The following is a 144179-nucleotide window of genomic DNA, read 5'->3' as shown; positions in this document are numbered from 1 at the left end:
TATAAGTGACTAAATGTATTCCAGTGACAGAAGTGTCTTGCTTTCCCACACTATTAACATCACACACACATGCTGACAGATGTTAATTCCATTGACAAGGGTCATAAATACTATAAAGGGAACCCAATTACTAAGATTTTGAATTACCTAGAAGGAATTACTAAACTATCATTTGGAACCAGTACTCCCTTATATAACCATTTGACTAACAATAATATGTGTTATTATTCTGACAACCACATATAAGGACAGAGAACAGATTTGGCTTCTGCTATTTTTTTTTATTTTACCATAGCCACCATTACTCCTGAGATTTTGTGCTTGTGAGAAAAAGGGGATCTCCAAAGGAAATAGGCCTACATCCTAGCAGTAAAATGAAAACCAGTACAGGAAACCTAAACTAAGGATATACACGCACACTGTATTGTCAAAGGGCTGAGTCTAAAACAATAATTACACAAAATGCTGGGCATAGAATGACGTTAAACACTAATGACCTTAAACATATTTTCTAAATGCAACAACAATAAGTGATAATGTTTTTTATAGTCAGAGACTATGCATTTGCTCCTCTGTTTAAAAGTGATGATGTTTTGATAGTCAGAGACATTGCTTTTAGCTACTCCTCGGTTTAGAAAGAGCACCATCTGTTGGAAAATAAATGCACTATTTCCGAACCTGTGTGTTCAAATAGACTGCCAAAATCTCTATAACTTTCTGTACAGTAAAAATTCCTTTTTAATTATAACCTGTAAACTTTAAAGACAAACCAATCAATAACTTTTTAAGATATGACGTACAGTATGCTTCTATCATGTCAGTGTGATATAATATAGTTTAAAAAATCATCTTAATTGCTGAATTGAATTCCCATAAAGAAATACCCATAATCTTATGTGAGATCCATCAACTATAAGCGTCTTTACCATGGAAGTGGAAAGTGTGACAAAACACTCAGCAGTGATTTCCCACTCCCATAAAACTTAAATAATTAGAAAATGGATTCAGGCTCCATACACTCAGAAGACAAATATTTGAATACTACCTGCACATAATACAATTGAAATATTTTGTTAAATGCATTAGACATAAAATTAGACATTTTATAATAATTAATAATAATAATAATTTGTTACATTTATATAGCGCTTTTTCTGAGACCTCAAAGTGCTTTACATAGAAGGGGGAATCTCCTCAACCACCACCATTTTTATTCATTTAGTCAGATTCTGAAACCTTTGGCTTTAAATTAATGTTTGTAATGTGGTAATACTGTAAACAATTCTTGTCTAGCATCATTAATTTAAAGTGTGAAAAGATTTAAAATATACTCTTTAGCACACCAGAATATTTGCCCTGTGAAGGGTTTTCTCTACTCCCTCTCAGCTTTGTATCATCCCGTCACAAACTTTTCAACATGTATGTCATATAAGAGTGGGATTTTGGCAGAGTGAGGTAATGGAATGAATGTTCCATATATTTCACAATGCAGCATTCATTAGAAGTCAGAACAGAAGGACACAGAGGCACATTCCCTCCTTTACAAGAAAACTAAAGGGATTCAAAGAAGAAAAAATAATACTGACAGGGAGTATGATTATGTTTGTCAGCTAAATATTAGGCTACTGTATGTATCAAATTGGACAATCACTTCCACTGAAATCATGCATTGTGTGAACTTTATAGTGTGCATGTTAGAGCTCTTTTTTTGCCATGAACATTCAAAATCAATTAAATGTGGCATGTACATGCTACTTCAATAACTACGCCTTGTCAATTGCAATATTTTGTTGTTTTTCTGACCTTACAGAAGCTTCGATACACACAATTGCCAATTTCTGTTACATGTTTGTCTGTGTGGGGAGCTTTGGGATTTTTTTCCCAGTTCTTCACTCACAATCCACACACATTGGAAATCCAAGCAATACTTAGGGACTGTTCGTTATTTATTTAAGGGGCCACCGGAGGAGTTTTGAGATCTATAGTCAAAAAAGACTTGACCCATTTTTCTATGACCCTCCAAAATGATTGTGAAAAAAGGCATGACCCTCCCCGATCATTTATTGATTACTTCTGTACTGGTTTGCGCTTGGCAAAGATGTTCAGATATCTCTATGCCTAGACCTACACCAAACGTTCATTAAAAGACTCCTGCACACCCGCCTTTTTCAAACTGGCGCAGCGCTGACTCGCGATAGGTAGAAACTGCATGATTTGATTTGTTAAACATGAGGATTATCCGACTGGCATCGCCGCTCACTCTAACGTTAACCTAGATAATTGTTCGCTGTTCTTAGGCGCATAACCAAGTGTGTGTGCGGAGTGTGTAGCGCGCACTGCATGACATGGAGGCGCCGATGCGATTTGCATTTTCCTATCAACAGTGGAAACAACTTAAAATACTCTATTTCTGGCCATACAGAAAAGAATAATGCATCAGTCGCAATACTTTTATTTGTGTAAACTCACAATTACAAGAAAACGTTTTGCTTTCGTAAAATAAAATAAATCAATCAGGGCGCGCTTTCATGGTCTCCGTGAACTGTAGCGCGTCAAAAAAACAAACAAAAAAAAACAAACAGAAATTATCGTAGGCTATATAGCATACTAGCCTCAAATATATGAAAAAATATCTATATAAAGCTTGATATGTCCACTTTTAAACGAAAAAAATCAAATCGAAAGCAATATCATTTGATTATGTAATCCGTATAAAATGCATTTCTCTTAAAGGCGCACTTTACAGCGGAGATGTATGGAGACATGTTTGCAGCGGACACTGATTTAGAAAAAAAAAGAGTTTATTAATAAACAATTAAAATGCATCGTTATTTTTAAATAGGCCTACATATTTATTATCATTAGCCTGCTTTTGCGTCAAGATTATACATGCGCTTGAGCGCAGAATGGGCTATATCCCATGCAGTATTTAAGCAGAAATTAACGTGCGACTAGTCAAATATTTAGTATATGGCAACAATACATTTACTATATTTGACATTATTTAATTAGTAAGTATCCAGCTCTTTACATTACATTTTTTGAGTTAACAATTAGGCTAGTTAATGAACTAATAAAATAATAGAACAAGTTAAGATGCTAACTATAATTATATTTAGCATGACTTGTTCCACCATGCAAATGACTGTTTTTAAGGTGACAATCTGTTTTCACATCTTCACATTTGAAGATTTACTGTATCTTGAAGATTGTTGTATTGTGTTGTATCTTCTGTTATAAAGATTGACATTTCGTTAATTAAAAAAATAAGCACATAAGGTTGTTAAAATGTTCTGTTAGATGTTCTGTGTTTACTACTTTTTGAATTGTGTATAATAATATATCTAATGAAGATATATTAACAAAAAAATCGTATATATTATAAAACATAGCCTAGGCTACATCAAATAAAAAAAGGTCCTCATTGGTTAATTTTGCCTGGGGCCCCCACTCAGTGTTGGTTCGCCTCTGTCTTGCGATGAATAAGGGGCTGTTTACACCTGGCCACTTCATGCGTGTTCTGTGATGGGATAGCTATCCGATCGTGAAAAGACCAGGTATAAATGTCCTCCGAAACGCATTCGAGACGGATTTGAATCCGATCGCTCAAACCACTTCAGGGGAGGTCTGGGCTGGGCCACATTCCCGACAAAACTGGACATGTGTAAATGCATCTGGTTGTGGAAACCACATATGTAAATTGTACTCCTCCCAAAAAATGCAATAAAATAAAAATAAAAAATAAACCTGAGAGCGTGTTATAGGCTATATGTCATGTTATAGCCAGACATGACGACGCTACTGCAACACGCATCACTGCAGAGCCAACGTGCAAACTATTTGAAGAATTGAAGATAGGATTTAAAATCCATTTTGCAAAAACGCATTTATGCGACCACACCAGGTGTAAATGGAATCGTTTTGATAAATCAGATAGCTATCCGATCTGAGAAAACGCATGAAGTGGCCAGGTGTAAACAGCCCCAATGTAGCACGCGTTATTTGTGTTTGTTTTCAGACATGATAGCCTAACAGTCGTTTTATACTTGTGCTTATGCGATATCACAATTTTTGATCGTGGATGATGTAATATCTCCACGATCTGCTTTTGAAGAAATATGGTAGCCTCTCGTGCTACAGCGCACATTCTATCAACTGCAGTTCTGGCGCCTCAGTCCCAAACTCGACGTAGGCTACATATTACATGCAGCGGTAGAGTTACACTCACAGGACACTGCTTGTGATTCGCAATCACAAAAGTTTATTATTTGCTCGTGGTAAACATTTCATTGGCGTTCTGTTCTGACATGTTGCACTTTTTCTGAGCACGTGCGCACTGTCAAACAGCGCCAAACTGGACTTGATCTTTCCATCTTTCGCGTCTGATTTTTGTTGGGTCAGACCCATCTGCTAGCTATGGGGGGACCGAGACTGAGAGAGCTACATGGAAAAATATGCACAAAACAAGCCACTTTGAAAGTTTGTTGTTTTCATGAATACAAAAGTTGGGTGACCCTCCCCCTAGACTAAAAAAAGTTGGATGACCCTCCCCTCAACAAAGAATAAAAAGGCATGACCCTCCCCTATTTTCCTCCGGTGGCCCATTCCATAAATACAGAACGGTCCCTTAGTGGAACAAGCCATTGTCTTTCTTTGCAACGCTTTATGGACATGTCTTGTTACTGCCCTTATGATAACAGGAAAAGAGTCCCCTGTTGATATAACATAATTTAGTGGATTTTCTTCGCCAACAGTGGAATAGCTAGTTTCATAAGGGTACAGTCAATATGACAGGTAAAACTGTCCCATTAAAAAAAAAAAAAACATGTTTGTTTCATTGGTTTATAAAAAAACATTACAAAAACAACAGCCCTGCATACTGTAAGGTAGCAATGCCATAAAGTCTGTAAAAGTATAATGAAAGGATGCCTTGCCTGGAAAGCTTTCAAGCTTTGAACAAACTGGTTCAACACAATCATTAATTCCATATCAAAGTGCAATTATATGAATTTAAATTGATAGGCATATTCATAGGCGAAAGCCATTTCTTTATTCCTGAAAAAATAAAAAAAGAGATTTTTTCCCCACTATTGACTGTATATATATGAGTGGCTCCAGATGCACTGTGTATATATATATATATATATATATATATATATAGTGGAACATTTCTAATGAATTGTTCATTAATTTACTTGTAAACTAATGGTTTATTGTGTTTCAATTATTCAATTAGACTACTGCTGTGTTTCAATAGTTTGCTTTGGAGATGTATACAACTACATAATGTAGGCTTAAGTCAAAATAAACAATAATGTCTGAAATTATGTGGCTTAAGATATTAAAATTGGCTAAGTTGAGATGTCCAAACATGAACACATGTATTGGCAAACATTTCATATATTTTTAATCACTGAAAAATAATATTGCACCTACACATTGCAGCGGATAATTATTCTAACATTCATAAAGAAGACTGTAAGATGTCCACAAGAACACAAAACAAAATACATAGGCCAATGTTATATATCTACAATTCTAGTGGACGCTGGACATTCTAATTAATTAATTACAAAAAAATTTATACGATACGATAAGAGGAACGGCGATTGTTACCTGTACGGTGACATTCGGTTACCCTCTTCATAAGGACCAGGTAAAGCGATAATCCCAATATAGACCAAAGAGATCGCATCTTTGTCACTTGCCTCAATATTTTCTAAAATTAAAGTAAAAGTATATAAAAATCAAAGAAAATTATCAGTGAAGACTTGCTGCATGCCCAATAAACACTGATAACATTGTGAGACAGAAAGAGGGGCCTGACTGCAAATCTTGAGCCCATCGCTTGACTGTTCTCGGGGAGTTCCAGAATCAGATTTGCACTTGATATTAATTCAGCCTAGACCAACTCTATAGTAGAGTATACTGTTCTAATGAATAATTCAAAGAGGTGCAGTTATACACACCTGGGTCCTAAAGCCTACAATGTTGACTAGATTCATTTACTTTATCATCTTTATTTTTCTTTTCTTTCTTTTTTTTCTTTAAGTTGCTTTGGGACATTGTGTAGACCTATTATAAAAAGCTCTAAATAAATTTAAATAAACTAGAAATATGGACTAGGGACTATAGTTATGGCTCTCAAAATTATCTGGGGGGGGGGGGGGGGGGGGTTAGTGTTGCTTGGTTAGAAACAAAAAAAAATTATGTGATTACTCACGATAAAAAAAACCTTGTTTTTTATATATTTTATAATGTCATAATTTCACATTTAATCTCCAAATTAATGTAGAAAACAACAAAGACAGTATATTTTAAATATTTGTCTAAAAGGTAGGAAATATACAGAAATTTTATACAGTTATCAAACAGTTTGCACTGCATAAAATGTTAAATTATACATAGTTGAATCATTATTAAAGTTACAATGTTCTTTTGACAAGAGCAGTGAGTGTTTTTCTCTGTTCCCTTTGTTCTGTGATTAACTTTACTGACAGAAATATTTTTTTGGCTACTGTGTCTTTAAGAGCAGCCGCTGCTGACAGAGAGAGACGCACGCGGATCTCACACGCGCATCATTCTCTCACAACTCTTCTTTATGTTCATTTAAAACTATTTAACTAATTTAAGAGTGCTCAGTCTGCTCTTATGAGGATACTCGACAAAACGGACATTTTTGCAGAATTGTGTGTTAGTTCGGTCAACTTCAAGCCGAAAGAGAACTCGATTCTGGCGCTCAATTTGTCTTTGCTGTGAATGGTTTAAAAGCATTTGCAAGAATACAAGCGCATCATAAATGTAACGCCAGCCAAAGGATGATAGAAAAAACGGATGCTGCGTTAATTACGTGAAATATTTACCACGGAGTCTTCTCCTCCCATTTCTACCAGTGATCGCTTTATTCAACTTCCCGCGTCGATCTACGCACGTGAACAGCGCTACAGAGTTGTAGGTTGCCAGGTTGAGCTCACAAATGGGTTGAAATGTGTATGAGGTGTTGATTGCGCGAGTAGGATGGGTTTCATACAAGATCTGGCAACTGGGCAACCTTGGAATAATATATTGATGTGATTATTCATATAACAACGTTTGGGAACACAAATTACTGGGAGTTTCACGGGAGAAAGGACAAAACGGTTGAGGGGGGTCGGGAGATGGGTGTGAAATACGGGAGAGTCCCGGTGAAAACGGGAGTGTTGACAGGTATGCCATAACCCCCAACCCACCCCACCAAAATTTCTTTAATAAAAAATAAAGAAACAAAAAACAAAACAGACAAACAAACATACCACAGGGGCCCCAAAATCATTCCTTACAGCGCTATCTTGTGCCCATTTCACACAAAACTGGTAGATAGTTGGCAGGAGTCAAACAGATAGGCTATACGTTTATTTCATTGAACAATTTACACTATTAGAAGTTTCTCACTTGTAGGCTATGGGCCCTATCTTGCACCCAGCGCAAATGACTTTGTACGCCAACGCATGTATCATTCCTATTTTGCCCCCCGACGCACAGTGGACTTTTCCCTCCAGATGCACATTGGTAAATTAGGGAATGAACTTGCGCTCGGGGGCGGTTCAGCGAAACGAGGAGGCGTGTTCCGGCGCATACGCGCTTCGTATCTCTTCTGTTCAAATCCTTCCTTCCCACTCTGCAAGAAAGAGGCTGTCATTTATGACAAAAAGTAATAAGCCATATATTGCAAGAAAAGCGCATGTTGTCTACTGTCAGGGGCAATTTGAATGGTTTTTGATAGTGCAAACGGTTGAAGAGTTACGGTACAACGAATACAGCTTGCTGGTGTGTGTCGGCGATGACACAGCCGGTTCTAAATGGTTAACGAAGTTCCAGACAGATTGCATCAGTAAGACACTGTTTGTTTGTTCGTTTTATTTTACTGCGGATTAGTTTTTAAACAAGACAGTTTGGCGCAGGCTTTTCAGAGAGACTGAAAATAAAGATAATGCAGAACTATAATGTCATACTACGTTAGATCTGACAGTAATGTCACAACACACAAGTTTGGGTAACAGTGTTTTTTTACCACGTGTCACTATTGCTTTTTCTGATACAGATTGTTTGATATGTACTATTTGAGTTGAACACGCTTGATCAGTATCCATGGCAACACCCACCATATGTTTGGTGATAAATCTGACCATCTCATCAGCATTTCCACATCCTCTGTTTCAACGATAATTAAGCTGATAGCTGAGTTAATCGATTGATCACTGATCAAGGAATTTGTTTCAGCATGCCTTGTGTTCATTATAAGTTTCAATGTAAAACTCGGCCATGATGCGATCCTGTATGAAGGGCTACACATCACTCTGAGAGAGATGAGATGCCAAATTATGAGGGCGAGAGACTGCAGCTCTGTGACCTGCAGATAAGCAGCACAAAAACGAATGAAGGTGAGTGGAGCTTAAACTAAACTAAACTAAACTAAACTAAACTAAACTAAACTAAACTAAACTAAACTAAACATTTGATGGATGATCAGACAATGAACAAACTAATGACAGAAACTCGTGCTCTGTGACCTGCAGATAAGTAGTGCAAAGAAGAATGAAGGCGAGTTGAGCTAGAGATCAGTCAAAGCAACAGAGCACAAACCAATGCTTTAAGAAAAACGTCTCGGTTTAAGACTGTAACCCATGTTCCCATTCGAGGGAACTCGAACTGCGTCGTTGCGACACTTTGGGGAACACCCTTAGGCCGTGTGTCCACCAAAGCATTTTTTCACGCGGCCGGCGTGTTTTTTCCATTGTTCTCAATGGGAGCGCCACGTTTTTAAAACGCCATGAGCGTAATGAGGTGCTGAGCATCTTTTTCACGCTGAAGCGCTGTGTGTTCTGCGTTTTTTACAGGTCGCCGAGAGTTGAAGAATGTTCAACTTTGGTTAAAACGCAGCGCTCATCACTGTCACTTTTTTCCCAACCGTCCAATCACAGTGGAGGAGGGGCGGGACTAATACCACACCGAAAAACGGATATTCTGTATCAAGCGTCTCAACTAAAAAAAACTGCGCTGCCAAAACGATCTCAAGCGCACATAGCTCAGCGTTTTCAGCAGAGCGCCAAGCGTTTTCAGCTGGCTAAAAAGTATGCATCTGAAGTATGAATCAAACTAATCCAATCCTGATTGGTGCTGCGTCATGATGTAACATGTGACGGCATACACGGAAGCTACAAAGGGACGCCGGCACACAACAGAGTTAGCTTCTAAGATGAAGCAAGTCGCTCCCAGGCGGGGGAAGGTGTGGCGGAGGGACGCAGTGTCTCGTTCCCTTCTCAGGGAACAGGGGTTACAGTCCTAACCCGAGACGTTCCCTTTCGAGGGAACTCAAACTGCGTCGATACAACATTTTGGGGTACCCACTATACCACAAGCCCGGCTCTAGAGGAAGACATGCCTCTGGTTGAATGAGCCCTCACGGCCAAAAGTGAAGGCAAGCTGCAAACCTGATAGGCCATAGAGATAGCCTGAATGATCCAGTTACTGATGGTCTGTTTGGATGCAGGAAGCCCCTTCTTGGGCGACCCGAAGCACACCAGCAACTGACCTGACTTCCGCCATGAAGAAGACCTCTGGACATAAATCTGTGAGAGCTCTGACAGGGGAGAGCAAATTAAGTCTCCCTTAATCCACCGTCACGTGAGGTGGAGGATGAAAAGCTTGCAGAACCGTAGGCCGTGGCACATTAGATGTTACTTTAGGCACATAGCCTGTCCTGGGATGCAAGATAGCTTAATGTCGCCAAGGCACCCATGAGATATAGAGAGCGCCTGAAGGTCTCCTACTCTCCCCAGAGAAGAAATGGCTAATGAAAAAGCTACCTTGAGGGAAAGGTTCTTGGCCTCAGCCGACTCCAGAGGTTCGAAGGGGGCCTCAACCAGCCCTTTGAGAACCACTGCCAGGTCCCATGTGGGGACTCTGGTACGAGACACAGGTCTCACCCTCCGAGCCCCACGGAGGAAACGTATGACCAGCTGATGTCTCCCCAGAGGCCCATCACCCAGAGGAGCATGGAAAGCCTCAATGGCAGCCACACACACCTGAGTGTGGACAGGGTAAGACCAGCCCAAAAGCGATCTTGGAGGAGCTCCAGCACTGAAGCCAACCGGGCAGTTAACTGGGTCCACTTCAAGCACTCTACACCAAGTCAAGTCACCTTTATTTATATAGTGCTTTTTACAATACAGATTGTATCAAAGCAGTGTAACGACTGAGACAAATCAGACAAAATGATTTGTTATAGTAAACAAATAACATTTAAAACTCACTCGGGTCTGTGGTCCCATCCCCCAACCAGGGTAAGAAGGGTCTTTGGTTACCATGACTACGATCAGATAAGTTGGTTTTATTGCTGTTAAAAATGTGGTCAGGACCTCGGCCATAAGTCCTACAGACATTGAAACAGACTTTCCTGCATTTATTTATCGATGAACTGATCTATAAATGAGCATGAACATTTTGAACATTCAGAACATTTTGTGAATGATTTACTGTCTTGTGTAATGTCTTCTAATACCAATGTTGTTTTCGTCAACGATGACGATAACGCAATTATTTCGTTGACGCACCTTTTTTTATGACTAGCTAAAAATGGCTCTAAGGTGACTAAAACATGACGAGACGTTTTCGAGTTTTCGTTGACGAGACGAGATGGAACGAAAATGATTATAAGTCTGACGTTCACAATGCATGTCATTTCTGCCTATTTTGCGTGAAATCGGTCTGTTTTAAGCTAAAAAAAGTATCAGCAATGTTGCATTCTAATCGTTGTTTTGGGTACGCCCACCACCCGGCTGCCGCGCACCAGATTCCACACTACAACAACCAGTGTTGCCAGACGTACGATATTTATCGTATTTGTACATTAATTTTGACCTCTGTACGATGAATAATGAAAAAAATCCCATAATGTACGATAATTTCAGAATTGCCCGCAAATTAGTTAAAATCTCCCGGAATCTAGATCGAGCGAGCAAGAGCGCGCATGTGTAGCGCGCGCACAGCAGAGAAAGGGAGCGAGAGACCTTGCGTGTGTGTGCTAGTGTGTGTGTGTGTGTCTCACGAAGCGCATGTAAGGACCCAACCAATCGAATTATTCAGAAAGTCTAGTTTATTATGCAAAGGTTTTAAGGTTAACTGTTGTTTTATGAATTGCAACACTTGCTGCAACCTGTCAAACCTAAGCCCATTTCCAATACTTTTTAACCTAAATTAATTTGTTAAAGACTACTTTCTTATATTTTTTTTTTTTTACTAAAATTGACTAAAACCTTTTTGTGTTTTCGTCGACTAAAACTTGACTAAAACCTTTTTGCGTTTTCGTCGACTAAAACTTAGCTAAAACTATCAAGTTTATAAGTGACTAAAATGTGACTAAAACTAAAAAGAATTTTCGTCAAAAAGACTAAGACTAAGACTAAAACTAAAAGGGCTGCCAAAAACAACACTGTCTAATACTATTATTTTGTTGATGCTATGTATTTTACAATAGAATCAATGGTTATCTATACCCTGTTTGGTCTCTATAAATTGGTACTTCGAAGATCGAAATGATTGTGTACATGATATGCCGATAGCTGCGCAACATATTAGTATTACAAGAATCTTTCTTAGTTTCTTAATCAGAAACCAATCCAGCTGCACATGCAAATGAGCACACTTGAGACAGCGTCATAAATCCTCCCCACAGAGAAATCTCCAGCTTAGAAATTCCTCCTTTCTTATTGGTTGAGCCAACCCTGAAGTTGACTCAGGCTCGCTGCACGCTGGTAGCATTCTGTCCGAGACTTTTTGCCAGTAGTGTACGCTGACTGCACAGACTTACAACCCGCCTTGATACAACTGTCCTATTTTTGAGTGCGTCTTCACAAGTAAGAATCGGTATTTCGTTGTTCTTTTATTGTCATTGCTAAAGCTAGATTGGTAGTGTTTTCTCTGTTTAGTGTTACTAAATATAAGCTCAAGCTTTTCCTGCCCGGCTAGGCCTTGTGTCATGATGCTTCATTCTATCGATGTATAGGTTGCCACTCAGGCATTATTCTTTGGTTACACATTGTAGAATACCAGTTAAGCACCCTCTGCGCATAGTTTGTAAGTTATCGTGGTGATATTCACCTTCAATCCAGTTAATTGGCTATAGGGCACGCACCTCCCGCATGTACGCTAGTCGTCACGTGACACCTCTTGGCACGGCCTGGTGTAGTTGTTTATGCGACCAGCAGAGGGAGTCATTGTATTGCAAATGGTTTATCCTTTCTCATTGTTATGGTTGGAGCCGTTTAGACCCACAGAACAGCTTTTTTCATTCTTTTAATGCCAGTTTCGGCCATGTTAAAATATTATTTTATTTTATTCCTGCTATATTATTAGAAAAGGATACAATTAATACAAATAGAGGTAACTAATGGTTATTGTTTTTATTTATTTATCTGTTTTAGAACCACACATCAATGTACATATTCAATCATGCAGTTGTAAATTCAATAAATACTTCTGATGAAGAAATATTGCGTGATTCTGACCGATAACCCGCTGTGAGCTCTACTTAACGATCCACAAACTATCTAAATCAAAAAAGCCAGTCTTCTTCTGCACACTCACGGAACCAGTAACAACTTTAATTTTCAACAACTTCAAGAATGGTGTACCCGGCACAGACCATGCAAGTATCAATATCAACTGATTATTTTACTTGTACTCATTTATTTACAGAGTATGTTTCTAATATATTGCGGAGAACACGCAGAAACTGTAATAGTGTAATGTATGTAATGTATACGTTAGCCAAGCTCTAGCGAATGACTGATGTAACATAAACATTGGTAAAACAAATCTTGCTCCATGGTTAATCTTTCCTCAAAGTAGTGAGAACGACAGACAATCTGCATTAATAGACAGAGTTTTATGTAATAGTGGCACACAGCTGATTAGCAGAAGTATTTTAGTAAGACAGTGATAACATGAGTTAGCCAGTTAGCAGGAGACCTACACAATGTAAAACTCAAAAGTAGTATTTTGATCACCGTCTTTCAAGAGCAAGCGATTTGCGAATCCTGCATTGAACTCCGATATTTGAGAAGCAGTCGTCAGTAAAATAAAGGTAACAGGAAAAGTTTAGGACTGCTGAGGTATCTTGGTAAAGATTAATTCTTCACATGCTTGTGCTAGGGCAGTGAAAAAAAAAACTATTTACCATCACATTGTAGAGCACAGTGTCTCCTCGACATGATGCTGTCCAGTATCCACAGGAATCAGCTGCCGGTTTGAGGTTTAAGTTTCCCTGGTGTCTGCGCGCGCAATAAGTGGGCGGGCTAATGTTTCGTCTTGACATCTCTTTCTGACAACTCGTTTGAAAAACAATAAATTTCATTTACTCAGAGTTGACTCTTACTTTTGAAAGACAATGATTTATACGGTGCACTTTGAGATTTAAAACTTTGCAGGATGTTTTCATTCACTTATAGCTATATTACACACTAGCTACATGAAAGGTCATTTTCAAAAATCCATAAAAGGGGCCGTTTAAGGAACTGGAAAATATAATGTGTGTATGTATAGGGGTTAAAGTGGGCCGGAACGGTCCAGAACTGCGTTCCGGCACCTCAGATAAATTAATAAATAAATACATTCATTAAAGTCGGCATGAAATCAAAATTGATCCTATTTACTTTGTTAGCGGCTATTACTAGTCTTGTAGTGAACAATTAATCCGTGCAAGTTAATACACAGAAAAAAATTGTTTGCCGTAGTTATCTTTAATCAAAGTCTGAAAAGTTACTTCCGGTCTGGAATGGTTCTTTTTCTGATGACGTAGGTTTGACGGCTTGGGTTGCTTAAAGGGCATTTTGCAGTTTTTTTTTTTCAGATTTAATATATAACCTTGTATGAAAATAAGTAAATGCAGGATTAAAAATTGTTTTTCCAGACATAAGGGCACAGATTTAGTAGAAAACGTGACAGTTTCCTTGATCATGTTGAAAAAACGCTTTTTTTCACCATCGCTTCATATTACGTCATGTGAGGGAGTCGTTTGCCGGGCTCTGCGTTTGCTCAGTGCAGAGTAGGCTGGTATTCAGTTGAAGCGGTCGTGATTCAGTGTGTTTTCGGTGGTTATTGTATTATCGTGATAAATGATTGTGAATTATGGCCTGTCAGGACATCGAGTCCACAGGTTTCCGAACAAGAAAAAGGACGGTGCTATCTTCCGTGTTTGTGTGCGTTTTGTGCAGGGTAAGACGGGACTTCACTTCTGCATCTGCTTTGAAAAACGCGGTAGTGAGTAGCGTTCACTATAGACCGCATGATTATAATCCCGGCGATATGATGAGTTAACGTTATATGATGACGGCGATATGTGCACACTGTCCCGGCTCCTTCTTTGGGTCGCCCGGTCCGCCGTCAGAATGTGGGTCGGCCGCCGGCGGGAAACATGACGCTCACGGATCCGTCAGAGATCACTTTGTACATTTGTTTTACAAAATTTGCCTCGTCTTAATTTAATTAATTAACATATCCTCCATAAATTTGTAATGTAATGCATTTATGTGCTTGTTATTAGTCTGCAGCCGACACTTATTATTATTATTATAAATATAATATATTATGTTCATTTTCAATCTGTACTCCGAATTTTAATGTTTGTGTTGGCTGTTTCTACATATAAAGTTTTTATACAGTAAGAAAGTTGTGATTGTGATTATTTTTTTATTGATTATCACCAAATGGGGCCATTCAAAGCCTTTATAATGTCCCTCTTTCTCTGGAAACTGTCTCCTAATGGCTGACATACACAACACATGCAGGTAAGGGTCTAAATACTAGCTTTGCTATTGCCTGATACATAATAATCTGTACAATATAACGTTAGTGATTTGAGCATACTGTTATACACATTGTCGGCTAACGTGAATACATCTATAAGCTAACACTGCTCTCTCATTGAGACCCGACTCCTGCCCTGTTCTCCTCACACCACAGCTCAATGTGTCTCCTCTGACCATTGTTTTGTCTAATCATGGCCTGTCTGCTCTCTTGGCTTCATATCAGGCTCATTATTATATGGCTGATGTCCGTCATACGCGTAAACATTTAGGCTACAATTTCCTCAGCGTCCGAACTGTCATAGCGATCCATTGCTTTCCTATTGTTTACTTTGACCGCTCTCCCTCATGTTACGTCACTTCCGGTTTGGCGGTTTTCAAATGCGGAAGTAAAATTTTCTCACAAAAACGACTCCAGAAGCCTAAATAGCGCTTTATAAGTATATGTTTATATTTAAATCTAGTTCCTACATTATTGTTCTATACGTTGGCTCACTGGGTACTCTAACCTGCAACATAGCCTTTAAACGCTTAACCACTCCCTTCAAACCGCCTGTGACACACTGGATGCGTGGCGTAAGCGTCTCAGCTGCGTGGCGTGTCCATTTTTATTTCGGCTCCCATGTTAACAGGTTAGAGCTTGCACACTGCTTGCGTGACACGCGCGTCTCTGGCGCGGCTCGAGCCGCGTGGAAAACGTCTCGGGTTACGACTGTAACCCTTGTTCCCTGAGGAGGGAACGAGACACTGCGTCGTTGAAAACGACTCTTTGGGGACGCTCCCTAAGCGTACGCCTCTGAAGTATGAATGAAACTAATCCAATCCTGATTGGTGTTGCGTCGTGACGTAACATGTGACGGCATAACCGGATGCATAAAAGTGTCGCCGGCGCACACACACATTAGCCTCGCGATGAAGCAAGCCGCTCCCAGGCGTTAAGGGGCGTGGCAAGACGACGCAGTGTCTCGTTCCCTCCTCAGGGAACAAGGGTTACAGTCGTAACCCGAGACGTTCCCTTTCGTAGGGAACTCGCACTGCGTCGTTGAAAACGACTCTTTGGGGAACGAATACCCACTAGGCCACGCACCGAAAAAGCCTGTCCTAGAGTGAAGTTGATCTCAGGCACTTAAGCTAGGACGAGAGCACTCGTGCGCCAGACGCACTAAGGAGGTGAAGACAATAAAACCTGATGAAAGTGTGCAGGGTAGCCCAACCGGCTGCCTCACAGATCTCCTGGAGGGGCACTCCCGAACGGAGGGCCCTAGAGGACGCCATGCCTCTGTTAAAATGAGCCCTTACGGCCAAAGGTGAAGGCAAATTGCGCACCTTGTAGGCCTACTTATGGTTTGTTTGGATGCCGGGAGCCCCTTATTAGGTGACCCAAAACACACTAACAGTAGGTCCGACCTCCTCGAAGAAGAGGACCCCTCAAGGTAAATACTCGGAACCCTGACTGGCAGAGCAAAGGAACCTCTCTTCTTCTGCCGACACATGAGGTGGAGGATGAAATGCTCGCAGGACCATGGACCTAGCCATGTTAGAATGCACTTAAGGCACATAGCCGGGTCTCGGGTGCAGGATGGCCTTAACTCTGCCGGGGGCAAAACCCCAAGCAAGCTGGCGTTAGTGCCAGGGCTTGGAGATCTCCCACTCTCTTAATAATTTTAAGAAACAGCTAAGAGAAAGGCTATCTTGAACGTGAGGTCCTAGGCGAAGCCGACTGGAGGGATTCGAAGGGAGCCAGGGATAGCCCTTCGAGAACCACCACCAGGTCCCAGGAAGGACCTGACCTCCATGTACCATGGAGAAATAGTATGACCCGTTGGTGCCTCCCCAAAGGCCCATCACTCAGTGGTGCATGGACCGCCGAACTGGCAGCCACGTACACCTTAAGTGTGGACGGGGAGAGACCCGCAGAGAAACGATCTTGAAGAAACTCCAGAACTGAAGCCACTGGGCAGTTAACTGGATCTAACTCATGTTCTCTACTCCAAGTGGAAAAACCTACCACTTGAGGCCATATAATCTCATAGTAGACGGAGCCATAGAGCTAAGTATGGTTTTGACCATCCCAGCTGATAGACCGGCATCTAGGTACTGGACCCCCTCAGGGGCCAGACCCACAATTTCCACAGCTCCGGGCGAGGGTGGAATATTGTGCCCTCCGCCTGAGACAACAGATCCCTCCTCAGAGAAATCTGCCACGGCGGAGCTATCAGAAGTGAAAATATGTCTGAAAACCATACTTGGGCCGGCCACAACGGGGCTATCAGAAGAAGACTGATGCCCTCCTGACGGACCCTCTCCAGGACTCCTGGGAGCAGAGCGATCGGGGGAAAAGCATACAGGCGAAGCCTCAACCAAGCCTGTACCATGGCATCCAACCCCAGTGGGGCTGGATGAGTGAGGGAGAACCAAAGTGGACAGTGGGACGTCTCTCGAGACGCAAACAGATCCACTTCCATTGGTCCAACCTCTGCCATATCAACTTCACCACCTCTGGGTGAAGTCTCCATTCCCCGGGCCTCAGCCCCTGCCTCGACAGGATGTCTGCTCCCTGATTCTGAACCCTCGGGACATATATTGCTCTAATAGATAATAATTTCCCCTGGGACCATAGATTAATCTGATGCGCCAGTCTGGATAGAGGGCGCGATCTGAGTCCCCCTTGTCGGTTCAGATAAATTGATGTCTGGGAGGAAGCTCCTCGGAGCCCTGAACACAGCCAACATCTCTAGGCAAAATATATGCCAAACATGTTGATGGTTCTGCCACAGACCCCTGGCAAAGCGGCCATCCATGACCGCGCCCACGCCAGTGAAGGAGGCGCCTGTCGAAACGGTTTTCCGGCGACATGACGCTGCTAACACTGGCCCTTGGGACAGGAACCAAGGTTTCTTCCATATTAATTAGGGATACGAAGGCATCGGCGCGTAACCCTGATTGTTCGGAACGGATTCCCCCTTGGGGAAATCCCCTTGGCTATCAGCCACCACTGAAGGAGCCTCATGTGTAGAAGGTCCAAAAGGTATTATGTTGGACACAGCTGCCATGAGGCCCAGCAGTCTTAGAAATTGCTTTACAGTGATGGCCTGGCCTAGCTTTATCCCGGATGCCATGGCCCAGATGGACTCGATACACGCGGAAGACATATGTGCCCACATTGTATCTGAGTTCCATACCACGCCCAGAAACGTAGTTTTCTGAGCTGGTACCAACACGCTTTTCTTCGTGTTGAGTCTCACCCCCAAGCTCGGAATACGGCCAAGGACGACATCTCGATGCCGAACTGCCATTGCTCGAGACTGAGCCAGAATGGGCCAGTCGTCGATTCAATTAAGTGTGAGGATGTCCTGAAGCCTCAGTAGGACCAGAGCTGCATCCATACACTTGGAGCTTTTGTGAGGGGAGAGTGCTAGGCCAAACGGAAGAACCCGAATTTGGTACGCTTCGCCCCCGAAAGCGAACCTCAGGAACCTCCTGTATATTGGAAGGATGGAGCAAGTATGCGTCTTTTAGACCTATCGTGATAAACCAGTCCTCGGACCTGATTTGATTCACGATGAGCATCTTGAACCTGAAGCTCCTCAGAGAACGATTTAAGTGACTCAGATCTAAAATCGGCAGGAACCCTCCATCCTTCTTTGGAACTATAAAGTACCGGCTGAGAAATCCGGACTCCCTGTCTGGAGGAGGAACCCATCATGGCCTCTCTGACCAGTAAAGAGTATACTTTTTGTTCCATCACCCAATCCTGCTTATACGCAGGACCCATGCAGATATGTTGGGTAAGCGTTTGACACGCTTCAACAAAATCTATTACGGGAACCAGCCCCTTGAGGCTAGTTTCGGGTATTCTTTGAGCATTGTTCTCGACCCCCTGAAGCAGATGACCGGCAGGGATTAGTCGAGACCGATTTTGTAACCATAGTCAATGCCCTTTTTCAAGCTTTTTGGAGCGAACACAACAGTATGCGTTCGCTGGAAACTGATGTGGCCCGAAGCGTCTTGGACGCCGGGCAACCACATAGTTTTCCTGAGGGCTCCGCTGTGAGAACAACCTCAGTTGCTCTACAACGGGGGGGAGGGAAAGGGTCTAATTTTTATTTCAGGTAGAACCTCTTTCCTGAAGCCCTCTTGCCTGAAGGACGGCCCTCAGGTCATCCTTCTGATCAAAAGAGCGAGATAAATTTATCTGTTGCCAAACTCCAGAGGGAGGGGCTCTAGAGGAAGGAGTGGGGTTTATCCCATGACTTAGATAATTATACAAGTCAGGAAAAATAAATAAATCAATAAAAATGGTAAGCTCCGGCGCTGATGTTGTGATTGTTGCTGCAGGAAGTGTTCACTTATTTCCTTTCTTAGTTATTTATTAAGCGCTTCCTGTCTAACATGTGGCCAGTTAATTTTCATCTGGCCACAGCACGGATCACAACACGCTATAAGCCTCGATGTTGAAGATTTTTTATTTTAACATCGGGTGCTTGTCATGGGCAGAAGAAGCCGCATCGCGGGCTTAGAACCATTCGAATGAGAAAGTGCCGCAGCAGTCTCACTCTCATCAGCAAAATTCATGTTTTATTATTTATTTTATTTACGAACCCCACGATCTGAGTCGCGGACCTGAACAACGGAGAACGTGAGCTGGCGAGTCTAATTCACGTTCATCCGCCTCGATGCTGAACACACCCACTCCCTCAGAAGCAGATAGTTCAAACATCAGGTTCTCATCACGGGCAGAAGAAGCCGCAGCGCGGGCTTCTGCACCATGAACGGGAGCCCCAGAACCTTTAAATAGGGAATGAGAAAGTGCCGCAGCAGTCTCATTCTCATCTGCAAGATCCTATCGCGAACCCCGCGATCTGATTCGCCGCGCGCGAGCTGTGTGAATTTAACTCACGCTCACCCGCCTTAATGCTGAACACATCCACTCCCTCAGAAGTGTATAGTTCAAACATCATGTTCTCATCACGGGCAGAAGAAGCCGCAGCGCGGGCTTCTGCACCATGAAAGGGAGCCACAGAACCTTCAAATAGGGAATGAGAAAGTGCCGCAGCAGTCTCATTCTCATTTGCAAGATCCCCGTGAACCCCGCGATCTGAGTCGACGCGCCGCCTCAACGGACGCGGGACCCGAACCGCGGGGAACGCGAGCTGGTGAATTTAACTCACGCTCATCCGGCCGCCTCGATGCTGAACACATCCACTCCCTCGGAAGCAGATAGTTCAAACATCGAGGTCTCGTCACGGGCAGAAGAAGCCGCAGCGCGGGCTTCTGCACCATGAACGAGAGCCTTAGAACCTTCAGATGAAGAATGAGAAAGTGCCGCAGCAGTCTCATCCTCGTCTGCAAGATCCCTTTGCGAACCCCGCGATCTGAGTCACCGCGCCGCCTCAACGGACGCGGGACCTGAACCACGGGAAACGCGAGCGCAGTACTGATAGGGAGTGTTTCACAGAGATCACAGACAGCCCCCTCGAGAGCTGCCCGTGCGTGTGTTACACTCCAAAACAATTCACACACAACTGATGCGTGTCCCCACTCGTAATATATTTTGGGCAGGGGTGCACACATCTAATGAATTGCTCACTCGCCATAATACAGTGACTGGATCAGACAGACAACACCAAATAAGACAGACAAAAACAGAGAGCGCTTGCTGAAGAGCGAAAGCTAATGTGTGTGTGCGCCGGCGACACTTTTATGCATCCGGTTATGCCGTCACATGTTACGTCACGACGCAACACCAATCAGGATTGGATTAGTTTCATTCATACTTCAGAGGCGTACGCTTAGGGAGAGTCCCCAAAGAGTCGTTTTCAACGACGCAGTGCGAGTTCCCTACGAAAGGGAACGCGTCCATGCTAGAAATAGAACCGACGCCTATTTCACGCGGACTATAATCTCAATTAATCTCACTGGTCCCGACTCCCGAGATGGAGATATATCCAGCTGCAGACCCGCAGCACCACCAGTTTCAGAACCCCAGCGCCAGAACCCCAGCGCCAGAACCGGAAGTGAGGGGCGGAGTTATTTGCAATGAGACAAGCAATACAAGTCTACAATAACTACAAATTAATTTAATATATATTTCTCCTGGAGATGCCCAAATGTTTTGTTCAAATATTTGACTTGCTGTATCCACATTATAATAGATATAGGATCTACAGATGTACACTACTCTGCATTGTGAAAAGCCAGTGTCAAGGTCCAGCACACTTCTGAATGATTGGTGCCAGTTTTCATAATTAATTTAACAATGGTATATGTCACTTTACAATAGTTTGTGGCATTTTCTCTCATGCTAGTTTACAATTAGGCCTATTTGAAATACCTGATTGGTAAGTGTCAATTTGTGGTGCACAAACAACATACTCCTGCTTGTAGTACCACTTTAATAAGAACATTTTACTAAAATAGCTAAATAGTTTCTATATTCTTGTATAGTTACAAATGACAGCTTAACTGTCCTATACAAATATAAATAAATGTGTTATCATAACAACTGTATTTACAATATGTAGGTAATACATTGTCATAATTATTATTAAAAAAAGAACCATAGTAAATATAAATGCATTCAACGGACCACGATATTAAAAATGAAATGAGGTGAAGCCCAATGTTTCTGTACCTTAATGTATCATTATAACATACGTATAAAGTATGACGTTTCGTGTGTAATAAAAGCATACCGTTTCGTGTCTAAGCAAAATACGCTTCAAAACGTTAGGTGGCGTCAAAGAGTATAGAAGTAACTTCTATACTCTTTGGTGGCGTTACCTGGTTTAGAACGTAAGCTCCGCCTCTCACTTCCGGTTCTGGCGCTGGTGTTAGAACGTAAGCTCCACCCCTTACTTCCGGTTCTGGCGCTGGGGTTCTGAAACTGGTGGTGCTGCGGGTCTGCAGCTGGATACTATAGCCGAGATGGGCCAACCGACCGACCGACCGACCAACAAACCACCCTTCCTCCCCTCCCCACTGAACGACAGCGATTACAAATGCGTGAAAGGCACTCACGCTGGTTGAGCGTTGTATAGTTAGTTTTAGGTTTGATATTCGCTGGACATTTGTTTTCCCTTGCCACTGTTCTATAGGGTCGGCAGTCTTACAAAGATATTAATAGCAGGATTAGTTTTAACATTATTTAACCATTATATATCAACATTAAATATTCATTCAAAATCACTTACTGCATGTGCTTTAATGAGAATGCTTTGACGTGTTTCCACAGCGCATGATGCCTAAGGAAATGTCTGCCAATTCCACCAACTGCGGTAAACGTGGCCTATTTGAATTAATTAAAATTACTTTTAACATTTAAAAACAGACGTTTTTAAAATTCCAAAGCTTGTAGAAGGTTCCTATTGGCAATACTGACTTAGGCTACAGCTTTCCTGTTTGCCTTGAGTAAATTAACTTGTCTAAGAAAATTATTCATAAAACATATCAGTTGAGCCTATGTTTACTTTCTTCACTGACACAGACGAAAATGAAAAAGTATTGCTCCAATTGCTACAATACTCGATGTTGTAAGTTATTTTTGCCATAGCTACAATAGCTGCGTTCCCAAGCAATGTACAGTAACATGACAAATGAATTAAGACATTTTAAATGTTTTTTTATGGAAATGATTTTCCAACCAGGCAACAAATACATTACTCAAAACAAGTTATTTCAGGTGGATTGGTTAACTGAGAGCGCAGCATTTGGGTTGCACACAGAACACACCATTTCTTTCTTTCTTTCTTTCTTTCTTTCTTTCTTTCTTTCTTTCTTTCTTTCTTTCTTTCTTTCTTTCTTTCTTTCTTCTCTCTCTCTCTCTCTCTCTCTCTCTCTCTCTCTCTCTCTCTCTCTCTCTCTCTCTCTCTCTCTCTCTCCCTCCCTCTCTCTCTCTCTCTCTCTCTCCCTCCCTCCCTCCCTCTCTCTCTCTCTCTCTCCCTCCCTCCCTCTCTCTCTCTCTCTCTCTCTCACGCACGCACGCACATTAGTGTTTTTAAATAGTTGTGAAATTCTGACTGAAGGTATAAATGTGTACACTGTAGTGTTCACAAGTTAAACTAGAATATGGCATATGATAAAAGCGCTGACACGTAGTTAAAGGTGATATCGCATATAAGAATAGAAACCACAGCAAATACAATTTAGAGATCGACAGCTTAGAGATCGACTGCATTTACACTATCAGTCAATGTATAATTTTTTCCACAGGTATCTGGCACAGGATTATTGTTTTTGTTTTGTGTGTGTAAAGGCACAATACGGCTCAGATAGAGCGCACTCTGAATGATCACTTTCCTTGCACTCAGCAGATGGAGGTAACAGTTTAAGCTCTCATTAAAGGGATAGTTCACTTTGAAATTAATTTTTGATATGTTTTAGCTTACCTCAAGGGCATCCAAGATGTAGGTGTCTTTGTTTCCACAGTATTTTCAATTTTGATATTTGTTGGTCAAACCGTTGTTGTCTGACAGTCATATTATGCAGGTCTATGGGGTCCACCTCAAAGAGCATGCACAGAGAAGTCAAAATTAAACATCATTTAATGACTCGTAAATGTAAGTACACATTGATGGCCTAAGACACGAAACGAGCGGTTTGTGTGAGAAAACGAACAGTATTTATGTCGTTTTTACCTCTTGTAATCACAGTCACGTCCAAGTACTCTGAGGGCGCGGGCGCTCCTTCTATGTGACGTGTACGCAGACTGGTGCATATACACTAGATTTCGCATTAAAGACATTCGTTCCAATGAACTGCCAGAGCCCGTCTACGGAGAGCCTGTTCACTCCCTAATATTAAGTCCTATTGTACCGAATTTTGGTTGTAGTTCCACCAGAGTTCTACTGGGGGCGATCACCCCCGAGTGCAAAATGAATGGGAGTCTATGGGGCTAGACGGCTAAATTTGTCCCTTTCAGCCGATTGCCGTTGAGAAATCTCAGATTTGATTGTAGATTTGGCAAGTTCAACATGGGTTATAGGTCGAAAATTGAATGAACGAGTACTTATGTCCTTTCGATTTCTTACAGGTTGAGTTGTTGTTGTCCATAACACGCTAGCATTCTGCTAATGAACGCTGATTGGTCAGTGAAGGACTGGTTACGACCAGAGATACCGCTTGATGGCATTGTGGTATCTGAAGCGGGAACAGAATGTATTCTAGCAGAAACTCTTCTAGCCCGTGTATTTACCTGTGTCAGCTGTGCTGGCGATGCCTCGAGAGAAAAGAAAGTGCAGAGCGCGAAAGCACCACAGTGACTGAAGGATTGCCGTAAAGCAGTATCTCTGGTCGTACGATGTGTATGACGTCATTGACATTTTGAAAGACTTTTTAAAGCAAATAAGTGACTCTAAAAAATCTAACACCCAGCAATGTGCAATTTCTTTGCATCTCCTTTCGAATACAACATTCAAATTACTAGACAAAAAATTATATCTTGAGAAAAGTGGATTTTGAGGGGTATAGCTCCATAGACCTCCATTCATTCTGCACTCGTCCTGTGAGCGCCCTCATATGGAATCAGAGTGGAACTGCAACCAGTCAGAAGCCGGAAGTGTAGCGAGAGTGAACCTTCTCCCCTTATTAGACATTCTCTGGAACTGCCGTAGCCAAGGCGACATCTAGTGTATACATCTATGCACCAGTCTGCGCACACGTCACACACCAGGATGCGCTCGCGCCCTTAGATCACTTTGGACGTGGCTGTGTTACAAGAGGTAAAATCGATATAAATACTGTTCGTTTTCTCACACAAACCGCTCGTTTCGTGTCTTAGGCCATCAACGTGTACTTACATTTACGAGTCATTAAGTCATGTTTAATTTGGACTTGTGCATGCTTTTTGAGGTGGACCCCATAGACCCATATGACTGTCAGACAACGACGGTTTGACCTAAAAATTTCAAAATTGAAAATACTGTGGAAACAAAGACACCTACATCTTGGATGCCCTTGAGGTAAGCTAAAACATATCAACAATTTATTTCAAAGTGAACTATCCCTTTAAATCACTTGTTGAATCAATCTTTGGTGGCGATGTAAAAACTCAGTCTAAATTAGATTTTAGGTACAGATATTGTGCTGTTTAATGCCGCATTGATCATTATCCTTTGCTAAATGAATCAAATGCTGTGTTTGTTGCTAAATAGGCTATATAGATGTTTGCTTTCCTTTCCAACACTTGGGATACAAAGTATAATAATAACTAGTGAATGTAAATAAGATAAGCATCAATGGTTTTGTGCATTATGCCTTTCAGTGTTATAGCCTACAGTCTGACCAGGTTAAATTTTTTTTTCAAAGCCCTGCTATTGAATCAGAAAACATCAGAAACCTGTTTGTTAATTGTAATACTCAGTCCTTAATGTGAAAACACTGCCATCTGCTGAGAAACGTCTACATTACCACAAACTGATTTTTATTAGTAAGCTACTAAACTGCATTCCACAAAATGACAGCATACCTTTCCGTTTAATCACAAGACACTGGATTTTTATATCAAAGTATTTTAACATGGTCAGCATTCACCAACCACAAAACATCCTGAAAATAGATACAACTAAAAGTTTTCACTTTGTGATTTTTGTTTTTATTTTCAACTGCACATGATCTGTCATATTGCTCCTTTTTGACCATTTGAAAATTGACAAAATGACTGTAAACCCCACAGTTCCTCACACTTCATCCATTATCACTCTCCTTAAAACAGTGGAACATTGCAGTTGCAGCTAGAACTCACTTTGAAAAACAGTAAAACCTTACACTAATTATTAAACACTGCTAACCAATTTTACCTGCTTTGACTTTCTGGCGTACTGAGTTTTCTTGTACGTCATTGCCTCTTGTTATAGAGAAATCTATAACAAAACACCCTCCATCCTGTCAATTTATTTATTTATTATATTCAATCTCTTTTGTCCCATCTATGATTATAAAGCACTTAATGATGGTGAATAGAGAAGGAACATCCTATGACAACCTAGTTACTGACAGGATGGACGGTGCTACATAAAATTCCATATTCTTATGGCAAACACATTGCATTGGCTCTTTTATATTTCCATAGACAACTGCAAATAACTGACCTCCCTTTGACCAATAACATAATCCATATCAATTGCAGGAGCTGTTTGATTCACACACATAATGGCAGCACTCATGGCAAATTTTTACATGTATTGGTGTTTTAATCTAAAATACTTTTTTCTCAATTTCTTCCACATTCATGCCTTTTCATTCTAAAACACCTAACAATGACACAGTGAACACATTCAAATAAAGACAAAAACTATAACATACATTTTACATCAAGAGCTTCTCAAAACCTGATTTTGATATTTTAGCTAAAATAATTCAATTTGAACTTTTAAGTCAAGTTTTTCTTTTCTGTAGACTATACACTATTTTTAAATATTAGTTATGAGTAATACTGCAACAAAAATAAATATTCAGTAAATGTCATGGTTTGTCATAATACATTTTAGACCAGTACAAAATGGACCTACCCATGCACTCAAATAGTATGCAACAAAATGTTGTTGTATATTTGTCACTGACTGGGGCAAAGCTGTGAATGGGATGTTGATCACAGTTCAGAAAAAAAGCTAAACATCTAGTACCACAGCCAGGACATTGTGGGTAGAGGCAGTGGGATATTTACTATCCATATGGATATCTCAGCAGAAAGGTTCCAGTGACTGCAGTGTAGTTGCTAGTTCCATGTCCACAGGCAAGTGTAGAAAGTCTTTTTGTAAGGTCTTTTTCAAGCCTGGGGGCAAGGTGAACTTTATTTTTTGTGTCATTTTTTGGACCACTTTTTTACCCCAACAGATTTGGTCTGTTATTTGAACTTTGAAGATGAAGTGAAAAGCTAAATTCTGCAAAATGCTTTTCTGAGTAACAGCAGAGCAAACTAAAGTCCTCTGATTTCAGAGAAAATGACTTACTCTTGTGAATCTTGCAAGCAAACATGCAAAATCTTCACACTTTTCACATGAGGACACAGAAAGAGTTTTTTTTTTTTGTACTTTTTTTCTTTTTCTTCTTTTTTTCTACCTTTGGTTGTTCAATCACAATAATGGCATTTTTATCTAAATTTAATTTTTTTGTAAAGTTCTTTCTCCTGATATGGAAGGCCAGAAGGACTACCTTCATCCCTGCCATATACACTTACTACCTTAACCCTGACACACTCTTAATCTGCTTTTCAGCAATATCTTTACTAAAAAAACAGCATCATTTTCAAATCTTCACAAAGAAGAAAGAGTAAGAGCCCAACCCCCAAAGTTATTCAACAAAAATAAAGTAATACAGTATGTAAAAAGAATAATCCACTCTGAAAAAATAAGATAAGAATAACCAAATCCTCTTTGGTGATAAAATTCACTCATATGGAGAAATCAAGATGGTTGCTGGGCAGCCACTCAAGGTTTCTGAGTGTTCAGCATGACGTTGGAGACAAAACGGATAATGTCTGAAGCTGAAGGCTGGTCTGGTTCCAGCTCAGCAAACAGGTGACTCACATTATCAGTTGTGCTGCCTTGTTTTCGAGCCACAAACCCAAACAGTCTGCATTATAGACAGAGTAAATATGTGTTAGAGCAATATATGTATCTCTTTAACACAATTTTTGACAATGATTTAATGTGGCATACTCACTTTGCTACACCACCCTCTGCTTTGTTCCACCTGTGAGAACATGAGTCAGAGGATCTCATTAAATTTAATGTCAAACATATTTCTGAAATGTACATGGATCATGCAGAAACGTCAACTAAAATATCTAACCAAAACACTCACGTTCTGTCTTGTGGGTCCAAATTGCAGTATGTTATCATGTTGATCGGGTAATGACGTCTGAAAAAAATCCTTCAAGGAAAAATAACTTTGGTTATACAAAGAACACATGCTTGATTTAAGACAACAGTTTAAAAAAAATAATCCTATAAAATCCACTCACTTCCTCTGATTGTCAGTGAGTGTGATGCCCTGTATGGACACTTTGAAATGGACAATGGTTGCCAAATGAGCAGATTTGGCAGCAAGCGTTTCAGTGATGGCTTTTGCCACAGCCTGAGGACCGGTCAGAGATTCCATATCCACAGAGTTTATGTACAAAACATTACATGCTAGGGGAAAAAGATAAAATAAGTGCAAAATAGAGGCTGCATACTGAAACTTGTTTGTCTCAAACAACACCAAAACAGTATCATGCAAAAAACAAAACAAAAAACAAACAAACAAAAAAACAAACGTCATAGCTGTTCTGAGGTAAAAGCAGAGGTGTAAAGTCCAGGATCAGAAAGTAAAAGTCCTCCTCAGTATTTGTTCCAATCACCTGGATTTGCTAATTAGCACAGTTTTCAGCCAGGATATATAATTAGTGAAATCAGTTCATGGGTGGAATAAACATATGGCAGGACTTTTACTTTCGGACCCCTGGACTTTACACCTCTGGGTAAAATATACTAAATATAAACTCAGCAAAAAACGTTTCAGGTTACGTCTGTAACCATAGTTCCCTGAGAAAGTGAACGAGACAATGCGTCGATAACGCTTTGGGAAACGTGAATGCGTCTGAAGCATCTATGTCAACTAGTCCAATGGAAAAAATGAGCATCACGGGCGGGTGACGTCATGACCAGGAAGAGATAAAAGCGCATCCGGTGAAACCGGCATTAGCTTCGAAATTGCCGAAGCAAGTCGATCACAGGGATGCAGGAAGTATGGCAGGGCGACGCATCATCTCGTTATCTTTCTCAGGGAACTATGGTTTCAGACGTAACCTGAGACGTTCCCTTTCGAGGGAACTCGCGATGCGTCGATAACGCATTGGGAACGAGAATACCCAAATTGCAATAATTTCAAATGCCTGAGTGTAAGCCTGTTATCAAAACCACACTAAGCACTGAGCACGTGAGACCCTGGGGCAGCATCCAGGTCCAGCCCGCCGCATCACAAACGTCTTGGAGAGAAACTCCGGATATTAAAGGACAAGTTCGGTATTTTACACTTAAAGCCCTGTTTACAGATCGTATCTGATGAAATAGAACGGTTAAGATTAAAATTTGGACACATGCTGCTGTCCCGAGAATTTTAGGTTTATTTAGCTTTTGTGGACCTATTTTGCCAAACGCGTCACACCCGTGATTCTTCCGTTGAGAGCTTGAATAATAGACACTCCACCCCAGTTGGTGGCGATAATGCACCTTTGCCAATTGCAAGCAAACCGCTGGCATTTCATTGAATACACAGAAGAAGCAGAAGAAGCGAAATAAACCTAAAATTCTCGGGACAGGAGCATGTGTCCAAATTTTAATCTTAACCGTTCTATTTCATCAGATACGATCTGTAAACAGGGCTTTAAGTGTAAAATACCGAACTTGTCCTTTAAGGCTTTAGAGGCTGCCATACTCCTAGTGGAACAAGCTCTGACCAGCAAAGGACATGGCTGGCCATAGGACTCATAAGCAAGATAAATAGCCTCGACTATCCACTTGCTAACTGTCTGCTTAGAGGCAGGAAGACCTTTCTTGGTTGATCTAAAAAAGACAAATAACTGATCGGACATCCTCCATGGAGAAGACCGATGAACGAGCACTGGACACAAAATGTTCAGCTTTTCCTGGTCCGAAGAAGTAAACGGAAGAGGACAGAAAGCCTGCAGCAAAATAGGCCTCGGAATAATGGTTGGCAGGTGGGAAATACCGAAAGGGCCTGAAGATCTCCGACTCTTTTGAGCACTGGTCTTCAATCCAGCTCCTGGAGGGCCACTGTCCTGCAGAGTTTAGTTCCAACCTGCTTCAGCACACCTGCCTTTGTATTTTCAAGCGATCCTGAAGAGGTTGATGAACTGATTCAGGTGTGTTTGATTAGGGTTGGAACTAAACTCTGCAGGACAGTGGCCCTCCAGGAGCAGGACTGAAGACCAGTGCATTTGAGGGATGAAATTGCTAGTAGAAAAATGGTCTTGGATGTAAGACATTTTTCTGAGACCGACTCTAAGGGCTCAAACGGAGCCCCAGATAGGCCTTCTAGTACTATTGCCAGGTCCCAGGCCGGCATCCTAGTGCGAGTTGCAGGCCTTAGCTTCAGGGTGCCACAAAGGAAACGAGTGATAAGGGGGTCTCGACCCAACGATGTATCACCCACCGGGGCGTGGAAAGCCGCAATGGCCGCCACGTAGACCTTTAAGGTGGATGGACATAGACCTGATGCAAAGCGATCCTGCAGAAACTCCAGTACTGTGCTTACTGAACAGTTAACCGGATCCCACTGACGCTGGTGACACCAAGTGAAAACTTTCCATTTTAAAGTATACAGTTTCCTTGTAGCAGGAGCTCTGGAGCTTAGAATGGTCTCAACAACCTCGTTAAGAGACGAGGACCCCTCATAGGCCAAACCCATAGTTTCCAAATCTCTGTTCAGGGGTGAAATATTGTACCCCCGGCCTGAGACAGAAGGTCTCTCCTGATCGGGATCTCCCAGGGAGGACCGTCTAGGTCTAGGAGATGAATCAGGTCCACAAACCAGATTCGACTCGGCCAGCGTGGTGCTACTAGCAATAGGCTTATTCCGTACAGGCGGACTCGCTCCAGAACTCCTGGGAGCAGAGCAACAGGGGGAAATACGTACAGCCGTAGCTTCGGCCACGTCGAAGCATTTGTCGAGATCGCAACTCGATGGCAAAGAGCTCCCAACACCGGACCCTGGGACAGGGTGATCTTGATCATACGAAGTGGGTTTCGCCTCGGGGAGAACCCCATGCTCCACTCCCAAACACATTACACAAAGCTTGTGTGTGTCCCCACCCATTAAATAACGCGGGCAGGGAAAAGCACACAGTTTGTACAATTGTTGCGCCATAATAGATACATGTAACAGACAACAATAAATATGACAGACAGAGTAACACAGATCGCTTGCTGAGGCAACAGAAGCTAATGCCGGGTTCACCGCATGCGCTTTTATCTCTTCCTGGTCATGACGTCACCCGCCTGTGACGCTCATTCTTTCCATTGGACTTGTTGACATAGATCCTTCAGATGCATTCACGTTCCCAAAGTACGTTCCCAAAGCGTTCCCAAAGCGCTATCGATGCATCGCGAGTTCCCTCGAAAGGGAACACACACACGTGTAACCATGGAAACATCTCACAGCAAAAACTGACACATCTAGTGGACTCCATGAGGACAAGATGCACTGTAGTACTTAAAATGGCTGATGGCCACACCAGATTCGGACTGCTACTTTTGATATTAACCTTTTAAAAAATAAATAAATGTTAAATAGATATTAACATTCTGTTTGCGTTTTAAATATAAAATTAATTCAGATGGCTGTGGTGGTTTGGCAGTCAAGTCAGCTGCTATAACCTTATTTCAGGACCGGTTTCAGGTGCACATGGTGAAAGTACTGTAGTAGATGATGTTCATAGCCAGTAGTCAATCTAAAATTATCATGCAAACCTAGGATATGAGGTGCCATATTTACCATACAAATCTTCAGTAGGTTTAGGATTTCCTGAATTGGTAGGAAATTGTCAAGAAATTAGGAAAAAATAAGATATATAGAGAGCAATAAAGGAAGTGAAACAGAAAAAAGAGAGAGAGAGAGAGAGAGAGAGAGAGAGAGAGAGAGAGAGAGAGAGAGAGAGAGAGAGAGAGAGAGAGAGAGAGAGAGAGAGAGAGAGAGAGAGAGAGAGAGAGAGAGAGAAAAGACTCACCTGCTCCCTGCATTAATAAATCCATGGTTGAACAAGTTGGTGTTGCTAACTCCAAGGCCTCTTCATTTGGATCTGTTCACAAATAAAAGTAAGACACAAAGACTCAAAAACCAAAGACTGATTTGATGAAATACAAATTGACACAGTGAAAAAAACAGCCAGTGTTTAGGGAACACAAACAAAAACACAATCCACTGATAAGAGGTCGATTACAGAGGCTGCAGAAATGGGGTGACAATGGCATTCTCACCTCTTGTAGGAATCATAAGCTTGCATGGAAGAGCCAGAGGTGTGATGGCATGTTGATATACGAGAGCAGACAGACACCCTGTAAAGACACACATACACACACAAAAGACAAGTTACAGTTCACTAACAAGCTGATGGGTGTAAGACTACATACATAGTATTCAAAGGGTACCAATTTAAGTCAGTGCAATATACAGTAGACAGAAATACAAATGTCTGTCGGAATTCATTATTACCAAAGTATGGTTCGTTTGGACAACCCTTAAGTCTCACGCCCTTGGCACTGGTTTCAATCAAGAAGTGTCGTACCAACTCATTTGTGATGTCTCCAACTTCAAGGTAAGAACAAAATATAAATGAGGAGGAAGGTCTGTTCAGTGATGACTGAAATGATGACACAGAGTTATTTTACCTTTTTTGTTCTGCTGCATCATTGGAGGGGGAGAGGCTACTTTCATGGCCAAACCATATGCTCCTCTGAATGAGTTACTGTCTCGAATGACAAATGCTCCTGGTTCACGATCTTTAAGAATACAAATGGCTGAAATATACAAATGAGAAAATGTGTCACCAGTCAGTTATACTTTCTTATAAAGGTAAAACACAGTAAACAAAAAATCTTCTGTAATGACCAAAATGGAGCTTTGACAGGGCTGGGCATTTCTAGTCCTCGAGATCCACTTTCCTGCAGAGTTGACCTCCAATCCTGATCACTGTTTGTCACGTTCAGATTTATTGTTTTTTGAAAGAATTATTAATCATGGACTTGCCTGTTTCTTGGGGAAATGTAATTTTAACACCATAAACCAGATGTTAGACCAATAGAAAGAAAAAGAAAAACACAAACAGTATCTAATACATGTGAATAAATGTTCATGAGTAGAATGCTGCACTGTGATAATGTTTTTGTTGTTGTTGTAAATATCAATCAAAATGAAAAATCTCCCAAAACAATTATCAATAGGCTTAATTCAAACATTAGGAGTATTTCAATATTATACACAGCAGGCATCAACTCGGGCATCAAAATGATCTCAGAGTTTCCCAGTAGTAAATACCACTTGAGAGGTATGTCCAATTTCCAACTAGGAAACTCGTATTTACAAAATTTCCAATAGCACGTGAAGGCAGCATAAGCTCTGCAGGGAAGTGGATCTCGAGAGCCAGAGGTGCCCACCCCTGTGTTTTGATATGGCCACTCCTGTGACAGAAGGGTTTTGTGCCACTCTACACAGTTTCAGAGAAAACAGTATGTGAAAACTGATATTAAATATCTCACCTTGTTCCCTGGAGATTTCTGGTTTGTACCAATATTTGGATGTATCTTGAACAAATTTGATATTCAATCTAATATCTGGAGGTCCATCAGCTGAAAAGAATAAATAGTTTGCTGAATAGTTTATCAAACAAGTACACATCTGTTTCTTTTAGTGATTTAATTTACATGGTTCCTAGCTGGATTTCTTATCTTACCATATATTGACGTGATTTCAGGTCCTTGCGTTGGCAATTGTGTAGGAGTTGGAGCTTTCCTACTTTCTATGATGTCTGCTGGAAAACTTTCAGAATTTCTTGCAATGGATCCCGCTCTTATGTCCAGGGGCAAAAACAGTGAGGGGCTACAGGATTGCTCTAGGGCAAAAGTGGGGGTAGCAGGTCCAGGCTGAACCATAGAAGTGGTGTTTTGGCTGGACTGTGTCCCATGTCTCTCATATGGAGTGGCCTGGCCCCTAGATGGAGCTTTGTGATCTGGGCTAGAGGCAACTGGAGCAGGTGAGGGGTGACGGTCTAGCACAGGACTTGGCGGGATGAATTTGCCACTACGACCCAAAAGAGGACTGTTGGGAGTGGTTGGTTCACTGCTGCCACTGGCTGTTGGTATACGTCGCCCCAAAGCAGGGCTGCTCTGACCACCAAACCTACGTTGAAGGGCAGGGCTTGGTGGTGTATTAGTGGCCACCGTACGATGGAGTGTGTTGGGACTTCCTGGAACATGATGAACACCCATGATGTTAACAGTGGCCTCATCAGGGTTAAGGTAAGTAAAGGTGTCTGGAAAGAGAGGAGCCCGGATGGGCTCAGATGGAAAGGCAGGCTGACTGTCAAAACTGTTTGAAAAGAAAAGAGATAAAAAGAGAAAGTGTGAGTACATAAAATAAAACAGATACATTTCACCCAAACAAATGAGGACATATTTTTGTGTTGTAGTTCTTGAGGTAACTATGTAATTACAGATGCATTTTAGCACCATATTCAGAGTAAAAAAAACAAATTTGCTCACATTTCAGGCACATGTTAATGCTGTGATAAGTAATTAATGGTAATTCTATATGATATGTCATAATTAATAGTTCTTAATGAGGATAATCATATTTAGTAATTATTGATAATCTAATAAGGAACTATCTCAGTAATACATTTGTTATTACTTACTGATTAGTTATTCTTGTTTCCATATTAGTTAATAGTAGTAGCTGAAGTGTTAATGTAGCACTATCCATTTGTCCTGCAGTGCTTCCTATGACAGACTATTATTCAAATGTTTTACCATATTTTGGATTTGAAAAGGGGACGGTGGTCAGATAACAACACTTACCCATCAGAACAAGATTTGTTAACTGGCTGAGGTGGGTTGAAAGTGTGGGCAGGAGGAACTGGTCTTTCAAAAGCAGAGGAGTATGGATGCTGCAATGGAGAAATCAATCCTCCTCGGACTCCTGTTCCCATGAAACCATGTGGCTCTATAAGAAAAAACCAAAACATAAACAAGAAATATAACTTGGGAATAATGAAAACAATATATATATCTGTGAATAAATGTCTTCCACTGTCTCAACATTATATGACACAAATTTGGGCAGTATGTGATTAAAGCTCTAGGATGAGTTCAAAACAGTTGGTTTTTAACAAAATTCAAAATGGCAGATAGAACGATGGGTAATATTGTATTAGGACCTGGTCTTGATGACCAAAATAGCTGCCCGGAGGCTTTGAAAATATGGCCGCCGAGTGAACAGACTTTTCTTAAAAGGGACTTTGGCTCAGGGCATTGTAAAAACCAGGGGTAGCCGACCCTGCTCCTGGAGAGCAACAGTCCTGCTGAGTTTAACTTTAATCAAACACACCTGAACATGATTCAGACAGGTGAGTTGGAGCAGGTTGGATCATTAAATATGTATTTTTACACTTTATGCTACCTTATTAGGACAAATGTAAGGTGTTTGAGCATGTTTATTTATCATTTAAATTTTATTGTGAAAAAACTTTCAGAGTCACCTAGCAGAGTCCTTTGTCAAAATATTTTTACACTATAATACTGAAATACCATTTCAATAGAACCCACATAAACAAGAAGGGGTTTACGAAGTGTATGGAATGTGTAGCATTCTTGAGCATGACATAATGTCATTGTATGGGTTTCCACTGTCATCTCAGAAAAAATACTCTTACCTTCCATACCATCACTAGAATCAGAATCTGACAGACAGCGTCAGACATAAAAAGAGAAAGAGGAGCAGTGACAGTTTTTTTTATTTATTTTTTGTATGGGGGGGTTATAAGAGAATATTTACAGTGTGAATGTGGTGAGAATGCAAAGCAGGAAGGCAGTGACAGAAATCAGCACTCCAGATAGATGAGAGGTGTGGGGCAGAGGGGTATGTATTATCAACGCATTCTCATCCTAGGGCATCATATACTGACACTTTTGACATTTCGTCTACATCCAACGCACATGGCACCCTTTAGCGTCAATATGACACGCACAGAGCTTTGTTCGGTTATGGTTGGGTTTAGGTCTGGGGTTTGGTTAGGGTTAGACCGCTAGGAGGCGCCTTCTGGCCCATATCTATCTGCGTCTCATATTGACGCTAAAGGGTGCCATGTGCGTTGGATGTAGACGATATGTCAAAAGCGTCAGTATATGACGCCTTGGGATGAGATCGGGCTGTTATTATGTAATGATTAATAAACCAAGCAATACACTTAATACATTATTACAAAATTGGAAAATATAAAACTAGTATATACAAATTTCAGTAATCCATCACGTTTATAGGAACTCACCTGAGCTGCTTTGTTGTACTAGAGCTTCTGCAAGGTTCTGGACCTTCAGGCCTGTGGCTGGCAGAGTGGGCTGCCCAGAATGGCCTATTTAAACAAAAGGGGAGAGAGGCAGAAAAAAAAGACTTTGATTGTCAGGTGTAAGCTCTCCATCTCAAATGTTATACATATTTGAGGTAAATAATGTCAATAATTTAAGCAGTAAGGAGGTGCCCTTGATTCATGCAAATGGCTAAACTTAGAAGCCACGAGCAATACATGAATCAAGCAGGGAAATATACAAGTGATGAAAGTGGAAAATATAAGTTACTTTAAGTTTTATAATATGCTTCCCTTAAATCATTAGCTTTGCTTGAAGCAGCTAAACTACTCACAATATGCATATGAAAAGTATAGCTAATTTCAGAGGTGTTTACAACAAAATCAGTTACTATGTACTGACACATAGGAGCAAACCTTGTGTTATGCATGGACCGCTTCTCACACCTTTAAACATGCTGATAAATAAACAAATAAATAGGTCAGGGTAAAATACATTTAAGCATTCCGCATTTAACCTTGCCACAGAACGTCTCGGTTACGGATGTAACCCTCGTTCCCTGAGTAGGGAACAGAGACGTTACGTCGAATGACGACGAAATGGGGTTTGCTTAGAAGCCTATCATCTTCGAAAGAAATAAAACGAGCCAATGGCAAGGAAATGCCATGGGTCTGTGGGATTTGCATAGCGTAACTCCGCCCCACCGTGTGGGTATAAAAGGAGGAACGCTGCAACATACAGATATGTTTCTTCGCTGAGGAGCCAAGACTGAACTCAGGCTGTTCCAGCGGAAGTGGCAGGGAGACGTAACGTCTCCGTTCCCTACTCAGGGATACACATACACATACACAACTTACAGAATACACATATGACCCGGAGGGGGGTACAAACGGGGTACATACGGTGTCCAGCCCGCAGGGTGGAATATTTCAACCCCAGGGGTGACAGAGTGGCTTGCCAAGGGAAAGACACATGCTCAGAGAGACTTACAGTGGAAATACACATGTGGGGGGTCACCTAGAGGGGGAGCCATGCACATGGCGGCACCTAGCCAATCGCGAAAGCTGCCGGAGGCATAACTCTGGCGTTGACGTCATCAGCGCTGGAGGAATTCATGGCTTGTGAGGCTCACTTGAGGAGAATATCGCACGTATCCAGTCCGTGGAGTGGAATGGCGAGCAAGCGAAGACACCTGAGCGGGTCCTAGTACCGGCTGGTTGAAGCGAGTACACTAGGGGTGTGCATTGGCACTGCCCTCACAATTCGATTCGATTACGATTCACCAGCTAACGATTCGATTCGATTCGATTCTACGATGCATTGCGATGCATCAAAATTCTACTGCACACAAGGCAAATTTTTCATCAGTCATGAGGCAATACAAGCAGTCATATATTGAACAACAGATTTTATTGGCTGCTATGTGTGTATTATCACTACCATTATCACTGCTGTATCTTTGACATAAATGTCATTAAACAAAATAAAATTGAATGGTAGCTACAGGGTATTGTATATGGCATTTTCAACCCTGAAAAAGAAAACATAAATCACTGCTTTCTAGGGCTGTAATCTCCCAATCGATTAGTCGATTGTTGGTCGATACGTTCTGGCTTGACCAAAATTCTGATTGGTCGATTTTTTGCCGCGTTCATTTCATCAGTTTTGCCGCGTTCATTTCATCAGTTTTGCCGCGTTCATTTCATCAGTTTTGCCGCGTTCATTTCATCAGTTTTGCCGCGTTCATTTAATTCGTTTTGCGCGTTCATTTCATCAGTTTTGCCGCGTTCATTTCATCAGTTTTGCCGCGTTCATTTCATTCGTTTTGCGCGTTCATTTCATCAGTTTTGCCGCGTTCATTTCATTCATTTTGCGCGTTCATTTCATCAGGTGGAAAGCACTAATTGCTAATGGGGGTGTTTAACAGTCTGTCTTCAGAACACCCCCCTTGTTTTCACTTCTTTTGGATTATCCCAACCCACTGGAGAAGAGAGACAGATTGAAGAAAGTAGGCTACTAAGGTTTGCTGAATTTTATATATTTAATTGAGAGACCGTTTAATTCATAGTCAGTCCTCTTCTACCATGTCAACAAAGACATCGGCAGCATTTTTTTTTAGAAGACGGGAACATATTATTGGAGCCCAATGCGCGCACTCGCGCAGTGCCACTGTTTGTATTAGTTTTGAGCCTATGCTTTATTTTTCAGTTATGCACTTTATTTCGTTTTTGCTCTTGATCTGGTTTGTTTAATAAATATATATTTTTTATTAAAATGGACGTGCCTTTTGTGTTTAAGAGTAAAGCTTTAAGTTAATAATAGTCTATTCGTGTCTCAGCCGCGAAGCTGCGCTCCTGTGTTCAGCCTCGTCTTGTTAAGTTTCCCATTAACTTCGTAGAATCGAAATGTGCCCAGATGTCCGCTTTTCCAAGCTTTGGGTGCGTTTTTAATTACCCGTCTATCGCGGTCATCTCCCTCCGCCTCCGTCTTGATTGTTGTTGTTGTTATGCCCACGGAAGTAATAAACTTCACAACTTTATTGTCCAACTCAAGGCCAGAAAATAAACAGTGACATAATCGATTATGGCACTTTGCCGCATCGATGCTGAATCGTGCATATCCCGCATTGCGATGCATCGCCGAATCGATTATTGTTGACACCACTAGAGTACACGCGAGGACACTCGCTCCACTCAGAGATTGTAGAATCTGGCGAATGTGTTGGGTGTCAAGTCAAGTCACCTTTATTTATATAGCGCTTTTTACAATACAGATTGTATCAAAGCAGCTTCACAGTGATAACATGAAAATAATACAAAAAACAATTTCATCATCGTCCACCTTTAAGGCAGATCTATAATATTGTTGAATATTAAATGTCCCCAACTAAGCAAGCCAGAAGGTAAGAAAACAGCGGCAAGGAACCAAAACTCCATCAGGTGACAGAATGGAGAAAAAAACCTTGGGAGAACCCAGGCTGTGTCGCCCAGCCTGCATCTCAGCAGATGTCTGTTAGCGAGGCACCATGCGCTAGAGCCCAAGAGAAGGCCACACTCCGGGTGGAGTGGGCCTTCACACCAAGTGGGCACAGTCGACCTTGCTGCTGGTAAGCCAAAGCAATTGCTTTGCTGGCTCTGCTGGCTTTGCTGGCTTACCAGGAGCAAGGTCGACCGTGCCCACTTGGCGTCCACTATCCAGTGAGGCAATCCTCCAGAGGCAGCACTTCCAGGTTCACCACCTGGTCCCGGAAGGGATCAGCACGACACTGATCGGGCATTTTCTGGGGTTTGAAGAATTCAGGAAGAAGGTCTGAAGAATGCTCTTGACTTCAAAGCGAAAAGATATCTGCATGTTGCGGCGTTCCACCGTTCGCGGTGGGGCGGAGTTACGCTATGCAAATCCCGCAGACCCATGGCTTTTCCTTGCCATTGGCTCGTTTTATTTCTTTCGAAGATTATAGGCTTCTAAGCGAATCCCATTTCGTAATCATGCGACGTAACTCGAAGTGACAACGAAAGGGAACAGTTTTTCACATGCAGCCTCCCTTGTCAAGTAAGTTCAGTATTCAATGCAAATTCTTTCCAATAATATTTTCATTATTGTTTGGTATTTGAAAGCCATAACTTCCATATTTGCTTAGTCCATCCAAAACATTTTTCAACAGAGGAATTAATATTACGATGGAATGGAAGTATTCAAATTTTCACATTCTGTAAGTGGTATACAATTAATACAAATATCATGAAAGTAAAAAAGCTATTGTTATATACAAAAGACATCACCTTCACATTTACCTTTACTCACCTAAAATCATGACATAATTTGAACTGTCCATAATATATATATATATATATATATATATATATATATATATATATATATATATTGTTTATTGTTCAATATGAATCATGATTTCTGCCTGAAGGCTAAAATTACATGTTAAAGAGAATGTGGTAAGGTTTTGGCGACACAGGAAAGGTAGGGGTCAGGACAGGAGATATGTCTCACCACCACTATTGCGGGTAGGACTAAAAGGAACGGATTCCATATCCTCAAAGGCCTCCCTGTAACTATGCACAGGCTTCTGAAAGGGAAACATATTGGATGAAAAAAAAATGTGTTCAATCTATCACAATAATAATCTATTGTACTATGTATGGTAATAAAACTGAGATAAGTCAAACAAATGTACAATAACTTATTTAAAACCATACAATGTTAAATAAAATGTTACAATTAAATGATATACATATATATGTTAAATTATATACCTCCTTGGGTTGTCCACCTGGGTTCATTGCAATTGCGTTGACAAACTCTGGAGACACAGGTTTCAATGGAGAACACACCCCGAGGGCTGCACTGTCATTTTGGCTACTGAGATACTGGCTCTCACTGGTGGTTCGTCTGCGTATAGTTGGCATGGCCTCATCTGGTGTTACTGTACGTGAATGGGATCCTAAAGAACATGGAAGAGTGTTCTAAGTTCTTTAAACAAATGCAGATCATCTGCAACCAGGATCTAATTGTAACTTTTTGCTGATGCAGGTGAAAATATACAGACCATAAATATTCCTTACTTTACTGTATTTTGCTAAATTTCTATTAAATGTGTATTTTTTTTCTAATATCACAAATTACAGCCATTTTACTAAGGTAGACCAGGCCCTACATTATTCAGTGGCCTCTGGATGCAATGTTTTTGATGACTGAACGCTCCTCAGATCCGACCCTCATTGTGTATATACAACATTTGTGATAATAGCTGGTTGCATTCATAAGTTATGGCCATTTCAGTAAAAGTGGAGCAGCCATGTTGAATTTAAACTTTGACCTGGTTTTGATATGAAGTCATATTTAAATTTGCATTCATCTTTACCCAAGCATTCCAGTGATATAAAACAGAAATAGGATGAGGCAAGTAAGATGACAGAGATTAAAGGGAGTAGGGGAGAGGGTGAGAGGTGGAGGATTGTGAGAGGGGACAAACCAGAGAAGGAATAGGAACGATGATGTTCAGACCGGATGGACATGCTCTTGGAGATGCCCCGGATGCGAGCGTTGTACTCTGGGTGGAGGAATGGAGTGGGTTGAAGTAGAAGAAGAGGAGAATGCAGGTGGGGTATCAGTGGTGTGAGGGGTGGTCCATATGCCAGAGCAGAGATAGACAGAAGGGTGACCAACAAAAAAAATGAAGAAATGGTGAATCTGAATCCTAATTTCTGGACCTTGTCATATATTGAATTAAAGTACAGCGCTACATTACTAGAATCGGTTTTTGTGATTGCATGCAGATTTCCATATAAGACTAAATAATTAAGTAACCAAAACGATATAGTGGCCTGCTATAGTACTGAGCGGCATAAGAATAAGTTTGCTTCAGTGAGCTCTTCCCAGCAATTCAATTAATTGCCAGAAGGTGGTGCTATTTTCCTGTAAATTCAATAGTCTGTTGTTCAAGCCAGAGAATGCATGGTACAGTAGCTGAAGCACAGCATGGTAAGGGTCTATTCTGGTTGCTGGTGACTTACATCTATGCAGCTATTCACTCCTACACAGAACACTGTGTTGATGTGAACAGTGTGATTGTCTGCCAGGAATACTTTACATCCACATGAGAAATGATGATGCATCTATAATCTCCTTTCGTCATTCTTTAGTGTGTAGGTCAACTTTATAGTTCAGTATTAGAACATGTGTTCATTGTGTATCCATGCAGTGGGACATACTTTTCAGGGAACTTTTCCAATGTTTATATGTTTGGTCTAACTCCTATAGGACTAAATCAGGAGATGAGAGAACTTGATGACAGTTTTATGGCTTAGACCTACCAGTGCTTTGTGTATAATTTTCTTTGTCAAATATGATTTAATTTTAGATCATGCTCTCTATTTCAGTGAGTGAAATAACTCACTATATTCTGAAGAGTTATATGAAAACAGGAGAAGACTAAGATATATTCTCATGATGTCAAACTGTCATGTCCTGATTATCCATCAAGTTGTCACTTACAAACTTTGATAATGAACCATAATTGTGAGCCAGCTTCAGCTAAATTTTTTTTTCTTTTCTTGATTTCTCTAAACTACAGAGGTAAAACCAAAAAAATGTATTACATAATAAATAGATAATTTATACATTTTACGGATTTTTTCTTCTTCAAATTTCAAACATCTTGCATATGCATCAAAAATCATGTATTCAGACCAAAGTGTTTCCATCTTCCTCACCTGCCACACGTTGGGCTACAAGACCTCCAATGTTTAGCATCTCTTCCTCAGACTTTGGCTCAGGCTCTTTTACAAGGGTAAGAGGGGGAAGTGGTGATGACGATGTGCTGTAGCTTCTCTGAGGGCCTGGGAATGTGCCCTGAAGATCTGGAGAGTAAGACACCTCGCTAGTTCCTGGATAGACATACTGGGGCTTGATTGGAGATGGGAGGGGTAAAATGGGGGATGGTGTTGTAACTGAACCTCCACGGATACTGTAGGGATCTTGCTGATAGATTGGTGAATGGGCCTGAGGGGACTGAAACCCCCTTTGATGATGCTCAGATAGTGGAGTCATGGGGTAAGCAGGTGATGATCTTTGTGAGGACTGGCCAAAACTGGCAGAAGAAGAGAGAGGTGGGCCACCAGTGACGCTATAGATGGCCTGGTCAGCCTGGTAAGAAGGTCTGGCTATTGTCTGGGCAAAAGGTGGATGGAAAGCTGAGATGTTCTCACCAGGGGGAGCACTCTGAGATTTGGGAACTGGTGTATGTGAAGGCTCCAAGTCAAGCATGAGCATATTTAGGGCATCTATAGACTGTTCTACATCCTGCTGTGATCCTCCTCCACGAGTTGGGAAGTGTGGCAGGGTACCATTCGAGCCAAAGAAGGGGTCATCCACAAGACCATATTGATGCCAAGCACTGAGCCCTCGCTGCACTGCCTCTCGGCTGCTGGTATTACGTTCAGGAGCTTGTGGCATGTACCGAGGTCCTCCATCCAGCACCAGGCCACCATACGACTGTGAGCGATACATTCCTTCGTTCTGCCCACTGTAGTCTATCAGTCCATGTGCTGATGAAGACCCTCGAAGCTGGTGTACAGGCATCTCCTTTTTAGGCCTTCGCTCTGGCAATGTACCACGTTGTCCGTCTACTTCTACTACAGTGGATTCAGTAGCTGCTTTTCTGTCAGCTGGTGTATCTTGACCCTCAAAGGAGGACAGTGTGCCAAGACTGCCTGCACTGTTATCTCCAACCTGGCTTTCCGGTAACTCGTCGTCAATAATATCAGTTTCTCGCTCAGCACCTGCTTGTCCGTTAACGTGGACCTGGGCAGGCACAAGGTGCCGCACACCGCCCCCTGGGCTTGTGTTGGCAAAAGAGAGGAAATTCTGATGAGAGATATGTGGTGGTCCTTCAGAACCACTCAGAAGCTGTTCCAACTCTCTGTTCTCACAAGGGCTAATTGCTGTCTCAGGGGGAACTTGGCTCACAGGCACTGAGCATGACAAAGACTGTTGAGCATCATCTGTGCGGTCTGTCTTAACAGAAGCAGTGGAGTTGCCTGAGTCACTGCTGACCGAAAGGGCGTGATCTGCAGCTGGTAGTGGATGGTTGGCCACTGGAAGAGGAAGGGCGTGTTCAACAACAGGAAGAGCACGGTCAGTTGAATAAGCCCCACTGGCAGACACAATACCCTCAAGAGAGTCTTTCTTCTGAACCTGGACGTAAAGGCTGCTGTTTACTGGACCTTGAGAATGAGCAACGTCTGAAAGAGAGGTTATAAAATAGCATTAATAGACTCAATTTGTTTTCTGCATTCAAAATCGTATTTTCTATACTAGATCACTCAAAAATTAACATTTTGCCATTATTTGCTCACCCTTTTGTAACGTCATTGAACCTATACATCTTAGTACATATGACACATCCACTATTCTGGACAGTTTCTCTTCAGAAGTCAACTGATAGCTTTGACAATGGAGGCCAACAAATCAAATTGAATCTATTATTAACTGAAAATCTTACCCTCCACCTGAGCTCTAAAATGTAATTTGCGCTCAAGTTCAATTTAAAAAGTATTGTCTTTAATAAGGATATGCACAAAAGCCTAAATCAGATTTCTAAAAGGCACAAAAAAAATGCATTCATGTCAGAGGATTTGGTGCACAACAGATCCTGGGCTTCATTGACAAATATCTTATCTTGTAAAATGTGTGGTCACAGAGTATGTGTGATCGCAAATTCAAAAGCCCAAAATGTGATATATACACAAAATGTATACAATCTAATTACCCAACTATATAATTGTGAGAGAATACAAAAACATTTAAATATATTTTTTCATTACCAAGGCCGGTTTACAGGTTCCATAGAATGTGTCATTTCCTTTCCGAACATAGCATTCAGCTACGGGCACATCCCTAGTCTTCAACATACAGTACAAGGTTTGACGTTGACCTTTGGTTTGATGTGTCATGTGACCAATCATGACACAGCAAGTTTAAAGGAGTAGTTCACTTTCAAATGAAAATTTCCTGATAAACTCACCCCCATGTCATCCAAGATGTCCATGTCTTTCTTTCTTCAGTCAAAAAAAAAGAACTTTTTGGAGGAAAACATTGCAGGATTTTTCTCCATATAATGGACTTCAATGGCAACCAACGTTTTGATGTTAGTCTTAATGCAGCTTCAAAGGCTCGACATGATCCCAGTCGAGAAATCGCGTTGGAAAGGTCATGCGAGACGTAGTCCCAAGTACCGACCCAGTGTTTACAAGTTTGGAGTAAGAAGACCGTTGACGATTTATTGTATGTTGAATGACATATATTTATATGTATTTGTGTCAGTTTATTGTTTAAAATGGTCCTTACGTGTGCATATCCTGGATGTTTAACGATGTCAAGCGTGACCTTTCCAACGTGATGACATAATGCGTGGCGCATCTCAGAGATGGTACAAGACGGGCATTTGTGGTTAAAAGTATATCATTTCGCTAGCCAAAACCCTTATTTCTCGACTGGGATTGTGTCGAGCCTTTGAAGCTGCATTGAGACTGACATTTGGTCCTTCAAACCGTTGGTTTCCATTGAAGTTCATTATATGGAGAATAATCCTGGAATGTTTTCCTCAAAAAACTTAATTTATTTTCGACTGAACTACTGCTAGGATTAGTGAACTAATCCTTTAAAATAGCATGATGATATTGGAGAGCCAAAGGGGAAGATTTTCAGTGAAAAACAATAAAAATTTTATTCTGTACCTTGCACAACCTATCACATTTAGAAGATTTAGAACACCTTCTGTTTGAGTATCTTCAGCTATTTGCATATATCATATAATCAGCAACAGATCCCCACATCAGACATGAACCTGTATGGATGGCTGCCTATATGGTAACGCATCCAAAAGCATGACCTGCTTTTAAAACCATACAGTTTTAGCATCATCACACCTTTAATGTTCAAAAATGAGAGAATAAAAAGTTATTTATGTCAAGTACTGTACTGTACTGTACTGTTTTACTGTTTTTGTCAACGGTTAAAGGCTTTGTGAGGTCAAGTTATTTGAGTTTTTGACACACTCTCTGGGGCAATTACACCAACCCTGCCACCTGATTTTGCTCTACAACAGAATGATGACATAACTTTTTGCCCAGCAGGTATAATCGTCATATTTCCCAAAAGAAAATAGTACATTGGTCTCAAACTTCTGATGCATGACACAGGTGGCTAAACAGGAAACATGGCATTGCATTACATACCGGCCATCCAGCACCAGTCTACCGGAAGCTATATATTTTAGTCGAAAAAGTTTTAAATATTGATATTTTTCTTCTTCGCTTCACTTCAGAAGGACTTTATTAACTCGCCAGAGCCGTGTGGAGCACTTTTATGATGAACGGATGCGCTTTGATGGACTTCCAAAAAAATATACCCATTCACTCCAATTAAAAAAAAAGCCTGGAAGAGCCAGAGCATTTTTTAATATGGCTTTAGGGTAAATAAATCATGGGCTAATTTAAATTTGTGTGTGAACTATCCCTTTAAGTTGAGAGAGATGCAGAAATCATTGAATTAATTTGTTGTCTGGCTGATATAGGCTGTAGCTGGCAATGTTGATTTATAATCATTTGAAATCCATCCTAACAGCTAGAATGATGCAGGTTTTCAGTCAAGTGTCTCTCACTGTCTGGCTGGTATAGGCTGTAGAGGACATTTGTTGTTAGTATCACAATTTTTTCCTCATTAACTGTGCCTGTCACATGTGATAATCCCTAGGGATCCATTTTAGGGCCCTGTTGCTCTTTACATGCTCGGTTACCTCTGGCTTTAATCTTCCACATATGCAAATCTAATATTACTGCTATACTGATGATTCTCAGCTATCCAAGTGCCCTCGCTGGATGCGCTTTTTCGTCTTCCGGTCAGGCTGCATCGGCCCTGCACACAACGGCGGTGTTGCAGGTCTTCCAGGCCAAACTTTTTCAAACCATGGATGAGTCTGGCCAGGACCCTGAGGCCTTTCGCGACCTTCGCAGCGCCACAGACTGAGAGGTACACCGAAGCGCAGAAGTCGTCCCAAGCTATGCGACATTTCCCGCAAAAGCGCTCCAGTTCCGCTTCTAGTCGGCCCAAGACCTACTCAGCCAGCAAAGCCAGCGCTGCGGGTCCCTCAGCCCCACCCTGCGGCTGATACCCATCGCCACTCACGACCAGCTAAGTGCTACCCGCAACCTCGGCGGCAGGGCCCCCGACCCAGCATTGTGTTGGACCCTAGGCCTCCGAAGACCTCCTAGCAACAGGGGGGAAAAGAGAGGGTTCGAGTCTCGCGCTGGCCGGACCGCCCTCGAAGAAAGCTCATATAAATCTCACAGCTCCCTGTTTAGCCCGGGCGGCTGGAGATTTCTGTACTGTAGAGACTGGGCCTGCACTACGCGCGCCCCTACAAACAAACGCTGTTTTTACAGCGACCCAAATAAAGGACATAAAGAGTATGTTTCAAACACACAGGTTCCCGATCCCTCTTCACTAGGCGGCCCTCCCCCAGTTGCCACCAAGGTTGGGGGGGGCGCTGCATGAGGGCAAGCCTGTCTCCGGCCTCTGGTTGAGTCCAGAGAAGAGCTTACATATCAACTACCTGGAAATGAGAGCAGTTTGATTAGCCCTGAAAGCGTTTTTGCCAGACCCTTTAGGGGACACCGCGTCTTAGTCTGCTTGGACAAATTGCCAGGGCGGTCTCGGGCAACCTGTATACCATGGCCAAAGACCTCCTTCTCTGGGCGTTTCTCTGAGGGCATCTAGAATTTCGGTGCGGACATGCTATCTTGAGGCAACACTCCCCCAGGCGAGTGGTCTCTCAATCCACAGACAGTTCGTTTGATATGGAGTGTATTCTGCGAGGCAGAGGTCGACCTCTTTGCCTCGAGAAACAACACTCACTGTGCAGTGTTCTTTTCAAAGAACAGGGATGCGCTGGCCCATCCTTGGCCTAGTCGCCCTCTTTATGCGTTTCCCCCCTTCTCCATGATCCCTCAGGTCATCAAACGGGCCAGAGAGAGTGGAGGCCCAGTCATCCTAGTGGCCCCCCTCTGGAAATCCCAGGCGTGGTCTCCAGAGCTGGCTCAGATGACAGACGAAGTCCCTTGGCCTGTCCCAGTGAGGAAGGATCTCCTCACACAGGCAAACGTGGCGATTTGGCACCCTCGCCCCGACTTATCACTGGGGAGAAACGACCTTGTTGTTCGTCTGAAGGGTCCCCCATTTGAGCCGCTGCAGTCGGCTGATCTTAAGCCATTTTCGCTGAAAACTGCTCTCCTGCTGGCCTTGGCATCAGTCAAGCGATTGGGAGATCTGCAGGCGCTCTCTGTGAGCCCTTCCTGCTTGGAGTTTGGGGTTGGTGACTCCATAGTCATGCTCAAACCAAGACATGGTTATGTACCTAAAGTGCTTTCAACTCCGTTCAGAGCACAGGTAATCACATTATCAGCTCTTCCGAGGCCGGTGGCGTGATTCGCGAGGCCGGTGTCGTGATTGATAATGAGCAACTCCGGCGCGACGCACTGATCTTGTATCTATTACGGAGGAGCGGAATAATAAAGGAGGAGCAACGACAGTGGAGATCGAGAAAGGCCAGGGCTGGATTTAGGTTCTGTTTTGTTATATGTGCTTTACTTTCATTTTGTATTTATTTATTTTATGTTTTATTAAAGTTTTTGAATGTTCACCGGTTCCCGCCTCCTCCTTCCCACAACATCTAAACTTGCTACATTGGTTCTGAAACCCGGGAAGGAGGAGGAACGTGATGTCAAAGAGCCCTCGCCGTTGTGGGGAATCCGCGGTGCCATCGAGCATGTTCAGCAGAGTCCGTAGCCATGGACGCTGGAGGCGGTGCGCTGGAGGCTGCCGGCCGCCTGGATGCTGGAGGTGAGGCTGCCGTCCGTGAGGGAGCAGAGGAGTTGCCGCCGTTCACCGTGGGCCGGAGACTGCTGCCATTTGCCATGATGGGGAGGAGCATGAAATGCGGGGACTCCTGCCGTCTGCCCGTATCCGGAGGAGCCGTCGCCGTCCACCAGGCGGCAGAGGAGTGTCGAGCCATTCACCAAGGTCTATCCAGCCCCACCACCAAGCACCGCAGAGAAGATTACCAAGCTGGTCGAGGACCAGATGGCAGTGCGTTGTGGGAACTGGACCAAAACATTTGTTTTCCTCTCTCCCCTCTCTCGTATCTGTCGCTCCTCATGCTTCCATCTCCTTTTCTCTCGCCTCGTCTATCCATACCCCCAGGTGACCGGTCCCGGGGAGTATGGGTAGAAGCAGTCTCGTGGGTCCCCCCCCCCCCCCCCCCTGACCCCCCCCCCCCCCCCCCCCCCCGTCCTGCGAGGGGCGATGGGGGTATGTGGCAAACAGGATGAGGCCAAGGGCCGTGAGAGAACGTTGCGAGGCTGGTTGCGTGATTGATAAAGAGCGACATCTGCGCAACGCACCGGTCTCGTATCTCTCACGGAGGAGCGGAAGCATAAAGGAGGAGCGACTACAGTGGAGATCGAGAGAGGCCAGACCTGGTCCCTTTAAATGCAAATGAGCTGCTACTCCCGGCACATAGGGCGGAGCTTCAAGAGCTCATGTGTGTTAGGAGGTCTGATTACCTCACGCAGACAAGCACTAAAATGTCAAAAACTGTTCTGCCTTTTATGTTTAAACATGAGTCGGACAATGATGGAGAAACTCAAGAAGAAGTGGTAACACTTTAGAATAATGGTCCGTCATTAATGAGTAACTATGTAGGAAGTAATGCAGGACAAATGAGTAGTTCTACATTAACACTTCAGCTACTACTATTAACTAATATAGAAAAAAGCTTAACTAATCAGTAAGTAATATCAAATTTAGGACTAAGATAGTTCCCTAATAGGTAATCAATAATTACTTGATGAGATTGGCATCATTAAGAACTAATAGGTAATTATGACAAATTATAAAGAATTACTAATTAATTACTAATCACAACATTAACTTGTCTGACACGTTAGCAATTGTCTTTTTTTTTTAAATAAAAGGTCATAAAATGCATCACTAATTACTCAAGTGTTACCTAATCATTATGCAGGAACTACTAGTGATCTGGGCCATTATTTTAAAGTGAAAAAAATATGTTTTTTCCAGATCACTAGTAGTTCCTGCATAGTGGCTCGGTAACACTTGAGTAATAAGTGATGCATCTTATGACTACATTCAGAGTAAAAATGATGACTGATTACATCTCAGACACACAATAATGTTCTTTATAATTTGTCAGTTAATTAATAGCTATCAATGAGGCTTATCTCATTAAGCAATTATTGATAACCTAATAAGGAACTATCTCTTAAATTTGATATTACTTACTGATTAGTTAAGCTTGTTTCTATATATTAGTTAATAGTAGTAGCTGAAGTGTTAATGTAGAACTACTCTTTAGTCCTGCATTACTTCCTGCATAGTTACTCATTAATGACGGACCATTATTCTAAAGTGTTACCGAAGAAGTGAGAACATGTACAGTACTGTAGAATGCAACAGGACTTTTCTGAATGGTTAGTTGATAAATGTATGTTCCTGATGTGGAGGTAACTATCTTCAAGTCATTGATTAGCATATTCTTTCATAATAATCTAAAAATCGCTCGTGTGGGAACTGTTGTAAAATGCATACAGTGACATACTATTGCATTTGTGTTATGTACTGCATTGCATGTGAAAAAACGGATGTGACAGCTTGAGCAGACTCACAAATGTGCTGTACTACAACAGCTCTCCCTCTTCTCAACATGGACTGCATGTTCCCGGGGGATGGGTTTGCAAATTTTAGGGTTAATGATGTCTCTAACCCGGGAGGAATGTCGTGTAGTCCCTACCAGCCATTTGTTGTAGTCCTTAAAAAAAAGACTTTTTTAAAAGCAAATATCTTCCTTTGCTTTGAACTTTGAGCATTGTAACTTTGCAGATGTTGTTTATGCTCAAACAGCAACATTATACAATAGTGGAATCATAATCAACCACTCCTTTAATACTTTTTAAATTGTACAGCACTTTGAATTGGCTGCTGATGTTTTTATAAGACTAGTATGCTACATAAACACTGACTTAAGGACTGTGTTCAGCAGTCTAACTAACTAACTGTTACGATGACGCAAGGACGAAGCGAAGAGAGAATCCACATGCACGCACTACTTTATTTAACTAACTACAGGACAGGAACCAGGAACAAGAAACAGCTACAGCAAACAACGATCGACAACCAACAACTGAAACACAGAGGTATAAATACACAGACAAACAAGCTAAACAAGATAACAAGGGGGCATGGCTAATCAGAAACACATGGGAACAATGATCAGACAATTAACAAGACACATGGCAAACAGGGAATCACATGACAGACAACAAGGAACAAAACCCACACCGTGACACTAACTAACTAACTAACTAACTAACTAACTAACTAACTAACTAACTAACTAACTAACTAACTAACTAACTAACTAACTAACTAACTAACTGCTAGTTGGTAAAATTAGTTCTTAAGACACAGTCTTTAGTCTTAAAAACTCAATGGCTATGTTTATGCAACTGGCCCCTGGTAACTTATACCTAAGTAGTTTTGCATAACTAATGAATGATTGTTGTTTGGGGTTCCGAAAAGATGCACAATCTTGCTTGGCATAATGATGGCCAAGTCTTACTCAGTCTGTCTAGCAACAGCCATGCCATTAGGTTAGGGCCAAGGGAATGATATCATGGGTAAATAATGCCAGAGTATTGGTCAAGAGTGAGGCAGAGGGCAACTTCAGTGCAACATACCATAATCTTGTTATACTGGCTAAATGTATAAATAGAGAGAAAAGGATAAGAACATTCTAACAAATAGCAAAAGTATATACAAAGAGAGAAAAAAAAGTAAGGTCAGGGTATGAGAGGCGACAGACACATGGCAGACAGACATCAGGGAGAGGATGAAAAAAGAATATGAGGTGGAAAGCAGACATGTAGACAGCTATATAGAATGGCTGACAGACAGACAGACATACATGGGGGGAGGGGGGGGGGGTCTTTTTTGGGGGGGGACAATTTACAGAAATGAAATGGGTCAATGGTAAGCTGACAAAAATGGCAGTGACATGTGAAAGCCTAAGAGGCATCATGATCCAGTTAAAAAAAAGGGGGTGGGGTGTTGGCAGGGGGTGGACTGTTTATATGCAACATGAAGTCACATAGCGATCCAGCTACTAAGAGCACAGCTCATTCATGTTGAGCATAACATCACACACACACACACACACACACACACACACACACACACACACACACACACACACACACACACACACACACACACACACACACACACACACACACACACACACACACACACACACACACACACACACACACACACTGTTAAAACTGTATAAACTGTTTATTCCAACCCCTAACCCTTAATCTACCCCCCTAAACCAGGTGAGAGAGAGAGAGAGAGAGAGAGAGAGAGAGAGAGAGAGAGAGAGCGAGAGAGAGAGAGAGAGAGAGAGAGAGAGAGAGAGACACTAAAATAAAACACTATTCAAAATCTTTGCAATTGTTAGTTGCATTTCTTGCCTCAAGTGTAAGATTTCATTATAATCTTATATATATATATATATCAATAAAAACACTCAGATTTGTAAAATGAGATCAGAAATCTAAGTTTATTTTGTTCTGATTCTGGAGTGTTTGGCCAGAGGATCATTTGGCTTCACATTACACACAATTTTATAGGATTGGGGCATTGAATGGGGCCAGTCAATTTTTCAGCTGGGTTTGCTCTGCTTAATTAAAGATTTTAATGGTATCTGACTTATTACACGATTTTTAGGATGGCTGGGTTATTGAGGAGCTAAAGTCCCCTAAATAGTGTCCAGCCTATTAGGGTTGGGATCCAAAAATTTAGTTTTACCACACCATACACACACTTGCATGGACAAGTTAATACTACACCTGATGGTCCCAGTATGATTAGAGAATATTCCAAATAGCAAATTATGGCCTTCAGTGGAAGCAAATATGTCTTGTGCAAATGACATTTGGTTTGATTAGTGACAGAGAAATAATGATCTAGTTATTAAATTATTACACATTTCTGTAGCACTTTACAATAAGGTCTCATTTGTTAAAGGAATCCTAACTTTAGTTAGTGTGTAATATTACTGTTTGAACATAAACAACATCTGCAAAGTTATAACGCTCAAAGTTCAATGCAAAGGGAGATTCTTTCTTTTACAGAAATCACTTAGGACTACAACAAACGGCTGGTAGGGACTACAATGAGCTTCTTCCCGGGTTGGTGACATCACAAACCCTAAAATTTACATGGATTTACATAGAAATTACAACATGGTAAGGCCATGTTGGGGTGCTTTAGAGAAGAGGAATATTTGTTGTCGCTGTTTTTTTCTACAACCGGAAAAAAATTGTCCTAAGGCTGATGAACTTAAAGAGGTAAAAACATATTTTTATTTTCCTGAACATTATAACCTCAACATTTGTCAGTGTGTCACATTTTACGGAAAACAGCTTCCAGAAGAGAGCACAATGCAGGCTATATGCACAAAAGCTTCTCCTGAAAGAAATAGCCATTCCCATTTTGTCGGGACAATATTGTTTATGGATCACAACTTGTAGGTATGTTTTATTATTTGTAGTTGTGTTTTCTATTATCAGTTTCAATTATAAGCTTTATATAGTTGCCATGATAGCAATGATGTAAAACGAATGGCAAAGCTATGCCTCTGCTAGCCTGCTAACTGACATTACAGTATTGATGTAGTGTTTACTTTAGCTTTTGTAAGGTCTTGCTTTTGTAAGACTGTTCACCGCCCCTTAAGCCGGGTGCACACACTGTGCGATTTCGGTCGCGGTTTGGGCATCTGAGACAAATTTAGCAAACCCTAAAAGAATCCTCTGATCCTAGGCTAAATTCTGAAGTATTTGAATGTTAGTTCGACATGTTCACCAACAGCCGATTAATGACCGTTGCGATCCAATTTTATCTCCGACGAAATTCTGGCAGTGTCAGAAGATTTGACTCACTGTCCTGCAGTGTGGCTTCTCCTAATACGACAGTCAAATTGTCGTTTTTCAAGACAAGGCGTGACCAAAATTTACATCAGAGATTTCTTTGTAGCCACAATTTCTATGCCGGGTATAATGCAGCTCACATCACCGAACGTGTCAGACAAATTGTCTATTTTAAAAGACAAGTTTTCTTGCGTGCGTCCGTTTTTAATGGGTCTTGTCTGACATTGTCTACAGTCTGACATTAATGACAACTGAGATCTTACAGTGTGACATGGCTTACAGTGATGATCATGTTCATACAGTCTGACAAGCACCAATCATAAAGGACGATAATATATTGCACAGTGTGCAAACCGGCTTTAGGAAAATTATCCATGATTTTGTGATTGATTACTTTTCGTATTACCATAGTTTACCATTAAATATGATTAAATGGTGGATAACATCGTATCTATGAGAAAATTACAAAAAAAACATACCACTTTGAAACGTCCTGGGAAATCCGTGTTTGCAAAGTATTTCCTTGAAATCCGTTCTGCACAGTCCTCTTGTTCATTAACATTGTCAGGGTCTGAATCGGGTTCTAAATGGTTTGAAATTTATGGCATCATTAAAAAAAATAATAATAATTTATTACATTTATATAGCGCTTTTCTGGGTACTCAAAGCGCTCTACATGGAAGGGGGGAATCTCCTCAACCACCACCAATCATTAATATTTATATCTGAGTAAAGCTCGCAGTTATGAACATTTATATTTACATTTATTAATTTAGCAGACGCTTTTATCCAAATTTTTATTCATATTACAAATGAGAACAATAGAAGCAATTAAACTAGCAGTAGGACAACAGTATGTAAGTGCTATGACCCTTCGCAGTTCAATCTAACGTAGTTTTTTTTATTAAAAAATGGTTACGGAATGGCTATGAAGGGGCGTGACATTTCCAGAACACGCGGTAAGAGCTGCCAATCACAACATACTGAGCCAGCTAACCAATCACAGCACATTTCGAATTTCGGAAGGAGAGAGGAGCTTTAATAATGTAAAATATGTGAAAAATAATGTTTTTTTTTTAAACAAACAAGCATGAAAACATAATCTAGAATCTAGGGCATAATTGGACCTTTAACAGTATTGATGCAATAACATGAACTAACAATGATTCTTATAACAATACATCATTACAGCATTTATTAGTCTTTGTTGATGGCAGTTAATAAAATATTCATGTTCACGTTATTGTAGTTAACAGTGCATTAACTAATGTTAACAAATACAACATTTAATCTTAATAATGTATTAGTAGATGTTAAAATTAACATTAACAAAGATTAATAAATGCTTTATAAGTATTGACTGTTCACTGTTAGTTAATAACTAATGTTAACAAATTAAACCTTATTGTAAAAGTGTTACATATTTCTTATTGATTTTGCCTCATCATTTTTCTTTGTTTTACATGCTTTAAAATGGAAAACAATGTCTGTGTAGCCCATTCAATGTGATCTCATATTTTGGATTTATAAAATTTAACATTGGCAATGATAATTCAATATAAGAACTACATAAAGATACTTGCGTTGCTATAAAAATAATAGAACAAACCTACAGAACCTACTAAAAAACCTCATGTCCTTAAAAAGCACGTACTGTATTATCGGTGGGACAAACAGATTTGCAATAATCTAAAAAAATAAAAAAATAAAAACACACACAAAAAAAACACACATCACATATCACAAAGCAGCACAGATGACAACATTACTTGTGACAAGACTCCAATAAAGATATACAGTAGCAGAACATAAAAATGACACCTAGTCACTTGAACGCACATACATGCATTGAGAATGAGTAGATAGTTTGAATGAGGATACTTCGACTGTAACACTCACCTAATTTCAAGCCCAATGGAAAATAAAATTCAGTTCTGATTCCAAAAACGGTATTAAGCGCTGCTCACCAGAGACTTTGCCAGTCTCTGTGTCTTCGTTGTGAGATCATTGTGTCTAGTTCATTAATCAGTCGCTCTCTTTTGTGAGACACTCTGACTAAGAGTCACAGTCACCTCTCTCTGTCTCTCTCTCTCTATCTGTTCCACACACTTCCCTCTTAGTCATTCCAAAAATGCCATTAAGCTGTGCAGCAGCCAAATATGGGAGCCTGAGCTGTAAACAAGCCCTGGTGGCTATACTGCCCCAGAGCACCCCTCTGTCTCTGTCATAGGAATACGCACACAGACACCACATACCCTTTACCTGGAAACACACACAAATGGAAATATGTAGAAAGAGATTTGAGAGTCTCATATCGCTTAAACTCTCTAAACCATGAAGTAAAAAGTGTCCCTTAACCTCAGCAGACTCGTTCTTCCTTTAAAACCAATATTTGTCTGTGTCTGCTCTTTTCAATGGCTGCTTTGTGTCTTAATTTATGTTGTGTCTGATAACATTACAGTTTATTTTGCTTTTTAATTTAGTTTTGCCAAAAATTAAATTAGATGTTGCATGCCATTATAATATATAATCCTTTCGAGAGAGATACAGGTTTACATATTTGGTTTACTAAACTTGCCTCAAAGCTCTAAGCACCCCTGAACTTCCTTAAATAAATATTAGTAATAAAATAGCTTGAGGTGGTTGAGATGGGGAGGTAGAGGGTTGCTGGAAAAATTGTCACTGGAGTGAGGTAAGCAGCCTTCTATACCGGTATATGATTACTCTTGTGTTGTGACTGGCAGGATTAGATCATTTATAAATCCATAAAAAGGACAGGAATTTACATTTATGTTTTTATGGTAGATATTAAAGGTGTCCAATTTTTTTTTTACCTTAAAATCTGGAGGCTGCTCCATGTCCATTCTATGTCACTCAAAGCTGAGAGTCTTATGTGGAAAGATTTTGTTGACTTGAAATGCATTTACTGATGTTGAATTTCATAAGAATCAAAAAGTACAAAAAGGTCCAATGAAGCGTGCTAACAAACTAAACAATTAACTTTTCATTCCCAGCCAAGCTTTAATTCTTTATAAGCAAGTTATAAAAATGTTGCTTATCCATTACAGATACATTTTTATTTGGCTTTGTAATTTTGGATTTCCTTAGGGCTCTGCGCCATTTTCCAAAGTCCTGTCAATGTCAAGACTGCCCCAATCTTTTCTTTGCTGTCAATGTATCCATTGTCTATTTAACTGCGTGTGTGTGTCTGCGCACACATGTGTGTGTGTGTGTGTGTGTGTGTGTGTGTGTGTGTGTGTGTGTGTGTGTTTTGAGGTCCCCACGTCTCCTGGCCTTACCCACCAGCCCTTCCTCCCAGAAGAGGACACTGAAGGGAGGAGTGTCAGTTTTCCACCCCTCCCTGGGGCTGCCAGCAGGGCCACTGACGCCTTCTATTTCTCTAGATGCTATTTAAAACTCTGATTGGCAGGAGGCATGGGAAGGGCTCTTTATGGCAGACCACATGGTTTTAAAAAAATTAAGCCAAGGGGATAAGTGTCCTAATGACCCGATACACCATTTTTTGATGGATGAAAATAAGCAAACAGAGCTATTCTATCATAAAGCCAAATTACTTTATCAAATCTGCAATATGCTGAATACCCAGAAGAACAATCATTATCCATGAAACAAGCCTTGAGGAGATTTTTAGTAGCAATGAGCGGAGAAATCATATATATCATTTAGCCCTCCTTGTTCACTTGGGTGTTTATGCCAATCAGCAAGCTAGCAGAACAACTGACCCCCTCTAGCTCCATAAAGAAGCTGCCTTCGCCAAGAGCACAATCATTCCATTACCCCACAGCACGTAAAAGGAAATGAAACATGGTTGTAAATACAAGGCCAAATGACCATTACATTTTGACCTTGTTCCCAGCGTCAATTGCAGCAAAAATAATAATACAAATCTCTGAATCGCCAGGATTCAGATAACACAGATATCTGACCAGTCAGCACCTTGAGCCTGAGCACACCAAGAATAGTTCCTCTCACCATCTTTAATGTCTTCAAATCTCTTGTTGAAGTTTTCATAAGAGTCCCAGCGGATCAGAGGATCCTGGGTGTTGTAGTCCACAGAGACACTAGGTCCGTTCTGTAGATGATCCAACCCTTAGAGGGACAAAAAATAACTTTGAGTTGAGGCCTTGAAGCATGCAGATCTCTTTTATCAAGATCACATCTCTGTGCAGAAAATATATAAAAACTACAGTTTTGGTAATATTAAATTACCTTTGATTTTCTCTGGACCAAAAGAAAAGATAAACTCCACCTTCCCATATTCAGGAAACCTCTCATCTGCTAAATCACATATTTATGATCAGTTTGCATGCCACTGTGATGGTGTTTAGTCTTTTTTTTAAATTCGCAATTAAAAATAAACATAAAGCGCACTAACCTTTAAATGTCTCATCAAGGTCATTCTTGGTGAAGACCAGAGCTAAATTGTGTAATGCACATGTGTGGAACTGCACTCTGAAGATCACATCCCTACTGGGGTTTTGATAACGCTTGTGATAACATTTCAGCTTCAGGATGGAGGATATGAAAAAAGGGACAGAAAATCAAACATATTGGGATAGTATGTAAAATACATTTATTGGATTCTTCTTCAACTATAACAATAATTTTGGTGTTGATATTGGTAGTGTTACACTTCCTACCAGTATATCTCCTTTTAGTAGCAGGCCAGGCTCAATGGTGATACAGATGCTTGTATGGCTGTCGCCTTGAACGTTACTGTAAAACAGAGAGGGAAGGGGAAGCAATGATGAATGGGGTTATTACAGGCATACTTCAAACTGTCTTGATGCTGAATTATACAAACTGAGCCTAAATTGATGACTAGCTTGTTAAAATATTATCCTTTGCTGAACAAGAACATAAAACATTAACTAGCAGCAGAGGAATTTCTGGAGTTACAAAGGATATTAATGTCATAAAAACACTGATAGAAAAAGAGATGGACAAGTGTTTGTCGCAAAAGTCAGATGAGAAAATAATTCAAGGATCTTTTCTTGGCCAGGGCAGAGAGCACAGAGGACCATATCATTAAAACGTTAAACAAATGACCTGCAGTCTTGTCATTGTCACGGTCTCTGCCAACTTCCACATACACACAAAGGTATAGATTAAGATAGGTTAATCCCTTAACAAAAGGGCAACAGATGTTATACCAGACTATCACACACATATAAATATACAGTAGCTTACAGCATGTACACTTTCAGCCTGATATTATAAGAATGAATAATTATGTGTAACATTTATACCCCCAGTTTCACAGACAATCCTTAAAACTAGTCCCAGACTAAAATGCATGTTTGAGCTGTTTTAACCGAAAGCAATTTGGCATATCTTTAAATATGTCAATGTCATTATTTTGTCTCAAGATGCACACCAGTAATATTTTTTTTTCTAAGGCACATTTATAAAAGCTACTTAAATGTCCTAATTAAACTAAGGCCTAATCCTGACTTAATCTAAGGCCACAAATTTGAGATATTTTTTAATGATATCTGAGAGCTTTCTGTCTCTCCACTGACAGCCTCAACAACTACCACTTTCAAGCCCCAGAAAGGTAGTAAAGACATTATACAAGTCAAGTCAAGTGGTTTAACCTCAATGTTATGAAGCAAAGCAAATTCTTTTGTTTGCGCAAAAAAACTAACAAAAAACAAATTACCACTTTATTTACAAAATATTAATCTCCAATGCCTAAACATGCAATGACGTCTGCTTAGGGAAATCATTGTTGTGTCCGTGAAGATGTGAAAAAGATCTATCTAGATAAAAAAAAAAAAATCTAGATTAGGCTAGACATTTACCCAAATTATACGCCTGTTTAACCGAAGCTAATTTGGGTGGGTTTCTCCCATCATCCCCAATGTCACTTCTCTGTGTTTTACGGCCCTGTCGAGAACGTCGGTCTCCTCGGCTGTGAACTGCTCCTGGCGTGCGCCAGGTTGGAACAAGCGCGCCGGCTCTTAAAGGGAATGTGAGAGGACGCTCTGATTGGTTTATTTCACGTTACGCCCAAACCACACCTATGAATAATGAAGCTACTTCAGACCAACCCCTTTTAGATTTGGGTCAGGCACAAGAGTCATTTATCCCGCCGGGAAAATAGCAACAGCGCCGGGATCCGCCCACAAAGTTACTTGCACTTTGCGCTTTGACACTTGCGTTTCAGATCGTTAAAATAGGGCCCATGGTGCTGTCGTGAACATAAACATCCTTCAAACATAAACTTCCTTCAAAACAAGTTGCATGTGGCAAAAGAGATCACACAGAACCGTTATAATGTCAAATCAGGTAAATCTGTTAATTAAATGTGATGGAATTGAACATATTTAAATAATCTAACTGATTAAATACTGCTGGTGTGTGCGAAATCCTTCATATTTGAATTTATTCAAATTTGATTATTTTTATGAATGTTCTTTTTGTTAAACTTATCTTTTGATATCATATACTCATCTTACTTCTTTTGGGCCTTTCTTTCTCTATACTCTGATCTTCACAAACTTCATCTGTTAGATACACTACTTTGGATTTTTTTTTTAATCTATTGACTAAAATAAATGTATTTTTCTATTTTTATCTTGAAACGTATTTGCTAATGTGTGCTTTTAGAACCTGCCAGTGATGTAAGATGTAAATGTCTCTACATAAATCAAAATGTGCTACAACCAGACTTCATATATAACATAATAAGATCAAAAAAACATTTTACATATTAAAATAATTTAGCATACACACTATAAAGCAATTTACTTACTAAATTCCAGAAGTGTACACAGGCTGCATTGATTGATAGATTTTGAGGAAGGGTCGGCAACCTGACAGGGTTAGATATAGTAAAGCACATCACTGATTTTAAGGTCACTTGTTCAAACAGTATAATATACATAAATTGCACTGATGGATTGAATGTGTAGCAGTGTTTGCACCTACCTCCTTTAGACTCAAAATTAGGGATGCCATGCATGATGACATGGTGAAGGAACAGGGGCTTGTTGTTGATTTTTATGTGCCCAGAAAGGAGACCAGCAAAGTAATGCACATACCTATACAGCATTACAGAAGGGAAACGATTAAATAAAACCACATGAAAATTCAACAAAAGTTGAAATGTTTTAGTCATTTTAGTGATCACCATCACATTAATGCTTTGTTGTATTTTGGAGTCTTTATGGAAAATTGATTCTCTCTCATAATTTTCTCCTTAAAGCTCCAATTTGGCATTAATTTCCCCCAAATGCCACTTAAATTATAGGGAATGTTTTAATCATTATTCATATTGGTTGACATTCAACATCATGGCTAATTAGACATCACTTTATGTTCCACTGTATTTCCATGTACTTGGTATCATCTGCTGGTTCAATCCCAAAACTGCAAGTGCATGGACTCAGTTTAGACTTGTGTTTAGAATGTGATGTGATTCTCAGACATCTAAAGCACAATGACCTATTTCTCACACAAAAATAGCAAGTCACAGTGTGGTTCAGCGGGCAATATGTTTAATTCCATGATATTAAATTATTATTATTATTATTATTTTGTGGTGCAGAGTCAAAATAGGCTTGTGTAACAGGGTAATTGCTTACCTTCTCTGGGAAGGCTGGCCCACGGGCATGGCTTTATCTTCATAAAAACGCTTCATGGCAAACCTGTCCAATGCCTGGTCAGCACTGAAAATATGAACATAAAACATAAACACTCAACACAAATGCACGATAATGTATCTAACACACCAAAATGTTTCAAATAGACATGTCCTACCTGGCAGATATGTTACTGTAGTGCATATAGGCACCAACCACCACACCAGTTCTCCCCCAGTTTCCCTGCAATAATTTGTGCCAAATTTATAAAAGAGTATATGCAAAGTGAAAACAAAGCAGGCACCGTCATTTGAAATATGCCATCTTGGCTTATGGAACCACAAGATATTTTAAGCCAATCACATGAGCCATACATTCCATGTGTGTAATTACTGAATTATGCAATGACAACACAGACTGGCTGACAGCAAAATTGTGGAAAAATAATGTTTGGAATTGTTTGTGTAAATATGAATAAAAACTGTTCAGCCAGCAGCAGCACATATCTGATGTAAACGGACATGGCTATACACGTATGTTTCAATAACATTACCTTATGTGCTTGAAAAGAAAGTTTAAGTAGCTGTTTGAGTGAATATGAATTACAGCCACTTAGTATGGCCACTTAGTACAGCCACTTAGTACACAGTTTGGTGCATTCTAAGTAAAAGCCAATTTGAATCCGTGAATTTGATAATGACATCACTTAATATAAGTTATTAACCATCAGAAATATCTATCCTTCAAGTGGTTAATTGCTAACTTTGAACATGGGAAACTGAAGGAAAATATTATTATTTCCATGGATGCAAACATAGCAACAACTCAGATGTGTCACCAACTCTTCTCTACAAAGAGATTAGGTGAAAAAACTGTAGACATCCATCAATTGTAAACAGCACCATGACTGCTGTTCTGGATATGACACAAAAGGATTATGTCACCTCTGGTCATAATTATCTTCATTATTATATTATATATCTTAACTAGATTGCAGATGTCTAGAAAGCCCAGCATGTCCTGATTTTGCTGAGTTAGACACATTCCTAGGTCAACATATTTAGTTGATCCTGGAACAACATTCCTGTCCGAAAATTTAGTCTTAACCATATCTAAACCTAACCCTACCCATAAGTCATCCCTAAAATCAGAGGGAAATGATAGGTGAATAACACTGATGTAGAAGCACCAAACCCTGTTTGTAAGCCTAAACTTGACATAAACTGTCCCTCAAATCTGATTGGTTGATTGGAATGTTGTTCCAGGATCAACAAATATGCAAATATGTATATCAGGTTCCGCAATTACGGAGATGATAAGACAAGAATCCTTCTGTGTGTCCAGTTGTGAGCAGATTACTACAGCTAACAACCAGCAACATAAAATATGAAATTCCAATTCATGAAACCATCATCTTCATTTGATAAATTCCATTGTATACTTCATTGTAAAAGTTCCAATTACAGCATACTAATTAACAACTGCACGTCAGTGCGGACAGTCATGCAAAGCGAGGGTGGTGGAGATTGGGTGCCTAAGGACAGGTGTGATATGATAATCACCTTGTTGTGCAGTACCACTACATTGTGAGGGTCTGCATTAAGCCAGGTGTCCATGGCTTTACAGATACTGCAAATTTTGTCTAGAGCAGGAGCATGATGATCAGGCCAACCAAAATCCAGCACCTGTCATAAATGCACATATACATAAAATCAACTCTAAGACCACAAGCTGACAGGAACTGTAAAATAAAAAGTAAATAAATATGTAAACACTATAAATAAATATTCAAAAGATCACCCTTGGGTTCTGCTTGGTGATGTCATGCCTCTGTTCACTGAGATTAAGCAGCTGAAATTGGAAACAAAAACCATTAAACATGAATTGCTTCTAGTTAAGAACATCCTCTTTACTCATCCTAATTCCAAACCTGTATGCATTCTCTTCTTCAGAGAAACATAACACATATTTTGGAAGAATAGATTGTACCTTTGGTCATAGAAAGAAGTATAATCGTAATATGTAGCTTTACTTATAAATATGAAGATACATTTGTACAGTGCTGACTGATTTTCAAACCATGTCAAACCATACATTACCTGAGAAGTAAATAGGCAAGAAAACCCTGCTCATTCAAGAACGTTCATTTACTGCATGGACGGAGCAAGAACCCCCCACATAATGACCAGTTAATAGTCATACAGGGAAACGTCTCAGGTTACGTATGTAACCCTGTTTCCCTGAAAAGGGAACGAGACGCTGCGTTGAGGCGCTGTGGTAATGCCCCTGCATGATTGTGTCGTGAAGCACGTGTATAATCAGTCCAATGGTGTGACAAGACGTCATAGGCCAGGAAACTATAAACCACACCTGAAAACAGACCGCGCTAGCTTCTGATAGGCCGAAGCAAGTCGATCACAGGCATGCAGGGAGTATGGCAGGGTGACGCAGCATCTCGTTCCCTCTTCAGGGAACCAGGGTTACATACGTAACCTGAGACGTTCCCTTTCAAGGGAACTCGAGCTGTGTCAAGATGCCGTGGGAACACTATACCCACGCAGCCATATTAGCAAATGCCTGTTCTATGTGAAATCATTGTGCACACTAAGAAGCAAGCCCCCTAGACCCTGGATGAAACCAAGATCCAAGTCATAAAATCTAACAAATGTATGCGGTGAGGACCAGCCTGCCGCATCACAGATGTCAAGAAGGGAAACCCCCGATAATAAAGCCTTTGAGGCAGCCATACTCCTGGTAGAATGGGCCCAGACAGCCAAAAGTTAAGGCTGACCAGCTGGTTCATAAGCAAGTGAGATACCCTTAACTACCCACTTGCTCATCCTCTGCTTGGATGCGGGGTAACCTTTTCTTGGTGACCCGAAACAGACGAATAGTTGATCCGATTTACGCCAGAGGGCAGCTCTGTGTACGTAAGCATCCAAAGCCTGCACGGGGCACAGCAAGTTTTTCCTGATCTGGTGTATTAAAAGGTGGATGAAAGAAGGCCTGCAGCACTATTGGGCCCGCAACATTAGTAGGGACCTTAGGAATATAACCCGGCCTAGGGTGAAGAAAGACTTTCACCATACCAGGTGCAAATTCTAGGCACGAAGGAGCAACTGACAAGGCTTGCAAATCTACAATTCTCTTGATAGAACAAATAGCAAGGAAAAATAACGTTTTTAGCTTAAGGAACTTTTCTGAAACCTCTTCATCGAAGGGAGCCAAAACCAGGCCTTCCAAAACAACGGCCAAATCCCAAGCCAGTGCTCTAGTGCGCAGTGCAGGCCTCAGCCTCAGGATACCACGAAGAAAACAAGTAATGAGAGTATCTCTCCCCAATGATGCACCACCCAGTGCAGTAAGAGAAACGTTCTTGCACATAATCGAGTACTGTACCAACAGGGCAGTTAATATGATTCAGTTGGCGTTGTCCGCACCAAGCAGAGAACAGTTTCCATTTCAGTGCATGCCGTCTTCTTGTAGAGGGAGCTCTGGATTGAAGTATTGTCTCCACGACCTCGGTCAAGATATCTGATTCTATGAGCTGGGCCCCCTCAGGGGCCAAGCCCACAGTTTCCACAACTCCGGGCGAGGGTGATAAATCGTGCCCTCTGCTTGGGACAGCAGGTCCCTCCTGATCGGAATCTCCATCGGAGAGCCGTCTAGAAGGGACACCAGCTCCGAGAACCAAACTCGGGCCGGCCAGTACGGGGCTATTACTACCAGACGGGCCCCTTCCCGGCGAACCCTCTCCAGAACTCCCGGAAGCATAGATATTGGAGGAAAAGCATACAGGTGTATAAAGGTGGAAAAGCATACGAGCTTGATAAAAATGCTAATTTTAGAAGAAAAATTCAAATGGCACTTAGAGGCTTTTGCATATGAAGTCCTCATATATACCATTATGAATTGTGCTTGCAATGACAGACAACACCAAATAGACAGAGACCGTATACAGAGAGCGCTTGCTGAAGGCAAAGAAGCGAGCGCGGTCTGTTTTCAGGTGTGCATTATAGTTTCCTGGTCTATGACGTCACCCGCCTATGATGTCTTGTCACACCATTGGACTGATTATACACGTGCTTCACGGCGCAATCACGCAGGGGCGTTCCCACAGCGTCTCGACGCAGCTCGAGTTTCCTTGAAAGGGAACACTAAACTATAATTCACAAAAAAGAATGTACTAGAACTTTTCTAGAACTCTTTATTTTGGGACTGTCAGTTGCTCCAAGCTTTGGAGGATCCTTACTAGATAGTGTTGCTGGTGTTTAGAACGGAGCATGCTGGTCACATCCCTCAGGTGTACACTGTATTTCTGCTCCTCTGTTCCACCAGGAAAGGACAGAGCAATGATGCGTTCTGTGATGTAGACCAGGTCCACCTCATTAATTTCTTCCATTGTTTGCATTAGACTCAGGCTCCTTAGGGAAGAGAAATAACAAATGCTAGACAAAGATATACAATATAAAACTATAAAATATACCAGCCATAGGGGAGATAGAGTATACCCAGACATATTGTTTAATTATACAGACATATATCACCCTTCACAATACCTATTGTTTCAAAGCAGCTTTACAAAAAAATGCTTGTTTCAGTGTTTCAATTTACAAAGTAAATAATGTCAAGTGTCAAAATATTGTCCATATGGCAGTAATACACATCTATAACATAATATGGGCTTAGTTAATGTCATGTATTCAGTTAAGCAGACACAGCGAACGTGTTAGGTAGTGTAGCAATTGCAAACTGTGCTCGCAATGATTACACTATAAAGATAATATACAATGTAAGGATGATATTTGATAGATTTTGTATATCGATCCAAAGTTGGCGTCATCAAGTCTTCGCAATTGTAGCTGAATGTCAGCTGAAATCATTGCAAATTAATCAATTCAATTTACATTAACCAAAACAATTTAAATACTGAACTTGATCACAGCAGATCAATGGCAAGTACAAATGACAAACTCTAGCCATTAAATGCACTGAATAGTTATTACTCTACAAAACTCCAGGATATGATGTCAGTGTATATTAGCATGCATACCTGGATGGTCTTCGTTTTGAGTCCATATTGGGAGACTTTGTGGATCCCTGGTAATAAATGATGACAGAAAACACACACACACACACACACACACACACACACACACACACACACACACACACACACACACACACACACACACACACACACACACACACACACACGCAATCCACATATATTTCCACAAATATAATTGCACATATATTTCCACAAATATAATTGCACATATATTTCCACAAATATATTTGGACATATATTTCCACAAATACACAATATTGCCAAAAGTTTTGGGACATCTGCCATGACATGCACATGAACTTTAATGATATCCAATTCTTAATCCATAGGGTTTACTATGAAGCTGACCCACCCTTTGCAGCTAAACAGCTTAAACTCTTCTGGAAAGGCTTTTCACAAGGTTTAGGAGTGTGTTTATGGGAATTTTTTACCATTCTTCTAGAAGCGCATTTGTGAGGTCAGGCACTGATGTTGGTCGAGAAGGCATGGCTCGCAGTCTTTGCTCTAATTCATCTCAAAGGTGTTCTATCGGGTTGAGGTCAGGACTCTGTGCAGGCCAGTCAAGAGCATGAAATTGTCCAAAATGTCTTGGCATGCTGAAGCATTAAGAGTTCTTTTCACCTCCTGCTCAGCTACTGTTCGGACGCTCTTGCTTACTGCTCCGCGCTTTGCTCTATCGCTTTTATATTTTTATATTTTATGTCCTTTTATACTTTTTTTAACTTCAGCAAATCAGCACAGTGCTCAAATGCTTGGATTACAAAAAAAAAAAAAAAAAAAAAAAAAAATGCAGAATTATTTTATTCGACCAGGGGAATAAAAATTCCGGGGAAGAGAAAACACAACTTCCTACATTCTTAAGGATAAGAGAAAATGCCTCTTCTGGAATCTACTTGCTGCATTAACTGCAACAGACTTTTACAAAGGATTGCCGTTCTTGAAACAAAGTTACTTGCAGGACCACCAAACCAGACGGAACACACTACAGAGCTCCGAAGCCCTCAGCATACAGCCGGTGAGTCCCATGAATCTAGTGCTCCTCGACAAGCCATACTGAGTGTAGAGAAACAAGCCGATCGAGACCCAAAGGCACTCGAGACATCAGATTGTCACGAGTATCACATATTGCCGCAGTAGCATCCTCCACCCCAGATACGGCTCTGACAAGGATTGCAAACACTGGTCTCCTACTACCGCCTATGCATCTTGAGAACAGATTTGAAGTATTAAGGAATGAAGAATCCCCAAATTTGATGAATGTGATCGAACACAGACTGAATCAGCCAGTAGCTAACACTGATGCTAACTGGCGCTCAAGGTCGAGCAGACAGCGGCACTCAGCTCAGAGCGCAGCCGAGCCCAGGACTCTGATAGTGGGTGACTCCATAATCAGAAACATTAGTAGCAGGGATACAACTACATGCTGCCATCCACAAGCAAGAACTTCTGATGTAAATGGGGAACTTCAGAACATTCTGATGAAACATAAGACTGCAAATCGAATGATATTCATAAAGAGCAGTCAGAACTCCTCAAGAGGGATTTCAATAAACTTTTTGAAACACTTAAAAGACTGAAAGTTCAAACATTCACCAGTGGACCACTCCCAGCAAGAGGAACAAACAGGTTTTCACGGTTCTCTCCAACATCTCCACTTCTGTGCTTCTCAGAGAAAATGGAAAAAACTGGTGTATGCTGGAACCGAATTATCACACTCTTTTGCTGCGAGCACCCAGATATCAACCAAAAACCGGCAGGCCCCCAACCACCAAAGCCCGCGGGCCCAGCTCACCCTCCCCCTCCTCCTGTGAGAGCTCTTTGGCCTCTGCCACAACGCCAGGGCCAACACCCTCCTACATCTGCTCGAGGTGAACCAAAAACAACTGATACCAGCTCTCAGTGATATGTGTCGGGTCCCCGCTATGATAACAGTAACTTTCTCAAATGTTTACAGAACAAGCGGGAACCCAGTGTGCCTGTGTCTTTCTCTATTGCTGTTCGATTACATGATAGAAAGTCTAATGTCTTCAAAACCCGTACAGCAAACCCATCTAATCTGGTGCCTATTACACACCAAACTAAGATTGCTGTGGAGACAAAAAGTTTGACTGTTAAGTTAGCACTTCGTCCCCTTGGAATTATAAGGTTCTATCTGACATTTTTGTCAAAATTGAGGTATTCACATATTCTTATTCTGTGACAACTTATTTACATTATGTGACGTTGTTTTTTAAGTTGTGTACATTTTGGAACTTTTTATTTAGAAAATAAAAAGGTTCTTTCTACACAGTCGAATGGAATGCAAAAACTTTAAAGCTCAATATCTCAAAACCAGTCCAAGGTGACTTATAATTCCAAGGTGGCGACTTTTAAACATCCGCTCACTTAAAAATAAATCACTTCTAGTCAACGACTTAATATACAACCTGGATTTTATGTTTCTAAATGAAACTTGGCTAGAAGACAGCTGCAGTGCAACAGTTCTCAATGAAACATCCCCTACTAACTTTACTTTGTTTCAAATATCATTTGGGAATTACCCGTCTTTCGAATATCTGGGTATTGTGTTAAAAGGGGCTCCACGCATTTTACTTATAATTGTTTACAGGCCTCCAAAAAAATCTCCAGCCTTTGCTGAGGACTTTACAGAACGGTTATCAACAATTTCCTCAGAGTTTGAATGTTTTGCCATTGCTGGAGATTTTAACATTCACATAGATAATGCAGAAACCAATATGGCAAAATAAGTCAAAACTGTTTTAAAAACTTTTGATCTGACTCAGCATGTACATGGACCCACACACAATCGTGGACACACTCTAGATTTACTTATCAGTAAGAGTCTAAACATTTCATCGATTGTTATTAAGGATGTAGCACTGTCTGATCATTTCTGTATTTTCTTTAATATATTGATCTCTCCTGTCATTGAAGCTAGATCGGTGTCTGTCAAGAAGAGATGCTTAAATGAGAACACTAGTGTACTATTTATGAAGTCTATATATTTAACACCAAGCATATCTGATGACTGTTGATTTTCTCCTTGATTCTTTTAACTCAACAGTTAAAAGTGTAATTTATGATATTGCTCCTGGGAAAGTCAGGAAGAGTGGTAGACAAAAAGCACCCTGGAGAAACTCAACAGCAGTGCAAAATATGAAAAGACAATGCAGAAATGCAGAGCGCATGTGGCAGAAGACAAAACGTGTAGTACATTATAACATCTACAAAGACACCATCCATGCTTTCAATATGGAACTAGGCAAAGCTAAACAGACTTTCTTCTCAAATAATTATAAACAGCAACCTAAACAACACACACACTCTTTTTGCTACTGTAGAGAGACTGACAAACCCCCCCAAGCCAGATTCCCAGTGAAATGCTCTCAGACAGCAAGTGCAGTGAGTTTGCTTCTTTCTTCTCTGAGAAAATCAATAATATCCGAAAGGTGATCAGCACATCCTTGAGTTGCACTGGGGTCAGACAGATCAGTCCACAACCTAAGAAAGTAGTTACTATGTCTGATTTCGAAGAAATTGAGGGCAACATTTTGGAAGAAACCGTACAGCACCCACATCTTTTTTCAAAAATTTGATTTACTGTTTAGAAGCAGATCTCCTAGAAGTGGTAAATGCCTCACTTCTCTCTGGGAGTTTTCAAAACTCCCTGAAAACTGTAGTTGTCAAGCCCCTACTGAAAAAAGAGCACTCTGGATAAGACCATATTAAACAACTATAGACTGATCTCAAATCTTCATTTCACAGCTGAACAAATTCTTAAGCTTGAATGGATACTTTGTCAATTTTCAATCTAGTTTCCAATCGCATCACAGCACAGAGATAGCACTCATAAAGATAATAAACGATATTCGCTTAAATACTGATACAGGCAAATTATCAGTGCTGGTACTACTCGACCTCAGTGCTGCATTTGACACAGTCGATCACAACATACTTCTTGACAAGCTGGAAAAAACTGGGTGGGTCTTTCTGGGATAGTCATAAAATGATTCAGGTCATACTTAGGAGGGAGAGGTTATTATGTGAGTATAGGAGACCATAAGTCTGAGTGGACATCCATGACATGCGGAGTTCCTCAAGGCTCAATTCTTGCGCCACTCTAATTCAACCTGTACATGCTCCCAATGAACCAAATCATGATAAAGAACCAAATTGCTTACCATAGCTCTGCAGACGACACACAGATCTACTTAGCCTCATTACAGCCCCATTGACTCCCTGTTACAATGCATTGATGAAGTAAACAGTTGGATGTGCCAAAACTTTCTTCAGTTAAACAAAGACAAAACTGAAGTCATTGCGTTTGGAAACAAAGATGAAGTTCTCAAGGTGAATGCATACCTTCACTCTAAAGGTCAAACAACTAAAAATCAAGTCAGGAATCTTGGTGTGTCTCTAGAGTCAGATCTTAGTTTCAGTAGTCGTGTCAAAGCAGTAACTAAATCAGCATACTATCATCTGAAAAATATTGCAAGAATTAGATGCTTTGTTTCCAGTCAAGACTTAGAGAAACTTTTGCATGCTTTCATCACCAGCAGGGTGGATTATTGTAATGGACTCCTCACTGGCCTTCCCAAAAAGACCATAAGACAGTTGCAGCTCGTACAGAAAATATGAACATATAGCACTTTGAATTACCATTGTGTATGAAATGTGCTATATAAATAAACTTGCCTTGCCTTGCCTTGCCTTGCCTTGCCTTGCCTTCACTGGAACTAACGGGTCAAGCCCAACCCCTGAAAAACAACCCCACGCCATAATTCCCCCTCCACCAAACATTCCACATTCAACAATGCAGTCAGGCAAGTACTGTTCTCCTGGCAACCGCCAATCCCAAAGTCGTCCATCGTATTGCCAGACAAAGAAGTGTGATTCGTCACTCCAGAGAACATTTCTCCACTGCTCTAGAGTGGCGTGCTTTACACCAATGCATCCGACACTTTGCATTGCACTTGGTGATGTAAGGCTTGGATGCAGCTGCTCGGCCATGGAAACCCTTTCCATGAAGCTCTCTACGCACTGTTCTTGAACTAATCTGAAGGCCACACAAAGTTTGGAGGTCTGTAGCTATTAAATCTGCAGAAAGTTGGCGACTTCTGCGCACTGTGCGCCTCACCATGCGTTGACCCCGCTCTGTGATTTTACGTGGCCAGATGTGAACAAAAACTTTGTGGCTGAGTTGCTGTTGTTCCCAATTGCTTCCACTTTGTTATAATACCACTAACAGTTGACCGTAGATTATTTAGTAGTGAGGAAATTTAACGAATGGCAACCTATCACGATACCACGCTTGAATTCACTGAGCTCCTGAGAGCAACATATCACAAATGTTTGTAGAAGCAGTCTGCATGCCATGGCCATGGAAGTGATTTGGAATACATGAATTCAATGATTTGGAAGGGTGTCCCAATACTTTTGGCAATATAGAGAATAATTGCACATATATTTTCAAAGTATAATGAATATGAATTTTTAAGCAGATATGACTCATTTGTTTTTAGGTGTGGTCCATAATGGTTATTGCCACATTGTTCAACTTTGTGATACACATGGACAACAGCACATCCGGAGAACACATGCCAAATGTCATCAGTTTTTCAACTACTTTGAGATCTTTTGAATGGACTTCCATTGATATCTCAGCAATGTCATTTACATGTTTCTTGGATATAGGTTCAGAAAAAAGGTCAAATTTACCTGTATGAATTTTTATCATCACCACCATGCAATATTTGGTTTCATTTGAATAAAAGATGACACTACTGTAAAGTGACAAACATGGAAATGCTTACCTGACTGTTGTTAGTTGTAGATTCACAGGCTGTGGCTACCTACAGATAAAAAGAGAAGGAGAAAGAGGGAGAAAAACAACAACTGTGACTGAAAACATCAGCTATATTTTTAACACCCAATGAGTCTAAATATATCAGTACAGTATTTTAAGCAGAAAAAAATACAGTAAACAGTAACAGTAAATAACAATTGTAATCAACACATTGTCAATAGCAGGTTGTATGTGTAGAATACTACTGGATACTGAAATCTGAACTTTGTAACGACAATTTGCTGCAGATAAAATGTGTTGTTCACACCTTGAATAAATAAATTATTGTAATTTTTACCCACTTTGTATTATATATATATATATATATATTTATTTATTTTAAATCACATTTCTATACATTTTAGATGTCTTCATAATTGTCACAACTAATTCAGATATTGCAGTCTCTATAAAAAGCTGATGAATTAAACCAGGTGTGATAGATTAGGGAGACAAAATCTGGGACAGGTTTGGAAAGCACTGTACTACAGTAGATCAAGTCATGACAACCTCAGGCAGAAATACAGGTAAATCCAAAGGGTTCACATACTTTTCAATATATATTCTTGACATATGGGTGACCAATGTTGGCAATTTTGATTCATACCAGTGAATAAATGAATTTAAAAACAGTACACAACAGTAGGCCCATCTGAGATCACAAAAGCTTTGCCTTGAATGTAGATAAGAATAGGTGGTAGCAGTGAAGGGGCACAGGGAAAAAGTTTGTTAAGTGATACTCTCACTTCTTGTAATTAGCAAAAGCTAATTACGTAATCACATTCTTTCATAAAATTTGCTTTTTAAATACCTCTGCTTTTACATAAAGCACAATTTAATGAAAAAGTATTCCAATATTTCTATATTATGAAATTCTACCAAAGTTTGGTAAAACAGTTAGCATCACCCTGGTTCCCTCTGCAAAATCCTAGGATCTCTGTGACCAACAAAAGTTTATGATCTTACACATTTTGTACATCATGAAAATCTTCACACAACTTTTACGAATTTTGAAGCCTAAATACAATCAGCAAAAGTGAAAAGCATAGGCTATACACGGACTACACTACGGTCGCATCACCATTACTAAACTTCTGACAACACTTTTAGTCTTTATAAAAAAATAAATAAAATATAAACTTTTCCCTGAAAGTTTGAGTTAGAATAGTTTTCAAGAGTATGATTTTAAACACGTGGCTGTGAAAGCCTCGATTCATGGGCCGACGACGAGGTTCAATCTCATTTGATTCATTTGGTTTTTGAGACTTTTATTTCGCGTTTTTTAAGCATTTCACAACCCACACACAAACAACTGCAAATTGTAACGTACTGCTCTGAAACAAAAAGGTTGAGGATCCAAATGCAATATTTATTGAAAAGGGTAATCCAAAGACGTAATCCAAAGTACAGACAATGTCAAACACAGTCAGGCAGTCCATACAAACAAACTCAACAAGGCAGGGAACATGGGCAAAAGAGTAATCCATGGAACAGGCAATAAATCTAAAACCAAGAGACATGAAACCAGGGAGAATGTTCGTAATTGCAGTGTAACACTAAACAAGACTTTGCAGGGAATGAATGGGAAAACCAGGCTTATAAATTAATAAACAAGATAATGACATACATGGATACAATGAGTGCTGATGAGTCCAGGCAGAGAATTATGGGAGATGTAGTTTGTGAGGGAATGACAATAGTCTGACCTCTGATGGCTCTCAAGGGCACTCCAGCTAGTGACTGTTACACAAATGTATAGGCCTGGTGCTAATTATTTATGTGTGCACAACAACCCATCTATTTGACAAATTCACAAATGTGTGTCACCACATTTAAACTAATAGGCTACAATGCAACTTGTGTGTGCAAAATCCAGAATCACATGAATGTGCAGCATTTTGTACAAATAGAAACATTGTTAATACAAAACCTCAATTTTGTATTAATGAAGGTCAGAATCTGTGCATGCAACAAGTAAGATGTGCATTTGTGGATCAGGTGACACAGCTGACATTCATTGACTCGTTTCTGGGTCGATCCTATTTTATTCATTTGGATTTTGAGACTTGCATTTGGATCCCCAAGCTTTGTGTCTTAGAGCAGTAAGTGACAATTTGTTGTTTATGTGTGGGTTGTGAAATGCTTAAAAACCGCAAAATGAAAGTCTCAAAATCCAAATGAATCAACTGAGATCGACTCAATTGACGTCAATGAATGCACACGCGTGAGCTTACCTGATCCACACATGCACATTTTTGTTGCATGCGCAAATTATGATACACTAATACAAAGAAAACATTTATATGTGAAGTTGTGTGTTTTGTATAATTTGTGAAGTTGTGGTTATTGATTCTTTTAGACTTGTATTCTTCATGGATTATTATTTTTGTGTGATTAAAAAATGGAATTACATCCTCACCTTTCTTCCCTGCCTGAACATTTACACAGACCTTATTTCAGACATTTAACCAAAACCCATTGACTTTGGGATGATGGAACAGGAATTCTAACTCTGCTCTGTTTTTTTTTATTTATTTTTTTTATCTGGCATAGCCTGCATATCTACAAAATCTAAAAAAAATAATTATATATATATATATATATTTAAACCTACAAATGGTGATTTTTTCCCCTTTAATGTACAGTATGTGAACATGTAAACTGATTATTGGGTTTAATAATGCCCCTATGTTATTGCAAATGTTTATGGCCATGCATCATTTTACACATTAGTTAATTGAGACTGTTCTTCTGTCCACCTTTTTCCAGATTGTTGAGTTTTATTTTAATATTAAAGTCGAGATGAAATGCACATCTGGACATATCTTTAGAAAATGCTGTCTAAGATGATATATAATTGTGGGTAAAATTTAACATATTCTAATTTGACAAGGAATTTGTTTTCTAGTTACTAAAAAAAGTAACATACTGCAGTTGAGAGTGGTGACTGTTTCATCCACACTGAGACAGTGTTTTTGTCCTGCGACAACTGAGCATTTTTGGAAGACGTTCTGCCAAGTGGATAAATTTGAAAATGCTATATATATTAAAAAAAGATGATTTAAAGCTACAATATGTTTTTTTCACCACTAGGGGTCGCTAACCTCTTACAATTACAAAGGCATAGATTGATGAAGCAGTAAATAAGCATGGAATCATGGAACTAGCCTTCATGCCGATGGACATAACGTTAATAATGTTTAAAGGGAAATAATGTTTATGGATGAGTGAATACATTCTTGTTTTTTAACATGACTGTGGTATGAAGCAGGGCGAGATTACTTATGAGAGACAGATATAAGGCAGATAGGAATGAGTGGCAAGGAACCAAAACTCCATCAGGTGACAGAATGGAGAAAAAAACCTTGGGAGAACCAGGCTCAGTAGGGGGGCCAGTTCTCCCCTGGGCAACGAACGAACAGTGTATGATTATGATTCGGGCAGCATTACAGATCAGAAGTCAGATTAGATCAGAACATTCAGAGTATCCATTTCCATCTGGTTGGAAAGTCGGAGTCATCACGCCGGTATGGAAACGAGTTCAGTACCAAAGAGAGTCTTTGATGTTCTATTTTATTTGGAATTTTGAGCACATTTGCATGAACACCATGGCTGAGGGTGCAGCGACATTACTTGATGTATCTGTGAACAATCTACATCATCACTGGTGGGAGTTTTAACCAATGGCGAACCAGAAAGATGAGTAACAACTCTCTCAGCAGGTAGTGACAAGGAAATGCACCCGGAATCTGTTCTGTCTCAGCTCAACACACACTCCTACACACACTCCGTGTGTATCTTCACTCTCTTATAAACTGCCATGAATTATCGATTTAAACCTGCTCAAGGTGGCTGAATGAGTGATAGTACACCAGCTCTTGTGTTCAATCCCATGGCCACAGAGGTAAGCTGTGGGAACCCAGTATCCATGAATGAAATAGTGGAGGCAGTGAAATTGGCAGAGGCCTTGGATCATGGGGACAGAGGCGCAATATTCTCCCAGGAGGGGCACTGAAAAAAATGACTCATGAATGCCACCTCTTGTACAGATAGTTCACTGACTGCTGTGGGGCTGAGCAAAGAGTTGAAACAGACAAGAATTCCCATGAGGCCCAAGCATGGCTTGCAGATTGCATTCTTGACCACGACACCAACATATAGACCTAGGCAAGAAAATAATTTTAATGGACAGAGTTTTTTTGTAGATTAAATTAGAATTTTGGGAAGGTTTGTCAGCCAAGTCATAGTTGTTACAACCTGGACAAAAACCCATCCTATTTACACAGCGATATACAATATGCATCCATCATTTCAGGATGTGATTCTTGGGCCCTGGATGTTGGTCTGGTTAAAAATCTACTGTTCCACTACTACCGTTTTTGGGCTCCTCCTCCCGGTTTGAAATAAAATGTCCTATAGGATATGCTGGTATGCACAAGGTATAATGCACATCCAGTCAGTTGTTGTCACAAAATAAACCCTGACAGGGTAATCAGGTCTTGTATCACCCTAAATGGGTTTATTTTAAGACAACAACCAGCTGGATGTACTGTACATTATCCTGCTTATTACATTTGCCACATACACGTTGATTTGAGTTTTAAAATTGTATTAACTCATTAAATGCAAAGCTTCCGCAAAGAAAAAACAGTTCCTAGCAAGCAGCTTTGAGCCTAGATGAACGAACAAGTTCAAACAATGCAGATGTAAAGGGTGTAATAAAATGTTTTAACAAATAATTAATTGAAAACCAACACCCCCCTAATTTTTTAATGAGAGCACCAATAGTTCAGAATCAGTTCACCGCCACTCCATCAGATGGCGCCTGAGCGCTCCTGTGATGCACACGATAGAGACTAGCTGTCTCCCGGGTGCGATCTCAGAAGTAAACGGACGCACCAAGGGAACGACACTCATTTTGTTTGTCTCTTTATTATTTCACAGTGTTTCACAGGTGCACAGTGCTTCACTGCCTGTGTACCCTTGCTGCCAGCCCAGATTTCCCCTAGGTCTGAGGTCGGTAACAATTGGGGGCTCGTCCGGGATCCTCTGCACATCTCGTCGGGGACGGTTGTCATAGCAACAGTGGAATCCTGTGCCCAGTGTTTCAGGGAAGGCTACTTCGCTGAGTGTCCTCCAGAGAACAACTGCCACAGGTGATGCAGCAACATGACTACTTTAAGCCCACGGCGAGTGCTGCTCTTCAAGATCTAAAAGAAACTTTCAGATTTGAGTTTTAGTCAGCTGCAGACTGTTGCAAGTTCGATAGATGACGGCCATGAAACTTACAATGTGGCAGATCTAAGTGAACCTGAACTTTACGACCTAATTGTTGACTATATCAGAAGTGAGGAGTTAAAAGCTGCAGAAGATGAGGGCATGACTCAACTCCTCCTCCTGTTTGACCTCCTTAATGACGTGCTATCAGCTCCAGGCGCCAGAACCGCTGAACCTGGTAATGTGGCACCTGTCTTGATGGGGGATTCACCAACACAGCAACCAGGGTCACACTCCAACTGATGACCAGGGAGAAGTTTGTACACCACCATCCCCTATGGACAGCGACACTCACACACAACCATTACACATGGACAGAGACACTCACACACAACCGTTACACATGGACAGAGACACTCGCACGCAATCGTTGCACATGGACAGAGAGACCCGCATGCACTCATTTCAGGGCAGAGACAACTATGCACTTCTCTGGTAAGTCACCTCATCAACACCTGGTATGCCCGACCACAGTGGTGTTGCTTCGTTGGGTAGGATGAACTCATCTAACACTTCTGACCATGTTGTAAGATTGTCTGATGTTTCAGCTTTGTTACCACGAAGAGAATTTAAGTTACATGGTGGTCAAATTTGTGATACGGGTTGTGACATGTCTTTCAATTGTCTCTGTAAACAAATGGATGAAGGGTTGCAAGAGGGTTTCAGTGGGTCTGAAATTGTCAGAGCAGTCCTTAAAATAACCAAACCTGGTACATTCAGAGAGATGTTAGTTAATAAGGATGATCTCACTGTTAATGAGTTGAAGAAATTTCTGCGTTCTCACATTAGAGACAAAAGTGTGACTGAACTTATTCAAGAGTTAACTAATGCTAAACAAAGTGAAAAAGAAAGCCCACAACAGTTTCTTTACAGAATAATGGGTCTGAAACAGCGTGTACTTTTTGAGTCACAACATCCTGGTGTAGGGTTTAGCTATAACAAAGAGCTTGTTCAGGGCACCTTCATACACACACTTTATCAGGGGCTAAGTGAAAAAAACAGCCATGTCAGACATGATCTTAAATCGTTACTGTCAGACATGCAGGTTAGTGACGACTTGCTCTTGGAACAAATAACAAAATCAACAGCTGAAGAAGAAGGGCGACTGAAGAGACTGGGTTCAGTAGGTAAAACCAGATCAGTTACTGTAAGCGCAGCTCAGCACTCTCAAAGTGAACTGAACATCCCAACAAAAGTTGACGCTGAGTTACAAGCAAACCGTGATGCTATCAAAGAACTAACTGCTCAAGTTTCTTCTCTAACCAAGCATCTAGCTCAGATGTCCACCCCCGCTGAGACTGTGAAGCTGCAAGACTGTCGTTCACCTACTGTTCGTGCTCAACCACCATTATCTGAGACCAGAGATAAAAATGTAATGACTGTGTACAGAACAACCAAACGAACTGTGTTCACTGCTTTGTTTGTGGCCAGGCAGGACATCGCGCCATTGGCTGTCTCCAACGAAGGTTGTCGGGAAACGGGAAGAGGTCATTGGAGAGGGGCAGCCAGCGATCCTAAGCAGTGATGAGCCCCGAGAAAAGGTCAAAACACCTAAACGCTCACAGTCAAACTCACAGTACCAGTCAGACCCAAAGAAAAGAGTTGCTCAACTCATTGGTAAGCGATGCATGGTCTCATGTTCCATCAATGGGGTACCTCTTCAGATGCTGCTTGATTCAGGGGCCCAAGTGACTATGGTGAGCAAATCGTGGATTGAACAAGCACTACCCTATATCAAAGTACAGCCGCTTGGATCGTTGTTTGTTGATCAGTCCCTTGAAATTTCTGCTGCTAATAATACTCAGGTTCCCCTTGATGGATGGGCAGAGATTGATCTTCAGATATGTAGCCAGCATCATGGGCGTGTGACAATCAGAGTGCCACTGCTGATCAGTCGTGACTGCAACTACCCTCTTTTAGGTAGTAATGTCATTGCGGAGATTATCAAAGCAAATATTGATCAGGATGATAATGTTGATGTAACTGAAATACTTAAAGAAGCTTTGAGTGTCAGTGACGGCACTGTGGAAGCATTAGTCTTCACTCTCCAGACCATTAGACCCCCGGAGATGCCACAGTGTAATGTACGCCTTGGCAAGAAAATGTAAATATCCCTGCAGGCAAGATCCGTGAAGTCCAGTGTAGAATTCGAGGATGGCACAGTGGAGGTACGATGATGTTTCAGCCTAGCCCTGAGAATCATTGCCTGGAGGGTCTAGAGTTGTTCCCAGCGTTAGTTGATGTCCCTGTTGGCTCATCCAAGCGCATCAAAGTCCCGATTCAGAACTCAACGAAACATGCCATCTATCTTGCAAAGAAAACCGTTCTTGGCACTCTTGAAGATATACTTGCTCTTAAACCAATCCAACATTCCTCCATAAACTGTGAGCCAACACCTCAGAATACAGCCCACTTGTGTTCAGCTCAATTGTGTACTCGTGAGCAGACTTTGAGAAAAAGTAAAGAAATGCAGAAAACCAGACACGAGACCAAAGACAAATGGCATCCTCCTGTCGACCTGTCTCATCTAGCTGAGGATGAGCAGGAGATTGCGAAGTGTATGTTATACGAACAGTCAGATGTCTTTGCCAAAGATGACACCGATATTGGTTGCATTTCTGACTTACAACTCAAAATCTACTTAAAAGATGATACACCAGTCCAAAAGTCTTACAACGCAGTTCCAAAGCCCTTGTACAGAGAGGTTAAGGAATATGTTCAAAAGCTGCTAGATCATGGATGGATTAGGAGGTCTGTATCACCTTATTCCTCCCCCGTGGTCTGCGTGAGAAAAAAAGATATGAGCCTACGCCTTTGTGTTGACTTTCGTGGACTAAACAGTAAAACTATCCCAGACCGTCACCCCCTTCCACGTATCCAGGATCTATTAGATAGCCTGGGAGGTTATTCATGGTTTTCCATACTTGACCAGGGCAGTGCATATCACCAGGGCTTTGTTGAGGAGAGCTCCAGGCACCTGACAGCTTTCAGCACGCCTTGGGGACTGTATGAGTGGATCCGTCTTCCTTTCGGCCTTTCCAATGCACCGGCGGCTTTCCAAAGGTGTATGGAAGGTGTGTTGAGTGGTCTGAGAGATGAATGCTGTTTTCCCTACTTAGACAATGTTCTTTGCTTTTCCAAAACCTTTCAGGACCACGTCAAAGATTTGAAAATATTTTTTTGCCGCTTACGGGAGCATGGTGTGAAATTGCGACCAAAGAAGTGTGAATTATTTAAACGTCAAGTGAGGTATGTGGGGCGCCTAGTTACAAGTGAGGGCATTCAAGTCGATCCCAAAGACTTGAAAGCAGTGCTGCAATGGAAGGAGCGGGAACCAAAGAATGTTGGAGAAGTAAGATCTCTTTTGGGATTTTTGGGCTACTATCGGTCCTTCATTCAGGATTTTTCCAGAATAGCCCGGCCACTGTTTAAGCTTCAAGAGAGTCCTGAGGCGTCTGGAGATAAACCTGTCAAAACTAGGACAACTAAGCAAAGTATAAAAAAGGGTCAGCTGCCGTCCAAGACACCAGTCCAGTGGACCCCTGAACACAGTGCTGTGGTTGCTTGCCTTGTCGACATGTTGACCACCTTTCCTATCTTGGCATACCCAGACTTTAATTTACTTTTCGTCCTTCATACCGACGCATCTAATGAAGGTCTGGGGGCTGTACTTTATCAGGAACAAGGGGGTAAACTACGTGTTATCGCCTATGGCTCGAGAACACTCACACCCGCTGAGAAGAATTACCATCTCCATTCTAACAAGCTTGAGTTCCTTGCCTTAAAGTGGGCCATCTGCGATAAATTCAGAGATTACCTTTACTATGCTCCCACATTCACCGTATTCACAGATAATAATCCACTTACCTATATCCTGAGTACCACCAAGTTGAGTGCTGTTGGGCATCGTTGGGTGGGTGAATTGGCTGACTTTCACTTCACCATAAAATATAGACCAGGCAAGACAAACACTGACGCTGACACCCTATCACGGTTCCCTGTGAAGCTTCCGGACCACATCAGAGAGTACTCTGAGGTTTTACCTCCAGATGTTGTGTCTGCTATATGGCAGGGAGATAAAGCCAAGAGAGAAAGAGAAGTACCATGGGTTGCGGCCCTTCAGCTGGGCTCCAGTGATGATAATCTTCTTCCGACCAGTACACCATTGTTTCCTCCAGAAGACATTCGAGCTGCCCAAAAAGGAGATGCGTCCATCTGTGAGGTAATTGCATTGAAAGAGAGAGGATGGAACCCCAATGACAAAGACAAGAGACAAATGGGACTTACCACACGACGGCTAATACACGAATGGAACAAACTTCGACTTGACCAGGGAATTTTATACAGACAGACAGGACAACACAGACAGCTGGTTCTCCCCGACTCTCAAAAGTCTCTTGTGCTCAAACACCTTCATGATGACATGGGGCATGTTGGGGCTGACAAAGTTACCCACCTGGCAAGGCAAAGATTTTATTGGCCTTTCATGCAGCGTGACATAGAAGATTATGTCATCCGCCAGTGCCCATGTATTAAGCAGAAGCGGCCTACTGTTCCTGAAAAGGCGCCAATGGGCTCAATTACAACTAGTGTACCATTTGAACTACTGTCGGTTGATTATCTGCATCTTGAACGGAGTAAGGGTGGCTACGAGTATATCTTGGTTCTAGTAGATCACTTTACTCGCTTCGCCCAGGCCTACCCAATGCGTAACAAATCTGGAAAAACGGCTGCTGAAAAGATTTTCTTTGACTTTATACCACGCTTTGGGTATCCACAAAAGCTTCACCATGATCAGGGCCGCGAATTTGAGAATAACTTATTTCAACGGCTTCAGCAACTGGCTGGCATTACACATTCTCGAACGACCCCCTATCATCCACAGGGGAACCCTGTTGAGCGCCTGAATAGAACACTTCTTCAGATGCTACGCACACTGTCAGAGAAAAAGAAATCTGAATGGAAAGACCACTTACCACACATAGTGCATGCATACAATTGTTCGAGGCATGAAGCCACAGGGTATTCACCATTCTTTCTCCTCTTTGGAAGAGCCCCACAGTTGCCCATTGATTTGCTCTTCAACCTGGAACCTGAGCCACAGACTGAAACCCGTCAGGAATATGCGCAGAAGTGGGCTTCCCGGATGCAGGAGGCATACAAGATCGCCTCTGAAAATAGTAAAAGGAGCTCTGCAAAAGGAAAAAAATACTATGATCGTGGTGTCAGAGGAATTTTTCTTCAGCCAGGTGATTGTGTGATTGTCCGCAACCTCTCCGAGAGAGGTGGGCCCGGCAAACTCCGTCCTTACTGGGAGAACAAGGTTCACCGTGTTGTTGAGAGGATGGGAGTTGGTCCTGTGTATCAAATTCAAGCCGAAACCGGTGATCGCACTCTCCGTGTCCTGCATCGGAATCTCCTGTTGCCTGTGAATGATTTGCCGCTTGAACATAATGGACAGGACAATCGGACACAGAAACAACAAAGGCAGAGACTACACCACAAGAAAAGCCAACATCACAGGTCTGATACCTTAGACCATGAATCCAGTGATTCAGGGGACGAGGAAGAATATGCGTGTAATCCCAGACCAGTCCCAGTATATGGAAGGGGAAAAGTCATTCTCGAACAGTCCCATCATGAGCCAGACAGTGATCTTCGAGTAGCCGCACCAGAGTTTCACCCAGAACACCACAGAGCTGTGCCAGATAATCTTCAATCATATGTGACACCAGAACCATTGCAAGCACTGGCTGACCTGTTGCCATCTCTGGAAACTCAGGAACAATTAGATGACTGCATAGCTGGAAGTCATGAGGATACTGACCTGGGAGTGGAGCCGGTTGCACCGCCAATGAATGGGGAAGACATCACCCTGCGGAGGTCTGCACGTGCAGTAAAGCCTAAGGAGGTGTTCACATATAATCAAATGGGGCAACCCACCTACCAACCTTGGAGACCAGGAGCGAATGCAATGCATACCTGTGTACTATACCCTATTCATACTTACCCTGTCATACCTGACGCTCGCCACTATCCTTCACCACTTGTGTGGGCATATTAGACTTAAGACAGGCAAGGATGCAGGACTGTTGACATTCAAATACTTACTTGTCCTTTCATCAGACTAATAACACTCTAAAATACTTTCCTCTATTCTGTTGGGTTAGTTCTGGATGCCCGGAGGGATCTCTAAAAGCAGGGGAGAGTGTAAAGGGTGTAATAAAATGTTTTAACAAATAATTAATTGAAAACCAACACCCCCCTAATTTTTAATGAGAACACCAATAGTTCAGAATCAGTTCACCGCCACTCCATCAGATGGCGCCTGAGCGCTCCTGTGATGCACACGATAGAGACTAGCTGTCTCCCGGGTGCGATCTCAGAAGTAAACGGACGCACCAAGGGAACAACACTCATTTTGTCTGTCTCTTTATTATTTCACAGTGTTTCACAGGTGCACAGTGCTTCACTGCCTGTGTACCCTTGCTGCCAGCCCAGATTTCCCCTAGGTCTGAGGCCGGTAACACAGACATTTAACCCTCTGGTTCTCTTCGGTCGAATTTTTACGTTTTTTTTAAAGAGTTTTTTTCAGAACTTCATCGGAATGGTACAAAACTTGGTATATTTGTTTTTTGGCACTTGCTATGTGAACAAAAAAATAATTCAAAAATGGACATGATTAGAAAAAAAAGCTAATATTTTGAGAAGTAGAGCTCAAATTTTAGATAGGTGCATATATGAAAATAAAACACCTAACCCTAAACAAAACTAAGTTTGAGCACTAGAAAGGTGTAATTTTCAAGATGGCGTCCAAGATGGGCAGGAAGCCCTTAAAATATATTAACTCCTTCATTATTTGACCTAGCCAAGTAATCTTGGTGTCTAACCCCATGTTTTCTGGTTCTATGAATCCATTGGACTTGTCTAAATTGCACTGACATGATTACATACTTATGGAATACATGACTTTGTGAGATAACTGTGAGGTTTTATCTTTGTTTGTGGTGAACCAGAGATGTAAACGATTTAGCCTGTATCATGTAACTCCTACTCAGTACGTGTTTTTGGACACATACCCTTTTTTTGCTAAAACACAGACTTGACATTCAATGTAAAAGTTATTGCACCCAAAAGTAACTTAAATTGGAGTTGTATAACTTTGATCATAAACAACTTATGATGGAATTAGCCAGAACAGAGGCATGTGTGTGAACCCTCTAAAATGGTCACTCATTTAAATTTGAATAAGGTAATACATATGTAATGCATCCTCTATAGAGGTTTTTGAGTATAAAGGTGGCATTATACTAAACCTCAAGTTAGATACGCCTTTGGGGGAAAGGCATATCAGTAGGGTCCTTTTTTTGGTCTAGCTCTGGCTCCGCGGACGTTCTCCAAGTGCATGGATGAGGCTCGTGGGCATCCGTGTGCTAAATTATCTAGATGACCTTCTCCACCTCCTCCGGTCTCTTGGTCTCAGGTTGAATGCTCAGAAGAATGTCTGAACTCGTTCTCAGCAGACCATTTTCCTGGGTGTCCAACTCAATTATCTCTCGATGCAGGCCCATCTGGCCCCTGCTTGAGTTCCCAGTCTCGTTTCAGGCTCAGCCATCATGTAGCGGTGGGCATATGTCACAGGCTTCTGGAGCTCACGGCAGCAGCCTCTCCTGTGCTGCCCTTGGGTCTCCTTCATATGAGACCATTCCTGTGCTGGATGAAACTCAGGGGCATCCATCCTTCTTGGTCACACAGTTGCCGTCACGCTCTTTGGAGGTGCAAAGACTCCCCCTTTTTACTTCAGGGGGTCAAGATGGGTGTAGTTTGCCGTTGGCAGGTTGTCACGATGGACGCCTCTTTGACTTGTTGGGGTGCGGTCTTCGAGGGCAGGCCAGCGTACGGTGTTTGGATGGGCAAGCTTCTCTCATGGCACATAAATTGCCTCAAGTTGCAAGCTGTATCTCTTGCTCCATCTTGAGTCCATCTGTCTCTCCCTGACGGACTCATGTCATTGTCAGGATGGACAACATGGCAGTGGTGTCCCATGTAAATCGCCAGGGGGGCTTGTGGTCGCACACCCTCGACAGGCATGCGCACCGCCTCCTTTGGGCTCAAGACAGGTTTCTTTCACTGAGAGCAGTTCACGTTCCAGGGGACCTGAACATCACAGCAGACTTTCTGTCGAGACAGAAGCTCAAGTCGGGGGAATGGATGTTGCACTGCTAAACAGTGGCTCAAATTTGGAGCATGTTCGGCAAGGCTGACCTCTTGGACACAGTGCCCCCTATGGTTTTCCCTGTCTCAGCTCATCCGATACCTTTGTGGATAGATGCCCTCGCTCATCCGTGGCTGGAGTTGAGACAGTATGCATTCCCTCCGGTCAAGCGAATCCCTGCAGTCCTTTGCAGAGGGAAGGAGTGTGGAATCCACCACCTTCTGGTAGCCCCATTCTGCCCATCTCAGACGTGGTTCTCGGAACTGAGCTCCCTGGTGGAGGGGTCCCCTTGGCAAATTCCTATCAGGAGAGATCTGCTATCTCTCCTCCAGGGCAGGAATTGGCATCCTCGACCCGAGATATGGAGGCTGTGGCCTATAAGAGGCAATCGCTAGTGATAGTCTTCCCGCTGATGTTTGGGAGACCATTGATAACGCTCGTGCACCTTCTACTAGACTGCTGTATTTCTCTAAGGTCAAGGTTTTTGAGTCTTGGTGTTCGGCTCATGCAGTGGACCCAGTCAGCTGCCCAGTCTGTTCAGTGCTGGATTTCCTGCAGGATAAATTTGTGGCTGGAGCATCTGCTACCACCTTGAGAGTTTATGTCGCGGCTATCGCTGCTTATCGGGAGTCAGACGAGGTCCCCTTAGGTAAATACCGTCTGGTCTCCTCGTTTAAGCGTGGAGTTTGACGCTTGAGGCCTGCACGTCGTATTAGTGTCCCCACCTGTGATTTATCAGTTGATCTGGAGGGGCTATTAGAGCCTTCCTTTGAACCCTTGGAGTCAGCTCCTGACAGGATTCTGACTCTCAATGTGACACTTTTGTTAAAGCAGCACTCAGTAGGTTTGGAAATGTCTTCGCTGTTTTCTCGCAGGTTTCGTTTTAGAGCTCCCCCTATAGTTTCGGAATAGATATTTGAGAAAACTGTCGTAAAACCATTGGCAACTTTCCCCCCTCCCATCTTCTACCTCTGGTCACGTGCATTTGTTTTCAGAGAAGCCGCCGGCGAACGCACGGAGCCATGTCAACTGAGGTATGTATGATACTCAGAATGATATCATATAAATGTACGTGTGCAGTGCCCCGTACAGCAATTCGTTACATCGCGAGACTTGATATCACGCGATACTTTCTGACGCGGAGGCCCGCCGGCCCAAAGTTGCAAGTGTGGTTTTTCCGCTCACAGGCGCTCGGGGGGTGCGAGACGACCACCATTCAACCCGAAAAAGTCATATAACTATTCCAATGACTCCGAAGCTGTTCGGTTAACGTAAATAAAGTTACTTAGAGCACCTTTAACGTTGGCCTCTCTCAAGACCGTGGGGGATATGCAGGCTCTTTCTGTGAGTGAGCCTTGTATGGAGTTTGCCCCAGGTCTTGTGAAGGTGTTTCTATGGCCTAGACCTGGTTATGTCCCAAAAGTTTTGTCCACGTCATTCTGCTCTCAAGTTGCGCCACTGAGGAGGTGCCTGCGCCATCAGCCAATCAATTTGTGTGATTCTATACGGGTTCAGACAATCAGGACATGCCTTCATGTGGCAGCCCTGTTTTGACTAATTTTACAGTACCACACAGTTCTAATGAATTTATTCTTTATTGGAATCAAAATAATGGTTATGAACCACAGAAACCACCAACACTAGGCAAAACAATATGAGAAAGGAGAAATATGCAATTACTTAAGGCGAGACACGGCAGGCAAAAGCATAGTTTTTTTTTTTTCACTGATACATTTTGAGATTTTGGGATATTTGTCTTCAATAACATGTCTTCTTTCAGACTTGTGGTGAAAAAGAGTCTGAAATACACATTTAGGTCTTTATTTTACTACACTTTGTCTGTTGGCGTCTGTAGATTTCTCATAAATTCAAAAAAAGTTGGCGTTCTAAATCATCCCGCTGCTCCGCGATCGCTGCCTGTACCCTGTCATCACATACACCGTAATTTTTTTCCCATCTAATATGTGAACACAATGAAAAAAATATTTTGAACCTGGCTTTATCCAATACTCAGATTTAATTGTTTTAATATATGCAAATTAGCGCATATTTAATTAGATAATTAGATAATTATTTATTAAATAAATAATTTTCTCATCTTAATGTAGGTAATCAACTGGGAAAGTTTCATGGTAATATCTGCTAGTTAAAAACTTTAAAAAGTTAAATACCTTATTATCTGTAGTGTCTCGCCTTAAAGGAGAATTCCGGGCAATGTTTAAGTTAATCTTGATCGTTATACCTTTCTGAGTACTGTCTATAGAGAGAGAGAAAAAAACGGATTGGTGCTTGCAACACGGAGCTGCTACCGCTAATGCCCAGAGCTCCCACTCAGCTAAAACGGCATTATGGGGGCATATTCATAAAGAGTGTTTTTGTGTCTCTTAACAGACACAAAATGCAATTAAAATGTCTGTCCAACATGAACAGGGTCCTTAGATGACAACAAGATGCGTTTAGCAACTTAGCCATTGTTTAAATTCACCTAAATTTAAATAGTGTTTTAGACGGCTAGCTGAAATAGTGTTTAGATAGTAAATAGTGTTTTAGATGGCTAACTGTAGTCTCGCACTGAAGTCCCGTGGGAACTTCCGTTGTAGCCGGAAAAGGGTAAATAGAAGTGTGCAGGTGCGAGGAGCATCGTGTGTGTGAAGAGTGATGATCGGTGTTGCTCACAAATGAAGAAGAAATGGTTCGTAACGTAACTATGGAGAATATAGAAGATTTTGAACACATGGAATGAGGCTTTTGAGTTTGATAGTCGTCCTTATTTATTCGAACCCGAGTATACAGACGAAGAACTGGCCTCACACTCTTCACACACACGACGCTCCTCCCACCTGCACACTCATTTACCCTTTTCCGGCTACAATGGGAGTTCCCATGGGACTTCAGTGCGAGACTACAGTTAGCCGTCTAAAACACTATATTTACTATCTAAACACTATTTCAGCTAGCCGTCTAAAATACTATTTAAATTTAGGTGAATTTAAACAATGGCTAAGTTGCTAAACGCATCTTGTTGTCATCTAAGGACCCTGTTCATGTTGGACAGACATTTTAATTGCATTTTGTGTCTGTTAAGAGGCACAAAAACACTCATTATGATTATGCCCCCATAACCATTTTAGCTGAGTGGGAGCTCTGGGCATTAGCGGTAGCAGCTCCGTGTTGCAAGCACCAATCCGGTTCGTTTTTTTCTATAGACTGTACTCACAAAGGTATAACGATCAAGATTAACTTAAAAATTGCCCGGAGTTCTCCTTTAAGGGAAATTGTACTTATTTTTCGCATAAATATGCTTGTAACCAATTGCTTATATATTATTAACCAATTATTAATATATAATTGTACTTGTAATCACTTATCTATCATGCAAATATGTTAATGGTCTAGGAGGAATACAAAGGAGTAATGGTCATTTTAAGGGTCCTGGCGGCCGCCATTTTCAAAATGGGGCCTTTCTTGGAGTCAAACTTTGGTAAACTTTTAGAATGTTTTTAAGTACATCTGATACTACTGTAAACCACTGAGAAACCTTTTGTTAGATTTTTTTTTTCTAACAACCATATTTGCACCTGACTGAACACAACTTGATTAGATTTATTGGCTTTGATTTTCTTGCCGTTTGAAACGTAAAATGTGCTTTTGAAAATTTAAAATAGTATTTTTGTGCAATAAACAATAAACATAAAATTCTGTAACTTTTATTAAGTTCACTTTTTTGAAACTTAAAAAAAAAAATCAAGTTACAACAGAGTTGGAAAATAAATTTTCAAAATGCTCAAAAAGTGAATAAATGGATTATAACTACGACGTAAATATAATTTAGTACCATAAAATCCCCTAAAATACAAAATAATAAATACAAAACAGTATATACTAAAATATAATACATTCATTTCATTTCATTGAAATACATTTAAAAAAAATCTGTCATTTTTGATCGCCATACAAAGAGCACCAAAGGGTGGGATAATGTGCATTAAAGAAGGCCTATTAATACGGAAGTCATGTGGTTTAATTGTATGGTAGATATAATCGATAACTAAGGTGCAAGATGGCACTTGCTGCATTTGGATGAAACGAGAGAGCACGTACATGGTGTGATATGGGATACAATAAAGAAGTGCCGACCTCAAAACCCATGTCCCTCTACCGCATACATTTTGATAAACCTATAGAAAAAAATATTTGACTCTTTTTCTTTTCTTAGAATGGCTTAACTTGAAGTGCAACAACATACAATAGTGGACATTGTTTTAATTTTTTTTGCTATTTAAATTAGATTTTTTCCAAATCTTTTTTGAAGAGGAGTGGACCAACATTCCACAGGCCACAATCAACAACCTGATCAACTCTATGCGAAGAAGATGTGTTGCACTGAGTGAGGAAAATGGTGGTCACACCAGATACTGACATGACCCTCCCCGGACTACCCCCCATACCCTACTCCCCATACCCTACCAGTGCCCCCCAGACCTTTTTTAGAAAAAGTCTTAGATCTTTGAGTTGAGAAAATGAAAAATGGGGGCAAAAACAGTGTTGCATTTATAATTGTGGTCAGTGTAGCTAGCTAAACTATTGCAATAATGTCATTCCACTACAGTGTTGCCACTTGGCAACACAGACATTTTATCGATTTGCCAAAAACTAATTTCATTAAAAAAATTTTACCTGAGGTATGCGATATGGGCTCGTCCTTGTTTGTTACTGATGTTTTAGTTTACTTTCAGCAACTACCGGCAAGAGACCGCAGTCTGTCAAAACCCGCGCCACAGAAAATAACAGCATATCATGTGACTTAACCAAAGCACATCATTGGCTAAACTAAGGTCTTCTCATTCCAACAAAAAACACGAAAATAATTTCTTAAAGAGACAGTTGCAAGGAAATGAACACAGAGTATGTTGCCATATGGCAACACTATGCGGTAGAGGGATATGGGCTGTCACTGTTCATTGTTGCTATATTGACGATGTTTATTATCAGAGAATAATTGACCTCGGATTGTCGTGACTAACCAATCAGAATCAAACATTTCAGAGAGCTGTGTAATAGTGAAAGGGTTTTTTGCCTTTATTGATAGGACACTGATTGAGAGACAGAAAACAGTAGAAGAGAGAGAGGAACACAATTTAAGAGTTATTCCCTGTTAGTTTTCCCCTTCACTGATTCACGACTGTGTTCAGATTTAATAAGGTTCAGTGTAATGGATCTTGTCTGTGGAATAATATCTTATATCTGCAGCAAATGAGAACATTTTCAGCTAAGATTTTAATCTGTTCCTCACATAACATGGTATTTTACGACTTTTTGGTGTTTTTATTCTTTGGAAACTGGACAGACATGATCACTATGATCTTTTATCGTGGAAAAGCTCAGTTCATTTTTTTTAAAAATGCCCTTTTTGCGTTCCACCGTAGCCTAATGAATTTGACAAATAATGACATATGGTTTGAGAATGACATGAAGGTAAGTACATAACTCTAGGATGTCATACAAACAGAGCAGATAACTTGCAAATGCATTAAACTAATTATTCTTAATGTTTTTACCAGATCCAAGTCTGCTTCACTTTAATTAATTTGTTGAAAAAAGAGCAATAAATATACATCAAAACAGTAAATAACACATTATATTACCAGATCATTCACAACAAAGACATAACAATAAAATGCATGCAAAAAAATACATGAAACTGTTGTCATTGACTTAAAACTAAATGTGTGCAAGTACCAAGACAACAACAAGTTCATATTATAAACAATATACTTCTACCAACATCTAAACTATTTATCTCTCAATTATTCTTTTCTAAGGATCTCTGAAAAAGATGCATATTCCTGGTGGCACTGCTCCTTTGTCCACATTGAGTCTGGTAAAGAATAAGTGTAGCTTTATGGTTTCCAATCCATGGTCAATTTTATCTTGCAGTAGAGAATACATTTTAGGTTCATCTATGTGTTTTTAGTCTTTACAATTTGAGTGTTGTATTTACATTTTCTGTGTCCTCACTCCTCATAAACACTTTATAATTTCATTCGAGTCATTTCTCTCTACAATGTTAAAAGGACAGATATATACCTGATGTTCCTTCACATATATTTCTGTCCTCCGATCAATGATGGCATCAAAGCCATTTTGAGTAAGCTCATCTAGAAATCAAATTTGGTATGGGATTTTTTCATTCTGAGTTTTATGTTTCTGTAACCCTATAACATACCATTCATAAAAGTGTTTCTTAATTCGTGGCACACCTGTGTATATACCTTATACATCATTCTGAAACACAATGTTGTAAGACAAGATTTGCACATTATTTGCTTTTAACTAATGCTAATATATATCTACCTAATACATTTAAATGATTTCAAGAAGTAAGGTAGAAATGCGGTACAGTTGTAGCACTGTGAATCATGTGAGCTCGAACTGTCATCATCCATTAGCATATTCACATTAGCGTCCTCTCTCTACATGGAAAATGTGACTGCATAGTCTACATTCCTTCAAACACATTCAAATAACTTTTTTGGGAGTAAGTTTTTCATTTTCTTAGTCCTCTTTTATTGGGAAGAGATATAATCAACAAAACTTTGCCTGTTTTTGTTATTGATTTGTCTTAATTAATTTCCATTATTTCCTTAAAGTGCTGGTAAAACGCCCTTTTCACAAGATGTAAAATAAATCTCTGATTTTCCCAGAGTGTGTGTGTGTGTGTGTGTGTGTGTGTGTGAAGTTTTAGCACAAAATACCCCACAGATATTTTTATATAGCATGTTGAAGTTGTCACTTTTTGAGAGTTTGCAAAAACGTACCGTTTTGTGCCTGGCCCTTTAAATGCAAATAAGATGCTGCAGAGGGCGGGGTTTCAAGTGTGTTAGCAGCTGCGATTACCTCATGCAGACACACTAAAATGACAGAAACTGTTCTGACTTTAATGTTAAAACGGAGTCAGACAAATATGGAGAGACTCAAGAAGAAGTGACAACATGTAGAATGCAACAGGACGTCTCTGAATGGTTAGTTGATAAATGTATGTTCCTGATGTGGAGTTAACTATCTTCAATTAGCATATTCTGTCATGGTAATCTATAAATCGCTCGTATAGGAACTGTTGTGAGATGCACACATAGTGACTTTCTATTGAATGTGAAATCCTTTTCTTTAAAAGCAAATATCTTCCTTTGCTTTGAACTTTGAGTTGTAACTTTGCAGATGTTGTTTATGCTCAAACAGCAACATTTCACACTAACTAAAAGTGAAAAGTGAAATCATACTCAACCACCCCTTTAATGTAACACTCTGTTTTAATATGTGGTCCCGTGCTATCTGCACTGATATTGATGCATACATTAATGATGTCAGAAAACAACCAGAGCAAAATGTCTCAGTATATTTAATTTAAATGTTTGAAAACAGTTTATCAACCCCCATTGCAAATCAGGTTTATTAGCAAAATGTACATACCTACTTTCAGCTGCTTGCAATGATGAAATCAAACAAAAGTAATTGAAATAGCTCAACACAACAAATGTTTCAAGTGGTTACTTTTAATGACTTCTGCAGTCTCACAGTGACTACGTTTACATACAGCCAATAACCCGTTCAAAACCGGGATATTAGCAATAACCCGGTCGTGCACGGGCATGTAAACACCGGCAAAAACCCGGATATGCTCATATTATACCTGGGGTACCCCTTTTCTAACCCGAATATTTGGTCTTGTATACGCGTTTCGGCATATCCCCATCAAAATGTGTGTTCTGCGCATGTTCTATTCGCAAGGAATCTTGGTCTTTTGAGTAGAGACGGCGCATAAAAAAACCCGCGTGCAGTATAGCGGAAGTAAACAAGTCGAGGTTAACATGGCGAGACGCAGCACCGCACCACACTTTTGGAGCGAGGAGGAGACCAATTTCTTTATATGTGTGGCACAGCTCCAGCTACATTTCCCATCTCTTGCTCAATTTCTCTCCTTCTATTAATAAAGACCATGAGGCACAGTAGTGTCAAGTACTGCTGGTGGATCAGTACCAGCGCCAAAGCGTAAACAAAGACTATCGCTATCTGCCCCAAACTATTCATTATCCGCCTGCTGCTGCTGTTGTTGTTGTTGTCTTTGGATACAGGAAGAAGAATCGGAAATGACGCATATTGCGTCTTAATGTTGTCCGTACGTCCAGACGCTAACCGTGCGTCGCCGTTTACATCGGGATATTGGCGACTGATTACACATTCCATGTATACAGGAGTAACGTCTCGGGTTACGACTGTAACCCTTGTTCCCTGAGGAGGGAACGAGACACTGCGTCGTTGAAAACGACTCTTTGGGGACGCTCCCTAAGCGTACGCCTCTGAAGTATGAATGAAACTAATCCAATCCTGATTGGTGTTGCGTCGTGACGTAACATGTGACGGCATAACCGGATGCATAAAAGTGTCGCCGGCGCACACACACATTAGCCTCGCGATGAAGCAAGCCGCTCCCAGGCGTTAAGGGGCGTGGCAAGACGACGCAGTGTCTCGTTCCCTCCTCAGGGAACAAGGGTTACAGTCATAACCCGAGACGTTCCCTTTCGTAGGGAACTCGCACTGCGTCGTTGAAAACGACTCTTTGGGGAACGAATACCCACTAGGCCACGCACCGAAAAAGCCTGTCCTAGAGTGAAGCTGATCTCAGGCACTTAAGCTAGGACGAGAGCACTCGTGCACCAGACGCACTAAGGAGGTGAAGACAATAAAACCTGATGAAAGTGTGCGGGGTAGCCCAACCGGCTGCCTCACAGATCTCCTGGAGGGGCACTCCCGAACGGAGGGCCCTAGAGGACGCCATGCCTCTGTTAAAATGAGCCCTTACGGCCAAAGGTGAAGGCAAATTGCGCACCTTGTAGGCCTACAATACTTATGGTTTGTTTGGATGCCGGGAGCCCCTTATTAGGTGACCCAAAACACACTAACAGTAGGTCCGACCTCCTCGAAGAAGAGGACCTCTCAAGGTAAATACTCTGACTGGCAGAGCAAAGGAACCTCTCTTCTTCTGCCGACACATGAGGTGGAGGATGAAATGCTCGCAGGAACATGGACCTAGCCATGTTAGAATGCACTTAAGGGACATAGCTGGGTCTCGGGTGCAGGATGGCCTTAACTCTGCCGGGGGCAAAACCCCAAGCAAGCTGGCGTTAGTGCCAGGGCTTGGAGATCTCCCACTCTCTTAATATTCTAAGAAATAGCTAAGCGAAAGGCTATCTTGAACGTGAGGTCCTAGGCGAAGCCGACTGGAGGGGTTCGAAGGGAGCCAGGGATAGCCCTTCGAGAACCACCGCCAGGTCCCAGGAAGGAACCCTGGACCTGACAGTCAGTCTCATCCTCCATGTACCATGGAGAAATAGTATGACCAGCTGGTGCCTCCCCAAAGGCCCATCACTCGGTGGTGTATGGACCGCCGCAATGGCAGCCACGTACACCTTAAGTGCGGACGGGGAGAGACCCGCAGAGAAACGATCTTGAAGAAACTCCAGAACTGAAGCCACTGGGCAGTTAACTGGATCTAACTCATGTTCTCTACTCCAAGTGGAAAAACATACCACTTGAGGCCATATAATCTCCTAGTAGACGGAGCCCTAGAGCTAAGTATGGTTTTGACCACCCCAGCTGATAGACCGGCATCTAGGTACTGGACACCCTCAGGGGCCAGACCCACAATTTCCACAGCTCCGGGCGAGGGTGGAATATTGTGCCCTGCGCCTGAGACAACAGATCCCTCCTCAGAGGAATCTGCCACGGCGGAACTATCTGAAGTGAAATTATGTCTGAAAACCATACTCGGGCCGGCCACAACGGGGCTATCAGAAGAAGACTGATGCCCTCTTGACGGACCCTCTCCAGGACTCCCGGGAGCAGAGCAATCGGGGGAAAAGCGTACAGGCGAAGCCTCGGCCAGGCCTGTACCATGGCATCCAACCCCAGTGGGGCTGGATGAGTGAGGGAGAACCAAAGTGGACAGTGGGACGTCTCTCGAGACGCAAACAGATCCACTTCCATTGGTCCAACCTCTGCCATATCAACTTCACCACATCTGGGTGAAGTCTCCATTCCCCGGGCCTCAGCCCCTGCCTCGACAGGATGTCTGCTCCCTGATTCTGAACCTTCGGGACATATATTGCTCTAATAGATAATAATTTCCCCTGGGACCATAGATTAATCTGATGCGCCAGTCTGGATAGAGGGCGCGATCTGAGTCCCCCTTGTCGGTTCAGATAAATTGATGTCTGGGAGGAAGCTCCTCAGATCCCTGAACACAGCCAACATCTCTAGGCAAAATATATGCCAAAAATGTTGATGGTTCTGCCACAGACCCCACGCCAGTGAAGGAGGCGCCTGTCGAAACGTTTTTCCGGCGACATGACGCTGCTAACACTGGTCATTGGGACAGGAACCAAGATTTCTTCCATATTAATTAGGGAAACGAAGGCATCGGCGCGTAACCCTGATTGTTCGGAACAGATTTACCCTTGGGGAAATCCCCTTGGCTATCAGCCACCACTGAAGGGGCCTCATGTGTAGAAGGTACAAAAGGTATTATGTTGGACACAGCTGCCATGAGGCCCAGCAGTCTTAGAAATTGCTTTACAGTGATGGCCTGGCCTAGCTTTATCCCAGACGTCATGGCCGGGATGGACTTGATACACGCGGGAGACATATGTGCCCACATCGTATCTGAGTTCCATACCACGCCCAGAAACGTAGTTTTCTGAGCTGGTACCAACACGCTTTTCGTGTTGAGTCTCACACCCAAGCTCGGAATACGGCCAAGGACGACATCTCGATGCCGAACTGCCATTGCTCGAGACTGAGCCAGAATGGGCCAGTCGTCGATTAAATTAAGTGTAAGGATGGCCTGAAGCCTCAGTAGGACCAGAGCTGCATCCATACACTTGGAGCTTTTGCGAGGGGAGAGTGCTAGGCCAAACGGAAGAACCCGAATTTGGTACGCTTCGCCCCCGAAAGCGAACCTCAGGAACCTCCTGTGTATTGGAAGGATGGAGCACGGAAGTATGCGTCTTTTTGACCTATCGTGATAAACCAGTCCTCGGACCTGATTTGATTCACGATGAGCTACTTGAACCTGAAGCTCCTCAGAGAACGATTTAAGTGACTCAGATCTAAAATCGTCAGGAACCCTCCATCCTTCTTTGGAACTATAAAGTACCGGCTGAGAAATCCGGACTCCCTGTCTGGAGGAGGAACCCATCATATGGCCTCTCTGACCAGTAAAGAGTATACTTTTTGTTCCACCACCCAATCCTGCTTATACGCAGGACCCATGCAGATATGTTGGGTAAGCGTTTGACACGCTTCAACAAAATCTATTACGGGAACCAGCCCCTCGAGGCTGGTTTCGGGTATTCTTTGAGCATTGTTCTCGACCCCCTGAAGCAGATGACCGGCAGGGATTAGTCGAGACCGATTTTGTAACCATAGTCAATGCCCTTTTTCAAGCTTTTTTGAGCGAACACAATGGTATGCGTTCGCTGGAAACTGATGTGGCCCGAAGCGTCTTGGACGGCGGGCAACCACATAGTTTTCCTGAGGGCTCCGCTGTGAGAACAACCTCAGTTGCTCTACAACAGGGGGGTGGGAGGGAAAGGGTCTAATTTTTATTTCAGGTAGAACCTCTTTCAGGTAGAACCTCTTTCCTGAAGCCCTCTTGCCTGAAGGACGGCCCTCAGGTCATCCTTCTGATCAAAAGAGCGAGATAAATTTCTCTGTTGCCAAACTCCCGAGGGAGTGGCTCTAGAGGAAGGAGTGGGGTTTATCCCATGACTTAGATAACTCATTATGTAAGTCATTAAGACTCATTAAGAAAAATAAATAAATAAATAAAAATGCTAAGCTCTGGCGCTGATGTTGTGATTGTTGCTGCAGGAAGTGCTCATATCCTTTCTTAGTTATTTATTAAGCGCTTCCTGTCTAACATGTGGCCAGTTGATTTTTCATCTGGCCACAGCGTGAATCACAACACGCTATTAAGCCTCGATGTTGCAGATTTAAAACATCGGGTGCTTGTCACGGGCAGAAGAAGCCGCATCGCGGGCTTAGAACCATTCAAATAAAGAATGAGAAAGTGCCGCAGCAGTCTCACTCTCATCAGCAAAATTCATATTTTATTATTTATTTTATTTACGAACCCCACGATCTGAGTCGCGGACCTGAACAACGGAGAACGTGAGCTGGCGAGTCTAATTCACGTTCATCCGCCTCGATGCTGAACACACCCACTCCCTCAGAAGCAGATAGTTCAAACATCAGGTTCTCATCACGGGCAGAAGAAGCCGCAGCGCGGGCTTCTGCACCATGAAAGGGAGCCACAGAACCTTCAAATAGGGAATGAGTAAATGCCGCAGCAGTCTCATCCTCATCTGCAAGATCCTATTGCGAACCCCGCGATCTGAGTCGCCGCGCCGCCTCAACGGACGCGGGACCCGAACCGCGGGGGACGCGAGCTGGTGAATTTAACTCACGCTCATCCGGCCGCCTCGATGCTGAACACATCCACTCCCTCGGAAGCAGATAGTTCAAACATCGAGGTCTCGTCACGGGCAGAAGAAGCCGCAGCGCGGGCTTCTGCACCATGAACGAGAGCCTTAGAACCTTCAGATGAAGAATGAGAAAGTGCCGCAGCAGTCTCATCCTCGTCTGCAAGATCTCTTTGCGAACCCCGCGATCTGAGTCACCGCGCCGCCTCAACGGACGCGGGACCTGAACCACGGGGAACGCGAGCGCAGTAGGCTACTGATAGGGAGTGTTTCACAGAGATCACAGACAGCACCCTCGAGAGCTGCCCGTGTGTGTGTTACACTCCCAAACAATTCACACACAACTGATGCGTGTCCCCACTCGTTATATATTTTGGGCAGGGGTGCACACATCTAATGAATTGCTCACTCGCCATAATACAGTGACTGGATCAGACAGACAACACCAAATAAGACAGACAACAACAGAGAGCGCTTGCTGAAGAGCGAAAGCTAATGTGTGTGTGCGCCGGCGACACTTTTATGCATCCGGTTATGCCGTCACATGTTACGTCACGACGCAACACCAATCAGGATTGGATTAGTTTCATTCATACTTCAGAGGCGTACGCTTAGGGAGCGTCTCCAAAGAGTCGTTTTCAACGACGCAGTGCGAGTTCCCTACGAAAGGGAACTCTCTCTGCTCACGCATGTAAACGGGTTATCCCGAATGTTTCAGAAACCCGAATAGTGACCTTAACCCGACCATAACCCGAATTTTAACAGCTTGTAAACGTAGTCACTGATTCCATCCCCTGAATAGAATCCCCCACAACAGCACAAATCTGCAGAACAGGTGTTGTCTCAAGCAACTAATCAATGACATGAAATACCAGAACTGGCTGGGTTTGTTGAGTGTTACGATTGACTTCATCTTAGAAATATGGCTAAGTCAAAAGAATGGTCCAAAAAGTTAATAGAAGGATATCATTGCCCTTCACAAACAAGGAACAGGATACAAAAAGATAGGAAGGCACTAAATGTTCCTTGAGACACCGTTGGAAGCATAGTTTGCAAGTTTAAAAGTTGAAAGAACAGTGGTTACACTACCCGGACGGAGCAGAACAAGGAAGCTATCAACGACTGTAACCAGATTTCTGAGAAGGTAGGCTCAGAAAAACCCTTGAGTGACTGCAAAATACCTGCAGCAAGACTTTGTGGCAACAGGCACTGAGGTTTCAGAATTCCAAGACGTACACCACTAATAACCCAAAGGCACAGGAAAAGTGCTCAAAATCATATAAATAAGCCACAGAGCTTTTGGGATTCTGTTTTTGCGGAGCGATGAAGCAAAACTGGAACTTTTTTACCCTATAGATCAGCGGTATGTCTGGAAGAAAGAAGAAGGAAGCATATGCTGAAAAGAACACTGTATCTTCAGTTAAGCATGGTGGTGGCTCGGTGATGCTCTGGGGCTGCTTTGCATCCTCTGGAAACCTGCAGCATGTGGAAGGCAAGATGGATTCATTTTTGTATATCAGGAAATCCTAGGAGAATACATCATGCCGTCAGTGAGGAAGCTGAAGCTTTGGCGTCATGGGAGAATGGAGTCATTAAAAGTAGAATTTTCAGTTGAATTTGGGGAAACCACTTGAAACATTTATTGTGTTAAGCTATTTCAATTACTTTTGTTTGATTTGTTCATTGCAAACAGATTAAAGTATGTAAATTTAATCATTTTGATTACAACTGCAGTTAGGCCTCAGTTAAAACTGTATTATGTCTACCTTATTTTTTTTTATTTGTATTTTTGTTAGTATTCCTCAAGCCACAGTTGTAATTCAGGTCACCAGAAGCGCCACGGCAACATGTGTCAAAAGTGCATCCCAAACGGCTATCAATCAGAATAATACAAGTTTTTATGGGCTACAACAATGCTAAGCAAACACATGAAAAAGGCAGTATGGGTCTGACAGCAATGTCTTCAGTATCATCACCTTGCTGAATTTGTAGCTAGCTATTTTCCTAAGGCAATCCAATAAGCTAACTTTATAAACATGCAAATAAAACTTGTTAAAATTAGATTATAGCAGCAAATAATTTGTAATTTTTTGGCATTATGTTGATTATCACAAAAATTAATTTCAACTTGCCTCACCTTTTCTTAATAAATAAATAAATAAACAAATATATATATATATATATATATATATATATATATATATATATATATATATGTATATATATATATGTGTGTGTGTGTGTGTGTGTGTGTGTGTGTGTGTGTGTGTGTGTGTGTGTGTGTGTGTCTTTTAGTGAGGCACTTGCAATTAAAGTAAATGCTGCTCGAGTGTTCGGTGCCAGAATGGGAAAAGCTGGCAATTTGTAGTTTGATAAAGGAAAAATTATGATTGCACGGCTCCTCGGAACTTCAATCTCAGAAACGGTGCGCAATGCGGGTTGTTCATGTGCCGATGTAAACCCAACAAGTTAAGCTAACTCATTTAATTTGAGGAAACTTATTACCTCAATTCAATTAAGTTTATAAAAAACAATAGTTATGAGTACTCTGAACTTTTTTTAAATCGATTCCACTAAACAATGATATTTCTTAATACGCAATTAAACTTTACACTGCATTTAAATACTTTATATAGCTGAAACCTCACTATATTGAGTAAAAATTTTAAAAGACTAACTTTAAATGAACTCAGAGCACTTCATATACACTCGCAATATCACATACAGTCAAATCCAATGAGTTAAGCTAACTCATTACATTTGAGGAAACCGATTACCTCAATTCAATTAAGTTTATGAAAAACAATAGTTATGAGTACTCTGAACTTATCTCAGTTGAGTTAAATAAAAGTATACATTGCAGTCAAGAAATTAAGTGATTAATTAAGTGATGAATTAAGTGATTAGTGAGCGTTAATGATGAACACCTGCTGTTAACAAGCAGAATCACTGAAGGAAAAAGAAACACAAGAACTACAACTGACTTCCAACCACAGCCTTAGATGAAATCAACTTAAGATCAAATATGTTTAAATCTCTCAAGTTCTCAGCAGAAGAGGGTTAAAACCACTACACAAAAAACATTAGCAGCTTTACTTATTACTAACCAGTTTTACTTTTGTCATGCATCTACAGAAGTTGTTATTGAGAATGAACAGAGGTTTAGATGATGATTTATTAAGTTTCATTTAAATACACCATGATAGTGGTCAGTGTTTGCTTTAGTTGGGCTCTTGACCCTTGACTTTACAACACCAGTTTTTTTTCTGGCTGCTGTAACTGAGTGTTTATATAACACATTTGTTATGGCACAAAAGCCAAAAGAAAATATGAACATGTGGTTGCGTTTACATGATGCAAATCAACATTTGGTGACTTGATTCTCTGATCTTTTCCAGAGCCTAATCTCTGAGTAAACAGGTGATGTATTACTTGTATTATTTGATATAACAGAACTCTGATTCTACTGTAAGGTCCATTGTAGTGACAATCTGATTTTTAAAACCTCTATGGTTTCATACTGACTTACACAGACATCAAGAATGAGCATATGAATCTCAATAACGGTGACCAATAAAATAATATTCATGCCGCAATGTGTGCTGGGAGCAATGGATACATTTTGTATTATGCTAGTGCCCAGCATGCATTGCAACATGAATATTTTTTTAATGGTCACCATTGTTGAGATTCATATGCTGAATCTTGATGTCTGTGTGAGTCTTAGAAATACAATACATTTTTGTGAAACTTTTTGTGCAAATTCTTCATATTGTCTGATGAACATAGAATTGCTGGCGCTTATGCGGTTGAAACACAGTTTTGAACAAAATTATTTATATGTGGCCCTTTTTTATCAGGGATTAGACTCTGAATAAGATCAGTGAATCAAGTCACAAAATGATTGATTGTCATCATCAATCCTCAACCATCTATACACAATAAAAAATTTTCCATGACTTTTGTGCCATTACAAATCTGTTTAATAAACACACAATATAGCAGTCAAAGAAAACCTTAAGTGGAAAAAGTCAAGGGTCAAGAGCCCACCTAAAGCAAACGCTGATCTCCATCATGGTGACATTAAACGAAACAAATCATCAACATCTAAACCTCTGTTAATTATAATAATAACTGTATAATAATAATAATAATTCAAACTGGTTAATAATAAGTGAAGCTGGTAATGCTGTTTGTGTAGTGGTGTAATCCTCCTCTTTTATCTTCAGTTTGTTTCATCTAAGGATGTGGCTGGAAGTCAGTTGTAGTTCTTGTGTTTCTCTTTTCTTCAGTGATTCGGCTTGTTAACAGCAGGTGTTTATCACTAATCCTCAATCATCACTTAATTATACAATTATTATTCAATTATCATTCTGGGATCTAGAAATGTTCTATAACTCATTCAGTTTGAGTTCTGTTTCAGTCATTCAAGTTTCAATAATATTTGAGTGCAGTGAACTCGATTTGATTTAGTACATATTACTGTTAGGTTTTACAGTGCATAGCCTACATATCAAATGTGGTGCATGGATGGCCAAACGACAAACCGTCGTCCAGCCGTGTGTCGTCTGCAGCTCACTGATGTGGAGTCAGAGGGGAGCAGAGACTGTCACGCTTTGTAGTGACCACAGGGCCACAGTGCAACAAATCACCACAACAGTGGTTTCCAGGGCTATGCAGCCATTCAAAGGCAAAAGACCGTATAATCTGATGTTTTACACTTTACATTCTTAAACCCTCCATATTTGCACCTCTCTTAAACCTTTCTTATTTGCACATTTGTGGTATCAGCAGCCATGCTCAGATAAATACAGCGTGTGAGTGGTTTACATAACCAGCTTATTTTGAGCTTTCGTATTGGTAAGTAAAAATGTTGACACGTAAATCCTGATTGGTGTTTTAAAACATACAGCTTTTGTGACTGAATGTGACTGTATGAAGCTATGATATGAAGCACATTCTGAAGTTCTTGTTGGTTGTCTGTAGTTAAGCTTATAGGTGTAAACACTGCTTTGTTTCATATGTTTGACACTGCAAAGCAGGGTGATTTTAACACACAATTAAATCAATTAAATTAAACAAATTAAATAAAACACCAATAAAATCTTGTGTGTCAAAATCTAGCTACATAGCTAGAAAGAGAATACAAAGACATCCTTTTGTAAAAGTCTTCTTAAAAAAAAGAAAAATATGGCCATGATTTACCTTTACCTCACATTTCTTATGGCAGGACAACTTGCACACTGCAGGAAAAGGAAAGAAAAAAATGCATTAAATGTGATCATAGAATTATTGGATTCAAAGTTCAATATACAATCATTTACTCTTACTGTACCAATTCACACTACAAAAGTGCTTTGTAACGATAATCTGATCTGTGTTCTACACGCAAATAGGCTATGGCTAATTTCACAACCTCTGCCCATTATATTCCCTGAGTACAAATATTCAGTTCTATTTACACTTTATGTGAATGGCATGTCACTATTTGTATTTAATGCAAACAAGATGCTATTTGTTGCTATGTATGTTTGGTGCAAACAGCATTTACCACTATTTACACTGTAACACTATTTACAGTGAAAATAGCATGTCCCTTGCAAAAACATTTCTTTGCGGCTAACTTATGGGTACTTTGCGGCAAATCTGCAGCAACCTAAAAGCAGTGAGTTTCTCTGAGGTGAGGCAATTTATATAACAAATTATATAAATGACAAAAATATGAAAATAGCGTGAACTTTATGTCAATAGATATGGCTGAAGTTCTGCTAATGTGACAGTTCTTCAGATCTATAGATGAATCATGTAAGTGATTTTTTTTATTCAAAATAGCAAATTAGTTAAGAAACATTATCTATCTATCTATCTATCTATCTATCTATCTATCTATCTATCTATCTATCTATCTATCTATCTATCTATCTATCTATCTATCTATCTATCTATATCTAACTTGTGTCATATTTAATCTGTGTCCCTCTTTTCTCACATACTTTATATTTACCTATGTGAGATTTTCATTTCAATGACTGTAAATATGCTGCCTGCTGATGATGTTAGATGTGATTAGATGAATAGTCATGCTCATATTCTGTATAGCTGTATATATAGATTGTTTAGAAACTCATTTATTTACCAGTTGATCCTGATAGAGAATGAAGCCTGCCCCTGATACTGAAGTCATTGGCAGTCTTAAAAACATGGCTTGTAACAACTCTTGAGAGGTTCCAGCATGAAGGCCCAGGCTTCACCATTCACAAACTCATGGAGGGACTTTAAGAATCATGTGATCTGTATGGCAAGACATCAACAGCATTTAAGTTAAAATTAACAAAGTCTGAGCAATGAAATGAATAACACATGCTTAATGTTCCGTCACCCCATTATACAGTTTAGCTTCACTCTCTTTTTCAGTTCATTTTCAGATCATCTGAAAATGAAAGATGCAGATTTCAACAAAGAAGTGAATTCGTACCTGTAGGGGAGTAGTCATGCTTAATAGGATATGTGAATAAAAAACAAGTAAATGAATGAATTTATAGTGTTTAATGGTTGAGGTTAGGATCATTTTATTTATTTATTTATTTTAAATTGACAAAATGTAATATTGATTGTTTATCTTGGTTATTTAATATTATTTATTGAAATAGAGCTAACCATTGATTTTAATTATGTTTTATATGTTGAAGACACATATTTTTAGAAGTATTGGACATAGTGTTTGATTTTTTGTTGTTGTATTTGAACATGTATTTGTCAAGAGATAATAGTTTTATATATTCAAACCTTCATTGGTATAAAAAATACTTTGAATCTACACCAAAAAGTAGAAGCACTTGTATTAAACTCATATTCACCATAGACTTGCCACAACTGTCTGCCGCAAAGTTGCTGCACACTGTTCGCCACAAAGCTCACATGTAAAAAAAAAAATGAATTTGTGGCAATGTTCACCATAAGTTTGCCACAGGAGTTTGTCAGAACACTTTATTTTTGCAAGGGATAGCTTCTCAGTGAACATCCTGACTGAAACCTATCAAATCATTATACAAATGGCATCAAGGAAAAAAAAAGGAAAGACTGAGGAGCAGAAAGATTAACTTTACTGATTGTGAAATAAAGATTTTCTGATTTTATTAAGAAAGGGAAAGAAGATGGCTAGCATGGTAGGCAGCAAGATACCATTCAACATCGAGTCAAATAAATATTACCGATGCAGCAAGACAGAAATCACTTTTGTTAGTTAGAATTCAGACACATAATATAATGATAAACAGTATATATGTTAAGCAAATATGCTAAGGAAACTGCAATAACGGAAACAAATCAACAGAAATGCACAGAGAAAGAGGCTGGTCTGTGGAATATCCAACGACCACAGTGACCACATATTATGTAAGGTTTGTAAAAAACAGAGCAATAGAGACAGCCAACAATGTGAGGGATTTGCAGGCCCAAAAGTGCCATGAAGATGCACAAATTAATAAACAAATAGGGGGTCAAAGCAAAACATGCTACAGATGTCGGGCTGAGAGGCAGCAGTACTGAGGGTGTCACTCCAAAAAAAAAAAAAATTACATAAATGTGTCAAAAAGACAAGATGTGTCAAACAAGTCAAAAATGGAAGCTGCAGAGTTTAAAGGAGCACAGTGCACAACACAGACAAACAAGGAAAATTGCAAAGAGCACATCACATACAGTACATGGGAAACATAAAAAAAGACGCACAGATGAAGTGAGGATTATTGTAAGTTGCTCACAACACAACTCTATAATTTCACAATAATAGAGCCAATGAATAACTCAGCACCCATAGTACCATACTAAAGCCTGACAATTCAGTGAGACTATGTGGGGACTACAAGTTGACCACAAGCACCTCCAGACTCTTGCCACAGTACTGCCAAGACTTCAAAGAACAGAGCTACGACTGAAGCGAGAAGCATATTAATTATTTATGTAATTATTTTTTCATGATGTTTTTGTGAAGTTGCTTTGTCATATGTCCACACATTTGAGTGCTGTTCTAGTTCAGAGCCCTTCAAGCTAGCGGCTAATTCAGGAAAGCAGCAAGTCTAAAATTTGCACCCTTGGTGAGCGGAGCGAGGTGTGTATTATTTTGGCTTATTATGCATAGAGACCAGTTAAAGGATTAGTTCACTTTTAAAAAAACTTTTGCTAATAATTTACTCACCCCCATGTCATCCAAGATGTCCATGTCTTTCTTTCATTAAGGTTTTTGATGAAAACATTTCTCCATATAATGTACTTCACTGAACCAAACGGTTCAAGGTCCAAATGACAGTGTCAGTGCCGCTTCAAAGGGCTTTAAACGATACCAGACGATGAATAAGGGTCTTATCTAGAGAAACGCTCGGTCATTTAAAAAATAAATAAAAAATGTAAGTTTTATAAGCACAAATGCTCGCCTTGCTCTTTTCTGTGATGCTTTCGTGACGTCACGTAATATGCAATTACGTTGAAAAGGTCACGCTTCTATGAAAAGTTAAACATTTCTATCCTGACGAAAATTTTCTTTTAGGCTTTTTAATATTACAACACCCAGGATACGCACACGCAATGGGCATTTTAAACGATAAACTGACACAAAGACATTTGAATACAGTATGTGTATATGGTCCTCCTTCCGCACATTTGTAAACACTGACTCGGTGAAGCGTGACCTTTTCAACGTAATTGCGTATTGCGTGACGTCACGAACGCGCATCACAGAACAGAGCAAGGCGAGCATTTGTGCTTATAAAACTTAAACTTTTTTATTTATTTTTTAAATGACCGAGCGTTTCGCTAGATAAGACCCTTATTCATCGTCTGGTATCATTTAAAGCCCGTTGAAGCTGCACTGACACTGTCATTTGGACCTTGAACCGTTTGGTCCCCAGTGAAGTACATTATATCGAGAAATGTTTTCATCAAAAACCTTAATTTCTTTTCGACTGAAGAAAGAAAGACATGGACATCTTGGCTGACATGGGGGTGAGTAAATTATCAGCAAAAGTTTTTTTTAAAAGTGAACTAATCCTTTAACAAATAATATTTAAACCTGACTCTGGGATCTGTGGTCCCATCCCCCCAACAAGGGCAAGAAGGGTCTTTGGTTACCATGACTACGATCAGATAAGTTGGTTTTATTGCTGTTAAAAATGTGATCACGTGGTCAAGACAGAGAATACAGAAACAGACTTTAAAACAGAGTTGTCTGCATTAATCAGACGAACTGATCTGTAAATGAACATGCATCCCAGAAACTGTGTGGATGATTTACTGTCTTGTGTGCTATTATGTATTTGATACTACAGTATGTATTTTATTATACAACCAACGGTCAATGTAACCCCAGTGTGTGTTTGTAGCTGAACATTAATGGACACAAACGGGAAGGCAGATGTCTAACCACACTTGAGATAGCATCATAAATCCTCCCCACAAAGGAATCTCTTGCTTAGCCAACCCTGAAAAAACCTGTGGTGGCGATTTTATGATATTCATTGATCTTTAGTAAAATATGGATGATTCAAAGAATGTCACATGTGTGACTCTCACTTGTAGTGAGAGAAGATTCTTTTTATGTACTTGGGAAGGCAGAAGGGAGAGACACTCCAGAGAACAGACGAACGAGGACCTCTGACCTAGAATGTCAGAAGGCCGTTTGGTGAAGGAGGGCTTATGGGCCAACTAGTGACGAATCTAAACTAGTGTTATGGCTTCCTTGTCTATGGAAAACCACTGGATGGAAAACTACTGTGGGAGGAGGGCTCTGAAGAAGAAGGCCTTGAATCTTAGATAAAAGGTGGTTCAGTCTGTCTGGGGGTGTGTCACTCTTCTGCACAGGGTAACAACTGTGTGTTAGACTGCTCCTATTCTTGCAAGAATAAATACTTATAATTTTTATAATTTGACTCTGAGTCTCCCTTACGCAGTGATGTTTGTTTGATGAATTTTTGCCACAACAAACCCTTTGTCAGGCTTTAAATAGCCAATACACAAGCCCTTCCCTCTCTTGGCCTTCTCTCGTACGTTCGGGTTGCTGTCCTGCAGGGTCCACCAGGCCCCAGACCCCAGGGCAGCAGGCCTTGACTCACAACCAGCCATGTGCTCATTCAGGAGAGAGAGAACTCTCTCAACCACAACAGAATCAAGGACAACCTCAGGAGTTTGGCACAACATCTTCTTTCAATGCAGAAGAAGTCCATCGTAATTCCCACCATTTGCTCTGCATGTCCTCCCTGGCCCAGGGCCGGCAGGCCACAATCTGCACTCCAGCAATGAGAACAGAGTCAAACTACCCATGCAAGTTTATCATATCTTCTTCATCCAACGGAGAAGAAAACATTTGACACTCACAGAACCATCAACAACTTAAATTTTCAACAACTTCAAGAATTGTGTCCACTGCACAGGCCATGCAAGTGTACATTTAATGAGGGGCTCTGAAAATGATAAGCTGATGGTTCTTTACATAGTTAAAATTATATTTTCCATAGTTCCATTTCCTGTTTCCGGTTTCATTATGTCACACCATTTTACCTATACATGTGTGTATGTGTTTTTAGATTAGTTATGTTTTTGATTTAGTTAATAAAACTTGTGCACAATACATATTTGGTTCTGATTCTCTGCTTGCAACAAAACTTACTTTCTGATTTAGATGTTGACTATAGGCTCTTAGTAGTACTGTACTGTAAGAAAGACATTTCCCTTCCCCAGAAATGAATATTTTTTTTTGAATTAATAAACAATTAACGCTGAGTGTTCATGGGACAAACTGGTGGGTTAATTGTAATATTAATTTTACAACATTAAGTTAATTATATTAACTGATCCAAATAATCATAATCAATTATAACCAGTTATTATTGATTATTAATATTTCATAGAGCTAATTCGTTACATGAAAGTGAGCAACTTATTGTTTTTTATGTGTTGTTATTTTTAATGTGCATTGCACATATGTCAGCAGCCATATCACCCTGTAGCCCAAGACTGGTTTCCCACTGAAGCTAAGCAGGGTTGAGCCTGGTCAGTACCTGGATGGGAGACCTTTTGGGAAAACCAGGTTGCTGCTGGAAGAGGTGTTAGTGAGCCCAGCAGCGGGTGCTCACCCTGTGGTCTGTGTGAGTCCTAATTCCCCAGTGTAGTGACAGGGACACTATACTGTCAAAGAGCACCGTCCTTCGGATGAGACGTTAAACCGAGGTCCTGACTCTCTGTGATTACAAAAAAAACACAAAAAGAGTAGGGGTGTAACCCCAGCATCCTGGCCTACTAATTATCCCCATATACTGAATACTGATTGGCTTTATCACTGTCTCCTCTCCACCAGTAAGCTGGTGTGTTGTGGGCGTTCTGGTGCAGTATGGCTGCTGTCGCATCATCCAGGTGGATGTTGCACATTGGTGGTGGTTGAGGAGATTCCCCCTTCTATGTAAAGTGCTTTGAGTGCCGAGAAAAGCGCTATATAAATGTAATTAATTATTATCATTATTATATACACAAATGCATGATTATGCACTGTAAAAAGAGGTGAGGATTTATTTGTAAATTTGTGTCATGCCAAAGAATCATTAACCAGCTATTTGTGTGGTTACTTCTAGTTTTCACGGTGCTCATGCTGAATCTAGAAGAATAAAAACGGCTGCACCCGTTGGAGACTCTCTGCCATTATTTAGGAGCCAAGGGCTGCTACAATGAGAAACTCAAGCTGTCTGTATTTGATTTGAGGAGTTGGATGTAGACAGACAGGTTGGTTCATCATCAGAGCAGCCTCTCAATTAGTCGTGTTCGAGGAGCTGCTCAAGGTTGTTACTCGTGCTATGGCCACACATGAAGTTGAATTTGGAGTAGCCTGACGAAAAGAGGCAGAGGCTTTTAACCGAGGTTGTTGAGACAATTCTGAGTTCTAGGGAAAGTTCCACCGGGAAGTTCCACCAGGAAGCTGTATGGCATAAAACTTTGTATTATGGTGCGAGCAGCGCCACCTGAACCCAGTCAATTGCTCGGTATGTTCAATGCTGGAGTTCCTTCAAGAATGCTTTCAATGGGTTTGACCCCATCTACACTAAAGATCTACATGGCTGCCATTTTATCTAGCCTCATATGTTTAGACGGAGCTTCTGTTGACATCATCTGGTGTCTCGGTTCTTGTGAGGTGCTAGACGGCCAGGGTCTCAAGTCCTGCAGGGTTGATCTTATCTCAGCCTGCTCTCAACAACTGTCTTGTGCAGAAACAGCCTTACGGGACAGGCACTGTCTCAGGTTACATATGTAACCCGGTTCCCTGAGAGGGGAACAAGATGCTGTTTGATTATTACTGTTGCCTTAGAGTTGTTACTCTATTAATTCTGTATGTGATTTTAATTTCAAACTTAATTTGGGTTTATTTTAACCAAACAATATAGTTAAAAAAAGTTAAGTTAAATAAAACAGCCCAGCATGAACAATAAAACATTTAGGATACTATCATACACCCGGTGCAATGCAGCACCAAGCGTGACGCAAGTGTTTTTTGCTAGTTTTAGCCTGAAGCAGATATCATTTTCAAGTCCTGTGCCACGTTGTTAAAATAGCAAATGCATTTGCGCCTATTAATGCGGCCATGGGCGTGCAGGTCTGAAAACAAGGTGTGTTCAGGTGCATTGTTGGCAAATAGCTATTTTGAGGAAACTGAAATAGACAGCGCCATTGACCAACAAAAACCTAGTCTAAAGTCAATGGTGCCATATTTTTATTGTTATTTAAAGATCACGTAAGTTATGTGCGCCTATAGGCGGGTAAACAGCGCGCATACACTCTGCTTATTACCAGAGGTGGAAAGTCCAGGGGTCAGAAAGTAAAAGTCCTGCCATATGTTTATTCCACCCATGAACTCAGTCAGCTGATTTCACTAATTAGTTCTATCTCCTGGCTGAAAAACTGTGCTAATTAGCAAATCCAGGTGATTGGAACAAAATACTGAGGAGGACTTTTACTTTCTGAACCTGGACTTTCCACCTCTGCTTATTACACACACATGCAGCAGCACACAAACTACCCAAATATTACAAATAAAATGATTAAAATGTAAGATTAATATAGTGTACATAAAGATATGGTGAAATCGTCTCAGGTTACGTATGTAACCCTGGTTCCCTGAGAGGGAACTCGAGCTAAGTCGAGATGCATTGGGAACGCCCTGCGTGATTGCGTCATGAAGCAAGTGTATATTCAGTCCAATGGAAAGACGAGACGTCATAGGCGGGTGACGTCATTGACCAGGAAGCTATAAAGCACCCTTGAGATCAGACCGCGCCAGCTTCTGAAAAGCAAGTCGATCACAGGCCTGCAGGGAGTATGGCAAGGCGACGCAGCATCTCGTTCCCTCTCAGGGAACCAGGGTACATATGCAAACTGAGACGTTCCCTTTCAAGGGAACTTGAGCTGCGTCGAGACGCATTGGGAACCTTATACCCATGACGCCATATGACAAATGCCTCTTCTGTGTCAAGTCAATGCGCACACTAAGAAGAAAGCACCCTAGACCCTGGAGTGGAGCCAAGATCCAAGTCATAAAATCTAACAAATGTATGCGGTGAGGACCAACCTGCCGCATTACAGATGTCGTGGAGAGAAACTCCTGAAATTAAAGCTTTAGAGGCAGCCATACTCATAGTAGAAAAGGCCCAGACAGCTAAAGTTTAAGGCTGTCCGGCCACTACATAAGCAAGTGAGATAGCCTCAACTACTCACTTGCTCAATATCTGTTTAGATTTTCCTGATTAAGGTGGAGGACAGAAGGTCTGCAGCACAAATGACCCACAAATTTAGTAGGGACCTAGGAATACAACCCGGCCTGGGGTGAAGAAAGACTATCACCATACCAGGTGCAAATCCAAGTACGTGCAGGCCTCAGCCTCATGTACCACGGAGAAGACGAAATAAGGATCTCTCCTCAGAGACAACCCCCGCAAAGAAACATTCATTGCAGAAATCAAGTACTGTACCATAGAGCAGATAGCGCACCAGGCAGAGAAATGTTTACCTTTAAATGCATATTCAGTCTTCTCGTGGAGGGAGCTCTAGACTGGAGTATGCTCTCCACGACCTCAGTCGAGAGACCTGAATCTATGAACTGGGCCCACTCAGAGGCCGAGCCCACAGTATCCATAAATCCAGATGAGGGTAACTCCCAGGAGCAAAGATATCGGGAAATGCGTACAGGTGTAGCCTCGACCACACCTAATACATCGCATCCAGTCCAAGCGGAGCTGGATGCGTCAGGGATAACCACAAGGGCAAAGTTTTAACCGAAGTTCTCCCAAAGAACCACCTCGGGGTGAAGTCTCCATTCCCCGGGCCTCAGCCCCTGCTTCAACAGGATATCTGCTCTGATATACGAGACCATCAGTGTGTTGTCCAGAAGGACAGGCACATGGTGACCTCTCGGGTCTGACAGGAAGTATTGAGATTCTCGGAATACCGCCATCATATCTGGCCATTTATGTGCAAAAAGGAAGATGGTCCTGCCAAAGACCCTTTGCCGAGTGACCACTCACGATCACCCCCCACTTGTGAGGGAAGCATCCGTCGATAGCATTAAGTGTCGACAAGAAGCCCCAAACACTGAGCCTGGGCGAGGAACCAAGGTTCTTCCACATGACCGAGGCAAATAGGCATAGCCGCGTGACCTTGATCATGCAAAAACGGATTTCCACTCGGAGAAAACCCCTTGGTCCTGAGCCACCACTGCAGGGGTCTCATGTACAGAAGGCCAAAGGTAATTACGTTGGACGCAGCTGCCATGAGACCCAACAGTCTGAAACTGTTCCACAGTGAGTGACTGGCCTAGTTTTACCCCATTTACGACGAATCGTTTATAATAAACCTAGAAAAGTGGTCCTCTAAGCTGGGAGGAGCACACTCTTCTTGCCGTTGAATCGCAACCTAGGCCGAATTGAAGAACCCGATACTGGTATGCTTCGCCCCCGAAAGCAAACCTCAGGAACGTCCTGTGATGAGGATGGATAGATAAGTAAGCGTCCTTCAAGTCTATTGTGACAGACCAGTCCTCGGGCTGAATCTGTGACACAATCGTATTAGCGTAAGCATACTCCCCAGGCGCGTACGAAGCCCTCACCCTCTTTTGGAACAATGACGTAACGGCTGTAAAACCCTGACTGGGAGGAGGAACCCCTTATAGCTCCTTTTTGCAGAAGTGTCAGTACTTCCTGCTCCATAACCAGAGCCTGCTCGGGGTCCACCACTGTGGGGAGGAGCCCTAGAAATCTGGGCGGACGAGAACCGAACTGAATTCTGAAACCCTTTTCTATAGTGTGCAGGACCCACTGAGAAATTTGTGGCAGTAGTTTCCACGCTGCCAGAAATTCTACTAAGGGCACCAGTCTCTCGAGACTGGCCTCTAGATTTGGTTGAACAGTCACTTCAGTGCCCTGAAGCGGCGAACTGGCAGGGAACAACCGTTCGACGACCCTCCTCAGACCCTCCTCGTATGGTGACACTGACACCTCGGTGCCCTGAACAGGGAACCGGCAGGGAACAATCGAATTGGTAGCATTGCGACCCTCCTCAGAGAGTCACACCCCAGAGGGCGCTGAGTAGAAACGATTTCTCAAAACCGTCCCTGCCCCAGAGGAACCCACAGAAGCATGATAGCCTCAGTGTCAGGACTTCTTGTCTAAGTTTCATTAGAGGTAACGACAGTCCTCAGATCTTGCCTACCTCTAACAAGCTTAGTTCCTACGACCCTCCTCGGAGAGTCGCACCCCAGAGGGTGCCGAGGAGAAACGATTTCTCAAAACCTTTCCTGCCCCGGAGGAACCCTCAGAAGCCTGATAGCCTCAGCATTAGGACTACTTGTCTAAGTTTAATTAGAGATAACGACAGTCCTCAGATCTTGCCTCCCTCTAACTAGCTTAGTTCCTACGACCCTCCTCGGAGGATCGTTGGAAAAAGCAGGCACCTTGGCGCCCTGAAACGGTGAACCGGCAGGGAAACCGAACTGACTGCTCTACGACCCTCCTCGGAGGATCATTAGGGGACGCTGACACCTCGGTGCACATCCAATACAAGTCAATGGAGTTGGACAAAAACTACGATAAAACCTTTTGGAAAGCATCTTTTGCAGCGATTTCTGTGTGAGCATATCAGTGAACCCCCCTGACCACTCGGTGACTTTCACGTCTTTGTAAACGAAAGTTTAATTTGTTTTAGGAAGGATTATTCCAGTGCACCTATGCAGCCGAAAGCGAAAGAAACCGAAAATTCTCGGGACAGCAGCATGTGTCCATATTTTAATCTTAAGGGTCCGCCCCGGCCGCCCGAAGGGTCGTCTCCGCCCCGGCCGCCCGAAGGGTCGTCTCCGCCCCGGCCGCCCGAAGGGTCGTCTCCGCCCCGGCCGCCCGAAGGGTCGTCTCCGCCCCGGCCGCCCGAAGGGTCGTCTCCGCCCCGGCCGCCCGAAGGGTCGTCTCCGCCCCGGCCGCCCGAAGGGTCGTCTCCGCCCCGGCCGCCCGAAGGGTCGTCTCCGCCCCGGCCGCCCGAAGGGTCGTCTCCGCCCCGGCCGCCCGAAGGGTCGTCACCGCCCCGGCCGCCCGAGGGGTCTTCACCGCCGTGGCCGCCCGAGGGGTCTTCACCACCGTGGCCGCCCGAGGGGTCTTCACCGCCGTGGCCGCCCGAGGGGTCTTCACCGCCTAGCCGCCCGAGGGGTCTTCACCGCCGTGGCCGCCCGAGGGGTCTTCACCGCCGTGGCCGCCCGAAGGTCCTACTGCTCCGCCGTGGTCACGTCCTGCTCTGCCCTGGCCGCCTGCTCGTCCTGCTCCGCCCTGGTCGCCTGCACAGCCTGCTCCGCCCTGGTCGCCTGCACGGCCTGCTCCGCTCTGGCCGTCTTTCCAGCCTCAATCTCCAGGCCCTCTTCCGCTCCACGGGCCTGGCCCTCCATCCCGCCCCCGGGTCCGCCTCCGCTCCACCTCCCTCCACCTCCCGTCTGGAATCCGCTCCTTAAAGGGGGGGGCTATGTAACGGTCACCAGCTGGAGTGCCCTTGAGAGCCACCAGAGGGCACTCCACATAAGACTATCACTCACAAACTACATTTCACATACTCACTCCCCGGACTCATCATCACTTGTCATTGAGCACATTCACCTGTACCTCATTCACTGATTGTATTCACCTGTCTCATCATCCTGTTAGTCTGTCTATTTATACCTTGTTCATTCATTCACTCATCGCGAAGTCTTGTTTAAGTGTCACACTGCAATTCTGAGCGTTTTTCCCTGTTTTCATGTCTTTTGGTTTTTGGATTTCTTGCCCTGTTCCCTGGATTACTCTTTTGCCTCTGACCCCTGCCTGTTTGTTTGTACGGACTGCCTGCCTGTGTTTGACCTTGCCTGTTCTTTGGATTACCCCTTAATAAACCTGCATTTGGATTCTCCACCTTCTTGTCTTGGAGCAGTTCATGACAATGACATACATATTATGAGCTAAAATCAATGCGCAAATTAATATTTGTTTTAACAGTGAATGAGTACGGAAGCCCTGAACCGCAACACATCGTAAAAATGCAATGACATCAATTGCAATGATATTTTAAAAATATGTATTTTTTAAAATATAAATATTTGTTGTTGGACTTCAAATTTACCTTGATTTAGTTTTCTTTTCTTTTAAGAACCTTAACTATAATAATATAATATAATATAATAGTCCCTTACATTTACTGGAACAAATAAAATAAAAATATGTTGCGGCTAAATTTTGCAAAATCATATAACCAGTTTGCCAAAACTATAAGGAAAAATTAACGTTATGGTCTGAGGAGACCAAGATTGATCTAAAAAGCTGAAAATGAAAAGAACTTTCACCTTTCAGCACGACAATGATCCAAAACATCTAAATCTACTAAAGAATGGATTCAGCAAAGGAAGGTTAATGTTTTTGAATTGCCCAGACCTGAATCCTAAAGAAAATCTGTGTCCCGAATCCCGAAGAGGTACGTGCACAGGAGATGCCCTCGGAAATTAACAGATCTGGAACGTGTTTTATAAAGAAGTGTGGGAAAATATTACCAAGATGCCAATTTATCTTGTCTCATTTATTAGATCCAACCCGATCTCACGGCAATTCGTACGAATTTTACGAGGTGGCTAATTCGTACCAATTCATACGACCTCACTCGTACAAATTTGTAAGTTTTTTGCTAAATGGTACACATTTTACGATTTGCCAAAATCGAATGAATTCATACGAATGACCTACCCCTGACCCCGCCCCTAAACCTACCCATCATGTGGGTTTAGACAAATCGTACAAATTCGTACGAGTGAGGTCGTACAAATTCGTACGAATCAGCCACCTTTTAATCACTCGTACAAATTCGTACGAATTGGTCGTGAGATAGCGTTGATTAGATCACAAAACAATCCAGCTTTTTTAACAGGGGTGTGTAGACTTTTTGAAACTGTGATCCCAAAACCCCAATATGACACCACCCTGAACCACGAGAAACTTGAAATGTTGCACCCCTAGAATGCACCATGTAAAATTGTAAAACTAAACATATTTCAGTCATGCCAACTCTCAGGATAAACCTGTCCTATAGCATGTTATTATGGATATGACAAGTAGTTGGTCACAGTGGATCTGCTTACACTGCTGATGCATTACAAGTACAAAGCTGTGCAACTGCTAATAGCCTACATACACAGACATGCTGCAGTGAGCAAGTTGACATGCTGCTGTAGTTGCACAAATGTACACTTGAACATAAAACACAAACCCCCACCATCACCACTCCAGAGAGCCATCTTATCAGCATGCATCTACTTTAGTGTCCTTAAAAAGACATCTAGCAACCATTTGATTATATAGAAGGTTTTGTTGATTTTAAAAAATAATTATATTGGTAGCTTATCACCAGCTTACCAGAAAATGACCGTAAGTGAGACTACCGACATTTTAGAAGTAAAAGGAGCAAGCGAGCTGATTGGCAAGGCAGAAGTCAAGAACCTATCAAGTTTAAATGATTTATGTAACAGTCATTCTATTTTTGATGTTGGATATATTGTATTGGGGTTACTACTGAAGAAAATAATTGACCCTGCCATTGTAGAAATGCACTATTTGCAATTTTGTATACACAATTCAGCCATGGTTCTTCATGGTTATTGTAGGAGAGAAAGTGTCCAATAAAAGGGATTACCAAAATAAAGTGTACAGTATTCGGCTTGTTATGTGATCATGATGTCAGCTCCTGAGGTGACCAGCTCCATATAAAGTAAAACCGCTTTCATTAGGCTGATTAATTATGTGACTATATTTTAACTCATTTGAGTGTACTTGATTTAATAAAAAAATACTAAATTCTAAGTGTTATTATTAGCATACATTTTGAATGATACACAAAAATGTTCGAAAACCAGTAAGTATCTGGTGTGACCACCATTTGCCTCACGCAGGATCATCTCCTTTGCATAGAGTTGATCAGGATGTTGATTGTGGCCTGTCGGTCCACTCTTCTTCAATAGCTGTGCGAAGTTGCTGGATATTGGCAGGACCTGGAACACGCTGTCGTATATGCCGATCTAGAGCATCCCAAACATGCTCAATGGGAGACATGTCTGGTGAGTATGCTGGTCATGCAAGAACTGGGATGTTTTCATCTTCCAGGAATTGTGTGCAGATCCTTGGAACATGGGGCCGTGCATTATCATGCTGCAACAAGAGGTGATGGTCGTGGATGAATGGCACAACAATGGGCCACAGGATCTCATCATGGTATCTCTGTGCATTCAAAATGCCATCAATAAAATGCACCTGTTTTCATTGTCCATAACATACGCCTGCCTATACAATAACCCCACCGCCACCATGGGCCACTCGATCCATAATTTTGACATCAGCAAACCGCTTACCCACACAACACCATACACGCTGTCTGCCATCTGCCCTGTACAGTGAAAGACCGGGATTCATCCATGAAGAGAACACCTCTCCAAAGAGACGCCATCGAATGTGAGCATATACCCACTCAAGTCAGTTACGTCAAGTCAAGACCCCGATGAGGACGACGAGCATGCAAATGAACTTCCCTGAGACGGTTTCTGACAGTTTGTGCAGAAATTCTTTGGTTATGGAAACCAATTGTTACAGCAGCTGTCCGGGTGGCTGGTCTCAGACGATCTTGGAGGTGAAGATGCTGGATCTGGAGGTCTTGGGCTGGTGTGGTTACATGTGGTCTGCGGTTGTGAGGCCGGTTGGATGTACTGCCAAATTCTCTGAAACGCCTTTGGAGACGGCTTACGGTAGAGAAATTAACATTCAATTCACGGGCAACAGCTCTGGTGGACATTCCTGCAGTCAGCAAGCCAATTGCACGCTCCCTCAAAACTTGTGACACCTGTGGCATTGTGCTGTGTGATAAAACTGCACATTTTAGAGTGGCCTTTTATTGTGGCCAGCCTAAGGCACACCTGTGCAATAATCATGCTGTCTAATCAGCATCTTAATATGCCACACCTGTGAGGTGGATGGATTATCTCGGCAAATGAAAAGTGCTCACTAACACAGATTTAGACAGAGTTGTGAACAATATTTGAGAGAAATAGGCCTTTTGTGTATATAGAAAAAGTCTTAGATCTTTGAGTTCGGCTCATGAAAAATGGGGGCAAAAACAAAAGCATTGCATTTATCATTTTCACGAGTTCACACTTACATATAATTTGAAGGGGTAAAGTTTAATGCGTATTTGGCGTGCTGTCCGGAGGGAGGGCTCCGAGCTCTGAGTTCGGCCCGAACCCAGAGTACTCCCCCCGTATGTAAGTGTTTAGGAAGCGTGGAGAAGGGGTGGTGGAGGGATGCTGCAAAACTGTCAATGGGATGAGGTGAGACTGCTGAGTCTATATATACCTATTACCATTGATTGCTGAGTACTCTCCACTTGTGTTAATTATCTGTGTTAATTATCTGAACGTGCTCCTCCCGAACCTTGTTAATAAAACATCATTTGTTCTATATATATTGAAATAAAATATATATAATGTATCTCTTCATTATTTGACTTTAAGAAATGCTGCATTTGGCATATCCAGATTTCAAAATATGCAATATTAATTTTGGCGATGATAGTGCTGCCATCGAAACTTAGGGTTCCATCTCTTCCAAATGACAGTAGTTATGGCGTGAACGAAGCACAAGCTCGTTGTTTTGGTTCAGGAGGAACTGTAAATGGTGGCTGCTGTTTCTTTTGCAGTGCAAGGTGACTGACATCTGTCTAGTGTCGAATTCTGCATAGCATGAAATGCGCTGATGACGTGTGATGTCTGCGCGAGCAGGGTGCGTGCGTGGAGGTATGAAAAAACAGGGCAAATTCCAAGCGGGAGTGAGCATCCCTTTGCCCTACTAACTCTTAAGGCCAGAGCCCTTAAAGTGGGGACTTTGGAGGGAGTATGGCACTTGTGTGTCATATGAAGCCATTTGTAATGCACTTGACAAAGGGAGCAATGAAAGACCATGTCATTTCCTCATTAGCTTCACATGGAGAGTTAGCACAACAACGCTAGGCAGCGACAAAAAGAATACCTTATTATTGGTGTTAATATGAAAAAAATAAATGCACATTTACAATTAAGATTTTAAAATATGCTTTAAATGTGTTTGTTCTCTATCTGCTCTTAACTTTATAAATAAAGGATTAAACACATACATCATTAAACAATTCTTATCTATGAAACCTTTTTTTAAACTTAATATGAAATAAATGACAAAAATGTGTGTAATACTGTATATCACAACAAAAAAAAGGACTTGTCTATAAACTATTAAAATACTTCCTTAAAGTGACCATAGCATTGTTCCCTTCGCTAACAGGACGTGAAGAGACTTTCAACCAGCATAACAAAAATGTTTCTGGAACAAATCACCTACCCTGCCTCTAACGCATTCATTTTGACAGCACTAATATACTGTATTAGTCAAGTGATTATGGCTTTGATCAGTACTTGAATACTCAGGTTTGCATGCCCATCCCTAATGTAAATTAAGGAGAGTATCAGTATACTAAAACTACTTTTGTGAGGAAACATGATAATCTTAGCAATGCTAAACATGTGCTAATCTTCACTGTTTTTTTAATTAGTTAATTTGGAGTAAGCTATTTTGCAGCTATATACAGTATGACAACAACAACAACAACTAATGTTTTATAAGAGTCACATGCAGACATTTCAGTATATGACACAACTTATTAATTTATATGGTGTCCACAAACATTAAGTGACTGATCATGTGTGCCTCTTAGAGAAAGCGTAATGGTCAATTATAACTTTTTCTAATGGTAAAGCAATCTGGTCAAATTCTTTGCTTGTACAAATCTGTGAAATATATGTTTTGGTAGTTTCAAAATATTTTTTTTCGAAAATGCTGAGCATTACATTAATGTTCCAGATGTTTTGCTGTGCTTAAAGCTCTGTTCTGCTTCAATTTCAAAGCACTTTCTTGAATGACAGCTGTATGTTTTGACAGCCACCTAAGATTTATTTTATAATTTAATGTGACAATACCTGCCGTTTTGCAGTACCCTCTAATAGCTGGCTGCTTTAAAATGCTCGTGTGACTGTTTGTGTATGTGCTCTGTTAAGAGCGTCAAAGGTTTCTATTTACTACGTGTTTTTGCAGCATTGTGTTTAGGTTAGTCAGAATTCGCTCAACACTGTTTAAAACGGTGCAGCTGAGCTTGCGAATCCTTTTATTATAACCAACAAAATATAAGCAAAATGTCAATATAAGATTCATTGCACAGCGTAGACAGCTTCATTGATTATAACGAGAGTTTGGGCAAGAGTGCAGCTTTGTATACCTCGTGTTGAACTTAAGTAATTGACAGCTTCATTGATTAATGGCAGCGACATTTGCTCGCTTTCTGTATATAATTTATATTTTTCATGTTGCTAACTACACATTAAAGTGTTTTGAGAAACCTATGTAAATGCACGATTGAATCCGATTGACAGTGATAACAATAGCAATGGGCAGAAAAAATTATCTGTGCATCAATTATTGGTGTAAATGCAAAATTATAGACTTTTTCTATGTAATGTGTTAATTTATTATTCATTTTATTACTAACTTTTCAAATCAGTCACTAAGTGACTTTTTACATATACGTATTTTTAAATATAAGACAGTTCTAAGCACTTTGTTATATGATGGGTCCTGACAGTTTATTTTTATTTTTATTTTTATTTATTTTATGAATAAATAGGATAAGTTAATATTACAAACTGGTTCTTTGCATTTGTTTTTGATTTATTGTCAGTACTGGGCTCGCAGTTCACATGGGTAGGGTAATTTGTGTGTGTGTGTGTGTGTGTGTGTGTGTGTGTGTGTGTGTGTGTGTGTGTGTGTGTGTGTGGATGACTGTGGTGGCTAGTGAGTTGTCAAGCTCTGTGGTGTTTTTGCAAAGCTTGCTTCCCCACTTCAATCTTGCATGTCTGCTATTCAGAAAGGCATTTTTGTACACTAGTTCCTAACAGCAGGTTCATTTTAACACCCTTGCTGCTGCCAAACTATATTTATTATATTTGTATGATATATGAACAGATGCAAAGATATAACTAGATTATAACTTTACTTTAAAATTACTTTAATAATACTATGGATGTTCTGTTCTTTCACATTTTTACAATAAACATTTTGTATCAAATTCAGTAACCATACTCGGGATAAAATATCGAACACAGATCTTGTAATGAGCTATCCAATGATAGTCTGGTGCTGAATCATAGTATGTCACCATCATAATAATAACCTTATATAATCTGTTATAATGGCAGTACTAACCTTTGCAGACCAGGCCCTCCTTTGTCAAAGCCTGCTTGCATACTGCACAACTCTTTGCCTTTTTGAAGGTCTTAGTCTTGAAGGTGTGGGAATGGACATCCTCAAAGTCTTCTGGCTAAAGGGAGAGAGAGAGAGAGAGAGAGAGAGAGAGAGAGAGAGAGAGAGAGAGAGAGAGAGAGAGAGAGAGGGAGAGGGAGAGGGAGAGGCAAGGTTCATCAGAGTAATTACATTTTTAGACCATATCTCTTTTTTATGGTAGTGATATTTTTAAGCCTCACACTAATTTCACAGCTAATTTTAAGTGATGGCAGATCCTGTACAGTTTTATTGTTAGAATGACAGAAAGGAAGTCAACATAACAGTCACACACACAAACACACAACATGTATTAATTCACTGTACCGCAAAGCCATTTGGTCAAGGTAACGAAAAGTGTGATCCTCAGCATTTTCAGCTGTACTATCTCCCTAAATCTTAATGCCTTTTTGTCACACATTGACAAGACCATTCAAGCTCAGGACTGCAAAGCCTGGCATAAGTGACCTTGACTGTAGAAAGCCAGAGAGAAGGGTGAACACTCATTGGACATTTACTAAAACAACCCTATTAAACCATTTAGACCATTACAGTAAATACAGCATTGACTCAGAATGGGAACAATTTGTGTTTAACAGTGACCTTGACGAGAGGCATGTGCATTTATATGCATAAAGGCTTTACATAAATAAAATAATCATAATAATTAGAATGTCATAAATAAGAAAGAATGTAAAGAATGTCATACATAATGAAATGCCATTAGAAAGAAAGAAATTAAACATATATGGAGAACATGATCAAACAAGCCAGATTCACAAAAATCAGATCCTGTTTATGCTGTGCGTATTCACATTTGTGTGCGTATGTGCATATGAACAGTTGCTCAGTTGTTTTGATATCAAACAGGTCAAGTAGTTATTATGGGACACCACCTAAACATAGTGGCTCATTGCTTCCAGATGATTTAACAAATAAAAAATTAGCTAACACTTTCTATGGAGCCTGTATTTTTAATGCATTATAAGGGTATTCTTAATGCATTATAATACATGCATAATGCTTACAAACAACCCTATAATATGTTGTACTGATAAATAATTATAACAATGTAACGTTTTAGCTCCAAAGAAGACAAAGAAGATGTCCAAAAAGTACAAATAACAATTGCATTTATTAAATAAAAAAAAACAAACAAAAAAAAAAAAAACATAACAGCGTGTAAGACATAACATAATTGTGACATAACGCCCCCTCCGGGAAGGTTTGACCTTGCGCCATAAGAAATGATACAAGGGAGGAAAGATGGGGGCTTTAGAGATGGATGAGGAGCAGGTGAAGGCCTGTAAGAGGTCCGACATACAGGCAGGAGAGACCATAGTGGCGATGATGGAGGTAGCATCCATGGTGGAGATGATGGAAGGAGTGGGATGGAAGGAGTGCTCAGTTGTTGGTGATCCAGAGAATAGCTAGGATGAAAACCCAGATGATGGAGGGAGGAGCCATGATGGTGACGTTGTAAGCGACATCCGGGGTACGACCGACGGAGTTGGAGCTGTTCAAAGTGGAGCCCAGGGTGCAGACGGAGAGCAGATGGAGCTGAGCGACACCAATGGCACTGGAGACCTAGACGGAGCCGAGGAGTAACCCGAGTGACCGAGGACTGAGGCGGAGCCCGTGCGACCGAGGACCAAGGTGAAGCCAGAGGGACGGCCGAGCCCGCTGGAGCCGAAGGGTTGGAGAGACGGAGCACAGTGGATGGCTCGTAAGTTCACGGCGCAGGCAGGGTAACGGTAACGAGGGTAACTCGTTTCAACGAGGCTGGTGACCGTGAGGGTTATTCTTCTCCACACCACAAGGCGTCAGTGGGGAAGACAAAGGGCTGCAGGGAACCAGCTGAATTGATGCTGAAGGAGTGACTGAGCTATGCAGTGGAGGGTGGAGAGGTAGGCTTGGCAGGATCGCTGACGACAATTCAGAGTCCATACAGGGTGATGAAACGGGCATTATGCTGGGCTGAACCAGCGGCGATGAAGGCACAGATGAAGGCACGGACGATTTAGGACTGGACAGAACCAGAGATGATGAGGGTATGGAAGGCTCAGGGTAGGGCTGGTTGGGTATCACAACCTCAGATTCCCAATCAATCAGCTGATTTTTAGTGTCCAACTCCACCAAATCACCAACTGTTATGACTGTTGCCTGCTCACACACCTGGTCAGACTCACTGCTGGGCTTCGGCTCCGAAGCGATGGTTGGCTCAGTTATCCTCACAGGCTCCGTCGTCACGGCGGGCGGAAGCTCCTGTCTCCAGTGGGCTTTGCCGTCATTTCCGTGTCTTGGGGTGATGGTTGGCTGGGCTCTGGGTCTGATGACGTGGACTCTGGTGTGGATTGGGGTTAGAACTCTCCAGACAGCGCAGGATGGCCTCCCTCTATGTTCCTATCGACATGTATGGAAGGTCTCTTGGTTGGTGGTAGTTTGCCCCAATCCAGAACAGCGACTTCAGGGTCCCATCATCGAAGGCCATATCTTTTGCGAGGGTGCAGAAATGGATGGAATATTTAACAAATGAAAGTCCTTTCCTGAATAGGGCAGTGAATGCTGCAGCATAATACATTCTGGGTCCCGTATTCTGTAACGTTTTAGCTCCAAAGAAGTACAAATAACAATAGGGTTTATTAAATAAAACCAACTAGAGAAGAACAAATGTAACAGCTGTAGGAACTGAGCAGATAGGACAGAGATGATTCGTTCAAAGGGGAACAATCTAGGACCATAAATTAAGTGAGCGCCAACCAGTCTGAGCTAACTAAACTTAAAACAGAAAACACAGAATTTGGTAAAAATAAAAAAAAATAAAATAAGGAATTTAGAAAAAAAAAAGTATTTCATCGTGCCCTAAACATGTAATTATATTAACTTTGGATAAATTATTGTTAAATTGTATGGGTTTCATTATTTCAATTAGGGATGTTAACTATTAATCGACGATCGATTAATTGTTGATAATACATTTAATCGATAAAACTGCAAAACATGTAAAGCAGACACAAGGAAAAATGAAGCGATGAAGCACCTTCATCATGACTAAGTTTGCGTGTGCATTCACAGCCTTTTCTTTTGTGCAAATGTAAGTTGTAATATTGTGTTTAATTTGTGTAGGCCTATCTATATCTGATGTCAAGTCAAGTCAAGTCAAGTCAAGTCATCTTCATTTATATAGCGCTTTTAACAATGTAGATTGTTGCAAAGCAGCTTTACAGAGATAAACGGATAATTTAAGGTAACAGATTGTTTTGGCTTTATAGCGGTTCTTGAATAATGTTATTTTCCAGCTAAAGTTAGTTTTGATTGATTCATTCCCGTCGAAAGGATCATTTGTTATTAAATAAGGGGCCGCTAATACGACACCGTTCTCTCTACACAGACTTTAAACGCGAACCTGTGATAAACACTGATGGCGCTCACGTGCGCATCAATAATTAATTCTATGGTTATGTGCGTTTGAATATATGTGCGCATGTCTGCAATTCTCCACAAACCAAGCCTAAATAAACTACTTGTCCTGCCTATAAATTTGATATAGAATTTTATTTTATTTTATCACTACGGGGTAGATACGCAAGTTTTCCACAATGCTTTATCTGTAGAGTGATAAAGGGATCCTCCATAAGGAGAGGCTAGTTGGCACTTCAGCACTGCGTTGTCATCGGGGCCAGGCAAAGGTCCTTCGTCAGATCTGGATACGGCCTGGATCCGGCAGGCTGCGGGAAAAACTCGGGATAAACAAAGACACTAAAATTAGCGTAGATGCCATTCTTCTTATGATGTACATCAGGATTTAAGGGAAGTGTTCCCAGTTCCGGCTGACCTAACCTATGCAGCCTAACATTGAGTTATAGAAGTCTATAATGCATTATGTGAATGCTAGGTCAAAGAGATGTGTCTTTAATCTAGCTTTGAACTGACAGAGTGTGTCTGCTTCCCGGACAATGGTAGGAAGACTGTTCCAAAGTTTTGGTGCTAAATAGGAAAATGATCTACCGCCAGCACTCGATTTTGATATTCTATAGGTATTATTAACTGGCCGGAGTTTTGAGATCGCAATAGACGTGAAGGACTATAATACGTTAAGAGCTCACTCAAGTACTGCGGAGCTAAACCATTTAGTGCTTTGTAAGTAATCAGCAATATTTAAAAATGTATACAATGTTTAATAGGCAGCCAATGCAGTGTTGACAGAACGGGGCTAATGTGGTCATACATCCTGGTTCTGGTAAGAACTCGAGCTGCTGCATTTTGAACTAGCTGTAGTTTGTTTATTAAGCGTGCAGGGCAACCAGTAGAGCATTACAATAGGCCCTATGCACAGCTGCACTACTTCCTGAACTTAAGCAGGGTCCTTTGTTTCCTGTCTGCCAGGATTGGCCAAACTGATTAATCCAGGTGTGTCTGACCAACAACAATAATCAGACACACCTGGATTAATCAGTTTGGCCAATCCTGGCAGACAGGAAACAAAGGACCCTGCTTAAGTTCAGGAAGTAGTGCAGCTGTGCATAGGGCCTATAATCTAGCCTTGAGGTCTTGAATGCATGAACTAATTGTTCCGCATTTGTCAATGAGAGCATATGGCGTAATTTAGATATATTTTTAAGATGGAAAAATGCGGTTTTACAGATACTAGACACGTGACTTTCAAATGAAAGATTGGTATCAAAGAGCACACCCAGGTTCCTAACCGACGACGCATCCTATATGTATCTCATTTAGGATGCGTTTGGTTAAAGTGCCCTTATTATGCTATTTTACAGTTTCCTAATGTTGTTTTGGAGTCTCCTACAACAGGTTTACATGCATCAGGGTAAAAAAACTGTTGTGGACAACTCGAGCAGGACGTTTCTCAGTGATACACTACTCAGTTTGAGGTACATTATGAGATGTTGCAACTGTAATTCCTCAGCATCAGCATTAACAAGTGCATTTCCATCAACCGATTATTTTACTTGTACTAATTTACAGAGTATTTTTCTAATATATTGCGGTGAACACGTGGAAACTGTATCCATAACAGTGCATGTATGCAATGTATATACGTAATATATAACATAAACGTTGGTAAAACAAATCTTACACCATGCTTAATCTTTCCTCAAAGTAGTGAGAATGACAGACAATCTGCATTAAAGCTGCAGTAGGGAGTTTTTAGAAAACGTTGACTTAGCCTGAAAATTTGAACAAGCACAACTTACAGGTCAGGTTACTGACGGGAGCGGTGCATTTCTGCAAATGGCAATAGGACCACTGGGAGGAGCCAGAGGAGCTTGCTTTTTTCACAGATTATCTGTCTCATATTCTACTGTCAGGACATAATGACAGTTTTAACAAATGTGTAAAAAATAAAAAAATTCAAATGTTACCTACTGAAGCTTTAATAGGCACAGTTTTAGGCAATAGTGGCCCACAGCTGATTAGCAGAAGTATTTCAGAAAGACAGTAGCCTAATGTAAGTTAGACAGTTAGCAGGAGACCTACTCAATATAAAACTCAAAAACTAATTTTGAACACCATCTTTCAAGAGCAAGCGGTTTGCGAATCCTTCATTGAACTCCGATATTTGAGAAGCAGTCCTCAGTAAAATAAAGGGTACACAGCAAAAGTGATACTGTTATGGTATTATGGTAAAGAAGATTTTTATCCACTGATTCTTCACATGCTCGTCCTTGGGCTGTGAAAAAAAACTGGCTTTACCTTCACATTGTAGAGCACAGCGTCTTCTAGACATGATGCTGTCCAGTACCCACAGGAATCAGCTGCAGTGTTTGGGGTTTCAAGTTTTCCCTGGTGTCTGTGCACGTAATAAGTGGGTGGGCAATATGCTAATTTTTCGTCTAGACATCACGACGAAACGGCTCATGACTCGTTTGAAAAACTAATAATTTCATTGACTCAGAGTCGACTATTACTTTTGAAAGACAATAATTTTATATAGGGTGAATTGCCATAATGTGGGACACTGCCTAATGTGGGACACCTAAGGTCTAGTGTTTGTAGATCCCACATAAATACATGAATGACAGTGAAACTATTGGTTAGACAAAGCTGTGGTGTCATGTTATCAAAATCACATGACATATCAAATGTCCAATCATATTTGAGGGTGGAGCAATCATCAAACAAGAGGCACTTTGAGTGAAGACCATCCGAAGGATAGTGACATAGAGTTTTAACAAATTTGATGTTAAGGAGTTAAATACATTTTAAACAAAACAATCCTGCTACTGTTTAGCCTAGTATGCTTATGAAATGTTTGTCCATCAAAAAATAGTGTAACTTTGTGTGTATAAACTATATATTTTATATTTGTATCAAATTTCCTAGTGTCCCACATTAGGAAATGTGGTTTCCAAATCCGGGACAGCATGATCAGCCTAATGTGGGACAGTACTTCAATGAGTCAAAAATGTGTGGAGGGGCATGGTTTGTGGGACAAACATGGTTATTTACATGGTTTTAGTCTTGTAATGCAATATTAGAATACTGTTTATGTAGATTTTTACAGTCATGTGAATTTTTTTATTCTTGGAGGGCGGTTTGAAGGCTCTTTTTTTGTGTGTGTGTGTGTGTGTGTGTGTGTGTGTGTGTGTGTGTGTGTGTGTGTGTGTGTGTGTGTGTGTGTGTGTGTGTGTGTGTGTGTGTGTGTGTGTGTGTGTGTGTGTAAAAGGTAGGTAGTTGACTTCAAATAAAAAATAGCTCTGAATTTAAAAACGCAGTAGAAAACCAATAAAGCTATTCCACTTTATTTTATGCATCTGATTATTTAATGAAATTTATTTCAGATCACAATGGCAAAGGTGAGAAAGACAGGGACTGATTGTCAGACGCAGAAAGAGAGGTAGAAACAGGGAAAGGATAAGAGAAAGAAACTTAATCAGTGGAGGCAGGACAGAGATGAAAGGAGCCATAGAGGAGTATAGGCAGAAAATTACTAACTAAGATTTAAGATCTTAAAGATTTATTTAAGATCTAAAATAAAATAAGATTTTACTATTCTACATGTATCAATGTGATTTTTGGTCTTTTTATCATAGATTTTTCAGTGTCCCATATTGGGAACACAACTGTCCCACATTAGGAAAGCTGCAGATTGTCTCAGACGACTTGCTATAAGAGCACTAATATGTCTATAATTTCTCTTATGAATGGGTTATTTGAATTTTCTCCTTTGATTTGATTAGGAAACATACTGGGGTTTTTAAAATGGTATTGGGTGTGGATTTAATGTTTTGGTTACACATCGCAATATGTCACAGAAGTCTGAAGTGCAAAAAATGTCCCACATTAGGGCAATTCACCCTACGGTGCACTTTCAGATTAAAAACTTTACAATATGTTTTCATTCAATTAGAGCCATGTTACACACTACATGAAAGGTCTTTTTTTCAAAATCCATAATAGGGGCCCTTTAAGAATTAACACTGTAGTAAAGCGTGCCGGTATCTTCAGCTTCAGCATATGCAGCTCAAAAAGCAATGAACAACGAATATAGTGACTATGATTGGGACTGGACATATTACATAACATTATAAAGAGAACAATATTGGAATAAATCATTGTGAATTATTTGGGTTTAGTTGTTATGTTTCATCGCGTTGCTCCAGGAAGAGCGCGTCCCCAACACTCAAACATTCTGAATAGCACGTAACTTAGTTCAAGATTACTTGTTACATTCGCGTCATTTTGTGCACATTTAATTTGTAATGTTATGTTTGTTTTATCTGATTAATCTCATATATTGTAGGATGCATTTCTTTGAGGTAAGCAAAGTGCTCAAGTTTACTGGTGTTCCTTCAGCGAGCGCAGCTCAAACAGCAATGCACGACTATGATTGGGACTGTCATATTACATAACAATGATAACACTATTTTAAGAAATCATTGTGAATTAATTTGGTTTAGTTGCGGTTTTCAGCGCGTTGTTCCAGGTACACATTCTGATAAAAACGTATCTGAGCAGTGTTGGTGATGTTGTATTAATCATTATATTTGATTACTAAATAAGTAATTTGATAAATGATCAATCACATCGACTTGTGTTACAAACATACTAGTCCTTTATTTAAATTAAAAACCCTTCTCATACATTTGGTGAGGAACATGGCGTTTGGAGCAGCATTTGCAGATCCTGTCATGCTATTGGCTATATGCCACTGCAGTGGACGCATATTGCAGTAGTAAAGGTGGGGTAAGCGTTATTTCAAAAACGCTGTTGGACATTATTGATATTTGAAATCAACCCAAACAATCACACCCCTCTCTTCATTGCTCCGCCTCCAAAATTCACCTTCCAATCCTAACCGTCCTGCTCCAAGTCGTGTTGGTCCGACTAACTTTCAAACAGTGTTTTTAAAATATCGCTTAACCCACCTTTAAGGCTAACGATTACTCGATTAATTGATCGTTAATTTAAACGACAACGATCATGGGAATTTGTATAAATTGACATGCCTACTTTCAATTAATTAGACATGCTTTTTGATTGCTAAAATTTTATTTAATGGTAGTCGATCAAAAAAAGCTATGAATTTTTTTTTTTTTTTTTCGTAATCCAGAAAAATTTTAACTGAAAAAGCAGAATTTGGAAAACCTTTTCAACAGAATTTGGTGGAAAATAAAATGGATTTCATTGGGCCCTATTCATCATAGAAAGTGATCATCTCTTAAGAAGACATGGATTAAACCACTTGATTCATGTGGTTTACTTTAATGATGTCTCTTGGCACTCTCCAAAACTTGCAAATTTTGGTTGTGTGAATTTTCATTAGATAGGCAAAAATGATGAGGCAATATTAAAAATATCTTCATTTGAGTTCTGAAGATGAACGAAAATTATTAAATTCATACAGAATTTAAATTTTTGCATGAAATAAACCATTAATAATAATACAAAGAAGAATAAAGCTAACACAAACAATACATACTTCAGATGAACACAATTGGTGCTTGGACCTCTAACAATAGAAAAAAAAAATCAGCTTGTATGGTTTTAACCAGTCCCTAAGGGACCCTAGCTAAATGGCTGATAATTAGCAGTGGCTGGGTGGGGTGTTGGAAATAATGGGTTTCTTTTCTTGCCCTGTGACCCTGGCTGTCTCCTAGGCTTTAGGAGCCCCCTGGACTGAGAGCACTCTGTTTTCTGAAACCAGCAGATTAAATTATACACGAGCAGAACAGAATAAAAATATCTTAAAAGACAGCTACCCTCTCACTCCATAATTCATATAGACTAACAAAACTATAAAAGAAATGCTTGAGTCAATGTAAGCACAAAGCTCTGTTATAACTTGAAAAGGCTGCTGTTACGTGAAAAAAGGTTTAATTTCACTCTAAAATGTGTAGATGAAAGCAGCTCCCATTTTGTTGCATAGCAATGTCGGTGTAAATATTTTTTAAGAGGAAAAATGGCCCCTAATCTATTTCCTTAATTTTGCTTTAATTAAATATTGTCCTTAATATTTTTATTGATATTATATTCATGCTGTAGTGTGAGTATAGCAAAGGCTTGCACAGTGATCCTGCACATTGAATCTTGATATGTGGTATGTGTTGAAAGTGTCATTCTCTAGGGAAGCTGTATTATTTGTTTGCCACTGCTCGCTGACCCCTTCCTTAGAAATTTGAAGCTGTTTCTATAGACCTTGTAGGAAGTGAATGTATTCATTAATGTTGACCTGTTCTTGGGATGATGACAATGTTTGCAGAACCAGGTTCCATTCCTGTGATAATGGCAACCCGATAGGTAATGATGGCATTCTGAAGAGGTCAAAATTCTCCTGAATCGGATTCAAAATTATATAAATCCCTATAAATAAATTATATAAATATTCTGTTCAACATCCATTGGTGGTTTAGTAGATCAATGATGCAGCAAATGCTAGGAAAGGCAGCTATGTGTTCTCCTTTTCCTTCACACTCTTATTCCATCCTCTCTGTGCTCCCTCCCCCTTTTCTTTTTCTATAATATTCAAGTGCAGTTCTCTTTCAAGCAACACAGCCCACCCCCAATGTTTAGTTTTCTTTTCTGTTTCCCTCCCCCCTTTCTTCCATCTTGCCTGCATGCCTGCTTGATTATGTCTCTGCCAACGTTACTTAAATTTTTCATTGCCCCTCCACTCTCTATCTTTCACTACTCTCTTTCCTTTCCCATGGCTTCCTCTCCTTAAGCTTGCCTGCATTCCCAGAGCAGCCCATCACTGAAGCATCTGGCAGTTTTAAAAAGGAGCACAGGATTGAAACCCATTGTCTCTGTCAAAGAGGTATATGTATGCTCTGTTAACATACTGTGAAACCAAATGCATATTAGAAATTCTCACTCAGAATAATTGACTACTTCCCACCCGACTTCCTAGTTCTTTCTCCTCCTCTGGTTCAGTTCAGTTCCCTGGATCTGCTGTCTCATCTGGTGTCGTCCAGCTCCTCGGCTCTGCTCTGCCGCGAACTCTGTGCAACTCTACGGCTCTGCCTCAGACTTCCCAATCCAGTTTCCATTGCTTTTGGTTCTGCCTCCATGAGTCAGTCCCCAGGTTCTGCCCGGACCTTCAGCCAAAGCTGGTGAATTATTCAACCGGCTCCTCCTGGTTCCTGTCAGTCACCAGCTCCATGCCCACCTCCAAAGCCCCCTCCCTCTCTCCCTCCACAGTTGGAATATCAGTTATGGAGCGAGAACGCAACTTCCCCGGAGGGGAGACTACTGTCACGATTATGCCCTCTTATTTTGATATTGTGTTTTCTTTCCTTTAGTTCCTGTTTCTCTGCTCTGTTTAGTTTCGATTTCCTTGGTTAATGATTCTGTGCACCTGTCTCTCATTATGTTTGTCTTGTGTTTATACTATGAAAGCTTTAGGGTAAGTTCTGCCAGGAAGACTCAATCAGCGCGTCACGTATTACTTCACTTCTAACCAATCATGTGCGAACACTCACAGTATAAAAGATTGGTAGCCTACTTACATTTGTCTGAGTTTGCAGATGCTGATGCTGCCAATTACCTCCATCCTCCACCTCCAGGGGGCTCGGCTGCGACCCTGCCTTCGTCTTCTTTATAAATTTATGCTTACTGGGCTGTTAATAAATATACGCTCATTATATCAATTTATCTCCCGAGTCTTTCTGGTAGAACTATTATGGTCAGTCCCTTGTCGGTTCTCATTTGTAATTAGTTATGGTAGCATTTCTTCTATATTCTCCTGAGTGTTTAGATAATAATAAAGACTGTGTTTTTGAATCTTCTTTGTCTTTGTGCGTGTTTACCACTAATGTTACAAGGACACAGGAAAATGGCAATTTTCTTTATCTGAGGTAATATACTACCAACGTTAGATTCTAATTTTAATAATGCAGACAGAATTTCAAATTAAAATGGAATTTACTGTACAATGTCAAAGAATTAGGATTAAATTATTAAATCAAAATTATTACAGTAGCCTACAATTAATTAAATTAAAATCACAATAGACTAGTGCCTGTGATTAAACCACAAAATGACTGCTATTGAAATATGTCTGCATGTTCTGTGTTTGATTCTGAGTGAATGATTGGTACAGTTGTCTACTACACACTACCCAGTATTCTAAAAACTATAGGTGAAAAGTACCTGGATAACCTACGATTTTTGCAGAGATTCCAGAGGGTAGTTTAATATCCAACGAGGCCAAGGGAGAGACGTTGTGATAGGTGGAGAAGTGATACAACTGGTGCCATATGATATAGGTCACATCACAATGTGTACCTACTATGGCAGTATTCAATGTTGGACACATCTACACTCAAGCACGCTTGATGTCCATGATGTTCATATTTAAAAATAATATATGGGGACACGCCACCTGATCTTAATCTCCAGATCTGCTCTATTAGTTCACTTGACATGCCTTTCACCATAGCGGTGTTCGAAATTGCCCCTGTGGCGAGGGGGGCGTGGTTAAGTGAGGTCTGCACTGAGAGAGATAGCTGGGAGATGAGCGGTGAGCAAGTAAGTCAAGTACATAATGACAAACACCTGTGTCTAATTTCAGTAATTGGAGTGGAGAGACCGCTTAAAGCCCATGAGGAATGGTAGCTGGGTGAGAGGAAACGGACTGATGACTCGTAGGTGCAGTGAACATGGAGAGCTTTATGCGTAGCACAGTGTGCACATCTTTATATTGGATTTGTGCCATGATCAATCAAAACCCACGATCCTCAGTAATGCCAAACCTGACTTCTTCCTTCCCTTCCACGAAAATTATTACACTGGTGCCGAAACCCGAGAGGAAGAATTGTGCCGTTGCCATCATGCAAACTCCGTCAGTTACGCCATTTGCGGACATTATCCACTCACTCGCGGAACTCCATCAGGAACATCACAAGGTGTTGCTGGACATGCGCGAGGACCAAGTGCACCGGTTCCAAACCCTTGTCCGCGCCCAGGAAGAGGACTGCGAGCTGTTCCGGAGCTAGATGGACCAGGAGGGAACCGGCACAGAAACACTAGCTGGTGCGCCTCCTCCCCTTGCTGACGGGGGAGACGCAGATGGCGGCCCAGCAGCTACCGGTCCAGAACCTCCTGGTCTACCAAGACCTGAAGAGAGCCATTCTCCAGCGGGTCGTTCTCACCCCTGAACAACACCGCCAGCAGTTCAGATCACTGGATTTGGGTGAAATTGGCTGGCCCTTTGTGTTTGCTCAGCAGCTTTGGGATGCGTGACGCAGATGGCTGGTGGTCGTGGGAAGCGACGTGGACCAGATGGTCGCCCAGGTGGTGCTGTAGCAGTTCATCGCCCAACTGCCCATAAAGACGGCGCAGTGGGTCCAGTGCCAACGTCCCACGTTGCTGGACTCGGCCATCCAACTAGCGGAGGACCAGATGGTGGCATGCCGCAGGGTCGGCGAACCCCTTCCATCTGTCTCTCTCTTCCATCTGTCTCTCTCTCCTCCTCTGTTCCTCTCTCTCTCTCGCTCTCTTCTCCCTTCCTCTATCGACCTATCCCGTTTCCCGGTGATGGAGGTGGGGACCCTGGTCCGGGTCCCGGACGCACCGCAGGCTGCCCTCGATCACGCTGGGTTGTACCAAATACCTGTGAGTATTAAGGGGGGTACTTATCAAGTTTTGGTGGATTCAGGATCTAACCAAACCTTAATTTATCAAAGCTTGATTCAACCAGCCGCATAGTTTCGGTAAGGTGTGTGCACGGGGATGTGGTAAGATATCTATAATGCCTGTCTCTATTCAATTTAGGGGACAAAATCATAGTGTAGAGGTCGCGGTTAGTCCACACCTCAGACATCTGCTAATTCTGGGAACAAATTGGCCAGGATTTAGTAATTTATTGCAGTTTCCAGGAACCAACATCCATGTCCAATCCTGCTCTTCGAGGACCAATGTCCAGCAGAGTTTAGTTCCAATCCTAATTAAACACACTTTAACTAATCACGGTAATCAGCTAATCAAGGTCTTCAGGATCACTACAAATATCCAAGTGTGCTGGGGCAGGTTGAAGCTAAACTCTGCAATACATTGGCCCTCCAGGAGCAGGATTGCTCACTGTCATCATATTCAAATCAATCTTTTTGTCTCAGCTACCATTTAATACAGTAGTTATACATTTATATCCCAACTTTCTACGGTGACCTGGAGGGGACATGTTCCGTTCACTTAGTTTTGTTTTGGCCACGAGATATTAATTCGAACATCATATTTTGGCAACACGGGACACGGATGAGCACTTCAGGAAGTAAAGTAACCTGCGCATGAGTTTTAGCTGATTATTATATATTTCGTTAAATATTAGTGAGAATGTGATCAGAAGTTGTGGCCACGAGATAATTTTGTCAAGAACATCCTTATGTTGAGGCCATGTGATGTAAAGTCGTGGCCTCGAGATCCTATGTTGAGGGAACGACATCTATTTCTCATGGCCACGAGTTAAATGTGTAAACAACCTGCGTGACCATAGCAACCTGCAATTATCAGAAATGGATAGGCCTATAATAATATTTATTTTTAATTAAGAAAAAGTGTGGGATTAAGAAATTATATATTTTGTATTTATTTTTATTAGGGACCATGTATAATTTCAAACATAAATGTTACCATTTTATGCATTGTACCAAAGTTAGCCACAGGCTAATTTATATCTGCAGTCCCCAGACAGGGTACAATAAAAAAAATACAAATAACACTCCCCTACCCCCCACCCCCTACACACACGCATACACAAAACACATTTTGTCAGCACTGCATCAGTGTCAGTGGGTACAGATTTGAGTGGGTACAGATTTGAGTGGTCTTCAGAAAAGATTTCAGTTGTTATTTAAAACTCTTAATGGAACTGCAGCTCTTAATGTCATCTATTATTGCATTCCACTGTGTAGTGGCTTTAAAAGAAAAAGCAGATTGTCTAAACTAAGGTTGAGCGGCAAAGAGGTATGTTACAGTCAAAAATAGATGCTATTCTGGTAGATTTTACAGAAATTACAGGGCGATTGCAAACTAAAACAAGTAAACATGCAGGGGCCAGGCCGTGAATCTTATACACTAGAGTCAACTTTGAAAAGAGTCTAAAATTTTCAAACCTCAATAAATTGTGTTTCTCTAAGATCTTGCAATGGTGGTACCGAAATGGCTTTTTATCAAGGATTTTTATAGCTTGCTTATATAATGATGAATAATGATCACTGGCATGTCCCCAACAGGTGATACAGTATGAAATATGTGAAAAAATTAAAGTATGCATACATATTTTGGCTACATAGGGAGGGATGATCTAACCTGTCTAAAGTTTGCCAAGTTATATTTTATAGTTTTTGTCATTTTCTTGATGTGTTTCTTGAAGTTAAGATTCAATTCTAAAATGATACCAAGATATTTAAATTCAGTAACTATATCAATTGATTCATTTTTAATAAAAATGTCTGCAGTTTGAATCTGCCCCTTGGTTTTACAAAAGAACATACCTTTTGTCTTGCTGATATTCAAGGTAAGTCAAGATTGTTCAAGCCACTCAACAACACCTTGCATGGCATGAATTCATTTCTCAGCTGCTAGCTGAGCGTTTGTTTGCATTAACATACAACAATGTTCCCTCAACATAGGATTTTGAGGCCATGACTTTACATCACGTGGCCACGACATAAGGATTTTACTACCTCAACAAAATGATCTAGTGGCCACGATTTATAATCACGCTCCCACAAGGTAATTTCACGAGTTCACACTTACATCAATTAAACAGAGTAAAGATTATGTGTATTTGTCGTGCTCTCCGGGGGAGGGCTCCGAGCTTGGAATTTTTGCCCGAACCCAGAGTACCCCCTTTTTTAGGACAACAAATGGCTGGTAGGGACTACAATGAGCTTCTTCAAGGGAAAGTGACATCACAAAACGTAAAATTTACATGAAAGACCACCCCCGGAAACAAAATTAATATTTATTTATTGATTTATTTGAGTATGTGTCTATGTGAGGTAATTGGAGCTGCAAACACATGAGCTCTTGAATCTCCACCTGCAGCTTATTTGCATTTAAAGGGACACACACAAATACGGTGCATTTTTGCACACCCTCAAAAAGTGACTATTTTCAGGGTGCTTTAACACTGGCAGTTTAGTTTAGAACAGGGCACGGTTCATATGAAAAATTGCTAATGTGAACGCTATCATGTGCACCCGGGTGCGCACTGGAGTACCGAACCCAACACTACCTGGAGGAGGTGGTCCGAGTTCAGTTGCTCCTGAACCGTACCGTGGACTCGGCAACACGGGACACGGATGAGCACTTCAGGAAGTAAAGTGACCTGCGCATGAGTTTTAGCTGATTATTATATATTTCGTTAAATTAAACACATGTAAGGGATGATAGTGTTGATGATTTACCTTAAATACGAGCGAGAGTAAGCCTGCAGTGTATTCGCGCATAGCGCGTGGAATCAGGGCATCAAATTTGGAAATCCACTGTCTCCTCAAAATAGTCCATTTGCAAGCAGCAGAAGGTCACCTTATGCGACACACACACACAGTAAACCTGTGTTGTTCACTCAGCTGCGCATAATAGCACCTAATTAATAAAAGACATAATAATAATATATAGACGTTCTGTTTTCTATCATGCGCCATGCACGTTTGCGATGACATATGCACGCAAACGCACAAGGGTTCGATAGAATCAAGTTGAGTGTGAAACCAGACTAAAGCCCAATTTATACTTCTGCGTCGAACTCCCGTCGTAGCTATGTCGTAGGCTGTGTGTAGCGTGCATACCATTTGGCGTACCCTGATGTGCACCTCTCCAAAAATTTAACAACGCGTCAATTCTACGCGGACGCAAGCACTGTGATTTGTCTGCTAGAACCCCTCCCTTGTGTTTCACATGCTCCCTCTGCACGTGTAATTGCGTGTCAACGCGGACAACGACGCAGAAGTATAAATGAAAACCAACGCGTACTCTATAGCGTAGAGCCTCTGGCATAGGTTCCGGCGCAGAAGTATAAATCAGCCTTAATGCTGTGGGGGGCGGTAGGAACAATCGCGCTCGGGCTTGGACCGCAGCAAACGAGCCAGTGTGAATGCACCATAACATGCTATAAAAAATATCTGGGGTATTTTGAGCTAAAACTTGACATACGCACTCTGGGACATCAGAGACTTATTTTACATCTTGTGAAAGGGGCATTATAGGACCCCTTTAAGCATTGGTTATTTATTTATAGTGTAGTTCTAAGTAAATGTTTCATTAACCCGGAAACAGTGTGAACAAATGAAATGTAACATGAAAAACAAAACAAAAAAAAACAAACTGATTAATGTCCAATGTGGTTGCTGGGAGAGATGTGTAGTGCGAGCTTTTATAAAGCTCTTAATAGACAGTTTATTCTCAGGGTAAAAAAATAAACATACATACCAATGACTCCACATCCCTCTACCACTTTAAACCAAACCTCCTCCTCCCCAGTGAGAGTGATCAGTACATCTGGGATGGAGTATTCTCTATCTCTCTTTTTGACTAAATTAAATAAGTTCTGGAATGAATGAACTGAAAGATCTATACTGAAGGTTGAAGGAAGGAGACTGGGGGAAGGGAGGTTTTATTATCCAGAATACACAACAGGGACAATCCCCCTTGAGCAACCTGAGGTTAAATGTATGGCTCAAGGGACATTAATGGTAGATGAGCTCAGTGTGTCAGATTAATGGATCCTTTCAAATAAACTCAGCAACAACAAAAAAAGCATCTCTTTGTCTGGATACTGTATTTTAAATATAATTTTAAACTTATTATTGGAAAGGGTTTAAAAACAATGTTTTTCATGCTTGTTCAGTGAACCACAAACAATTATTGCACATGATGCACCTGTGGACTAGTCCATAAGATACTAACAGCTTACACGCGGTAGACAATTAAGGTCACAGTTACAATAATTTAGGACACTGAACAGACTGACTCTGAAGGGTCCCTTCTCACCTGTGTGAACATGCCATAGATTGCAAATGTGGCCAGAGCAATAAACTGCAATGTTTGTAATGTAAAGATGCTATAGGGTGGGGTGATCCCCCTTGGCAGAAACAACAGACCAAGGGGTTAATGGAGCAGAGATAAGGGGGCACATAAGTGACAGAGGTGGCTGGGCCAGAATTAAATTGTATTTAAAGCATAAGTTCTTCTTTGTCAAAATTACATTTATGTAATAGCCTAAACCAGGGGTCGGCAACATATATGGCACACATAGGGGTAATTGCTAGCATGTGAGCAGAACATGTGTAGGTATGTGTTTAATTCAGATAAAGTACATTGCACCTACATACAGATCTACAAGGAAATCATACATCATAGTAACACAGCTTTTTTATTACGTAATGAGCTATAAATATGATTAAAGTGTGAGACTTAAATCACGCAAGATAATGAAAGCACGCAGCTCTGAAAGCATGAGCGCTGTGCATCACACGCACACAAAAGTCCTGACTGACAGCTTACAGCTTGTTCCGCTATTTGTTGCTCTTAGCTTTGAGAAAAAAAACAAAGTTAATGTTATACATTTCAGAGATATAAAGTAAAGTCCCAATTCAAATTCCACACATATCGCAATGACGATGATGCATGTGCAAACTCTATTGCTGGTCGTTTCAAGAAGGTCAGTATCTCTTCAGCAAGCTGATGTGCAAACTGCCGCAAATTAAACTTAAATGTTTAGTGTCTCATCCTGAACCTCAACACACAGTTGTCTTCATTAAACATAGCGAGACTAAATTATATTACCAGTGTTGATGCTGCTCTCTCTCCAATTGCGGTCTTTGAGCTTGAAATTAGCTTAGGATAAATAAAATGAATCCCATTCTGTAGCTTTCGTTGACATGAGCTCAGTTGAATGAGTATGTTTATCATACTGCTAATAATGTTGTTAATGTTACACAAACCATGTTCCCGTTCGCCATCTCAGACAGACAGCTGCCTTCTAACAATCTTCAGAAATGCTTTGGACAACTTAGAACGTCAGTGGAGAAAGCCATTTAGTTTATCATAACATCTTAATATAAATCACCTCCTACATGATTTTTCATATTTTTAAATTTGGACATGGTTTGCCTTAAAACATATTAAAATCACCATGTAGACCTATAAACAACATTAAAAACTTGATTTTCACCACAGGGGGACTTTAAGCTTGTGTAAGCAATCTTATGTAGGTTCTTTTGTGTTTTATATAATGACCACTAGGAGGTGCTCTAGGCATATGTTTTCTTTGTTTTTCTCTGAAGAGATATACATTGTTGTTGAAAAAGAAAAAGAGTAACGCACGTTTGTTGCTTTTAACCATGAAACGACAGTTCAGTGCCTTTATTAAAATCAACACATTAAGGATTTATCTCTCATTCACCGTGACCCACCAGCAATTTTTGGAATGTTATTACTTTACCTGCAGCGTGGATATAACCGCGATCCACACATCACTAGTTTGTTTAGGCCTACTTAAGAAATAACTGACTGTGTTTACTAGGATATTTACCAAGGCTGGCATTTTGAAAAAATAAATCCTATGCATTTGTCCATTCAAGCACAAAAAGAAGCGAAAAAGATCTTGCTCTCCAAGCAGATGTGTACAGATGTGTGTGCACAGAAAACTTCACTCAGTAGGCTACGCGATTACAGAAATGCGTCTTTTTTTTGCTCAAGTGTCGCATTGATACATCATGTCGTTAGTCATTTGAGCGATGTATCAATCCATATATATGTATTGTTACACCCCTAATTAGGAAATTTCCATTTGTTTGATGACTGAGATTTAAGTTTTGTAAAGCTTCAGCATAGTAGCTGAAGAAGGGGAATGAGGGGATGTGTCTACAAAGAGCAAGAAATGGTGATGTGTTGCTGTGAAAGCTGATGGGGAAATTGGATTAATAACACTGGGTTATGGTCTTGGCAGGAGCTGAAGGATAGGAGCGTATGCTGGGACAGATTGAAATTTGGGGGTGGGGTGTATGGAACGAGAGAAAAAAAAAACTGTAGTTCTGCGGCAGAAGGATTTTTTTTTTCTTTTTTTTTGCAGACACATCAGCACGGAGGAAACCATCGAGACATGAAATGAGAAAAATAATGAAAACTTGACCCCTAATCTGACCATTCTCATTAACTTCAGACCAGGTATCTCACACTACGAAGCTAGCAGGCATCACCCACATGTTCAGGGGTTGGTTAAGCTAAAACACCACAAAAAAAACTCTACTGCACTAACAAAACCAAACAATTTTATGCAATGGGTTCACAATGTACCCACAGAATTGTTCCTTCCTTAGAAATGGCAGCCATCAACTGCTAATAAACCTAAGGGACCATTTGCAGCAGTGTCCTTTTAATTTCTAAATTGGCACATACATTGGCAATAACATATAAAATGGGGGTGGGGGAAAGTGGGGACACTGAACCTCTCAAGATTTTTTTTATCATACCAGCAAAACTCGATATGAGATTTGTCAGTTGTCACTAATAACACAATATTTTCAACAAGAGTGAAATTAAAGTGACTATGCACCGTGTACAGTAGGACAGCTTCTTGAACACAACAATCTGGGAAAACAAACAAACAGGACAAGACTTCACAAAATATACTTTACTAATACAGTTTTAACGTACTGAGAGTCTGAAAACACACCACATGTAAAGGAAGGCTGGAACAGCAAGGGTGAAACAAAACATTAAGCATGTCTGAATAAACAGGCTGTTGTCTGGTAGCACTCAGAATCAGTTTTGAAAGGTGACCCCAGTTTGTGTGAATATTGGAGTGAGTCAGTGCAGTATGCCTTACCTTATCCCTCCTAGCTGCTCTCAATGGAAAGAAACAAGAGAAGAGGAACTTCCCCCAGCTTATCACTGCTGCCAGACACCAGTTCAGCCGGGCCATGGTTGCCTCCTTCTGTCAGTATTTTGCTGCCTTTAAAATCACCCTTTCTATTCTCTGTGTATTCTCCAGGTATATCCAATAGCAGAGAACTGATGGGAGAAGAGATCCCTTTAGCTGCAGAGCAGGTACCAAGAATTACCCGACTCTTGCTAACACGCACGTTACCTTACTCAGTGGATGCTGCAGCATTCTGTCTGTCGAAGGAGGATGAAGAGGAAAGAGGGAGGGTGGGAGAGAAAAAAAGCAGAGAGAGTGAGAGAGAGAGAGAGAGAGAGAGAGAGAGGGACATGCAGTGGGAAAAACTAGAAATAGCAGAAAGGCAAGTTGCTTTTGATGAGGAGGAGGTAGAAAAGGAGAAAAATGTTTGAGAAGAAACTGAATGTGAACGAGCGAGGAATGGGCTTTTGAACGAGAAAACATTTCCGTGATTAACAGGAAAAAAGACAGCACAGTCTTGAGAAAAGAAACGAAAATAGGAGGCAGGATTAGATACAGAAAGGATGGAGTGAAAGAGAGGGAGAGCACAAGAGGGAGACTGAGTGAGGAAGGCAGAAATAAACTGAATTGCGGTCTCTGAATGTCATCACACAGCCGCACACGCACAGACACATGCACGCACTCTCACACGAGGCTATATGAAGGGGGGACAAACAACGTGCCGTGTGCAACTGGGTTTCTGTGGAAGCGTTTCTGTGTTTTCTTTTGAGTCCATATGTGTGCCTGTGTGAATGCATGTGGGAGCTCTGTGTAAAAGCTCTCTGGTGTCAAGTGCACATCCAACTGCAGGTGCACCGCACCACTGCAGAGTCGCCACGCTTCACTAACAAACGTACCCTCACACTGCATAGAGGGGGGTGGGGGTGGGATTAATAGAGAGCAAGCAGAGACCGAGAGAAAAAGAGATGCCAAAAATTGCAGAGAGGAAAAAGCAGAAAAGGGGGAAGAGATACAGATACATGTGCATACATACATACATACATACTCATACTGTTTTTTTTAACTACTTCCTATTGCATATGTTTGCTCCAAAAAGACAAATTCTGGCACTACTGAACACCATAGCATCAAAGCATAAGAAAATATATGCGAGTGAGTGCTGCAGATGCTTTTTAACACAGCTGCAGGGTCTATTTTATCCAAGCAAAATCCATCATTAAAAAGCAACAGACTCTCATAATCACTGTGCCGCCATATTGACTGTGCTGTCATATTCAGTTTGAACGTGGAGTGCTTTTTTTTTTTTTTTTTAAATGAACAGACCTTGTGCCAGATCTGAAAAACATGAATTGCCCAAGCTCCCTTGCTAATAAAGCTCCATGTTACTATGGTCTAGATGACATATACCACACATTTGCATTGCAGATCTGAATTGATCTTATTCACTTTGTTATAGATTTCTTTGGGGGCTTGAGAAATGTACTTCATCAAATGGATGAGGATTACTGAAACAAAAGTTTGGGAGAAGCATGCTCATGGACCAATCACAACACACGAGTAGGCATATATTACACAGTGACCTCTCACGCTACTTTTTGCATTGCACTCATATTCCCTTCCCACATTCTTGACAACTAAGATTATCACTGAGCTCAAGGGAAGCATGAGACATGTTACTTAAGAAAAAATGTGATTATATACACTACTTTATCTACTAATTTGTATAATTAAGTTTGATTTATATTTGACCTGCCTCCCCTGAGAAAATGCCCCTGCTCTATAAATTATACATGGTCTTCAATGAGTGTGTAACTGCTCATTGCAACCTATGATTTCTGTCCAGCTTATTTTTTTCTATATAGGTAAA

At 41.2% G+C, this 144179-nt stretch overlaps 2 protein-coding genes across 2 annotated transcripts in view; both read right to left on the bottom strand.

Annotated features, from left to right (window-relative positions):
* col18a1b (collagen type XVIII alpha 1 chain b) overlaps positions 1-5811 on the bottom strand; it is a 72334-nt gene extending 66523 nt beyond the window's left edge. Inside the window, exon 1 of the mRNA XM_079627945.1 lies at positions 5617-5811. Coding sequence (XP_079484071.1) covers positions 5617-5695 — 79 coding nt within the window. The 5' untranslated portion in view covers positions 5696-5811. The remainder of the gene's footprint in view (positions 1-5616) is intronic.
* Positions 5812-26008: 20197 nt separating this feature from the next.
* On the bottom strand, positions 26009-142584 carry tns1a (tensin 1a). Its single transcript, XM_079627942.1, has 32 exons — positions 142280-142584; positions 121909-122023; positions 71997-72035; positions 66166-66212; positions 65365-65536; positions 62913-62963; positions 62675-62797; positions 61291-61355; positions 61116-61199; positions 60460-60572; positions 60284-60344; positions 58167-58242; positions 57902-58031; positions 57736-57804; positions 57499-57615; positions 42151-43680; positions 40911-40988; positions 40192-40379; positions 39929-40004; positions 35884-35967; positions 34415-34559; positions 33292-33926; positions 33098-33187; positions 32231-32359; positions 32055-32150; positions 31820-31897; positions 31570-31641; positions 31338-31367; positions 27805-27973; positions 27645-27713; positions 27504-27533; positions 26009-27413 (listed from the first exon to the last, which is right to left on the bottom strand). Exons 4-32 carry the CDS (start codon positions 66189-66191, stop codon positions 27269-27271), a joined length of 4731 nt encoding a protein of 1576 aa, XP_079484068.1. The 5' UTR covers positions 66192-66212; positions 71997-72035; positions 121909-122023; positions 142280-142584; the 3' UTR covers positions 26009-27268.
* Positions 142585-144179: the final 1595 nt, after the last annotated feature.

Source organism: Phoxinus phoxinus (genome assembly GCF_949152265.1).
Source record: "Phoxinus phoxinus genome assembly, chromosome: 11".
Lineage (NCBI taxonomy): Eukaryota > Metazoa > Chordata > Actinopteri > Cypriniformes > Leuciscidae > Phoxinus > Phoxinus phoxinus.
The sequence above is the reverse complement of the archived record's forward strand: the minus strand, read 5'-3'. Positions and strand labels throughout refer to the sequence as shown.

Bases quoted from the DNA above. Each gene is read 5' to 3' on its own strand.
- tns1a (XM_079627942.1), bottom strand. From the start codon at position 66,191: ATGGACTCAAAACGAAGACCATCCAG. The intron at 35,968-39,928 runs GTGAGACATATC...TTGTTTAAATAG, and splicing joins TCCTACCCGCAATAGTGGTG to GCCATTCTGGGCAGCCCACT. The intron at 31,368-31,569 runs GTGAGTCTTTTC...CTACCAATTCAG, and splicing joins TTTATTAATGCAGGGAGCAG to GAAATCCTAAACCTACTGAA.